The sequence below is a fragment of the Rutidosis leptorrhynchoides genome, chromosome 9, assembly GCF_046630445.1.
Source record: "Rutidosis leptorrhynchoides isolate AG116_Rl617_1_P2 chromosome 9, CSIRO_AGI_Rlap_v1, whole genome shotgun sequence".
In the NCBI taxonomy this organism is placed as follows: Eukaryota; Viridiplantae; Streptophyta; class Magnoliopsida; order Asterales; family Asteraceae; genus Rutidosis; species Rutidosis leptorrhynchoides.
This window is the reverse complement of record NC_092341.1, coordinates 336340764-336484942: the sequence shown is the minus strand read 5'-3', so window position 1 is coordinate 336484942 and position 144179 is coordinate 336340764. Positions and strand designations below refer to the sequence as shown.

At 31.2% G+C, this 144179-nt stretch overlaps 1 protein-coding gene across 1 annotated transcript; it reads left to right on the top strand.

Annotated features, from left to right (window-relative positions):
• Positions 1-26268: 26268 nt before the first annotated feature.
• LOC139867715 (RHOMBOID-like protein 2) lies at positions 26269-29310 on the top strand. Its single transcript, XM_071856078.1, has 5 exons — positions 26269-26736; positions 28109-28272; positions 28368-28531; positions 28637-28887; positions 28985-29310. Exons 1-5 carry the CDS (start codon positions 26450-26452, stop codon positions 29100-29102), a joined length of 984 nt encoding a protein of 327 aa, XP_071712179.1. The 5' UTR covers positions 26269-26449; the 3' UTR covers positions 29103-29310.
• Positions 29311-144179: the final 114869 nt, after the last annotated feature.

The window sequence follows — 144179 nt, the reverse complement described above, 5'->3', positions numbered from 1 at the left end:
ATGAATTCCGCATCTAGTTTGAATTCCTCAGATTCTGACAGCTATTCCGATATGGAATTCTACCTGAGCTCCGAAAGCAGCGTAACAGGAATGAATCAACCAATTAGCCATCATCTATTCTGGATGAATTGGGGATGGGTTTGTAGCCTACTTAATCATTGGAGACAAGAAGAAGGCGATCCCTTCCATCCACCATATTGCCCTCTTGGCGAAGAACCTGAAGCACTTACCGGTGAACCTGTCCGAAGCACCATTTTCTCTCTCATTTCTAGAGTATCTCGTCATGATTATATACTATCTCAAATTCTAGATCTTATTCGTCCGCTCGTCCGAGCCGACAATCACCCCGGTGTAATAGAAGAAGTCAACGAGCTTCGCGCTCGGGTAGCGACTTTGGAGGATATAGTGCGAAGATTACAAGCACCATCAGCAACACCAGTACCACCAACATCATTTACATCGCAAGCCTCAATACCACGAACACCAGCAGCATCACCGACATCAACAGTACCACCATCATCAACACCAACAGGATCATTACCACCACCAACAACCACATCTGCATCCCACACCTCAATATCACATCAAAAATCTTTACTTCGGGCACCAACATCATACGCACCATAGGTACCAAGGAGTACCAGCAACAACAAACGATGAAGTATGGATTCATAACTTCATCGGAGAAATATTTTACGGCGATTATGTAATCTCTAAAATCTTATAGATTATTTATCCCAGTTCTAATCGTAAATCAGATGAGTAGAGATGGTAGAGGGGAGAATAGAAACCCTGACAGGAATGGTGCGTGATCTACAAGCTAGACTTGTTATACGAGCGCCACCAGAAGTACCATCAGCAACACCTTATCACCAAAAATATCCACAAGCTCCATAACCACCGACGATATCGGCACTACAAATACCAATGGGTATATTGAAATAATGATTTATGAAATATTAACTCATTGTTTCCAAAGAATTTATATATATATATATATATATATATATATATATATATATATATATATATATATATATATATATATATATATATATATATATATATATATATATATATATGAATTTTGGAAACCAAAATATATCTTTTCGTACTAAAGCTATTGCATATGAATTTTAAGGGGTAAATATTACTCGGTTAATTCATACTATGCTATGATGTACATCCTGAAAGGACCCGTCCTAATCCATCCGGACGAAGTCACCAACAACTGGTTCCATTGCGATGATCAACTCCAAATACTGCCTTTAAAATGAGCAAATGCACAGCGGAACGTTTCTTTCATACCTGAGAATAAACATGCTTTCAAGTGTCAACCAAAAGGTTGGTGAGTTCATTAGTTTATCATAAATAATCATTTCCATCATTTTAATAGACCACAAGATTTCATATTTCCATTTCTCATAAACATACGTCCCATGCATAGAGACAAAAATATCATTCATATGGATTGAACACCTGGTAACCGACATTCACAATATGCATATAAGATTATCCCCATCATTCCGGGATCCTCCTTCGGACATGATATAAATTTCGAAGTACTAAAGCATCCGGTACTTTGGATGGGGCTTGTTGGGCCCGATAGATCTATCTTTAGAGTTCGCGTCAATTAGGGTATCTGTTCCCTAATTCTTAGATTACCAGACTTAATAAAGGGCATATTCAGTTTAATAATCCAACTATAGAATGTAGTTTCATTTACTCATGTCTATTTCGTAAAACAGTTATAAAAACAGCTCATGTATTCTCAGTCCCAAAAATATATATTGTGAAAGCATTTAAAAGGGAATAATGAAACTCACCATACAGTATTTTGTAGTAAAAATACATATGACGGCATTGAACAAATGAACAATGCAGGGTTGGCCTTGGATTCACGAACCTATATCATTTATATATATATATATATATATATATATATATATATATATATATATATATATATATATATATATATATATATATATATATATATATATATATATATATATATATATATATATATATATATATATATATATATATTAATACACATATTTGCAATCGAACAATTATATTTATGTGAATTTATTAGTTATATCATATTTATATTTTTAATATGTATATGCTTCCTATAATCATTTTGTATATAAAAATATAAATTTTGTTATGTATATGTATTAAATATAATTATATATTTATTTATATATCATTTGTTTTGCTAATGAAAATAGTAATTATAATAATATTAATATAATATTAAATATGGTAATAATTATAATACTTTAGTTTTCTAAGAAAAGTAATAATGTTAATAATTCTATTAGTGATAATAATAATGATATTAATGAATATAACTATAAAAATATTAATTTTACTATTGATGATAGTTAGGATAAAAGTTTTAATAGTAATAATAATGATACTCATAATATTGATAATAATACTTATAAAATCCGATAACACTAATAATAATGATACTTAGTACTATTATTAATAATAAAGATAGTTTTAATGAAAATGATAGTTTATAAAAATAATAACAATAATAACAGGGTTATTATTAATCAGACTTATCATAAACCTCGGTTTTAACTTCTAAACTTATAACTATAGTTCCTATGTCTTAACTTCGTAAACATATTCATTATTGTAACTGTGTTCGTGTAATTACAACCATTTTCTAATAATTTACCTTAACAACTCCTATTATAAATTTTATAATATAAAAGTTATGATCATGTTCATGATCATGTTAATATTAATAATAATAATAATAATAATACTAAATAATAATACTTAGTGTTGCTAGTAATATTAGTTAGTAATAATAATTTTAATAATAAATGGTAACTAATACTTATTTTAGTATTAATGATAATAATAATTATAATACTTGTACTAATAATAATAACATTCATTAATAATTAATAATAATAACAATAACAATAATAATAGAAATAACAATAATAATATTAATAGTAATGATAATAATAATAATAATCATAATAATAAGAGTTTTACCCCTAAAAGAGCTTTTCTGAAAAAATTCGCCATGACCCGGGCTCGAACCCGCGACCTCCTGCAAACCCGCTCTAACGACCCGCCAAAATCGCTATTGACACGGTACGTTATCTACGGTCCCACAGCGAGGTTTCGACCTCTATATGATACGTTTTGATAAAACATTGCATTCATTTTTTTTTTTTTAAATAAAACTTACTTTCTATACATAGAAAGTTTACCAAAATATAGACATATCCCAAATATATGACAACTTATACAAAATGACTTAATCATCAATTTTTTTAATAACAGATTATAACAATAATATTTGAATGCAATGTCTTTTTGAAAATATGGCATAAAAGACTCCATGCAGCACCTTGAGCAAATAGCAAGCAGACAGCGGAAGCACTTTTGAAAAACCTGAGAATAAACATGCTAAAAGTGTCAACCAAAAGGTTGGTGAGTTCATAGGTTTATCATAACAATAGTTATCAATAGTTTCAATAGACAACAAGATTTCCGTTTATAAATATATGTACACTCGCAAGTGCATAAAAGTATTCTATAAGTTGTAGGCACCCGGTAACAAGCCTTAACGTTCATGTTTTACCCTCTGAAGTACACCAGATCAGGTGTGTTTAAAATAACCTCGAAGTACTAAAGCATCCCATAGTCAGGATGGGGTTTGTCAGGCCCAATAGATCTATCTTTAGGATTCGCGCCTACCGTACATAGACAAGTAGTTTAATGTTACCAAGCTAAGGGTATATTTCTGGTTTAAACCCACGTAGAATTAGTTTTAGTACTTGTGCCTATTTCGTAAAACATTTATAAAACAGCGCATGTATTCTCAGCCCAAAAATATATATTGAAAAAGCAATTAAAAAGGGAGCAAATGAAACTCACCTTTGTAGCCCAATAAACAATTCACGTTGATGTAACCAATACTCGGAATGCAAGTAACCGTAGACCTCATCCTAAAGAATATTTGTTGGTTAATAAATGTCTAACAAGCTAGGTCAGGTCATAGGGTTCGTATAGTCCTATTGCTCAAGTCCGACTCATAAATTTAGCAAAATTTAGCAAAAGTCAACAAAAGTCAACGCAAGTCAAAGTAGGTCAAATGTAAGTCAAACGCAAGTCAAACACAGTCAACATGGTTAACACAAGTCAACAACCGCATAAAATCACACAAGTTGGTCAAGTAGTCAAACATAGGTCAAACTTAAGTTATTCATTTTTACTTAGAAAAAATTATATTATTTACATATATGTATTTTTTAGTATTTTGCAGCTAATTCCGGGTCCTACCAAATTTGATATAATACCTTAGGTCATGACCATTGGAAATTATGTCATCCCACCTTTCTATAGACAGTTTATTTGACAAAAACGGAGTTACGGTTTTAAAGTTATGACCTCGCGAAAACAGTCTCCCGAAACATAAAATGCTGATAAAATTTTTGTTAAGTGTTCAAAATCAGCAACGATTGCCCATTTTCTCGCTTGTTTTATACCTGTCTAGACTCAACAAAATTATACAAATAATATATCGTTTTAAAGTTTGTCGCAAATACTTTCAATACCAAATAATAGTTTTTATCTAAACTTAACTGATTTCAACTTGCGAGTCCTCAAAGTAGGTCCGAGAGTCATTTTGACAATTTTGTTAAAATACTAAAATTTTCGGTTGACGATCCAATTTTGAATCCGGCTGACCTGACTTAACCAAATTTTTATCACAGCTCAAAAATGACATTTTAGATGTGTTGGTGATTTTCGTTTTCCAAAATTATGCATATGGGTCAATTTATGCACGTTTGATCCGAATGAGTCATAAAACTTTCTTTAAACCAAATTTGACCCAAACTCATTTTTAAAGCACCAAAACTTGCAAACATAGTTAAATCAATATACGGAATGTGTTACATACCTTTGGTTCTCAAAATTTCGCATATGGGTCAAAGTAGGCTCGTATGACCCAAATGGATCATAAACACCCATTTTGACCAAAACATGCCACAACTTATTTTTTAAACACCACAACCTTTAAACTTACTTAAATCGACGTTTGGGAATTTTCTACACTGATCGTTACCCATTTTGACCCATTAAACCCATTTGGTCAAACAAAGTCAATTGCACATAATATTTAGCTTAAATAATGTAGTCAACTTCCAGAATTTTTATAAAAATAAGTACAGGTCCGTTTGACTTAAAATACACGTCAAAATCTCCGTAACTCAAAGTCCTAAAACATATCCAGAGATCAGACTCTAAGTCATAATAGAAAAATTGCAGCGGTCTCAAATGCGCCCAACAGTTTTTCAGAAAATTTTCAGCGCGCTCCAGTTTTGTAAATTCTGCCATTTATTCTAGAAAAATGAAAACGACGAACGGCCAATTGGAGATGGCCACAAACATCTCAAATAATCACTGATAAATAAATCTAAGCAATTCATATAGCCAATTCGTACAGTTTTACAAAATACTACGGACTTCCTGATTTGGATAGAATTTAGACATGTTGTTTTGTAACACATATAACGCATAGCAAACAACGGTTTCAGAAGCTAAAATACAAATGACATATGTGCAAAAACATGTAAATAACCACATACCAGAAGCACAAGTCCTAAGTCCATCTACAAATCAAGTTATGTCATTCGCTGCAAATTTTTTTGGACAGATTCAATTTGTTTCAGGAGGTCATATTCGAACGCATATAACCGAACATCTAGGAACAATTAGCATGCATACTCTACATGAAAAGTGAAGTACTAATCATATAATTTTCAAAAATCCTCAGCTCATAATCCAGAAATCAATTTAAATGGCGTTTTTCATCTGTTTAAAACGTTGATCAACAAAAGTCGGGTCTAATAATCAATTAAGCATAACGGGAGTTTTAAAAATCCAATTAACATGATATCCGAGTCTATCTTGAGTGTTTTTCACTTGTCTTTTCAGCCATGTAACATACATAAACCAATTCATCACCAATCAATACCAGTTTTCAGATTAATGCATAAAACACAACGATAATTCAATTGATCATAACTTGAGTTATACATAGCGAAAATATGCGATTCAAAAGAGCAAACTTATTAATTTTTTACAAGGATTTCATTTATAATTATTTCATAAACTGAAAATATCATGTTCATATCAGTAGCATATTATTCAAAAACGTGATCATTCATAAAAACGAGTTAAAACTTCAATTAAGCATAACATGAGCATACGGTAACGAAAATTCGAAATTCCAAAGCCCAAACTTATTAGTTTTTCAAGAGGATTCTGATTATCTCATAATATTATACATTCAACAAGTTTAAGTTTCTGACCTCACACAAAACAAATTCGTGATTCATCAAAAAGTCATCAAACGATCAAATTAACGAATACTATCATGCATACATACAAGGACTTGAGCACTAGACACTATATCTACCCTAAAATGTAACAAAAACATGAAAACCCAAAAATTAGAGTTTTTGAAACTTACCCTAATCAAGAAATTATTGGTATAGATGTGTAGAGCTCTTCGAGAGGAGTCCGAATATGTAAACGATTTTATGATCAAGTGATTATTGAAGGTGTTCTTGAGGATGAAAGATTGATGATGATGATGAATAGTAATGGGTGTTCTTGATAAGAGAATAAGATAGATACGTATGAGTGTTTGTTTGGTGAAATGAATCTAGATAAGAAATATAAGTAGAAAAGGGAAGTCACGGTTTAAACTGTAGTAGTCACGGGTAGTTATAAGATATCACGGGTGTAATAATTTGATAAACACGGTTATTATATCTATTTGCAATTATAATTATAGATGTCACAATTTTTAACTGTATGGTCACGGGTTCTATTAAATTCTTATCCGTTATCTAAAACCCAATGTATTTTACTTTAATATGATTTACTTAATTGATTTATTTTGTATTTAAAAAAATACATTTATATATTGTTCAAAACCTTTTAGAATCTTGACGTTATACTTAGTTGATGTGTTTCATAAAATACTTATTTATTATATTTTTAAATTAGATACTGAAAACATGAATGTTTAAACTAATTTTCTCGCGTTTAGTTTAAGAATATCCTAATTAATACAGTTGATTTTCAAAACTCAATTATTATATAACATAATAACTATTAAAATTAATAATCATACGTTTTGTTGTCTTAAAATATATTTTTCTCGTTTTCACTAACCGTAGTGTTTTAAAAAAATAAAATATAACCAATATTAATAATAGTATATTTAAAAAAAAATATATACAAAATTGTAAGTTTTAAGCAACGGTTGTTAAGTTCTCAACGAAAAGTTAACGGAAAAAGTCGGGTTATTACACCCGCTAACATCTATGACCATCCATCCGTTTTCTATTTTTCTGATATTATTACCACCTTAAATTTATTTAACCAATGTTTTCTGTTCTTCCTTCTTCTTCGATACCCACGACAGCACAATCTCAACCTCCAACAGTTTATTCAATGTTTTAAATTGAATATAAAGATGAAACGTATCAATTAAAATGTAAGATTTGATTTATCAAAACAAAACAAAAAAAATATATATATATACATGAACTGTGACAGACGTATGAAGAACTCGATATGCTCCAACATCAATTTCAAATTTTAAGACGTTTTAGCCAAAGATTTATACACGAAATATGTTGTAAAACCTTCCTATAAACTTTATCAACCTTCAATTTTACTTAATTCGCAACACATCATTCGAATTTAAATAAAGAACATTATTTGACTTGTTTATCTAAAAACTTTGACTCGTAATTTCTTACTCGATAATAGAAATTGGGTTTTGAGAATTTGCAGATAGTTTGTATATGGGATTCCTAACAGAATGGAATTTATACTTTTTGCAATTTCTTTTGAATTCGTGATTAAAATAAAATAAAATGGAAACAGAGGTACCGACTGTTTTGAGTGTTTATAATTGGGTTTAGTTTTTAAAAAAAAATTCACATAGATGACTGAGGTGTAAATGATAATGGTAGTGGAAGGTAAAAATTCAATTGCTTGATATCTTGAATTGTTCAATCGAAGAAGAGAAAAAAATTTGACAGAATAAATGAAACAGAAGGGGAAATAAGAAAAAAAAATATATATATATAAGAAAGATTGGTAACCAATTTTATTTATTCTTGCTGTAATAGTTTGGTACGATTTAATTAATCTACAACAGAGGGATTTGAAGGTTTTATGGCAAGTGGGTTCGATAGAGGAAATCAGCAGGTACAAAAAAAAAGATAAAAAAATAAAAAGCTCAATCAATTCTTCAACTGCTTTTGTTTGGTTTTGTGTCACTGATTTCAACAAGTAACTAGAGGAGATAGGAACAAATACAGAGAAAAGAAAAAGGGGATATTGATAGCAATGGATTTATATTAAAATTTAATAATTATATTAATAATTATTAATAATAGTAATAACATTAATAATAATAATAATAATAAATATCAATGATAATAATACTAATAAAACTGATAAGAATAATATTATTACTGATAATAATAACAATTTGTATTATTTTTATAATGATAATATTGATAATTTATAATAATAATAATGATTCTTAATAATAAGTAACAACAATAATATCTAATAAAATACTAATAATACTAATACAAATAGTAAATATATGACAATTCAATTGTATAAAATTTCATATATATGTATTATATATAATGATAATAATAATACACATGTATTAAAATTCCTATCTATATATTTTATATCAAAAATAATAATATTACTACTACTGATATTAATATTAGTATCAGTATTGATAATAAAAAAAAATACTCATAATAATAATATAACCATTAGGTTTTAATTTATTATTTATTATTTAACTATGTAATATTTAATGATCGTATTATATAACCTTTATTGAATGTTTAATATTATACATTTTATATATATTACAATATATACATGATCATCAATTATTTATAAAAATCATATTTACACACATATATATATATATATGTTCATTTTAATAGCAGTTTGATTATTTTGTATCATACATTACATAATTGATTCAAATGATTATTTTGCATTAATTTAACTTAATATGTATTCTTATATTGATATATGTATATGTATTTACATTTCTATTTACATAACTTGTTCGTGAATCGTCGAGCACAGTCAAAGGGTAATTGGTTACAAGAGTATAATTCTAAAAAAAAATTTTGAGACACAACATTACTTACTTTGTTTATCGTGTCAGAATTATAAAAAAATAAAGTTTAAATTTGGTCGGAAATTCCCGGGTCATCACAGTACCTACCCGTTAAAGAAATTTCGTCCCGAAATTTGAGTGAGATGGTCATGGTTAACAATAAAAATGTTTTCATGACGAATATGAGTTGATAAATAGAGTTTTATCACTATTGAATACTATAGATAAAACAATTTGATTACTCGAAGCGTACAATTGAAGCTATCACTAGATAGTGAGATGAGATAAATAAGTTTCATCATAACTTTTCACTAGTCATGGATGAATTTAGAAAATAGGGTGCGTCTTAACTTTTGACGTAGCCTGGTTTGAATTCCAGAAATCAGGGGATTTAAAGAAAATCTTCGAAATCTAAAAGATTTGATTCTTCGGAGAGTAAGGAAATTAAGATCTCTATAATTAAATACCGTGATCTGCCTCGATTACTCTGTCTGATTTTTCCATTATAAATCAAACTCTTCCGTTTCATTATTCTCATCATTCCTATACTTTCTTTCTTAGTCCATACATCCAAAAGATTGTGAAGTGCTTGATCCCGTTCTAATCCTTGATGTTTTCTAAATCATCATTTCTGTCATCCTTCTTTCTAATCTTCCACCAGAAGAATCTGTTTACTCCTACTATTACCTTCGGGTAATACTATTCTTAATTATTCCATGTCTTTCTATTGTTATTCGCATTAATATTCACGGTTTATAACCTCCGTGTTGTTATTGGGCTTTATATTTTTTCTTATATTTTGGAGCTTTGTCCCTTCATTTCTTCTTCTTGCTATTAAACACCGCTTGTAATGGTTCAGAATTCGCAGATATAAACTTCAGAATGAACATTGTTAATGTTCTAAGAAGGAAATCGTAATGGCACGATTTGATTTGTCAAATTACCAGAATCGCTGAGAATAGAACTATCAAGAATATATTTTCTTGATATGTTCAGACGTTAATTTGAATGAAAGAGTTATGTAACATGGCACATGATGACGTTATAATCTGTGAATCATCATGTTCCATTTAGAAACTCAGCATGACTTACTGTAATATAATCACGTTGATCAAGTGTCATTATATTATACTAACTCATGCATCAGTTCCCAACATTACTTCAAAAACATTCATATTTTAAGTTCGTAAGTTTATAGAATATAGAAACTAACAGTTTCTATATGATGTAACACTGATAGCACAAAAAGATAAATGATTTCAGATAAGAATAGTTATGAAGATATCTTCAGAAATGTGGAGGATATTTATAAATGGATATACGATGATATCTTGGAATTTCTAATATCGATGGATGATGAAGGAGATTTATCCGTAAGGGTTTAGATTCGGAAGCAAGGTATTCGCTAAAGACTTCATCAGAAACAGAATCATTTGGATTCTTTGAAGTCAAACTTATTCCTTGTGATTTGTCCATGGCTTCCTTCATAGTTTCGCATGATCCGCTTTTCGGTACTAAATTTCCTATTGAATGTTTCCAATATAATGTTACACAGGAAGCACGAAGAGGTATATAATTTCGGACAAGAATATTTATGAAAATATCCTCAGAAATATCGAAGATATTGATGATGATATTTTGGAATTTCTAAGTTCGATGGTTGATGGAGAAAGATTTTCCGCAAGATTTTAACATGACTTCGGAGCAAGATATTCTCTAAAGATTTCAACGGATCTAGATTTATCTGGGTTCTATGAATTTAGGGTATGTTACTTGTATTTCTCCTTGGTTTCCTTTATGATTAGCTCAATCCGTTTTCCAGTTCCAACGTTTCTGAGCTTTTCCAACATAATATTCTTTATCATCAAATTTCCGACGACTAAGGTCGTTTACGGTTGTCTACAGTTTTTTTGTTGCTTCATTCAGCTTTTTCAAAGTTCAATGTATTAATTCGTAGGCTGGGTGCTTTTCAAAATTTCAGAATGGAAGATCATTATTCTAAAAGATAAATGTCATACATATAACTGTTGATGTAGATATGCTGTGAGTTTTCAAAGTACTGATTGCCGATTCCTCTACATTTACTGCTACCATATCTGAATCATTAGTTATCGATCCGAGGTGATTTCAAGGGAATTGTGTTTTTAGATGATTAAACGCTGACGGTAATATGGTGGAATATAAAAGGTTCCCTGGTAACAATAAAAGAACATACATATAAGTCAAGGTGATAATAAGGTTGTTTCGAACGAAACGTCGAAGTTGATTTATTGAAGCTGTGACAAAATTTGCTACCTTGAAAAGGGATCGCAAAGTTATTTTTTTTTTGCTAATAAATGTCAAAGGATCTGACGCGACTACGTGTTAAACTTTTACTCAGTTGCCGAGAGTTTCTCAGGTGCATAACTATATGCACAAATCTTTCCTTCCGTAGATGAAGTGCGGTTGATTCATCATATCGATCGAGGTGTTTTCAAGAATTATGAAAGTTTGAATGCAGATTGGAATCGTCAAGGTACAATTAAGGTTTAAGATGAAATCAAGTGGCAACTTGAAGAATTGTTTAGTTTCATAAGTTATAATCAATATTTTAATTCATTTTAATTTGTCCAATGTTGATAGTCCTCAGTTGATGGTCCACAGTTAGCAATTCAATAATTCATATATAATTATATATATAATATTCGAATTAATACGTATCGTGACCCTTATACGTCTCAGACTCGATTACAACTCAAAGTATATATATTATTGTAGAATCAACCTCAACCCTGTATAGAGAACTCGATCATTACTGCATATAGAGTGTCTATGGTGATTCCAAATAATATATATAGATGCGTCGATATGATATGTCAAAACCTTGTATACATGTCCCGATATCTAAAGTGCGTAAAATAAATAACAGAAGTTAAATAACGATAAATAAAGTGCGTAAAGTAAATAACAGAAATTAAATGACAATAAATAAAATTGCGAGAATGTAAATTGCGATAATTAAATTGCGATAAATAAAATGCGATAAATAGAATGTATTCAGTTAGCTAGGAACAGTTAGCTGGAACAGTTAGCGTGGATTCTTAACAAAATTTTTCTTAGTTAATTTGTTTGTTTCTATCAAATTTTTATTTCGTCAAATGTGTTCTTCATTATGCCACTTGTCGGATTCTGATAAATCAAAATTCAAATATGAAATTAAATGAAAATGGTTATTCTGTGGAGAACGGATTCGTATATCGGTAGATGTAAGTAGGATAGTAATTGACTGTTGTACCAGATTTGAAAGAATGTACAGTGTACTTATTAATGTGAAATCTAAATATTCCTCGGGTATTACCTACCCGTTAAAATATTTTCACCATTAACAGTTTGTACGAAAGAATTTTAAATTACAATCTTTATGAAAAAATATATATACATATATATTTTCTTCAGATGTAATCATGGATTTAATGAATCAATGTGATATTAAACTCATCAGATTTACGGCTAGAACTAGAGTACATAATCTCTAAAACTTTGGAGATTACATAATTGCCATGAAGAACGAAGATAATTGATGTAGAACGATACGTAGAACGATAATTATACTCGGGGTACAGAATGAGATGTTGAGACATGGATGGTTGATGGTACTGGTGCTGTTACTGATGGTACTGTTGGTGCCGGTGATGTTGCTGAAGCTGGTACATTTTGCACCATATTCTCCGAATTGATTTTTCGATCGCGAAGTTCGTTGATTTATTATTCCAGGATGATTGTCGGTCGGACGAGCGGATGAATAAGGTTCAGAATTATGGATAGAATATAATCTTGTCAAGTTACCCTGGAAATGAGACTGAAAATGGTGTCTCGAACAGGTTCGCCAGTAAACGCTTCAGGTTCATTGTTAAGAGGTGAATTCAGTTGGTGGAAGGAATCGCCTTCTTCGCGTCTCCATTGTTTAAGTCGACTACGAACTCATTAAATGAATTGGGGATGACTGATTGGTTGATTCATTCCGGTGACGCTGATAGGTGAAACTCTATATCGGAATAGCTGTCGAAATTCGAGGAATTCGAACTGGTTGAGGGATTCATCTTGTACGATCAGATGAAGGAATTTTCGATAAAAAATAGATTACAGGATGTAGATTAGTACCTGGCAATACATAATTTACATATGCATATATAATACTAAAATCCCATAAGTTACGGAGGAATCTACGGAAAACTATCAGGCAAAGGTAACAATAACAGGTACGCTAAGATATGAATTTATCTATACACTGTCTATGCAATAGAGGCAGTAAGACGTGTCTAGACTAAGAATGATAAGTAGATAATTTCCTAAGGATGATAAGCAGATGATTTCCGACACGAAATGATAAGCAAAACTTTTGACATGCAGACACGGTCGAAGTCCAGACTCACTAATGCATCCTAACAACTTATCAGTTAGACACACTAATGCAGACATGGTTCGCTAAGACCACCGCTCTGATACCAACTGAAAGAACCCGTCCTAATCCATCCGGACGAAGTCACCAACAACTGGTTCCATTGCGATGATCGACTCCAAATACTGTCTTTAAAATGAGCAAATGCACAGCGGAACGTTTCTTTCATACCTGAGAATAAACATGCTTTCAAGTGTCAACCAAAAGGTTGGTGAGTTCATTAGTTTATCATAAATAATCATTTCCATCATTTTAATAGACCACAAGATTTCATATTTCCATTTCTCATAAACATACGTCCCATGCATAGAGACAAAAATATCATTCATATGGATTGAACACCTGGTAACCGACATTCACAATATGCATATAAGAATATCCCCATCATTCCGGGATCCTCCTTCGGACATGATATAAATTTCGAAGTACTAAAGCATCCGGTACTTTGGATGGGGCTTGTTGGGCCCGATAGATCTATCTTTAGAGTTCGCGTCAATTAGGGTGTCTGTTCCCTAATTCTTAGATTACCAGACTTAATAAAGGGCATATTCAGTTTAATAATCCAACTATAGAATGTAGTTTCATTTACTCATGTCTATTTCGTAAAACAGTTATAAAAACAGCTCATGTATTCTCAGTCCCAAAAATATATATTGTGAAAGCATTTAAAAGGGAATAATGAAACTCACCATACAGTATTTTGTAGTAAAAATACATATGACGGCATTGAACAAATGAACAATGCAGGGTTGGCCTTGGATTCACGAACCTATATCATTTATATATATATATATATATATATATATATATATATATATATATATATATATATATATATATATATATATATATATATATATATATATATATATATATATATATATATATATTAATACACATATTTGCAATCGAACAATTATATTTATGTGAATTTATTAGTTATATCATATTTATATTTTTAATATGTATATGCTTCCTATAATCATTTTGTATATAAAAATATAAATTTTGTTATGTATATGTATTAAATATAATTATATATTTATTTATATATCATTTGTTTTGCTAATGAAAATAGTAATTATAATAATATTAATATAATATTAAATATGGTAATAATTATAATACTTTAGTTTTCTAAGAAAAGTAATAATGTTAATAATTCTATTAGTGATAATAATAATGATATTAATGAATATAACTATAAAAATATTAATTTTACTATTGATGATAGTTAGGATAAAAGTTTTAATAGTAATAATAATGATACTCATAATATTGATAATAATACTTATAAAATCCGATAACACTAATAATAATGATACTTAGTACTATTATTAATAATAAAGATAGTTTTAATGAAAATGATAGTTTATAAAAATAATAACAATAATAACAGGGTTATTATTAATCAGACTTATCATAAACCTCGGTTTTAACTTCTAAACTTATAACTATAGTTCCTATGTCTTAACTTCGTAAACATATTCATTATTGTAACTGTGTTCGTGTAATTACAACCATTTTCTAATAATTTACCTTAACAACTCCTATTATAAATTTTATAATATAAAAGTTATGATCATGTTCATGATCATGTTAATATTAATAATAATAATAATAATACTAAATAATAATACTTAGTGTTGCTAGTAATATTAGTTAGTAATAATAATTTTAATAATAAATGGTAACTAATACTTATTTTAGTATTAATGATAATAATAATTATAATACTTGTACTAATAATAATAACATTCATTAATAATTAATAATAATAACAATAACAATAATAATAGAAATAACAATAATAATATTAATAGTAATGATAATAATAATAATAATCATAATAATAAGAGTTTTACCCCTAAAAGAGCTTTTCTAAAAAAATTCGCCATGACCCGGGCTCTAAAAAATTTTTACCCCTAATCATAATAATAATATAACCATTAGGTTTTAATTTATTATTTATTATTTAACTATGTAATATTTAATGATCGTATTATATAACCTTTATTGAATGTTTAATATTATACATTTTATATATATTACAATATATACATGATCATCAATTATTTATAAAAATCATATTTACACACATATATATATATATATATATGTTCATTTTAATAGCAGTTTGATTATTTTGTATCATACATTACATAATTGATTCAAATGATTATTTTGCATTAATTTAACTTAATATGTATTCTTATATTGATATATGTATATGTATTTACATTTCTATTTACATAACTTGTTCGTGAATCGTCGAGCACAGTCAAAGGGTAATTGGTTACAAGAGTATAATTCTAAAAAAAAAAATTGAGACACAACATTACTTACTTTGTTTATCGTGTCAGAATTATAAAAAAATAAAGTTTAAATTTGGTCGGAAATTCCCGGGTCATCACACATCCTTCGTTAACGACTTAACCATCGTTAACTACAATCTCTGTTTCAACTCAATGAATTCTATTTCATAATAAACCAAGTGTATTATTCAATTACATAATTGATTTTACATTTTCATTTTCGATGTACTCGAAACTTTCCAGAAAACATCATCTGTGCCTTGTAAGGTTCACAAAAAAAAAAAATCCACGAGCACCAACATCCTCCACCAAGGAATATCAATAAGAATAAATAATGAAGTATTGATTTCATTAGTGAAATATTCAGCAAAGATTATGTAATCTCTAATGTTTTAGAGATTAATCATTTCTAAATCAAGCCGAAAATCAAATGAGCTTAATATGATATTAACTCATTAAATCTGTATTACATCTGAAGAAAATATACATACATATATTTTCTTAAAGACGGTAATAAAAATTCTTTTGTACAAAGTATTAATTATGAAACCTTTAACGGGTAGGTAATACCCGGGAAATATTTAAGTTCGCAATTAATATGTTACACTGTACATTCTTCAATTTTGATTCAAAAAAAAATCATTAACTATACTCACTATCTTCACAATGATACACAATCATTTCATACAAACTCAATTACATATTCTGACAGGACATAATCCAAGACAGGATTTAACGTGTGACATCACTCTTAGATCTCTACATCTTCCAAAGCTATACTTTGACTTCAAAACTATGCAAGATCCTTTAGCATTGTTATTACCGAAAATAATCTTGCAATTCTTTTCAAAGTATCCAGTTTTATCACACTTCCAACCAGTCAACTTCGACTTTTCAGATTAGCCTTATTGTAACCTTGACATATACGTTCTTGTTACCGGGGAACCTTTTATGTTCCACCACATTAGCAGTAAATTTACCAACAACTTCATTAATCCTTGACCTTCTGAAAAATCATTATACTCATTGAAACCCTATCATGTACTCATCCACATCTTGTAACAATAATTGCCATACCAACTACCGGGAATTAGCAATCAGTATTTCGAATCTCGCAGCGTTTCTACATCGACAGTTATATGGATACATACAACATTTATCTCTTAGAATTATGATCTTCCATTATAAAATTCTGAAAAATACCCAGTTTACGAATCAATACTCTGAATGTTGAAAAACCTGAGATAAAGCAGCAAAAACTATAAACGACCTTAACAGTAAAAAGTTTGATGATAAAGAGTAGTATGTTGGCAAAACTCAAAAAAAGAGAAGGTTTGGAACTGGAAAACGGATTGAGCAAAGTATAAGGAGGCTGTAGACAAATCACAAAGACGAAATCTACCTTTAAAGAATCTAAATGATTCAGTGTCTGCTGAATTCATTAACGAATACCTTGCTCCTGAATCTAAACCCATGTGGACAATATTCTTCATCATCCTCTGATATTAAAAATTCTAAGATATCATCGTATTTTTCATTATAAATATCCTCCATATTTCTGAATTATTCTTATCTGAAATCATTTACCTCTTCGCGCTATCTGTATTACATCATAAAAGAAACTATTTTAGTTTCTAAATTCTGAAATCGTCGAGTTTAAAATAAGAATGTTTTTGAAGTAGTGTTGGGAATTGAAGCATGAGTTAGTATAATATAATGACACTTGATCAACGTGATTATATTACAGTAAGTCATGCTGAGTTTCTAAATGGAACGTGACGATTCACAGATCATAACGTCATCATGTGCAATGTTACACGACTCTTGTATTCTACTTAACCTCTAAACATATCAAGAAAATATTGTTCTTGATGATTCGGTCTTTTTCAGGATATTCTGGTAATTTGACAAATCAAGATCGTGCCATTACAATTTCTTTCTTAGAACATTAACTATGTTCATTCCGAAATGCATAGCTACGAATTCTGGACCATTATCCGCTTGACTTAAGGTCGGGAAGAGAAAACGAAAGCATGAAGCTCCTAAATATAATGGAGAATATAAAGCCAACAACCCCGAAATTACAAACCATGTATATCGATGCGTATAGCAATATAAAGACACGAGAGAATGAAAAACACTATAACCCCAAGGTAATAGTAGAAGAAAATAACTTCCTCTGGTGGCAGATGAAAAAGAAGAATGAAGGATACGATAGCTAAGAAAATATCAAGAATCAGAACTGAATTAAGTATTTTCACAATCTATTAGAAAGTATGAAATAAGGAAGAAGATTATAGGAGTGGTGAAAATAAATGAAACGGAAGAGGTCAATTTATAGCAAAATATCAGACATAGCAATCGAGGCAGATTACGCATTTAATCAAAGAGAATCCTAATTTTCGCAATTTCCAAAGAATCAAATCTTATTTAGATTATGAAGATTTTCTATTCCTTAAATTCCGAAAATCAATCGTTACTACGTCAAGAGTTAAGACAAATCTCTATTCTCCATTTCACTCTTTTACGATAACTTCTCTCATACGCTTCGAGTAATTGGATTGTTTTATCCATATTATTCAACGTCATGAAAATATTTTTATTGTTAGCCATGACGACCTCACTCAAATTTCGGGACGAAATTTCTTTAATGGGTAGGTACTGTGACGACCCGGAAAATTTCGAATTATTTTGAACCAAATTCTCGATATGATTTAATGTTTTCGACATGATAAGAAAAGTCTGTAAAACTGAATCTCAATATTTTTGAACTACTTTCATATGTTCAATTACCCTTCGATTGTTCTCAACGATTCGCGAACAATTATATGTAAATAGATACATATATACACTATAACTTGAAAGCGTAACAAAGTATTAATTGTATGATACTGTACATTAAACTCATTGGTTTAAATGTCTATTTGAATATTTATGATAAGTTGGAATATTAATTGTATGAATAACTTGCGACGTGTATTTAAAACGTGTTTATAAATATGGAGAATAGATATTAACTTGGTTATAAAACTTTTGATAATACTATTATATTAGTAAATAACAAAAAGATGATTTATTGAAGTAAATGACCAAAACACTCAAATGTATAAGTTATATTTCCACTGATATAGTTTATGAATAATTTAAGTCTATATTTTGACAAAGGTACGAGTCACGAAACGTAAAGTACAAGTTTTCTAAGCGTACGAAAGAACGTTCGAAAAACCGGAACCGGGACATAAGTCGAGTGACGACGTACGACTTATCGGAACAAAAATTTCAAATCAACTATGCACGGAAATATAATATAATATTTAATTAATTAATATAAATTATATATATTATATATTATTTTATTATGTCGACGAAATACAAAAACAAAAACAGATGTGAGCTGGAACTGAAGGCCATGCGATCGCATGGCCATAAGCCTTCAGACCCATGCGATCGCATGGGATGGCTGGCCAGGTCTGATCTATAAAAATCAAACGTTTTCAGTGCACGCACACAAAAATTATCATCTATCGCCTTCTGTATTATATTTATATATTATTATTATTATTATTATTATTATTATTATTATTATTATTATTATTATTATTATTATTATTATTATTAAGATTAATATTATTATTAGTAGTATTCGTATTATTATTTATACATAAAATACTACGACGGGGTCATGAGCAAATTATTTCAAAACGGATTTTTCAAGCGGGATAGAGCTAAGAAAATTATGGGTTATAGCTATGGAGGTTATGGGTATGGTTCGGGGGTTTTGCACGTGAGTCAAACTAGTGTTTATCATCTCCTTGCGTTTACGTACTTTCCTGCAATATTGAATCACAATATTGATACGTGAGTATTCATATCTTATCTTTTATATATTAATAGTGTATCCATGTCTAGTGCTCGAGTATATATATTTATGCATGTTTGTATGCTAAATTCAGTCGTTAAATAGTTTATGATGAATCACGAATTTAATACATATATTACTGATATAAGGTATATGATATGCATGTTATTGGAAAGCTGACGAAAAATCAATAACTTTTCATTTAGAAATCGCGTAATTTCGATGAACGAGTTAAAAGATATGGGCAACTGAATTATGATCAACATTAATTGGAATTGCTTTTGAATCTGTAATTAATATTTAAACTACTTGTTTATAAGATTGATAAAGTGGATTTTAAATGTTACCAGCCGAGTAAATGAATTCTTAAATAAGGCATGTCTTGTTCTGTTAAACAATGGTCAAGTTGACTGTTTTATCATATTTTAAAGCTTTATAAAACAATAGTCTAATTATACAAGTATTGGGAAACCATGTGAAATGTTAAACTATTTTCGATTGCCATGATCATTCAAACTATAGTATAGATTTTAAAAGTCACTATTGAGTCAGGTTGACTTTTTGAAATGACTTTTGATAACTTATGTATGTCGATCTCGAGCATTAGGATTGTGATACACTATGACCTGACCTAGCTTGATAGACATTTATTGACCAACATATGTTCTCTAGGTTGAGATCTACGGTTATTTGGTATTCCGAGTTTCGGTCACATTTCGGTGAACGACTTTATGTGCTGCTAAGGCGAGTTTCATATGCTCCATTTTTAATTGCTTTTGCAATCTATATTTTTGGGCTGAGAATACATGCACTTTATTTTATACGCAATGGATACAAGTACATACTAAATTCTACACCGAGTTTGAATCGAAAATCCCTTAGCTTTGGTAACTAGTAACTGCCGGTTATAAGAACTGGTGGGCGCGAGTAGTTATATATGGATCCATAGGGCTTGACATCCTCATCTGTTCCAGGTATAGAAACTCTAGCCTGAACTATAAAACAGACATATACTATTTGAGTTTAGTACACGTTGAATTGCGTGTATTGTACATGTTGGTTGCATGTATGTTAAAACAGGGGTACTTACTATAACGTTAAAGTTTAGTTACCAGGGTGCTTAATCTTGTAGAATAATTTGATAAACGTTTCTGGATGAAACAACTGAAATGTTGTGATCCACCTTTATGTACAGATTATGCGAAACATTAAAACTATGAACTCACCAACCTTTGTGTTGACACTTATTAGCATGTTTATTCTCAGGTTACCTAGAAGTCTTCCGCTGTTTGCTTATATGTTATACAAGCTTTGTGCATGGAGTCATACATGCTTTATTCAAGAAAACGTTGCATTCACAAAACCATCATCATGTATCTATTTTGACTGCATTGTCAACGGATGTATTATTGTAAACTATTATTTACGGTGATTGTCTATATGTAGAAATTATCAGATGTCGAAAACCTTGGATTTAAATATTCATTTATGGTATACCTTTTCAAAAGAATGCAATGTTTATAAAACGCATCATATAGAGGTCAAATACCTCGCAATGAAATTGATGAATGACGTATTCGTCCATATGGATTTGGAGTGATCGTCACAGTTGGCTTATGCTGAGTAGATTATGTTTAAGTCCAACTACATATGCTACATTTAAAAATGTAACATTCCCATTTATTAAAGTACCAATACCCTTTGTATAACCCAACGAATTATCTCCATATGATACAACTGGACCATCCATTTCTTGATAGTCCATCAGCAGGGACTTACATCCGGTCATATGTCTCGAACAACCACTATCGAGATACCAGATTTGCTTGTTTTAAATGCCCTGCACAGTAGCTAAGAGATTAGTTCTTTTTGGGAACCCATCCTCTGGAAGGGTCATCTTTGATGATCTCTTCCTGTCTGCTGGTTTGCTTGAAGAGGCAGCAGTAGATGGGGTTAGGGTTAGAGTACACCGGTTGGCTAAGTGAAACTTGCTGCCACATTTGTAGCATTTTCTCACATTCAGTATCGGTGACTGGTCATACACTGAGTAAATGGGTGCAGTAAGATCGGGTCTACTTTCAGATATGACAGCTATGACCTGGTCAAGCTTGACAGTCATTATCTCAGTGATAGATGACCCAGCACTTGATTTCACATTTTGGTTCACTTTAGCTTTTCCCTTAAGGGCAGCTTTCCTTTTAGAACCAGTACCATAATCATGGTATACTGCTTTGCCTTTGTTCGACGAGTCAGTGTGGGAAGTTACTGACCCGTCAGCTGATGCTGGTCGATTCTTGTGAATCTTGATTGCTGCCTTTGACTTGTCAGTATTGCGTTTTGCTGGCTTGTCAGCAGCTACTGGTTTACCAGTACAATTTTCATCAGCTGGCTCAGCATTGGTGAAATTTGAACACGAAGGAGAATCAATTGATTTTAACTTTCTTTGATTGTTTTCAGTGATTTCCCTTTTAATGCGTCTTTCCTTTGGAGTCATATAGTAAATGCTTGAGGGATCAATAGTTTCATCAATTGAAGTACTGATTTCCTTGGCTTTTACTTCATCCTCCAAAATTTCTTTCATGGACGGTGGTGGGGTCTCAGTAGGTTTGACAAACTTATTTGTTAAGATCTTTTTACCCTTAACTATCTTGGCAAAGGTATTTGGCAAGACAGCTTCAGGATCTGTTTCAAGAATGGGGTCCATGTAAGTAACTTCTGCGAGAGCAGCAGCAACAGTATAGTCACCAGCAAAGAAAGCTTCAACTTGGGCAGGCACTTGCTCATTTACACACTTAGCTGTGCGTTAAGCAGATGTACACCATGAAGAAACAACCTTCTTGAGGTCGTTTAGCTGGGTTTTAACATCTGCTGCCTCAACGTGAAGAGACTTTAAAGCAAAATTTTGTTTTTCAAGTTTTGAAATTTCATCCTTCAAGATCTTAATTTCATCAGTTTTGCTTTTAAGTTTATCATTTAAAGATTTGTTATCATTTTTCAAAACTTCTTCACGTTTACTGCCTCTACATAAATCAACTCTTAGGTAGTCAAACACTTCAGCTTTTTCATCATCAGCATAAGTTCGAAAATTATCAACCTTATACAGCATTTCAGATTTCCATTGAGGTGAATCCTTTTTCTGATCGGCTTCCCTCATATCAGCCAAAAACATACTACCATTATCATCCTCATCAGACTCCTCGACCTCTTTGGCCATCAAACACGGCTTTTTACCAGAAGCATAACCAGCATCATCATCATTACTATCACTGTCAGAAGATGAAGAAGAGCTGGTTTCATCCCAATCATGATGCTCAGCAACTAGAACCTTTTCTGGCTTCTTTCCCTTCTTATCAGCCTTTGCACTTTCCTTCATCTGAGCCTTCATGGCTTTGTACTTGTTCTTGTACTTATCAGCTTTTGAGAAGGAGTTAGCATGTGATGTTGAAGGTTTCCTGGACATGCATTCAGCAGCAAAATGTCCAACCTTCCCACAATTGTAACACTCAGATTTAGGACCCTTGACTGATTTGCTGATATACCTAGCACTTGGTTTCTTACTCCCTTTGTATGGCTTGCTGGTTCTATTACTATTGAACCTTTTGAACTGCCTAGTCAGCAAATTCATACCTTCAGCAAACCCTTCCACATCATCTTCATCATCACTGCTTTCTTCAGACCCAGTACCACTATCCACCTCATCTTCAGCTGACTCGTCTTCTGCCATCAACTTTTGAACCAGTAAAGCTTTTTGAGCTTTCTTTTTAGCAGCAACAATAAGAGCAGTATCATCAGTTTTTGAGAATTTTGAGGTGGTGGGGGCAGACTTAAAGTTTTCCTTTAAATTCAGTTCAAGTTTAGCTTCTGCCTTCTCATGGTTCCAAAGTGTACCATAAAGAGAGGACATGTTAAAGTTCTTTAAGGTCTGGGTGGTTCTTAAGGGGTCAGTGATAGGTTTTCATTTAGTAGGCAGTGAGTCAATGAATTTGTTTACTTGTTCAAAATCGGTATATGTGATTTTTAAAGTAAGCAGGTCAGCAACTAATGAGTTAAACCTAATGAAGGTTTGCTTAAGGGTCTCATTCTTATAGGCAAAGAACATTTCATACTCTCTTATTAAAGCAATAATCTTGTTCAGCCTAACCTCATCCATGCCTTCATAAGTGACGTCTAGATAGTCTAACATAAGCTTAGCATTCAGCTTTCCCTTAATTAGTTTGAACAGGTGGTTAGGTAAAGTTATAGCTAACAGAGTTCTGATCTTAGGGTCAAGTCCAACACGACGTTTGTCCTCAACATCCCATCTGGATGGAGTGAGAATAACCTCTCTGCCAGGAACGGCAGGAGTGTCAGCAGTAGCTGGGATGCTATCAATAGTCTCAGTTGGGAAAAATGGACCATCTGTGGCAATACCAGGCATAAGTGGGTCAATAGACTCCAGGTGAAGCATGAACCTTGCCTTTCAAGTTTCATACTCATCTTCATCAAATTTGGGTGGTCTATTGGATGAGCCATTTTTAAGGTAAGCTGTATTTGAGTATGCAGCCATGAGAGAAATCAGATCCAAGATATTAAATTATCAAGACTGAAGCTCTGATACCAGTTGTTGGTCCCTTGAATAACAACAAGAGTATTATAGAGGGGGGGTGAATACAATTTCTTTTAATTAAGTAACAAATTAAACACAGTTTAGTATTCAATCATGTAATGTAAGTTGAGTCAAAGGTAATTTTTTAACTGTTATTCTTTATTGATTAAATCACAAAGAATTACAACTATCCTTGGCGGAATGATAGTTGGTTGATACAGATTTACCTATGTATAGCTATGAGGATAAACTTAAAGCTATTACACGTTTTGGACTCTAAATAACAAAACCCACACCACTGGTTGTTACAATAGTGGATACAACAATTTATAGTAGTCATATTAACTGTGTAATGGTTCTATTGTCCACTGGTACATAGAATGTCTGTACTTGTGGGGACAACTGCATCAGAGAGCGTGCTATCCTCTTTCCTATTTGGTAGCTATTTGCAGGAACACCCCAATTCGGTTTGGCACCACTATTTGTTTAAACAAATAGAATGTTGTGTTCCCTAGGCATTGACAAAGTATAGCACATGTATGCACATGCGTTAAACTTCTGCATTCCCACGTGGTCTTGTAAGGTCACTTGTCAGCCGCCGACGCGTGTCCTTTCCTGTTCAACTTTGTCTTTGACTTCTGTTGAATAGTACAATTGATGTAGACACTCAGAAAACCACCATGCTTATAATGGAGCATGGCTGTCTTGTGTTGTATGCTGCTTTCCAGGTTTACTGGTTCTTCTTATGCTGAGTCACTTGATATTCTTGAGTTGCTGAGTACTCATCATGTGCTAATTCGAAGAATACACTCTACCTTGTGCTGGTAGACTAGGCAGCATACTGAACACTTGACACAACAATATTTGCTGTCTATACATAAACAAACTTGTGCTGGCTGCACATAACATTTTAGTGCAAATAAATTACAGTTTTGTCATAATTAAATCCTTAATTATTTTGGGGACTCAACAATAAATAATAAATTTTAAGAATAAACATTAGTATGCGTGAAATAAATAATGATTAATTGCATAAGTAATCATAAATGTTAGATAACATAAATATAAATGTTAGTGAAGTTAATAAGAGTTAGATTACAGAAATATAATTCAGGCGGTATAACCGACCATATAACTTAAATAACATAAATATAAATGTTAGTGAAGTTAATAAAAGTTAGATTACATAAATATAATTCAGGCGGTATAACCGACCATATATAACTTAAATAACATAAATATAAATGTTAGTGAAGTTAATAAAAGTTAGATTACAGAAATATAATTAAGGCGGTATAGCCGACCATATATAACTTAAATAACATAAATATAAATGTTAGTGAAGTTAATAAAAGTTAAAGAATTTCTTACCTTGATTAGTGACGTGTGCTTACTTAGATAAACCTTGATTACGGAGCACGTCGTGCTGATAACGTGTTATAATTTTAAACTTATAACTACCAAATATAATTATATTTGTTTATGAAATATTAGTAAAGAGAGAATAAGTGTGTATTTCATATAATTTTATGAAATGGTGCAAGTTTACAAGCATACCATCATGGTGTATTTATAATACTAAGAAATACTATGCAAGTGGTACAAAATTGACTAAAAGTTTATACAAATTTAACTATCGATATATGCATTATTATTTTAATTATCATAACAATTTTATTATTTATATTTTATAAAAACCCTAATACAAACACAAATTGTAAGAAAAAAAGGTGCCGACTTCTACATTCGTCTATTCGTGAAGTATATAACGCGAAGAAGAAATAAGAGGTCATAATCCTCTGTTCCACATCCTCACCATAACTTCTCCTACTCCTCCACCCGTACCACATCAACACTTACGTGGCGCACGTTCACCACCAAAACCGGATTACCACTATTCACACGACGTCGTACCAAGAAGTCCACCACTAATTATAAGTCCCCTAATTATAATCTCCTCAAATCACCACAAATATATCTTCTTAATCTCTCTCACTAATCATCGTATCAATAGTAATTCACGATGTCTGACGTGGAAAGCAGGGGAAGGTCTAAGAGCGAGAACAACTACACAACGAATCAAAATTATTCGTCAACAAATTATGCACAAACAGAAACTTACTGGACTTCATGGTTGATTCCGGTGTTTGTGGTTGTAAACATAGCTGTGTTTGTTGTACTTATGTACGTTAACAACTGTCCGAAACATAATCGTTCACTCGAATACGGCAAGTGTGTTGCTAAGTTTCTTGGTCGTTTCTCTTTTCAACCACTTCATGAAAACCCTCTTTTTGGTGCTTCGTCTCACACGTAAGCATACCTTCATCTTTTATTTTAATTAATAAATAATTAATCAAATTAATTAGCTTACGGAGTATTTGTATTCATTTATTGTATAATAATTGAGATTGAATTATTGAATTGATGGAGTAGTTACTAGTGTGTAGTGACGTCTTTTTATTTGTAATAATTCAATGGTAACCAAAATAAACCTACACTATACAAAAGTATACTGTTTAAGGATATGTGTAACTAATGCTGATTTTTTATTTTTTTGTTAGCAAAATCCTTTTTATTTGGTCATTGCTCAGCCTTAGGTTGTCGTTAAAACGTTTAAACATGTTGTAGTGGTTACATATTTATTTATTTTATAGTAAAGGTTATTATATTGCACAAGCTTGTTAACGACAACTCTTTAAGACTGTAGTTAGCAAAATCCTTTTCATTTTAGTGCAAGGATATAACTTATAATTTTAGATGAGTTTGACTCAAATTGGGGAAGGAGAATGAGAATGGAAAGGGAATGAGAATAGGAAGACTAATGTAAACGAACTTTCCGTAGTATGTTGGATTGATACAAATAATCATTAAGGTAACAAATCGGATTATGACATGATTTGTCAAACGGGTTGGCGGATCCAAAGCACCCAATCCAGACACATATACATTAATATCGGTTGGTGGTAGGGGCGAAAGTATTTGAGGGCAGGGGCACCCGCCCCAGTCGATTTGCAATATTTAGCGTAAAAATTTTGGATTTTTCGACTTTGCACCCAACGGAAATTTTTTTGCCCCAAAGTCTCCATATGTTGCCCTAAAACCTCCATATTTTGTCAAAAAAACCTTCATGCCCAAAAGCTTTCACATTTTGCTCAAAAACCACCATATTTTGCCCATAAAAAATTGCTACGCTTTTAAAAACATTTCGTCCCCAGTTATAAAAATTTCTGCTTCCGCCACTAGTTGGTGGTTAAGTCCACATTAAACGGGTCAATATTATTGGATTACCTTTTGATTGGTGGTTTGACCCGTTAACGTGAAAAATTAAACGGGTTGGTTGATTTTGAGTTAATATCGGTTGGTGGGTTGGTTTCGTTTCAAACTGGGTAAAGTTACTAGGATATCTTTAGACTGGAGGTTGAGTCGCTAATCCGAACTATGACCCGAGCCCAACCCGAAATACTAAAGGGTTAGCCTGTTTCGAGTTAATGTTGGTTGGGATGATTTTGCTTCATATTAGTCAACTTCCTTTGGTTTCTTTTGGGTTGGTGGGTTGACCCATTAACCCAAACCTTGACCCGTATTTGACCCGTAAAGTAAAGTGAGTTGAGGGTTGGTGGTTACCGGATTTGCTGTTTTTTTTTTTTTTTTTTTTTTTTTTTTTTTTTTTGAGAATTTGAAGGTTAGAGAAAATGGGAGCATTACAATGGTGGAAAATAGTGCATGGAAAACAAGGATGGCGGCTGGTTACTGCAAATTGGTTACATGCTGGTTTGATTCATTTGGTCGCTAATATGTTGAGTCTTGTTCTTATTGGCATTCGTCTCGAACAACAGTTTGGATTTCGTATGTATCTCACTATTTTCTTAAACCTCGATCAACTTCCAATTTTTTAAATTTGTTTTATAATAATGATATACATATTGAACATGATTGGGCAGTACGCGTAGGATTAATCTATCTGTTGTCGGGATTTGGAGGAAGTATTCTTTCATCACTATTTATTCAACAAAACATTTCGGTTGGTGCTTCTGGTGCTCTGTTTGGACTACTTGGAACAATGTTGGCTGAACTCATAACAAACTGGACCATCTACTCAAACAAGGTAAGCCTTATATTTTCAATAATTTCAATTTTAATAATAATATATTCACCGATGATCCTAGAAGGTTTTATACGTTTGTCCCGTTTACGATGGTGTTTTTTTTAGGCAGCAGCATTGATAACGCTTATTCTAATCGTTGTGGTCAACCTAGCTGTTGGAATTTTGCCATTCGTTGACAACTTCGCTCATATCGGTGGATTTTTAACGGGTTTTCTTCTCGGTTTTATATTACTTCCTCGTCCACAATTCGGGTGGTTAGAAAGACACAATCTTCCAGCTGATGTTCGTGTTAGATCTAAATACAAGGTTTATCAGTACGTGCTCGGTTTACTTGCATTAGCTCTTCTTGTTGCAGGGTAAGATGGTTAAATTAGTAAATCATTAATTAACATGTAACTTATGCGTATCTTTTTTTATTTATTATACTTGATGTTTGAATTTTGCAAAATGCAGATTTACAGTTGGTTTAGTGATGCTGTTTCATGGAGAAAATGGATATAAACATTGCCATTGGTGTCACTACTTGAACTGTGTCCCAACTTCAAAATGGAAATGTAATAGTGGTAATTGATTAATATGGATTTAAAATTTTAGTATTGTGTGGATATTTGGATAAAATTGTTTAGAGATTGGTTGAGTTTGTTTTTTTTTTTTCTTTTTGAATTCTTTTGTGTTTTTGGTGTTTGTGTTTTACTTGTGAAATATATTTATATTCACTGTAATATTGTTGATATGTTGAGCTTATATAGTACAGATTTTAACTTGTAAAGAAACTTTGAAACTTTCTATGATCCAATACTCTTCATACATCATCAACCTGTTGATATGTTGACGTGGGTTGTTTGGTTCAATTGCGACCGGTTGTTAGTTTACTTCAATTGTTTGTGGTAGTATTGGTGTTTTAAGTTAGTTGGCAGTGTATTTGGTTGTTGGTGGAGCTAGTTCAATAGTACGTTTGGTTCTATAGTTCGATGTCAAGGGTGGTAGTATGTATGTTAGGGCACCAATCAATTGAGAGTTCAGTATTGTTGCAAATAGATTTATGGATCTTTTTAAACACACTTAAGAGTGTGTAGTTGTAATGGAACTTCAAATCCTTTTATTTATATATGCATGTTTTTCTCCCAAAAGAGCCCATTCAACGGTGGTGACCAACCACTCTATAATTGTCCTCACATGCAAGGCACAGTCAAGAGTTAACGGACATTTTTAACGAATTTTAGACGGAGAGATGTTGATTGCAAATTTTTGAAAAAGAAATGATTCTAAAGGCAAAAATTAAAAACCCGAGGGACGCTGTTATCAATATGGGATATAATACAGAGACCAACGGAGCAAAAAAAATCTAATAATAAATATAAATAAATTAATTAATCACTTGTCCAAGTTTAAAATATTATAATTGAAAGTGTTCATAGAAAGTGGTAACAAGATCTTGTGTAGCTAGTGATTAGGGTTCATGATATCTTATTAAAAAGTCTCGGGTTTAAACCCACTTGTAGCATAAATCTGTGGTGGTTAGCAAAATAGGTAGGAAACAGTCATGAAATAACTCAGTTAGGCCACATATATTTGAGTAAAAATACTCGCTAATTAATGTAAAAACGGTTTTGAATGAGTTACTAGAGACGTGATGTTGATTTGAGCGTTTGTGAAGTTATTTTCAACTTTCAAGCGATCGATCCAATTTCAACCCATGAGCGATTCCATGTTTATCATCTAAATCGAGAAATTCTTTACTTAACAAAATGTTGCTCAAAGTTTGGAACAATGTTGTGAAGCGACTTGTTCAATTCACACAACGTTCCCTTGATTGGCCTTCAACTTAACCACTAGCCTTCAACAATCAACAATCAACACTACCTGACTTCAAAAAAATAAAAATTAACACTACCCAGGAGTAACTTTCTTGGTGTTTAAAGTCCCGAGAACGGTGAAAATCACATCCCACTCGATCCATACGATTTTTACGTGTTTTTTTTTTTTTTTTGGCGAAAATATTAATATATATATAAAAGATCATAAAGATCCGGTGGTACATATAAATGAATATAATTGAAAGGTGTGACGACCCGAAAATTTCTGACTAAATTTAAACTTTATCTTTATATTATTCTGACACGATAAGCAATGTTTGTTAAGTTAAATCTCAAGGATTTTAAACTATGTTTATACATTCATTTAAACCTCGACCAAATTCCAATGATTCACGAACCATTAAATGAACATATATGAATATGTATGTATATGTGTATATGTGTATATGTTATAAATTGAAAATGTTAACAAAGTATTTAAACTTATAGTGCTTTATATGAACGTATTTGTTTCAATATGATTATCGACGAAATTAAAAAAAAATATATATTAAATGATTGAATTATCAGAAACATTGAATTATGATTACAAGTCTCTGTTGAGAGGTCCACTATGATTTGAGAAAATCTATTCCTCTTAACGATATTCGGAATAATTTGTAAAGCTATTTATAAATATAAATAAAAAGTGTCATTTACGAAAGTTAGACAAAAGCTAATGGAGAATTGGTTTCCATAATATTCTATTAATCTATTTTCAAACGTACAAAAACGTTTTTAGTTTAAAAAGAACTTTATTATTAAAACGTATATAACTTTTATAAATATCTAGAACCACTTTTGACAACTCATTACTTAACTAGTATGATAAATATAACGATATTTATATTTTATTTTATATATATAACGATTTAAATTAATATTATATATATTTATACGCGTATTATACGTACATAGTTTTATACTTTTACTATACTTAAACTTTACCTTTACTTTATTTTTACTTTACTTTAACTTTAATAATTCACTTTAATAATTCATACTTTAATGATTCACTTTAATAATTCATACTTTAATAATTCACTTTAATAATTCATACTTTAATAATTCACTTTAATAATTCATACTTTAATAATTCACTTTAATAATTCACACTTTAATAATTCACACTTTAATAATTCAAAAATCTATTATAAATAGAATTCAATAGGTTTCATTATTTCATAGAAACTTGAAAATATTTTTCTCCAAACTCTCTCAATCGATTTACATATATATATTTAATCCGTATTATTTCAAGATATTATTAGTATACATAAAATATTACGACGGAGTGCTGTCCGAGTGATTTCGAAATTGTTTTTCGAGTGGGATAGGATTAAGGAAATTATGGGTTATAGCTATGGAGGTGATTGAGTATGGTTCATGGGTATGCTCGTGAGGTCAATATAGTGTTTATCATTTCCATTGCGTCTACGTACCTTTTCTGCAATATTGAATCTCAATATTGATACGTGAGTAACTCATAATTTAAGTTTTACATACTAATAGTGTATCCCTGACTAGTGCTCGAGTATTTAGGATTATGCATGCTTGTACTTTTAATATTGCCCTTAGACAGGTTAGGTTGAATGTTGAATTAGTTACACTTGCGGTTGAGATAAGGTATAAGATATGCATGTCCTTGGAAAGCTAGCGAAAAATTAAGAACTTTTCCTTTAGATATCGAATGGTTTCGATGAACGGATTAGAAGTTATAATCAATTGAATTTTAGATATTTTTATTAAAAATGATTATTATTATTATTATCGTCGTTCTAGTTTTATCTTATTATTATGATTATTATTATCTTTATCAACAAAAGGGATTTATCATTAAAAATTGTTATTTTTTTTATTATTACTATCGTTATTATCGTTAAAGTTATAATTAGTATTATTATTATTATCCAATTATTATTATTATTATTATTAGTATTATTATTATTATTATTATTATTATCGTTATTAATATATATATCATTATTTAAAAATGGTTATTGTTATTGTTATTATTATTATTACTATATTATCATTAAAGTAATTATTAGTATTATCGTTAATAATGTTATAGTAACTATCATTATTAATATTAGTGTATTTAAAACAAATATTTGTAACACCTAATTATTTTGATTACTATTATTATCATTATTATGAACACGATATAAAAGACGATTAAAAGCTATTAAACGAAACGATTAGGAAATAATGAGTAAGAGTATCATGATGAAATTAAAATATTATAAGATATTGATTTAGATAAAATTATCGTTCTTATTATTTTTATCATTACTATTATTATTAAAAGTATCGTTAGTATTAAAACTATCATTTTAACAAAAATTATCATTTTAATAGAGATGTCATTGTTACTATAAAATATCATTATTATTATTATTTTAAATAGAATTATTATTTTAAAGATAATATTAAAAATTATCGTAAATATTAAAGTTATCATAATTAGAATTATCGTTTTATCATAATGTCATCTTAGTAATTATAAATATTGATATTTTTATAATAATAATTATTATTACAAAATAATACAACTTTTACTTACTATCATTATAGATATTATTTTATCAAATAAATATGTGATACAAACATATTTTACTACGTGTAATAACTTACTTTAATAATACCTATCATATTATCTTTATGATATTAAATGAACCCTATAAATTTTATTACTTAATATATATAAAAGTATATTTTATTATATAAATTTAATATAAAATTTTATTTATTAATAAATAAATTATATTATTTACTCTAATAAATCTTTTAAAAATATTTAAAAATATAAAACGAAGATATTTAAACTATATATTAATCATGTATAGATTTTTGGAAATTATTTTGAGTCAAATTTACTTTTGTTGACTTTTGCATATTAGTCTCGAGCATTAGGATTGTGGTACACTATGACTTAACCTAATTTGTTAGACAAATATTGACCAACACATAAATATATATAATTAATTTAGGTTCGTGAATCCGAGGCCAACCTTGCACTTGTTCAATGACGTTATATGTATTTTTACTACGAAATACAGTATGGTGAGTTTCATTTGCCTTTTTACCCTTTATATTTTTGGGACTGATAATATCATGATAATATAATAATTTAAAATCTCATTTGATATTATAAACATTGGGTTAACAACATTTAACAAGATCGTTAACCTAAAGGTTTCAAAACAACACTTACATGTAACGACTAACGATGACTTAACGACTCAGTTAAAATGTATATACATGTAGTGTTTTAATATGTATTTATACACTTTTGAAAGACTTCAATACACTTATCAAAATACTTCTACTTAACAAAAATGCTTACAATTACATCCTCGTTCAGTTTCATCAACAATTCTACTCGTATGCACCCGTATTCGTACTCGTACAATACACAGCTTTTAGATGTATGTACTATTGGTATATACACTCCAATGATCAGCTCTTAGCAGCCCATGTGAGTCACCTAACACATGTGGGAACCATCATTTGGCAACTAGCATGAAATATCTCATAAAATTACAAAAATATGAGTAATCATTCATGACTTATTTACATGAAAACAAAATTACATATCCTTTATATCTAATCCATACACCAACGACCAAAAACACCTACAAACACTTTCATTCTTCAATTTTCTTCATCTAATTGATCTCTCTCAAGTTCTATCTTCAAGTTCTAAGTGTTCTTCATATATTCTACAAGTTCTAGTTACATAAAATCAAGAATACTTTCAAGTTTGCTAGCTCACTTCCAATCTTGTAAGGTGATCATCCAACCTCAAGAAATCTTTATTTCTTACAGTAGGTTATCATTCTAATACAAGGTAATAATCATATTCAAACTTTGGTTCAATTTCTATAACTATAACAATCTTATTTCAAGTGATGATCTTACTTGAACTTGTTTTCGTGTCATGATTCTGCTTCAAGAACTTCGAGCCATCCAAGGATCCGTTGAAGCTAGATCCATTTTTCACTTTTCCAGTAGGTTTATCCAAGGAACTTAAGGTAGTAATGATGTTCATAACATCATTCAATTCATACATATAAAGCTATCTTATTCGAAGGTTTAAACTTGTAATCACTAGAACATAGTTTAGTTAATTCTAAACTTGTTCGCAAACAAAAGTTAATCCTTCTAACTTGACTTTTAAAATCAACTAAACACATGTTCTATATCTATATGATATGCTAACTTAATGATTTAAAACCTGGAGACACGAAAAACACCGTAAAACCGGATTTACGCCGTCGTAGTAACACCGCGGGCTGTTTTGGGTTAGTTAATTAAAAACTATGATAAACTTTGATTTAAAAGTTGTTATTCTGAGAAAATGATTTTTATTATGAACATGAAACTATATTCAAAAATTATGGTTAAACTCAAAGTGGAAGTATGTTTTCTAAAATGGTCATCTAGACGTCGTTCTTTCGACTGAAATGACTACCTTTACAAAAACGACTTGTAACTTATTTTTCCGACTTTAAACCTATACTTTTTCTGTTTAGATTCATAAAATAGAGTTCAATATGAAACCATAGCAATTTGATTCACTCAAAACGGATTTAAAATGAAGAAGTTATGGGTAAAACAAGATTGGATAATTTTTCTCATTTTAGCTACGTGAAAATTTGTAACAAATCTATTCCAACCATAACTTAATCAACTTGTATTGTATATTATGTAATCTTGAGATACCATAGACACGTATACAATGTTTCGACCTATCATGTCGACACATCTATATATATTTCGGAACAACCATAGACACTCTATATGTGAATGTTGGAGTTAGCTATACAGGGTTGAGGTTGATTCCAAAATATATATAGTTTGAGTTGTGATCAATACTGAGATACGTATACACTGGGTCGTGGATTGATTCAAGATAATATTTATCGATTTATTTCTGTACATCTAACTGTGGACAACTAGTTGTAGGTTACTAACGAGGACAGCTGACTTAATAAACTTAAAACATCAAAATATATTAAAAGTGTTGTAAATATATTTTGAACATACTTTGATATATATGTATATATTGTTATAGGTTCGTGAATCAACCAGTGGCCAAGTCTTACTTCCCAACGAAGTAAAAATCTGTGAAAGTGAGTTATAGTCCCACTTTTAAAATCTAATATTTTTGGGATGAGAATACATGCAGGTTTTATAAATGATTTACAAAATAGGCACAAGTACGTGAAACTACATTCTATGGTTGAATTATCGAAATCGAATATGCCCCTTTTTATTAAGTCTGGTAATCTAAGAATTAGGGAACAGACACCCTAATTGACGCGAATCCTAAAGATAGATCTATTGGGCCTAACAAACCCCATCCAAAGTACCGGATGCTTTAGTACTTCGAAATTTATATCATATCCGAAGGGTGTCCCGGAATGATGGGGATATTCTTATATATGCATCTTGTTAATGTCGGTTACCAGGTGTTCACCATATGAATGATTTTTATCTCTATGTATGGGGTGTGTATTGAAATATGAAATCTTGTGGTCTATTATTATGATTTGATATATATAGGTTAAACCTATAACTCACCAACATTTTTGTTGACGTTTTAAGCATGTTTATTCTCAGGTGATTATTAAGAGCTTCCGCTATCGCATACTTAAATAAGGACGAGATTTGGAGTCCATGCTTGTATGATATTGTGTAAAAACTGCATTCAAGAAACTTATTTTGTTGTAACATATTTGTATTGTAAACCATTATGTAATGGTCGTGTGTAAACAGGATATTTTAGATTATCATTATTTGATAATCTACGTAAAGCTTTTTAAACCTTTATTGATGAAATAAAGGTTATGGTTTGTTTTAAAATGAATGCAGTCTTTGAAAAACGTCTCATATAGAGGTCAAAACCTCGCAACGAAATCAATTAATATGGAACGTTTTTAATCAATAAGAACGGGATATTTCAGTTGATACCAACTGAAAGGACCCGTTCATATACATTATAAACGATTCACAATAGTTGATTACATTGCGAGGTATTTGACCTCTATATGATACATTTTACAAACATTGCATTCGTTTTTAAAAGACAATCTTTCTTTACATCGAAAATTGACGGGCATGCATACCATTTCATAATATCCACTATCCAACTATAAATTGATTTAATAATAATCTTTGATGAACTCAATGACTCGAATGCAACGTTCTTCGAAATATGCTATGAAAGACTCCAAGTAATATCTTTAAAATGACCAATTGCACAGCGGAAGATTTCTTTAACACCTGAGAATAAACATGCTTTAAAGTGTCAACCAAAAGGTTGGTGAGTTCGTTAGTTTATCATAATCATTTATTTCCATCATTTTAATAGACCACAAGAATTTCATTTCCAGTTCTCATAAATATACGTCCCATGCATAGAGACAAAAATAATCATTCATATGGTGAACACCTGGTAACCGACATTAACTAGATACATATAAGAATATCCCCTATCATTCCGGGATCCTCCTTCGGACATGATATAAATTTCGAAGTACTAAAGCATCCGGTACTTTGGATGGGGTTTGTTAGGCCCAATAGATCTATCTTTAGGATTCGCGTCAATTAGGGTGTCTGTTCCCTAATTCTTAGATTACCAGACTTTAATAAAAAGGGGCATATTCGATTTCGATAATTCAACCATAGAATGTAGTTTCAATTACTTGTGTCTATTTCGTCAAACATTTATAAAAGCGCATGTATTCTCAGTCCCAAAAATATAAAGGGTAAAAAGGCAAGTGAAACTCACCATACTGTATTTCGTAGTAAAAATACATATAACGTCATTGAACAAGTGCAAGGTTGGCCTCGAATTCACGAACCTAAATTAATTATATATATTTATGTGTTGGTCAATATTTGTCTAACAAATTAGGTTAAGTCATAGTGTACCACAATCCTAATGCTCGAGACTAATATGCAAAAGTCAACAAAAGTAAATTTGACTCAAAATAATTTCCAAAAATCTATACATGATTAATATATAGTTTAAATATCGTCGTTTTATATTTTTAAATATTTTTAAAAGATTTATTAGAGTAAATAATATAATTTATTTATTAATAAATAAAATTTTATATTAAATTTATATAATAAAATATACTTTTATATATATTAAGTAATAAAATTTATAGGGTTCATTTAATATCATAAAGATAATATGATAAGTATTATTAAAGTAAGTTATTACACGTAGTAAAATATGTTTGTATCACATATTTATTTGATAAAATAATATCTATAATGATAGTAAGTAAAAGTTGTATTATTTTGTAATAATAATTATTATTATAAAAATATCAATATTTATAATTACTAAGATGACATTATGATAAAACGATAATTCTAATTATGATAACTTTAATATTTACGATAATTTTTAATATTATCTTTAAAATAATAATTCTATTTAAAATAATAATAATAATGATATTTTATAGTAACAATGACATCTCTATTAAAATGATAATTTTTGTTAAAATGATAGTTTTAATACTAACGATACTTTTAATAATAATAGTAATGATAAAAATAATAAGAACGATAATTTTATCTAAATCAATATCTTATAATATTTTAATTTCATCATGATACTCTTACTCATTATTTCCTAATCGTTTCGTTTAATAGCTTTTAATCGTCTTTTATATCGTGTTCATAATAATGATAATAATAGTAATCAAAATAATTAGGTGTTACAAATATTTGTTTTAAATACACTAATATTAATAATGATAGTTACTATAACATTATTAACGATAATACTAATAATTACCTTAATGATAATATAGTAATAATAATAATAACAATAACAATAACCATTTTTAAATAATGATATATATATTAATAACGATAATAATAATAATAATAATAATAATACTAATAATAATAATAATAATAATTGGATAATAATAATAATACTAATTATAACTTTAACGATAATAACGATAGTAATAATAAAAAAAATAACAATTTTTAATGATAAATCCCTTTTGTTGATAAAGATAATAATAATCATAATAATAAGATAAAACTAGAACGATGATAATAATAATAATAATCATTTTTAATAAAAATATCGAAAATTCAATTGATTATAACTTCTAATCCGTTCATCGAAACCATTCGATATCTAAAGGAAAAGTTCTTAATTTTTCGCTAGCTTTCCAAGGACATGCATATCTTATACCTTATCTCAACCGCAAGTGTAACTAATTCAACATTCAACCTAACCTGTCTAAGGGCAATATTAAAAGTACAAGCATGCATAATCCTAAATACTCGAGCACTAGTCAGGGATACACTATTAGTATGTAAAAGTTAAATTATGAGTACTCACGTATCAATATTGAGATTCAATATTGCAGGAAAGGTACGTAGACGCAATGGAAATGATAAACACTATATTGACCTCACGAGCATACCCATGAACCATACTCAATCACCTCCATAGCTATAACCCATAATTTCCTTAATCCTATCCCACTCGAAAAACAATTTCGAAATCACTCGGACAGCACTCCGTCGTAATATTTTATGTATACTAATAATATCTTGAAATAATACGGAGTAAATATATATATGTAAATCGATTGAGAGAGTTTGGAGAAAAATATTTTCAAGTTTCTATGAAATAATGAAACATATTGAATTCTATTTATAATAGATTTTTGAATTATTAAAGTGAATTATTAAAGTATGAATTATTAAAGTGAATTATTAAAGTATGAATTATTAAAGTGAATTATTAAAGTATGAATTATTAAAGTGAATTATTAAAGTATGAATTATTAAAGTGAATCATTAAAGTATGAATTATTAAAGTGAATTATTAAAGTTAAAGTAAAGTAAAAATAAAGTAAAGGTAAAGTTTAAGTATAGTAAAAGTATAAAACTATGTACGTATAATACGCGTATAAATATATATAATATTAATTTAAATCGTTATATATATAAAATAAAATATAAATATCGTTATCTTTATCATACTAGTTAAGTAATGAGTTGTCAAAAGTGGTTCTAGATATTTATAAAAGTTATATACGTTTTAATAATAAAGTTCTTTTTAAACTAAAAACGTTTTTGTACGTTTAGAACTAAATAGATCAACCGAGTCTTTATGAGATTCAATCTTCCACTATCCTTTGTCTAGTTCTCAATGATTGACAATTTGTTCTTATTTATAAATCACTTTACCATTTTCCGAATATTGTTAAAATGGAAAGATTTCTCAAATCAACGTGGGCCTTTCAACAGAGACTTGTAATCATAATTCAATATATCTGATAATTCAATCATTTGATCTTATCTTCTAATTCCATTGATAAACATTTTGAAACAGATACAATCATATAAAGTATTTAATCTAATATTTTGTTTACGTTTCAAGTTATAATATATATATATACATATACATATATAATCATATTCGTTTAATGGTTCGTGAATCGTTGGAACTTGGCTTAGGTTGAATGAATGTATGAACATAGTTTAAAATTCTTGAAATTTAACTTAACAAATATTGCTTATCGTGTCGGAAACATATAAAGATTAAAGTTTAAATTTGGTTGGAAATTTCCGGGTTGTCACAGTACTGAAAGGACCCGTTCATATACATTATAAACGATTCATAATAGTTGATTACATTGCGAGGTATTTGACCTCTATATGATACATTTTACAAACATTGCATTCGTTTTTAAAAGACAATCTTTCTTTACATCGAAAATTGACGGGCATGCATACCATTTCATAATATCCACTATCCAACTATAAATTGATTTAATAATAATCTTTGATGAACTCAATGACTCGAATGCAACGTTCTTCGAAATATGCTATGAAAGACTCCAAGTAATATCTTTAAAATGAGCAAATGCACAGCGGAAGATTTCTTTAACACCTGAGAATAAACATGCTTTAAAGTGTCAACCAAAAGGTTGGTGAGTTCGTTAGTTTATCATAATCATTTATTTCCATCATTTTAATAGACCACAAGAATTTCATTTCCAGTTCTCATAAATATACGTCCCATGCATAGAGACAAAAATAATCATTCATATGGTGAACACCTGGTAACCGACATTAACTAGATACATATAAGAATATCCCCTATCATTCCGGGATCCTCCTTCGGACATGATATAAATTTCGAAGTACTAAAGCATCCGGTACTTTGGATGGGGTTTGTTAGGCCCAATAGATCTATCTTTAGGATTCGCGTCAATTAGGGTGTCTGTTCCCTAATTCTTAGATTACCAGACTTTAATAAAAAGGGGCATATTCGATTTCGATAATTCAACCATAGAATGTAGTTTCAATTACTTGTGTCTATTTCGTCAAACATTTATAAAAGCGCATGTATTCTCAGTCCCAAAAATATAAAGGGTAAAAAGGCAAATGAAACTCACCATACTGTATTTCGTAGTAAAAATACATATAACGTCATTGAACAAGTGCAAGGTTGGCCTCGAATTCACGAACCTAAATTAATTATATATATTTATGTGTTGGTCAATATTTGTCTAACAAATTAGGTTAAGTCATAGTGTACCACAATCCTAATGCTCGAGACTAATATGCAAAAGTCAACAAAAGTAAATTTGACTCAAAATAATTTCCAAAAATCTATACATGATTAATATATAGTTTAAATATCGTCGTTTTATATTTTTAAATATTTTTAAAAGATTTATTAGAGTAAGTAATATAATTTATTTATTAATAAATAAAATTTTATATTAAATTTATATAATAAAATATACTTTTATATATATTAAGTAATAAAATTTATAGGGTTCATTTAATATCATAAAGATAATATGATAAGTATTATTAAAGTAAGTTATTACACGTAGTAAAATATGTTTGTATCACATATTTATTTGATAAAATAATATCTATAATGATAGTAAGTAAAAGTTGTATTATTTTGTAATAATAATAATTATTATAAAAATATCAATATTTATAATTACTAAGATGACATTATGATAAAACGATAATTCTAATTATGATAACTTTAATATTTACGATAATTTTTAATATTATCTTTAAAATAATAATTCTATTTAAAATAATAATAATAATGATATTTTATAGTAACAATGACATCTCTATTAAAATGATAATTTTTGTTAAAATGAAAGTTTTAATACTAACGATACTTTTAATAATAATAGTAATGATAAAAATAAGAAGAACGATAATTTTATCTAAATCAATATCTTATAATATTTTAATTTCATCATGATACTCTTACTCATTATTTCCTAATCGTTTCGTTTAATAGCTTTTAAGCGTCTTTTATATCGTGTTCATAATAATGATAATAATAGTAATCAAAATAATTAGGTGTTACAAATATTTGTTTTAAATACACTAATATTAATAATGATAGTTACTATAACATTATTAACGATAATACTAATAATTACCTTAATGATAATATAGTAATAATAATAATAACAATAACAATAACCATTTTTAAATAATGATATATATATTAATAACGATAATAATAATAATAATACTAATAATAATAATAATAATAATTAGATAATAATAATAATACTAATTATAACTTTAACGATAATAACGATAGTAATAATAAAAAAAATAACAATTTTTAATGATAAATCCCTTTTGTTGATAAAGATAATAATAATCATAATAATAAGATAAAACTAGAACGACGATAATAATAATAATAATCATTTTTAATAAAAATATCGAAAATTCAATTGATTATAACTTCTAATCCGTTCATCGAAACCATTCGATATCTAAAGGAAAAGTTCTTAATTTTTCGCTAGCTTTCCAAGGACATGCATATCTTATACCTTATCTCAACCGCAAGTGTAACTAATTCAACATTCAACCTAACCTGTCTAAGGGCAATATTAAAAGTACAAGCATGCATAATCCTAAATACTCGAGCACTAGTCAGGGATACACTATTAGTATGTAAAAGTTAAATTATGAGTACTCACGTATCAATATTGAGATTCAATATTGAAGGAAAGGTACGTAGACGCAATGGAAATGATAAACACTATATTGACCTCACGAGCATACCCATGAACCATACTCTATCACCTCCATAGCTATAACCCATAATTTCCTTAATCCTATCCCACTCGAAAAGTTCCAACGATTCACGAACCATTAAACGAATATGATTATATATGTATATGTATATATATATATTATAACTTGAAACGTAAACAAAATATTAGATTAAATACTTTATATGATTGTATCTGTTTCAAAATGTTTATCAATGGAATTAGAAGATAAGATCAAATGATTGAATTATCAGATATATTGAATTATGATTACAAGTCTCTGTTGAAAGGCCCACGTTGATTTGAGAAATCTTTCCATTTTAACAATATTCGGAAAATGGTAAAGTGATTTATAAATAAGAACAAATTGTCAATCATTGAGAACTAGACAAAGGATAGTGGAAGATTGAATCTCATAAAGACTCGGTTGATCTATTTAGTTCTAAACGTACAAAAACGTTTTTAGTTTAAAAAGAACTTTATTATTAAAACGTATATAACTTTTATAAATATCTAGAACCACTTTTGACAACTCATTACTTAACTAGTATGATAAAGATAACGATATTTATATTTTATTTTATATATATAACGATTTAAATTAATATTATATATATTTATACGCGTATTATACGTACATAGTTTTATACTTTTACTATACTTAAACTTTACCTTTACTTTATTTTTACTTTACTTTAACTTTAATAATTCACTTTAATAATTTATACTTTAATGATTCACTTTAATAATTCATACTTTAATAATTCACTTTAATAATTCATACTTTAATAATTCACTTTAATAATTCATACTTTAATAATTCACTTTAATAATTCATACTTTAATAATTCACTTTAATAATTCAAAAATCTATTATAAATAGAATTCAATAGGTTTCATTATTTCATAGAAACTTGAAAATATTTTTCTCCAAACTCTCTCAATCGATTTACATATATATATTTACTCCGTATTATTTCAAGATATTATTAGTATACATAAAATATTACGACGGAGTGCTGTCCGAGTGATTTCGAAATTGTTTTTCGAGTGGGATAGGATTAAGGAAATTATGGGTTATAGCTATGGAGGTGATTGAGTATGGTTCATGGGTATGCTCGTGAGGTCAATATAGTGTTTATCATTTCCATTGCGTCTACGTACCTTTCCTGCAATATTGAATCTCAATATTGATACGTGAGTACTCATAATTTAACTTTTACATACTAATAGTGTATCCCTGACTAGTGCTCGAGTATTTAGGATTATGCATGCTTGTACTTTTAATATTGCCCTTAGACAGGTTAGGTTGAATGTTGAATTAGTTACACTTGCGGTTGAAATAAGGTATAAGATATGCATGTCCTTGGAAAGCTAGCGAAAAATTAAGAACTTTTCCTTTAGATGTCGAATGGTTTCGATGAACGGATTAGAAGTTATAATCAATTGAATTTTCGATATTTTTATTAAAAATGATTATTATTATTATTATCATCGTTCTAGTTTTATCTTATTATTATGATTATTATTATCTTTATCAACAAAAGGGATTTATCATTAAAAATTGTTATTTTTTTTATTATTACTATCGTTATTATCGTTAAAGTTATAATTAGTATTATTATTATTATCCAATTATTATTATTATTATTATTAGTATTATTATTATTATTATTATTATCGTTATTAATATATATATCATTATTTAAAAATGGTTATTGTTATTGTTATTATTATTATTACTATATTATCATTAAGGTAATTATTAGTATTATCGTTAATAATGTTATAGTAACTATCATTATTAATATTAGTGTATTTAAAACAAATATTTGTAACACCTAATTATTTTGATTACTATTATTATCATTATTATGAACACGATATAAAAGACGATTAAAAGCTATTAAACGAAACGATTAGGAAATAATGAGTAAGAGTATCATGATGAAATTAAAATATTATAAGATATTGATTTAGATAAAATTATCGTTCTTATTATTTTTATCATTACTATTATTATTAAAAGTATCGTTAGTATTAAAACTATCATTTTAACAAAAATTATCATTTTAATAGAGATGTCATTGTTACTATAAAATATCATTATTATTATTATTTTAAATAGAATTATTATTTTAAAGATAATATTAAAAATTATCGTAAATATTAAAGTTATCATAATTAGAATTATCGTTTTATCATAATGTCATCTTAGTAATTATAAATATTGATATTTTTATAATAATAATTATTATTACAAAATAATACAACTTTTACTTACTATCATTATAGATATTATTTTATCAAATAAATATGTGATACAAACATATTTTACTACGTGTAATAACTTACTTTAATAATACCTATCATATTATCTTTATGATATTAAATGAACCCTATAAATTTTATTACTTAATATATATAAAAGTATATTTTATTATATAAATTTAATATAAAATTTTATTTATTAATAAATAAATTATATTATTTACTCTAATAAATCTTTTAAAAATATTTAAAAATATAAAACGACGATATTTAAACTATATATTAATCATGTATAGATTTTTGGAAATTATTTTGAGTCAAATTTACTTTTGTTGACTTTTGCATATTAGTCTCGAGCATTAGGATTGTGGTACACTATGACTTAACCTAATTTGTTAGACAAATATTGACCAACACATAAATATATATAATTAATTTAGGTTCGTGAATCCGAGGCCAACCTTGCACTTGTTCAATGACGTTATATGTATTTTTACTACGAAATACAGTATGGTGAGTTTCATTTGCCTTTTTACCCTTTATATTTTTGGGACTGAGAATACATGCGCTTTTATAAATGTTTGACGAAATAGACACAAGTAATTGAAACTACATTCTATGGTTGAATTATCGAAATCGAATATGCCCCTTTTTATTAAAGTCTGGTAATCTAAGAATTAGGGAACAGACACCCTAATTGACGCGAATCCTAAAGATAGATCTATTGGGCCTAACAAACCCCATCCAAAGTACCGGATGCTTTAGTACTTCGAAATTTATATCATGTCTGAAGGAGGATCCCGGAATGATAGGGGATATTCTTATATGTATCTAGTTAATGTCGGTTACCAGGTGTTCACCATATGAATGATTATTTTTGTCTCTATGCATGGGACGTATATTTATGAGAACTGGAAATGAAATTCTTGTGGTCTATTAAAATGATGGAAATAAATGATTATGATAAACTAACGAACTCACCAACCTTTTGGTTGACACTTTAAAGCATGTTTATTCTCAGGTGTTAAAGAAATCTTCCGCTGTGCATTTGCTCATTTTAAAGATATTACTTGGAGTCTTTCATAGCATATTTCGAAGAATGTTGCATTCGAGTCATTGAGTTCATCAAAGATTATTATTAAATCAATTTATAGTTGGATAGTGGATATTATGAAATGGTATGCATGCCCGTCAATTTTCGATGTAAAGAAAGATTGTCTTTTAAAAACGAATGCAATGTTTGTAAATGTATCATATAGAGGTCAAATACCTCGCAATGTAATCAACTATTGTGAATCGTTTATAATGTATATGAACGGGTCCTTTCAGTTAAAAACGTTCCATATTAATTGATTTCGTTGCGAGGTTTTGACCTCTATATGAGACGTTTTTCAAAGACTGCATTCATTTTAAAACAAACCATAACCTTTATTTCATCAATAAAGGTTTAAAAAGCTTTACGTAGATTATCAAATAATGATAATCTAAAATATCCTGTTTACACACGACCATTACATAATGGTTTACAATACAAATATGTTACAACAAAATAAGTTTCTTGAATGCAGTTTTTACACAATATCATACAAGCATGGACTCCAAATCTCGTCCTTATTTAAGTATGCGACAGCGGAAGCTCTTAATAATCACCTGAGAATAAACATGCTTAAAACGTCAACAAAAATGTTGGTGAGTTATAGGTTTAACCTATATATATCAAATCATAATAATAGACCACAAGATTTCATATTTCAATACACACCCCATACATAGAGATAAAAATCATTCATATGGTGAACACCTGGTAACCGACATTAACAAGATGCATATATAAGAATATCCCCATCATTCCGGGACACCCTTCGGATATGATATAAATTTCGAAGTACTAAAGCATCCGGTACTTTGGATGGGGTTTGTTAGGCCCAATAGATCTATCTTTAGGATTCGCGTCAATTAGGGTGTATGTTCCTTAATTCTTAGATTACCAGACTTAATAAAAAGGGGCATATTCGATTTCGATAATTCAACCATAGAATGTAGTTTCACGTACTTGTGCCTATTTTTTAAATCATTTATAAAACCTGCATGTATTCTCATCCCAAAAATATTAGATTTTAAAAGTGGGACTATAACTCACTTTCACAGATTTTTACTTCGTTGGGAAGTAAGACTTGGCCACTGGTTGATTCACGAACCTATAACAATATATACATATATATCAAAGTATGTTCAAAATATATTTACAACACTTTTAATATATTTTGATGTTTTAAGTTTATTAAGTCAGCTGTCCTCGTTAGTAACCTACAACTTGTTGTCCACAGTTAGATGTACAGAAATAAATCGATAAATATTATCTTGAATCAATCCACGACCCAGTGTATACGTATCTCAGTATTGATCACAACTCAAACTATATATATTTTGGAATCAACCTCAACCCTGTATAGCTAACTCCAACATTCACATATAGAGTGTCTATGGTTGTTCCGAAATATATATAGATGTGTCGACATGATAGGTCGAAACATTGTATACGTGTCTATGATATCTCAAGATTACATAATATACAATACAAGTTGATTAAGTTATGGTTGGAATAGATTTGTTACAAATTTTCACGTAGCTAAAATGAGAAAAATTATCCAATCTTGTTTTACCCATAACTTCTTCATTTTAAATCCGTTTTGAGTGAATCAAATTGCTATGGTTTCATATTGAACTTTATTTTATGAATCTAAACAGAAAAAGTATAGGTTTATAGTCGGAAAAATAAGTTACAAGTCGTTTTTGTAAAGGTAGTCATTTCAGTCGAAAGAACGACGTCTAGATGACCATTTTAGAAAACATACTTCCACTTTGAGTTTAACCATAATTTTTGGATATAGTTTCATGTTCATAATAAAAATCATTTTCTCAGAATAACAACTTTTAAATCAAAGTTTATCATAGTTTTTAATTGACTAACCCAAAACAGCCCGCGGTGTTACTACGACGGCGTAAATCCGGTTTTACGATGTTTTTCGTGTCTCCAGGTTTTAAATCATTAAGTTAGCATATCATATAGATAAAGAACATGTGTTTAGTTGATTTTAAAAGTCAAGTTAGAAGGATTAACTTTTGTTTGCGAACAAGTTTAGAATTAACTAAACTATGTTCTAGTGATTACAAGTTTAAACCTTCGAATAAGATAGCTTTATATGTATGAATTGAATGATGTTATGAACATCATTACTACCTTAAGTTCCTTGGATAAACCTACTGGAAAAGTGAAAAATGGATCTAGCTTCAACGGATCCTTGGATGGCTCGAAGTTCTTGAAGCAGAATCATGACACGAAAACAAGTTCAAGTAAGATCATCACTTGAAATAAGATTGTTATAGTTATAGAAATTGAACCAAAGTTTAAATATGATTATTACCTTGTATTAGAATGATAACCTACTGTAAGAAATAAAGATTTCTTGAGGTTGGATGATCACCTTACAAGATTGGAAGTGAGCTAGCAAACTTGTGTGAGGACCCGTCCTAATCCATCCGGACGAAGTCATCAACATTTAGTTCCTTTGCGATGATCGACTCCAAGTATTGTCCTTAACATGAGCAAATGCACAGCGGAAGACTTAATTCGTACCTGAGAATAACATGCTTTAAAATGTCAACATAAAGTTGGTGAGATATAGGTTTGATGCTAGCAGCGTTATAACTATGGACCTCAAGATTTCATATACATACATAATACACTCGCAAGTGTATGGAAAAGTCGTTGAGCACTTGGTAACCATACTTAACATTTAAATCACAGCAGCATATTCTTAAATAAACCCTACACCGTACCAAGTGTAGTAACGAAACGAAGTACTGTGCAACCGTTTAAAACTGGTCGTCCAGCCCGGTTGGGGTTGTCAGGCCCGATAGATCTATCAACAGGATTCGCGTTTACGCTCCTCACGTAAATATTAGCTACCAAGTATAAAGAAATATGCCATGGTACAACTCAACGTAGAATTTAATTTTGATCACTTGTGTCCATATCGTAAATCATTTATAAAAATAGCGCATGTATTCTCAGCCCAAAAATATTTAGAGTTTAAAAGGGGACTATATACTCACCTAATGTATTTTGTAGTAAAAATACATATGACGACATTGAACAAGTATAGGGTTGGCCTCGGATTCACGAACCTATATCAGTAATATGTATTAAATATATAATCACATAATTTCATTTATTAATTATGTGCTATTATATAATATTCATACTCAATTCTATTTAAGACATATTTATTATATCTTGTGTTACATATATTTATTTTGTAAAATAATTAATATTTATACATATATTTATATTAACATGTGTATTCAAATAGTTAGTATTATATCAAAAACCAGTAATTTGTTATAGGTAATATTTATATAATTAATGTCATTATTTTCATTCTAATACCTTATATAATACTAATATAATTATATTATGTATATTTTTATATATCTAATATTTTTTTTTTGATAAAAATAATGTTAATAATAATAATAATAATAATAATAATAATAATAATAATAATAATAATAATAATAATAATAATAATAATAATAATAAATAAATAAATAAGAAAATTACTACCTTACATAAAATAGGCTTAAAAAAATAGAATGCCATTGCCTGGACTCGAACTCAAGACCTCCCACTTAACACCCACACCCTAACTAATGCTCTGCTTGTACCTTTCCGTTTTAAATCTCGGTCTAATCTTTATAACTCGTTTACTTCGGCCCAATAGGAGATAAAAGATCTCGGCCCAACAGAAAAATATATCTCGGCCCATCAGGAAATCAGCTCTCGGCCCAACAGGAATATAGGTTAGAACAGACCCAATTAGAAACATGTAGTCCAAGATGCAATTACAACACGGAACAATTTAAAGAACTTTATGGAACCTTAGCCGTCGAATTATTAAATCACATGAAGAGTTTTCCTGTCGGCCACAAAGGAAGAGGAGAAACAAAACACCAAACACGTCGACCTCACCTCATCTCGTAATCATCTCATCTTTATAGAATAGTATATCATCATCATTATCCTAATTGTCTAACACCTTTTTCGTAAAAAAAAAAATAATAGATATAGGAACCGTAATAGCAGCAGCAATATGGTGGTTCTATTTGACATAACCGAAACTAGCTGGAACAGCTGGATAGCTGCAGTGAAACGAGAAAAAGAGATGGAGTAGTTGGTGGTTTCTAATGGTAGTGATGGGGTTCGATGGTGGTGGTTTACTATAGTGGTGTCATTCGGTTTTAAAATAGAAGTATATATATAGAGGCTGTAACATCATAAGTGATTTCATGGTGGTGATTCTATTTCATCTAGAGGTGGTTTATGGTGGTTGTTGTGTCGATATAAAAGTGGTGGCGTTTGTGATGATTTCTAAATGGAACCGAAAGAAAGATGTTAACAATACTTCAAGCGAAACAAAAACATGAAATAAAAAAAATAGAACAGTAATGGGTTAAAAGGTTGGTGATCTGGTGATGGTTGGTTTCAGTTAATGATGATGGACTGTTTAGAATGATGAAGGTTGATGGTGGTGTTGGAAGTGGCGTTTGGTTATCGATGGCTAAAGAGATGAAGGTGATGTTATTATTCGATTAGAAACAGGAAACAAACTGTAGCAGTGATGATTAACAAGGGTGGTGGATGTGGTTCTTGAGGTGGCAGGTGGTGATTGTTTTATAAAGGTGGTGAGGGTTCCACGATGGAGATGGAGGTGATTCGGTTTAGGGTGGGTTCTACAACCACTAAAATAGTAGAACAAGATAGCAGTAGCAACCAACAATATTGACGAGATCTATGTTGATCAAGGGGTGTTGCAAAAGGGTGAAGATGGTGTTCCATTGAAACAGCAAAACAGAAAGTTTATAGTGGTGATTGACGGTTGATGAAGGTCCATAGGTGGAGTTTTAATGGTGGTGGTTGATGGGATGATCATTTGAGCAGGACAAGAAAAATGGTTTTGTGTATCCTCCTTAATCACACATATAATCACACACACACACACATATATATATATATATATATATATATATATATATATATATATATATATATATATATATATATATATATATATATATATATATATATATATATATATAACTTGGAGAGTTTAGTTGTGAGTAAAAACATAAACAACACAGTAAAGATAGTGGTTGTATGTTGTGAGGCTTGTATTAAACACAGAAGGAATCAAGTTCATTATTTGCAAGTGGGTTTAAATTACATAAATCATCTTTAACTATTTAGTTTAATATTTTACCTAAAGAAAATTGGGAAGTGTGAAAGACAGTGATCGGTTAACAAACATTGTGACTTTTTGACAACTCAAGTTGCATTTTAAATTTATGGATGATTCTTACTTATCTTCAAATCAATTAAATTTGAACTAGAAAATAAAATACAATGCTAAAGATCAAGAACTACGTAACAAAAGATTAATAAAATATAGTTTGTTAAAAGTGACCAATTATTTGATTCCCATCACATCGTTATTGACTAAAGTTTGAAGATCTTAAAAGGCACGCTAATTTCCCATAATTATTACTAGGTATTCCCATTTCATTTAATTTATATTATATTTATATAACTAACAGATTGCCGACAGTTTTGGCGGAAATGCTAAATCGTGGTCCATTGCTAAACAGTTAGCGTAAAAATGTGTTTCATAAAAATCCCAAAATTTTAAATTAAATATATTTAATTTTTTATATATTTATTTACAAATAGTTGTTCGTGAATCGTCAGGTATGGTCAAAGGGTAACTGATTATCCGAATATAGATTTCAAACTTTCTAGACTCAAATTTACAGATTTTGCTTATCGGGTCGGAAACATATAAAGCTTAAGGTTTAAATTTGGTCGGAAATTTCCGGGTCGTTACAGTACCCACTCGTTAAAGAAATTTCGTCCCCGAAATTTGGTAGAGGTTGTCATAAATAACAATAGGAATGTTTTCATGACGAATATGAGGTAATAATAGAGTTTTATCATTATTGGAAGATATGGATAAAACGACTCGATCATGTGAAGCGCACGAGTGAAGCTATCACAAAAGAATGAAATGAGTGAATATGGAATTATTTTAACCGATGACGTGGTTAGGTTTGATTTCCGGAATTTAAGGAATTTAAAGAAAATCTTACGTAATAAGATTTGGTTCGTCGGCGATCAGGATCTTCTTTGATTTAATGCGGCAAATCTGTTGTGATTTCTTTGTCGGATATTTCACTATAAAACTACCTCCTTCGTTTCCTTATTTCCATATCCCACATCTTCTACTCTTTCGCCTTATCCCTTCCTTAAGTCATTCGTCAATATGTTTCATCCGATTCTAATTCTTGATATACTCTTAATTTTCACATTCGTCATTCTTCTATTTCATCTACCACCGGAGAATTTTATTTACTTCTACTATTATCTTGGGGTTATAGTGTTTTTAATCTTCCCGTGCCTTTACGTGGCAATACGTTTTGATATGCACGGTTTGTAGTTTCAGGGTTGTTGTTAGGTTTTATATCTTTCCTTATATTTCAATGTTCCTACTCCTGTCTTCTATAATCATTGTCATCCACAGTTAATGTTCTCTCTTATTTGCTGCGGTTCATATTTCTATTCTGTTTTGGAGCTCCATTTTTTTTTTCGTTTCCTCTTCCCGTCCTCGAGTCAAGCGTCTCTTGTAATGGTCCGGAATTTGTAAGTATGCGATTTGGAATGAACATAGCTAATGTTCTAAGAAAGAAAGGGTATTGGCACGATTTTGATTTGTTAAATTACCAAAATACCCTAGAAAAGATAGAACTATCAAGACGATATGTTCCTAATACATTTGGGGATTGGATAGAATGTAAGAGCCTGTGTAACATGGCACATGATGACGGTACTGTGAATCATCACATTCCATTAGAAACTTAACATGACTTACTGTAATATAATGAAGTTGATCAAGTTTCATTATATTATACTAATTCATGTATCAGTTCCCAACACTGCTTCAGGACATTCCTATTTTAAACTCAAAGATTTTAGAATTTAGAAACTAACACAGTTTCTTTTATGTTGTAACGCAGATGTTACAGAGTGATAAAGAATTTCCGATAAGAATAGTTGTGAAAATATCTCCAGAAATATGGAGAATTTGTATAACAGAAGATTTGAAGATATCTTATAATATCTAAGATAAGATGATGATGAAGAATATCAGCTGGAAAGGTTTAGAATAAGAAGTAGCGTTCTTACTAACGGTTTCAGCAGGCACTGAATCATTTGAATTCTTTGAAAGCAGGTTCAGTCCTTGTATTTGTTCTTTGTTTCCTTCACGGTTAACTCAATCCATTTTTCAGTACCAAATTTTCTATCGAGCGTTCCTAACACTCCCTTCTTTATCATCAAACTTTTGGCCATTTAGGCCATCTACAATTTTACTGTTTCCTCTGCATTTAATGCAGCCATATCTGAATTGTCGGTTATCAATCCAAGGTGTTTTCGGGCGAATTGTGTTTTTAGATGATTAAACGCTTATGATAGTATGGTGGAATATAAAAGGTTTTCCGATAACGACGGCGCAAGGACAAGGTGTATATATCGAGGTTATAATAAGACTGGTCTTACTGAGAAGTCGAAGTTAATTTGCTGGAGCTGTGACAAAATTGGCTAATTTGGAAAGGGATTGTAAAGTTATTTTGGGTAATAATAACACTAAAGGAATTAACACTGCTACGTTGACTCAGTTTCCGAGAGTTTTTAGGTGCATAACTATATGCAAAAATCTTTTCTTCCGTAGATGAAGTGCGATTAGTTCAATTTCTCGATTGAGGGATTTTCAAAAATCATGAAAGATTTAAACGCAAATTATAACTGTCGAGGTATAAATGAGATTTAAGATGAAATCAAGTGGCAAACTTGAAGAATTGTTTAGTTTCATATGTTATAATCAATATTTTAATTCATTTTAATTGTCCAAAGTTAGCAGTCCAATAGTCCAGTTGTCCACTAGTCCAATATATTCATATATAATTTAATATATAATATTCGAATTAATTAATACGTATCGTGACCCGTGTACCGGTCTCAGTATTGATCACAACTCAAACCATATATATATTTTGAAATCAACCTCAACCCTGTATAGCCAACTCCAACATTCACATATAGAGTGTCTATGGTTGTTCCGAAATATATATATAGATGGGTCGATATGATAGGTCGAAACCTTGTATACGTGTCCCGTTATTTAAAGTGCGAAAAATAAATAACAGAACTTAAATGACAATAAATTAAATTGCGATAAAATGTAATACGGAATTAGCAGTTAGCTAGGAACAGTTAACTAGGAACAGTTAGCGTGGAATCTTAACAATATTTCAATTAGTTAATTCGTGTGTTTCTAACAAATTTTATCATGTCCAATGTTTTCTTCATTATGCCACTTGTTGGATTCTGATAGATCAAAATCGAAATATGAATTTGAATGAAAATGGTTATTTTCCGGTGAACGGATTTTTATATCGGTGATTGTAAATAGGATAGTAAATGACCGTTGAATCAGATTCAAAGAATGTACAGTGTAACTTGTTAATGTGAATTTTAAATATTCCTTGGGTACTACCCACCCGTTAAAATATTTTCATCATTAACAGTTTGTACGAAAGAATTTTTAATTACGATCTTTATGAAAATATACTTGCATATATATTTTCTTCAGATGTAATTATGGATTTAATGAGTCAATAAGATATTATACTCATTTGATTTATTGTTAGCACTTGATTACATGATCTCTAAAACATTAGAGATTACATAATTGCCATGTCGAACGAAGGTAAATGAGGTAGAACAATACGTAGAACGAAATTAATCGATGTAGAACGATATGTAGAACGAAGATCATACTCGAAATACAGATGGTAATATTGAGGCGTGTGATGTTGATATTCGAGGTACAAATTGTGATGTTGAGAGTTACGGCGCGGTTATGGTTTAGGGATGATAAGGGTACTGTCGACGTCGATGATGGTGGTACTGATTATGCTGTTGGTGCTGCTGCTGGTGTTTGTAACCTTCGCACCATATTCTCCAAAGCCGTCACGCGAGCGCGAAGTTCGTTAACTTCTGCTAGTACACCGGGATGATTGGTGGTTGGAGTGAGCGAATGAACAAGATCTGAAATATGGGATAGTATATAATCGTGACGAGATACTCTAGAAATGAGAGAGAAAATGGTTTCTCGAACAGGTTCGCCGGTAAGTGCTTCAGGTTCATCGCCAAGAGGGCAATTTGGTGGATGGAAGGGATCACCCTCTTCATGTCTCCAGTGACTTAGTATATTACGAACCCACCCCCAATTCATCCAGAATAGATGATGGGAGATTGGTTGATCCATTCCGGTGACGCTGCCTTCGGAGCTTGAATGAAAATCCATATCGGCATAGCTGTCATAATCTGAGGAATTCGAACTAGATGCGGAATCCATCTTGTATAATCGGAAAAATGAATTTTTGGTATGAAATAGATTATAGAAGTTAGATTTGGTACTCTTCAATACATACTTTACATATGTATATATAATACTAAAATCCCGTAAATTACGGAGAATCTTTGAAAAGATGTCAACTAAAGTCCAAAGTAACAGATATGCTAAGATATGAATTTTGTCTATACACTATCGATGCACTAAATGCAGTAAGACGTGTCTAGACTTATGAATGATAAGCAGGCAATTCCCTGAGGATGATAAGCAAATAATTTACGACTAGAAATGATAAGCAAAACTTTTGACATGCAGGCACGGTCAAAGTCCAGACTCACTAATGCATCCTAACAACTACCAGTTAGACACACTAATGCGAGGCCTGGTTCGCTAGGACCAACGCTCTGATACCAACTGTGAGGACCCGTCCTAATCCATCCAGACGAAGTCATCAACATTTAGTTCCTTTGCGATGATCGACTCCAAGTATTGTCCTTAACATGAGCAAATGCACAGCAGAAGACTTAATTCGTACCTGAGAATAACATGCTTTAAAATGTCAACATAAAGTTGGTGAGATATAGGTTTGATGCTAGCAGCGTTATAACTATGGACCTCAAGATTTCATATACATACATAATACACTCGCAAGTGTATGGAAAAGTCGTTGAGCACTTGGTAACCATACTTAACATTTAAATCACAGCAGCATATTCTTAAATAAACCCTACACCGTACCAAGTGTAGTAACGAAACGAAGTACTGTGCAACCGTTTAAAACTGGTCGTCCAGCCCGGTTGGGGTTGTCAGGCCCGATAGATCTATCAACAGGATTCGCGTTTACGCTCCTCACGTAAATATTAGCTACCAAGTATAAAGAAATATGCCATGGTACAACTCAACGTAGAATTTAATTTTGATCACTTGTGTCCATATCGTAAATCATTTATAAAAATAGCGCATGTATTCTCAGCCCAAAAATATTTAGAGTTTAAAAGGGGACTATATACTCACCTAATGTATTTTGTAGTAAAAATACATATGACGACATTGAACAAGTATAGGGTTGGCCTCGGATTCACGAACCTATATCAGTAATATGTATTAAATATATAATCACATAATTTCATTTATTAATTATGTGCTATTATATAATATTCATACTCAATTCTATTTAAGACATATTTATTATATCTTGTGTTACATATATTTATTTTGTAAAATAATTAATATTTATACATATATTTATATTAACATGTGTATTCAAATAGTTAGTATTATATCAAAAACCAGTAATTTGTTATAGGTAATATTTATATAATTAATGTCATTATTTTCATTCTAATACCTTATATAATACTAATATAATTATATTATGTATATTTTTATATATCTAATATTTTTTTTTTTTGATAAAAATAATGTTAATAATAATAATAATAATAATAATAATAATAATAATAATAATAATAGTAATAATAATAATAATAATAATAATAAATAAGAAAATTACTACCTTACATAAAATAGGCTTAAAAAAAATAGAATGCCATTGCCTGGACTCGAACTCAAGACCTCCCACTTAACACCCACACCCTAACTAATGCTCTGCTTGTACCTTTCCGTTTTAAATCTCGGTCTAATCTTTATAACTCGTTTACTTCGGCCCAATAGGAGATAAAAGATCTCGGCCCAACAGAAAAATATATCTCGGCCCATCAGGAAATCAGCTCTCGGCCCAACAGGAATATAGGTTAGAACAGACCCAATTAGAAACATGTAGTCCAAGATACAATTACAACACGGAACAATTTAAAGAACTTTATGGAACCTTAGCCGTCGAATTATTAAATCACATGAAGAGTTTTCCTGTCGGCCACAAAGGAAGAGGAGAAACAAAACACCAAACACGTCGACCTCACCTCATCTCGTAATCATCTCATCTTTATAGAATAGTATATCATCATCATTATCCTAATTGTCTAACACCTTTTTCGTAAAAAAAAAATAATAGATATAGGAACCGTAATAGCAGCAGCAATATGGTGGTTCTATTTGACATAACCGAAACTAGCTGGAACAGCTGGATAGCTGTAGTGAAACGAGAAAAAGAGATGGAGTAGTTGGTGGTTTCTAATGGTAGTGATGGGGTTCGATGGTGGTGGTTTACTATAGTGGTGTCATTCGGTTTTAAAATAGAAGTATATATATAGAGGCTGTAACATCATAAGTGATTTCATGGTGGTGATTCTATTTCATCTAGAGGTGGTTTATGGTGGTTGTTGTGTCGATATAAAAGTGGTGGCGTTTGTGATGATTTCTAAATGGAACCGAAAGAAAGATGTTAACAATACTTCAAGCGAAACAAAAACATGAAATAAAAAAAATAGAACAGTAATGGGTTAAAAGGTTGGTGATCTGGTGATGGTTGGTTTCAGTTAATGATGATGTACTGTTTAGAATGATGAAGGTTGATGGTGGTGTTGGAAGTGGCGTTTGGTTATCGATGGCTAAAGAGATGAAGGTGATGTTATTATTCGATTAGAAACAGGAAACAAACTGTAGCAGTGATGATTAACAAGGGTGGTGGATGTGGTTCTTGAGGTGGCAGGTGGTGATTGTTTTATAAAGGTGGTGAGGGTTCCACGATGGAGATGGAGGTGATTTGGTTTAGGGTGGGTTCTACAACCACTAAAATAGTAGAACAAGATAGCAGTAGCAACCAACAATATTGACGAGATCTATGTTGATCAAGGGGTGTTGCAAAAGGGTGAAGATGGTGTTCCATTGAAACAGCAAAACAGAAAGTTTATAGTGGTGATTGACGGTTGATGAAGGTCCATAGGTGGAGTTTTAATGGTGGTGGTTGATGGGATGATCATTTGAGCAGGACAAGAAAAATGGTTTTGTGTATCCTCCTTAATCACACATATAATCACACACACACACACACACATATATATATATATATATATATATATATATATATATATATATATATATATATATATATATATATATATATATATATATATAACTTGGAGAGTTTAGTTGTGAGTAAAAACATAAACAACACAGTAAAGATAGTGGTTGTATGTTGTGAGGCTTGTATTAAACACAGAAGGAATCAAGTTCATTATTTGCAAGTGGGTTTAAATTACATAAATCATCTTTAACTATTTAGTTTAATATTTTACCTAAAGAAAATTGGGAAGTGTGAAAGACAGTGATCGGTTAACAAACATTGTGACTTTTTGACAACTCAAGTTGCATTTTAAATTTATGGATGATTCTTACTTATCTTCAAATCAATTAAATTTGAACTAGAAAATAAAATACAATGCTAAAGATCAAGAACTACGTAACAAAAGATTAATAAAATATAGTTTGTTAAAAGTGACCAATTATTTGATTCCCATCACATCGTTATTGACTAAAGTTTGAAGATCTTAAAAGGCACGCTAATTTCCCATAATTATTACTAGGTATTCCCATTTCATTTAATTTATATTATATTTATATAACTAACAGATTGCCGACAGTTTTGGCGGAAATGCTAAATCGTGGTCCATTGCTAAACAGTTAGCATAAAAATGTGTTTCATAAAAATCCCAAAATTTTAAATTAAATATATTTAATTTTTTATATATTTATTTACAAATAGTTGTTCGTGAATCGTCAGGTATGGTCAAAGGGTAACTGATTATCCGAATATAGATTTCAAACTTTCTAGACTCAAATTTACAGATTTTGCTTATCGGGTAGGAAACATATAAAGCTTAAGGTTTAAATTTGGTCGGAAATTTCCGGGTCGTTACAACTTGAAAGTATTCTTGATTTTATGTAACTAGAACTTGTAGAATATATGAAGAACACTTAGAACTTGAAGATAGAACTTGAGAGAGATCAATTAGATGAATAAAATTGAAGAATGAAAGTGTTTGTAGGTGTTTTTGGTCGTTGGTGTATGGATTAGATATAAAGGATATGTAATTTTGTTTTCATGTAAATAAGTCATGAATGATTACTCATATTTTTGTAATTTTATGAGATATTTCATGCTAGTTGCCAAATGATGGTTCCCACATGTGTTAGGTGACTCAAATGGGCTGCTAAGAGCTGATCATTGGAGTATATATACCAATAGTACATACATCTAAAAGCTGTGTATTGTACGAGTACGAATACGGGTGCATACGAGTAGAATTGTTGATGAAACTGAACGAGGATGTAATTGTAAGCATTTTTGTTAAGTAGAAGTATTTTGATAAGTGTATTGAAGTCTTTCAAAAGTGTATAAATACATATTAAAACACTACATGTATATACATTTTAACTGAGTCGTTAAGTCATCGTTAGTCGTTACATGTAAGTGTTGTTTTGAAACCTTTAGGTTAACGATCTTGTTAAATGTTGTTAACCCAATGTTTATAATATTAAATGAGATTTTAAATTATTATATTATCATGATATTATCATGTATGAATATCTCTTAATATGATATATATACATTAAATGTCTTTACAACGATAATCGTTACATATATGTCTCGTTTAAAAATCATTAAGTTAGTAGTCTTGTTTTTACATATGTAGTTCATTGTTAATATACTTAATGATATGTTTACTTATCATAGTATCATGTTAACTATATATATATCCATATATATATATCATCATATAGTTTTTACAAGTTTTAACGTTCGTGAATCACCGGTCAACTTGGGTGGTCAATTGTCTATATGAAACATATTTCAATTAATTAAGTCTTAACAAGTTTGATTGCTTAACATGTTGGAAACATTTAATCATGTAAATATCAATCTCAATTAATATATATAAACATGGAAAAGTTCGGGTCACTACTGAAGCGACCCGTCCTAATCCATCCGGACGAAGTCCACATCGATTACAAACGATTCACAATAGTTGATTACATCGCGAGGTACTTGACCTCTATATGATACATTTTACAAACATTGCATTCATTTTTAAAAGACAAACTTTCATTTCATTGAAGGTTGATGACATGCATACCATTTCATAATACATCCAACTATAATTGACTTAATAATGATCTTGATGAACTCGATGACTCGAATACAACGTCTTTTGAAATATGTCATGAATGACTCCAAGTAATATCTCTAAAATGAGCAAATGCACAGCGAAAGTTTTCTTTCATACCTGAGAACAAACATGCTTTAAAGTGTCAACCAAAAGGTTGGTGAGTTCATTAGTTTAACATAAATAATCATTTCCATCATTTTAATAGACCACAAGATTTTCATTTCTTCTGAATATACGTCCCATGCATAGAGACAAAAATAATCATTCATATGGTTTGAACACCTGGTAACCGACATTAACAAGATGCATATAAGAATATCCCCATCATTCCGGGATCCTCCTTCGGACATGATATAAATTTCGAAGTACTAAAGCATCCGGTACTTTGGATGGGGTTTGTTGGGCCCGATAGATCTATCTTTAGGATTCGCGTCAATTAGGGTGTCTGTTCCCTAATTCTTAGATTACCAGACTAAAAAGGGGCATATTCGGTTTAATAATTCAACCATAGAATGTAGTTTCGATTACTTGTGTCTATTTCGTAAAACAGTTATAAAAGCAGCGCATGTATTCTCAGTCCCAAAAATATATATTGCAAAAGCATTTAAAAAGGGAGCAAATGAAACTCACGCATATAAATATTGTAAAACAGTTAATAAAGCATTTGCATGTATTCTCAGCCCCAAAAATGTAAAGAGTAAAAAGGGAGCAAATGAAACTCACACATATAAATATTGTAAAACAGTTAATAAAGCATTTGCATGTATTCTCAGGCCAAAAATGTAAAGAGTAAAAAGGACGAATGAAACTCACGCATATAAATATTGTAAAACAGTTAATAAAGCATTTGCATGTATTCTCAGGCCAAAAATGTAAAGAGTAAAAAGGGCGAATGAAACTTACCTAATGTATTTTGTAGTAAAAATACATATGACGACATTGAACAAGTATCGGGTTGGCCTCGGATTCACGAACCTATATCATTTGTATATTCATTAATACGTATAATCGTAATCGATTAAATATATATATATATAATTGTAGATAGAGTTAAGTTAAATATATTTTTATATGAGGATTACTTGTCTATAATTAATAATTATGATAATACTAATATTAGTAATAATATTGATAATTTATAATAATGATAAAAGTGATGATAATAATGTTACTAATGATATTAGTAATGACAATAATATTAACTTGTATTTAAAGTAACTATGATAATATTTATTATAATAATTCTTTTAAAACATACTTTAATTAAGATCTTAATAATTTTCATAATAATATTTACATCTAAAATTTCTATATTTTTTAATCTTTTCAATATTATTAAACTTGTATATTCATAGTTATATTAATCATAACTTTCTTGTTTAATTTATAAACTAACGGCTATAGTTTCTTTTAATATTACTTTGTATTCATAACCATAACTTACATGTGTTCAAATAATTATAATCAATCTCTTAATCTTTATCATAACACTTTTTTTATCATAATTTAACCTGTTTAGTATTTTCAAAATCCCAATATTATTACTAACAAAAATAACACAAGTAATACTATAAATAATAATATTATTGATGATAATATTAAATGATGGTACTAGTATAGTTAGTAAATATAATTAACTTAATAATACTAATGATATACATGTATTAATGTTAATAATAATAACAAGTTACTTATCATAATAAATACATAATAATAATAATAATAATAATAATTAGTATTAACAAAAAAAAAAAAAATAATAATAATAATAATAATAATAATAATAATAATAATAATAATAATAATAATAATAATAATAATAAAAGAGTTCAACCTTGAAGAAAATCTCAAAAAGAATGTCACCACTAGGACTCGAACCCACGACCTCTCGCTAACCCACCAACACACCCAACCAACTGATCTGTCACCTTTTTCTGTTTTATGTGACGATTTAAACTTTATAACCCGGTCGTCTGTTTATCATTGGGCCGTATGCCATTCTCTTCTAAACAGCCCATTTATCTTAATCTAATACTTGATAGGCCCAAGGTTGTTAGTTGATAAAAGTAATCGATTCATAATTAAAAAAAATATCTCGAGTCACAACAACAGGAGGGATTTCGGATCTTTTTTTTTATTCCTCCCCTTATTAACCGACAGAAGCAATAGATAATACGCAATCATCATCTATTATCTTATCTTCATCATTGTTTAATTATTCATTGTCTTTCTCATTGATTTCATTCATCAACGTTGTTTATTATCTTCACTGTTCTTCATCATCATCTATTGCATATTCATCGTCTCCTTCATGTATCATTTTCATGGTTTTGTGGATTGACGTTAGGTTGCGACAATATAGCAGCAACAGAGAACACACAATAGTAATGAACATGGTTGAATGGCGTTTTGTGGAGATAGTAATAGAAACGAAGCAGGTACAATAGTAGGTGGATTAAATGGGTTTGGGTTTGTTTGATAGAGAATAGAAAAGAAAAAAAAATATAACAGAATTGAACAACAACAAAAAAAATATGACGATGGTTGAGGACCGAAGGGAATGACATTAGAGAAAACAAATTTTGTTAGATATTGTTTAAGGGTACTTGTTGCAATCACAATGTACAGGTTTGTGTGGTTTATCTAGTTGTAATAGTAACCAAAACAGTGGTTTAGCTGTGGCGTTTTAATGGTTTGTGAGTTAGCGAAGAAACAGGAGACAAATAGATTATGATCATGGTGATTTGGGTTTCGTACAGTAACGACAAATAGATTATGATGGTGACTCATGGTGGTTCTTTAATGGTGTAGCGTGGTTGTCCAGGGTGGCTCGAAGTGGGGTCGTGGTGTTGGTTCTCCGGTGATTGAGAGTGGTGGTACGGTGTAATCGTACAAGAACAGGAACAATACAAGTGGGTTATAGTTTAATTGTGCTTAAAAGTGTGGTGGTGTTTTCAAAACTATTTAGATGGTGGAGATGAGTGGTGAATAATGGTGTTTGTTGGTGATTCAAGGTTGAGAGTGGAGATGGAAGGTGGTGATTGCCGGCTGTGGAGTGATGGTGGTTTAGTTAGAAGAACAAGACAAGTGTTGAGTTGTGTTTCAAACATTTGCATAACACTAGAATATATAAATATACCTAACTCGTATGATGTGAAGACACAAGTGGTGGTGTGTGAGTATACTAGTAAACAAAATTAGAAACAGATAAAGGAGACAGTGGTTGTGAGATTGATGGGACAGAAACGGAAACTAGTACCTAATTCTTTGTTGTGGGTCTTCAGTGAATGACTTAGTGAAAATAAGGTTTATTTAAAGATAGAAAATGTATAAAGTGTGTTGTGGTTTCCATCTCTAGTGTATGAATGGATATATATATATATATATATATATATATATATATATATATATATATATATATATATATATATATATATATATATATATATATATAATAAGATGAATATTAATATCCAATCAATATCATGTGCTAAACTGACTTTTGTATTATATAAATCTAGTAATAATTTAAGAATGTTATTAAATAAAAATACCAATATTAATAATTAATAATTAATAATTAATAATACTAATAATAATAGAAACATAATAATAATAATAATATAAATGATAATTTTATTAAAACTATATTAATAGTAATAATAAGAATGTGAGTAATGATAATAATAATATATGTTAATTATACAAATAATATTTAAGATATATCATGTTATTTGTATCAAATTTCATATTTATATTTTTATAATTTCATACTATTACATATACTTACATTCATATATATGTATATACTTATTTACAACATTTGTTCGTGAATCGTCGGGAATTGTCAAAGGGTAAATGCATTCATGAAAAATAGTTCAAAGTTTTTGAGATTCAATTCAACAGACTTTGCTTATCGTGTCAGAATTATGAAATCGTATCGTGAGTTTGGTTTAAATTTAGTCAAAATTTTCCGGGTCACTACAGTACCTACCCGTTAAAGAAATTTCGTCCCGAAATTTGATTGAGGTTATGACTAACAATAAAAATGTTCTCATGATGAATATGAGTTGGTAAATAGAGTTTTATCATTATTGAGTAATATGGATAAAATAATTCGCTTTTTCGAAGAGTACTAATGAAGCTATCACTAAATAGTGAAATAAGAAAAGTAAAATATGACTTAACTTTTGACGTAGTCACGTTTGAATTTAGAAAATAAGGCGCGTCTTAACTTTTGACGTTGCCTTGGTTGAATTCCGGAATTCAAGGGATTTAAAGAAGATCTTGGAAATCTATGAGATCTGATTCTTCGGGATTTATGGAAAATAAAATCTCTATAATTAAATGCGATCATCTGTCTCGATTGCTATGTCTGATATTTCCATTATAATTTAAATTCTTCCGTTCCATTATTTTTAACATTCCTATACTTTCTTCCTCTATTCCTACTTCCAAAATATTGTGGAAATGCTCCATCCAGTTCTGATTCTTGATATTTTTCTAACTATCGTATCTGCCATTCTTCTTTTCCATTTACCGCCAGAGGAATCTATTCACTTCTACTATTACCTTGGGGTTATTGTGTTTATCATACTCTCGTGTCTTTATATTGCTATTCGTGTTAATGTACACGGTTTGTTATTTCTGTGTTGTTGTCGGGTTTTATATCTTCCTTTACATTTCAGAGCTCTTTGCCTTTTTCTTCTCTTCTCGACCTCTAGTAAAGCGAGTAACGGTTCAGAATTCGTAAGTATGGAGTTTCGAATGATTATAACATATTAAGCAAAAAGGAACAGTAATAGCACGAATTGTTTTGTCAAATTACCCTAATCCTTGAGGATGGAACTATCAAGAATATATTTTCTTGATATGTTCAGAGGTTAAGTAGAATGAAAGAGTTATGTAACATGACACATGATGAGGGTGTGATCTTCTGTGAACCATCATCACGTTCCATTAGAAACTCAGCATGACTTACTGTAATATAATCACATTGGCCGGGCGTCATTATATTATACTAACCCATGCTTCAATTCCCAACACTTCTCCATAATTCATTCATAATTTATACTTAGATTTTATAGAAGTTTCCAATATAATATAATACAGAAAACACGAAGAGGTAGATAATTTCGGAGAAGAATATTATGAAAATATCCTCAGAAATATCGAAGATATTTATGATGATATTTTGGAATTGCAAAGTTCGAAAGTTGATGAAGAAAAATCTTTCGCAAGATTTTAAAATGACTTCAGAGCTAGATATTCTCTAAAGATTTCATCGGATCCAGAATTACCTGGATTCTTTGAATATAGGGTTTGGTTCTTGTATTTGTCCTTGGTCTCCTTCATGGTTAGCTCAATCTGTTTTTCAGTACCAAATTTTCTATCGAGCGTTCCTAACACTCCTTTCTTTGTCATCAAACTTTTGGCCGTTTAGACCATCTACCATTTTTTTCTGTTTCCTCTGCATTTAAATGCTACGATATCTGAATCATCGGTTATCAATCCGAGGTAGTTTCAGGAGAATTGTGTTTTTAGATGATTAAACGCTGATGGTAATATGGTAGAATATGAAAGGTTCCCCGGTAACAATAAAAGAGCACGCATATATATCAAGGTTATAATAAGGTTGTTTTAAATGAAAAGTCGAAGTTGACTTGTTGGAGCTGTGACAAAATTGGCTAATTTGGAAAGGAATCACCAAGTTATTTTGGGTAATAATAACACTAAAGGAATTAGCACAGATACGTGTTTATTCAGATTTTGAGAGTTTTTCAGGTGCATAACTATATGCATAAATCTTTCCTTCCGTAGGTGAAGTGCGGTTGATTCATCCTCTCGATTGAGGTGTTTTCAAGAATCATGAAAGGTTTGAACGTAGATTGTAATCGTCAGGATATAAATGAGGTTTAAGATGAAATCAAGTGGCAACTTGAAGAAATGTTTAGTTTCATATGTTATTATCAATATTTTAATTCATTTTAATTCATTTTAATTGTCCAATGTTATTAGTCCACAATCGATAGTCCACAGTTAACAATCCAATGATTCATATATAGTTTAAAATATAATATTCAAATTAATTAATACGTATCGTGACCCGTATATGTCTCAGACTCGATCACAACTCAAACTATATATATTATTGTAGAATCAACCTCAACCCTGTATAGCTAACTCCCGCATTACTGCATATAGAGTGTCTATGGTTATTCCAAATAATATATATAGATGCGTCGATATGATATGTCAAAACCTTGTATACGTGTCCCGATATTTAAAGTGCGTAAAATAAATAACAGAAATTAAATGACGATAAATAAAGTGCGTAAAGTAAATAACAGAAATTAAATGACGATCATTAAAATTGCGATAATTAAATTGCGATAAATAAAATTGCGATAATTAATTTGTAATATGAAATTAACAGTTAGCTAGGAACAGTTAGCTAGGATTTCGTTAGCGTGGATTCTTAACAAAATTTCTCATAGTTAATTTGTTTGTTTCTAACAAATTTTATTTTGTCTAATGTTTTCTTCATTATGCCACTTGTTGGATTCTGATAGGTAAAAATACGAATATGAAATTGAGTGGAAATGGTTATTCTGCGATGAACGGATACGTATTCTGTGGATGTAAGTAGGATAGTAAATGACTGTTGAATCATATTCGAAAAATGTACAGTGTAACTTATTAATGTAAAATTTAAATATTCCTCGGGTATTACCTACCCGTTAAAATATTTTTACCATTAACAGTTTGTACGAAAGAATTTTTAATTACAATCTTTATGAAAATATCCTTACATACATATTTTCTTCGGATGTAATCATGGATTTAATGAGTTAATATGATATTAAACTCATTTGATTTACGTTAGAACAAGAATATATAATCTATAAAACATTAGAGATTACATATTCGCCATGTTGAACGAAGATAAATGATGCAGAACGTTATGTAGAACGATGATTATACTCGAGGTACAGAATGATATGTTGGGGCATGGATTGTTGTTAGTACTGGTGATGTTACTGATGGTACTGTTGGTGCCCGTGATGTTGATGAAGCTGGTAGATTTTGCACCATATTCTTCAAATTGATTACTCGAGCGCGAAGTTCTCTAACTTCTTCTATTATTCCGGGATGATTTTCGATCGGAACGAGCGAATGAATAAGATCTAGAATTGTGGATAAAATATAATCATTGTGGGATATCCTGGCAATGAGGGTGAATATGGTGTTTCGAATAGATTCGCCGGTAAGTGCTTCAGGTTCTTTACTAAGAGGTGAATTCGGTTGATGAAAAGGATCACCTTCTTCTTGTCTCCAATGATTAAGTAGACTACGAACCCATCAGATGAATTGATGATGGCCGATTGGTTGATCCATTCTGGTTATACTGCTTTCAGAGCTCAAGTGTGTTTCCATATCGAAATAACTGTCGGAATAACTATCGGGATAGTTATCGGAATCTGAAGGATTCAAACTGGTTGAGGGATTCATCTCGTACGATCAGATGAAGGATTTTTGATAAGAAATAGATTATAGGATGTAGATTAGTACCCTGCAATACATAATTTACATATGCATATATAATACTAAAATCCCATAAGTTACGAAGGAATCTACGGAAGTTGACAGGCAAAGGTAACAATAACAGATACGCTAAGATATGAATTTATCTATACATTGTCTATGCAATAGAGGCAGTAAGATGTGTCTAGACTTTAAGGATGATAAGCAAATAATTTTCGACACTAAATGATAAGCAAAACTTTTGACATGCAGACACGGTCGGAGTCCAGACTCACTAATGTACCCTAACGACTTATCAGTTAGACACACTAATGCAGACCTGGTTCGCTAAGACCACCGCTCTGATACCAACTGAAATGTCCCGTTCTTATTGATTAAAAACGTTCCATATTAATTGATTTCGTTGCGAGGTTTTGACCTCTATATGAGACGTTTTTCAAAGACTGCATTCATTTTAAAACAAACCATAACCTTTATTTCATCAATAAAGGTTTAAAAAGCTTTACGTAGATTATCAAATAATGATAATCTAAAATATCCTGTTTACACACGACCATTACATAATGGTTTACAATACAAATATGTTACAACAAAATAAGTTTCTTGAATGCAGTTTTTACACAATATCATACAAGCATGGACTCCAAATCTCGTCCTTATTTAAGTATGCGACAGCGGAAGCTCTTAATAATCACCTGAGAATAAACATGATTAAAACGTCAACAAAAATGTTGGTGAGTTATAGGTTTAACCTATATATATCAAATCATAATAATAGACCACCAGATTCCATATTTCAATACACACCCCATACATAGAGATAAAAATCATTCATATGGTGAACACCTGGTAACCGACATTAACAAGATGCATATATAAGAATATCCCCATCATTCCGGGACACCCTTCGGATATGATATAAATTTCGAAGTACTAAAGCATCCGGTACTTTGGATGGGGTTTGTTAGGCCCAATAGATCTATCTTTAGGATTCGCGTCAATTAGGGTGTCTGTTCCCTAATTCTTAGATTACCAGACTTAATAAAAAGGGGCATATTCGATTTCGATAATTCAACCATAGAATGTAGTTTCACGTACTTGTGCCTATTTTGTAAATCATTTATAAAACCTGCATGTATTCTCATCCCAAAAATATTAGATTTTAAAAGTGGGACTATAACTCACTTTCACATATTTTTACTTCGTTAGGAAGTAAGACTTGGCCACTGGTTGATTCACGAACCTATAACAATATATACATATATATCAAAGTATGTTCAAAATATATTTACAACACTTTTAATATATTTTGATGTTTTAAGTTTATTAAGTCAGCTGTCCTCGTTAGCAACCTACAACTAGTTGTCCACAGTTAGATGTACAGAAATAAATCGATAAATATTATCTTGAATCAATCCACAACCCAGTGTATACGTATCTCAGTATTGATCACAACTCAAACTATATATATTTTGGAATCAACCTCAACCCTGTATAGCTAACTCCAACATTCACATATAGAGTGTCTATGGTTGTTCCGAAATATATATAGATGTATCGACATGATAGGTCGAAACATTGTATACGTGTCTATGGTATCTCAAGATTACATAATATACAATACAAGTTGATTAAGTTATGGTTGGAATAGATTTGTTACAAATTTTCACGTAGCTAAAATGAGAAAAATTATCCAATCTTGTTTTACCCATAACTTCTTCATTTTAAATCCGTTTTGAGTGAATCAAATTGCTATGGTTTCATATTGAACTCTATTTTATGAATCTACACAGAAAAAGTATAGGTTTAAAGTCGGTAAAATAAGTTACAAGTCGTTTTTGTAAAGGTAGTCATTTCAGTCGAAAGAACGACGTCTAGATGACCATTTTAGAAAACATACTTCCACTTTGAGTTTAACCATAATTTTTGGATATAGTTTCATGTTCATAATAAAAATCATTTTCTCAGAATAACAACTTTTAAATCAAAGTTTATCATAGTTTTTAATTAACTAACCCAAAACAGCCCGCGGTGTTACTACGACGGCGTAAATCCGGTTTTACGGTGTTTTTCGTGTCTCCAGGTTTTAAATCATTAAGTTAGCATATCATATAGATATAGAACATGTGTTTAGTTGATTTTAAAAGTCAAGTTAGAAGGATTAACTTTTGTTTGCGAACAAGTTTAGAATTAACTAAACTATGTTCTAGTGATTACAAGTTTAAACCTTCGAATAAGATAGCTTTATATGTATGAATTGAATGATGTTATGAACATCATTACTACCTTAAGTTCCTTGGATAAACCTAATGGAAAAGTGAAAAATGGATCTAGCTTCAACGGATCCTTGGATGGCTCGAAGTTCTTGAAGCAGAATCATGACACGAAAACAAGTTCAAGTAAGATCATCACTTGAAATAAGATTGTTATAGTTATAGAAATTGAACCAAAGTTTGAATATGATTATTACCTTGTATTAGAATGATAACCTACTGTAAGAAATAAAGATTTCTTGAGGTTGGATGATCACCTTACAAGATTGGAAGTGAGCTAGCAAACTTGAAAGTATTCTTGATTTTATGTAACTAGAACTTGTAGAATATATGAAGAACACTTAGAACTTGAAGATAGAACTTGAGAGAGATCAATTAGATGAAGAAAATTGAAGAATGAAAGTGTTTGTAGGTGTTTTTGGTCGTTGGTGTATGGATTAGATATAAAGGATATGTAATTTTGTTTTCATGTAAATAAGTCATGAATGATTACTCATATTTTTGTAATTTTATGAGATATTTCATGCTAGTTGCCAAATGATGGTTCCCACATGTGTTAGGTGAGATAATTTTTAATATTATCTTTAAAATAATAATTCTATTTAAAATAATAATAATAATGATATTTTTTAGTAACAATGACATTTCTATTAAAATGATAATTTTTATTAAAATGATAGTTTTAATACTAACGATACTTTTAATAATAATAGTAATGATAAAAATAATAAGAACGATAATTTTATCTAAATCAATATCTTATAATATTTTAATTTCATCATGATACTCTTACTCATTATTTCCTAATCGTTTCGTTTAATAGCTTTTAATCGTCTTTTACATCGTGTTCATAATAATGATAATAATAGTAATCAAAATAATTAGGTGTTACAAATATTTGTTTTAATTACACTAATATTAATAATGATAGTTACTATAACATTATTAACGATAATACTAATAATTATCTTAATGATAATATAGTAATAATAATAATAACAATAACAATGACTATTTTTAAATAATGATATATATATTAATAATGATAATAATAATAATAATACCAATACCAACTGAAATGTCCCGTTCTTATTGATTAAAAACGTTCCATATTAATTGATTTCGTTGCAAGGTTTTGACCTCTATATGAGACGTTTTTCAAAGACTGCATTCATTTTAAAACAAACCATAACCTTTATTTCATCAATAAAGGTTTAAAAAGCTTTACGTAGATTATCAAATAATGATAATCTAAAATATCCTGTTTACACACGACCATTACATAATGGTTTACAATACAAATATGTTACAACAAAATAAGTTTCTTGAATGCAGTTTTTACACAATATCATACAAGCATGGACTCTAAATCTCGTCCTTATTTAAGTATGCGACAGCGGAAGCTCTTAATAATCACCTGAGAATAAACATGCTTAAAACGTCAACAAAAATGTTGGTGAGTTATAGGTTTAACCTATATATATCAAATCATAATAATAGACCACAAGATTTCATATTTCAATACACACCCCATACATAGAGATAAAAATCATTCATATGGTGAACACCTGGTAACCGACATTAACAAGATGCATATATAAGAATATCCCCATCATTCCGGGACACCCTTCAGATATGATATAAATTTCGAAGTACTAAAGCATCCGGTACTTTGGATGGGGTTTGTTAGGCCCAATAGATCTATCTTTAGGATTCGCGTCAATTAGGGTGTCTGTTCCCTAATTCTTAGATTACCAGACTTAATAAAAAGGGGCATATTCGATTTCGATAATTTAACCATAGAATGTAGTTTCACGTACTTGTGCCTATTTTGTAAATCATTTATAAAACCTGCATGTATTCTCATCCCAAAAATATTAGATTTTAAAAGTGGGACTATAACTCACTTTCACAGATTTTTACTTTGTTGGGAAGTAAGACTTGGCCACTGGTTGATTCACGAACCTATAACAATATATACATATATATCAAAGTATGTTCAAAATATATTTACAACACTTTTAATATATTTTGATGTTTTAAGTTTATTAAGTCAGCTGTCCTCGTTAGTAACCTACAACTAGTTGTCCACAGTTAGATGTACAGAAATAAATCGATAAATATTATCTTGAATCAATCCACGACCCAGTGTATACGTATCTCAGTATTGATCACAACTCAAACTATATATATTTTGGAATCAACCTCAACCCTGTATAGCTAACTCCAACATTCACATATAGAGTGTCTATAGTTGTTCCGAAATATATATAGATGTGTCGACATGATAGGTCGAAACATTGTATACGTGTCTATGGTATCTCAAGATTACATAATATACAATACAAGTTGATTAAGTTATGGTTGGAATAGATTTGTTACAAATTTTCACGTAGCTAAAATGAGAAAAATTATCCAATCTTGTTTTACCCATAACTTCTTCATTTTAAATCCGTTTTGAGTGAATCAAATTGCTATGGTTTCATATTGAACTCTATTTTATGAATCTAAACAGAAAATATATAGGTTTATAGTCGGAAAAATAAGTTACAAGTCGTTTTTGTAAAGGTAGTCATTTCAGTCGAAAGAACGACGTCTAGATGACCATTTTAGAAAACATACTTCCACTTTGAGTTTAACCATAATTTTTGGATATAGTTTCATGTTCATAATAAAAATCATTTTTGGACCATTCAAGATTATTGATCGTGTCGGACCAGTAGCTTACCGACTAGAGTTACCTCAACAACTCGCGGCTGTACATAACACTTTCCACGTCTCGAATTTAAAGAAATGTTTTGCTAAAGAAGATCTCACTATTCCGTTAGATGAAATCCAAATCAACGAAAAACTTCAATTCATCGAAGAACCCGTCGAAATAATGGATCGTGAGGTTAAAAGACTTAAGCAAAACAAGATACCAATTGTTAAGGTTCGATGGAATGCTCGTAGAGGACCCGAGTTCACCTGGGAGCGTGAAGATCAGATGAAGAAGAAATACCCGCATCTATTTCCAGAAGATTCGTCAACACCTTCAACAGCTTAAAATTTCGGGACGAAATTTATTTAACGGGTAGGTACTGTAGTGACCCGAACTTTTCCATGTTTATATATATTAATTGAGATTGATATTTACATGATTAAATGTTTCCAACATGTTAAGCAATCAAACTTGTTAAGACTTGATTAACTGAAATATGTTTCATATAGACAATTGACCACCCAAGTTGACCGGTGATTCACGAACGTTAAAACTTGTAAAAACTATATGATGACATATAATGGATATATATATAGTTAACATGATACTATGATAAGTAAACATATCATTAAGTATATTAACAATGAACTACATATGTAAAAACAAGACTACTAACTTAATGATTTTTAAACGAGACATATATGTAACGATTATCGTTGTAAAGACATTTAATGTATATATATCATATTAAGAGATATTCATACATGATAATATCATGATAATATAATAATTTAAAATCTCATTTGATATTATAAACATTGGGTTAACAACATTTAATAAGATCGTTAACCTAAAGGTTTCAAAACAACACTTACATGTAACGACTAACGATGACTTAACGACTCAGTTAAAATGTATATACATGTAGTGTTTTAATATGTATTTATACACTTTTGAAAGACTTCAATACACTTATCAAAATACTTCTACTTAACAAAAATTCTTACAATTACATCCTCGTTCAGTTTCATCAACAATTCTACTCGTATGCACCCGTATTCGTACTCGTACAATACACAGCTTTTAGATGTATGTACTATTGGTATATACACTCCAATGATCAGCTCTTAGCAGTCCATGTGAGTCACCTAACACATGTGGGAACCATCATTTGGCAACTAGCATGAAATATCTCATAAAATTACAAAAATATGAGTAATCATTCATGACTTATTTACATGAAAACAAAATTACATATCCTTTATATCTAATCCATACACCAACGACCAAAAACACCTACAAACACTTTCATTCTTCAATTTTCTTCATCTAATTGATCTCTCTCAAGTTCTATCTTCAAGTTCTAAGTGTTCTTCATAAATTCCAAAAGTTCTAGTTTCATAAAATCAAGAATACTTTCAAGTTTGCTAACTCACTTCCAATCTTGTAAGGTGATCATCCAACCTGAAGAAATCTTTGTTTCTTACAGTAGGTTATCATTCTAATACAAGGTAATAATCATATTCAAACTTTGGTTCAATTTCTATAACTATAACAATCTTATTTCAAGTGATGATCTTACTTGAACTTGTTTTCGTGTCATGATTCTGCTTCAAGAACTTCGAGCCATCCAAGGATCCATTGAAGCTAGATCCATTTTTCTCTTTTCCAGTAGGTTTATCCAAGGAACTTAAGGTAGTAATGATGTTCATAACATCATTCGATTCATACATATAAAGCTATCTTATTCGAAGGTTTAAACTTATAATCACTAGAACATAGTTTAGTTAATTCTAAACTTGTTCGCAAACAAAAGTTAATCCTTCTAACTTGACTTTTAAAATCAACTAAACACATGTTCTATATCTATATGATATGCTAACTTAATGATTTAAAACCTGGAAACACGAAAAACACCGTAAAACCGGATTTACGCCGTCGTAGTAACACCGCGGGCTGTTTTGGGTTAGTTAATTAAAAACTATGATAAACTTTGATTTTAAAGTTGTTATTCTGAGAAAATGATTTTTATTATGAACATGAAACTATATCCAAAAATTATGATTAAACTCAAAGTGGAAGTATGTTTTCTAAAATGGTCATCTAGACGCCGTTCTTTCGACTGAAATGACTACCTTTACAAAAACGACTTGTAACTTATTTTTCCGACTATAAACCTATACCTTTCTGTTTAGATTCATAAAATAGAGTTCAATATGAAACCATAGCAATTTGATTCACTCAAAACGGATTTAAAATGAAGAAGTTATGGGTAAAACAAGATTGGATAATTTTTCTCATTTTAGCTACGTGAAAATTGGTAACAAATCTATTCCAACCATAACTTAATCAACTTGTATTGTATATTATGTAATCTTGAGATACCATAGACACGTATACAATGTTTCGACCTATCATGTCGACACATCTATATATATTTCGGAACAACCATAGACACTCTATATGTGAATGTTGGAGTTAGCTATACAGGGTTGAGGTTGATTCCAAAATATATATAGTTTGAGTTGTGATCAATACTGAGATACGTATACATTGGGTCGTGGATTGATTCAAGATAATATTTATCGATTTATTTCTGTACATCTAACTGTGGACAACTAGTTGTAGGTTACTAACGAGGACAGCTGACTTAATAAACTTAAAACATCAAAATATATTAAAAGTGTTGTAAATATATTTTGAACATACTTTGATATATATGTATATATTGTTATAGGTTCGTGAATCAACCAGTGGCCAAGTCTTACTTCCCGACGAAGTAAAAATCTGTGAAAGTAAGTTATAGTCCCACTTTTAAAATCTAATATTTTTGGGATGAGAATACATGCAGGTTTTATAAATGATTTACAAAATAGACACAAGTACGTGAAACTACATTCTATGGTTGAATTATCGAAATCGAATATGCCCCTTTTTATTAAGTCTGGTAATCTAAGAATTAGGGAACAGACACCCTAATTGACGCGAATCCTAAAGATAGATCTATCGGGCCCAACAAGCCCCATCCAAAGTACCGGATGCTTTAGTACTTCGAAATTTATATCATATCCGAAGGGTGTCCCGGAATGATGGGGATATTCTTATATATGCATCTTGTTAATGTCGGTTACCAGGTGTTCACCATATGAATGATTTTTATCTCTATGTATGGGATGTGTATTGAAATATGAAATCTTGTGGTCTATTGTTACGATTTGATATATATAGGTTAAACCTATAACTCACCAACATTTTTGTTGACGTTTAAAGCATGTTTATTCTCAGGTGAATATTAAGAGCTTCCGCTGTTGCATACTAAAATAAGGACAAGATTTGAAGTCCATGTTTGTATGATATTGTGTAAAAACTGCATTCAAGAAACTGATTTCGATGTAACATATTTGTATTGTAAACCATTATGTAATGGTCGTGTGTAAACAGGATATTTTAGATTATCATTATTTGATAATCTACGTAAAGCTTTTTAAACCTTTATTTATGAAATAAAGGTTATGGTTTGTTTTAAAAATGAATGCAGTCTTTGAAAAACGTCTCATATAGAGGTCAAAACCTCGCAACGAAATCAATTAATATGGAACGTTTTTAATCAATAAGAACGGGACATTTCACGAAGGACGTACATTATTGCATATTTGTAATATGAATTAACCGAGTAGTTAAGATTCACACACAATAGTTTAGCACGGAAAGATTTATTTCAATATATATATATATATATATATATATATATATATATATATATATATATATATATATATATATATATATATATATATATATATAATATACATATAATTTCTTGAGAGGGAATGAGTTAATTCTTCATAACTCGTTGATACAATATACACGTTATTGATTCGTAATGATGTCCACAGTGATTCTTGAACTGACGGAGTTTGTGATGTTATCTGTGTTGTTGATTCGGATGTTGACTGTACTGACGATGCTGGTAACGCTGACGGTACTGTTGATGCTGTTGGTAAAGCAAGTTTAGCTTGTTAATCACGCACCATTTTTGTCAGGGTTTCTACTCTTCCTTCTATCATTTTGGTTCGCTTAACTGATTTATGGTTAGGGCTAGATTAGATAATCTCTAAGACTTTAGAGATTACATAATCGCCGCAGAATGTTTCTCCAATGAAGTTATGAATTAATACTTCGTCAGTTATTGTTGTTGGTACTCCTGGTATCTATGGTGCGTATGACGTTGATGCTCGTGGGACAGATTGTGTAGTTGAGGTTTACGACGCGGTTGTGGTTGGAGGTGGTAATGGTACTGTTGGCGTTGATGATGGTGGTACTGGTTATGCTGCTGATGCTGCTGCTGGTGTTTGTAATCTCTGCACCATATTCTCCAAAGCCACTACCCGAGCTCGAAGCTCGTTGACTTCTTCTATTACACCGGGGTGATTGTCGGTTCGGACGAGCGGATAAATAAAATCTAAAATTTGATGTAATATATAATCGTGACGAGATACTCTGGAAATGAGCGAGAAAATGGTATTTCGGACAGGTTCGCCGGTAAGTGCTTCAGGTTCTTCGTCAAGAGGGCAATGTGGTGGATGGAAGGGATCACCTTCTTCTTGTTTTCAATGATTGAGGAGGCTATGAACCCATCCCCAATTCATCCAGAATAGGTGATGACTGATTGGTTGATCTATTCCGGTCACACTGCTTTCGGAGCTTGAATGGGATTCCATTTCGGAATCTGAGTGACTTGAACTGATGACGAATTCCATTTCGTACGATTGGATAAAGGATTTTTTTTTCCGATATGAAATGATTTTGGTTAACGGATGGTATTCTAATTACATATATATATATATATATATATATATATATATATATATATATATATATATATATATATATATATATATATATATATATATATATATATATATATATATATATATGTAATTAGAATACCATCCGTTAACCAAAATCATTTCATATCGGAAAAAAAAAATCCTTTATCCAATCGTACGAAATGGAATTCGTCATCAGTTCAAGTCACTCAGATTCCGAAATGGAATCCCATTCAAGCTCCAAAAGCAGTGTGATCGGAATAGATCAACCAATCAGTCATCACCTATTCTGGATGAATTGGGGATGGGTTCGTAGCCTCCTCAATCATTGGAAACAAGAAGAAGGTGATCCCTTCCATCCACCACATTGCCCTCTTGACGAAGAACCTGAAGCACTTACCGGCGAACCTGTCCGAAACACCATTTTCTCGCTCATTTCCAGAGTATCTCGTCACGATTATATATTACATCAAATTTTAGATTTTATTTATCTGCTCGTCCTAACCGACAATCACCCCGGTGTAATAGAAGAAGTCAACGAGCTTCGCGCTCGGGTAGTGGCTTTGGAGAATATGGTGCAGAGATTACAAACACCAGCAGCAGCATCAGCAGCATAACCAGTACCACCATCATCAACGCCAACAGTACCATTACCACCTCCAACCACAACCGCGTCGTAAACCTCAACTACACAATCTGTCCCACGAGCATCAACGTCATACGCACCATAGATACCAGGAGTACCAACAACAATAACTGACGAAGTATTAATTCATAACTTCATTGGAGAAACATTCTGCGGCGATTATGTAATCTCTAAAGTCTTAGAGATTATCTAATCTAGCCCTAACCATAAATCAGTTAAGCGAACCAAAATGATAGAAGGAAGAGTAGAAACCCTGACAAAAATGGTGCGTGATTAACAAGCTAAACTTGCTTTACCAACAGCATCAACAGTACCGTCAGCGTTACCAGCATCGTCAGTACAGTCAACATCCGAATCAACAACACAGATAACATCACAAACTCCGTCAGTTCAAGAATCACTGTGGACATCATTACGAATCAATAACGTGTATATTGTATCAACGAGTTATGAAGAATTAACTCATTCCCTCTCAAGAAATTATATGTATATTATATATATATATATATATATATATATATATATATATATATATATATATATATATATATATATATATATATATATATATATATATATATATATTTTGAAATAAATCTTTCCGTGCTAAACTATTGTGTGTGAATCTTAACTACTCGGTTAATTCATATTACAAATATGCAATAATGTACGTCCTTCGGTCGTAACTTAACCAGCGTTAACTACAATCTCTGTCGCAATTCAACAAATTCCAATTCATAATAAATCAAGTATATATTTGAGTTTACACTTTCATCATCGATGTACCCGAAACTTTTCAGATAACATCATTCGTACTTTGCGAAATTCACAAGAATTCCACGAACCGAACATCATACATCAACAAATAACGAAGTATTGATTCATAATTTTAATGTCATTAAAGAAATACTACGTAAAAGTTATGTACTTTTTAAAGACTTTAGGGATTATTAAATTCTAGTTTCAACAGTAAATCAAATGAGTTTAATTTAACATTAACTCATTAAATCTATGTTACATCTGAAGAAAATATACATATATATATTTTCATAAAGACTGTAATAAAATTCCTTTGTACAAAATATTAATTGTGAATTTTTTTTAACGGGTAGGTAATACCCGAGAGATATATAAATTCACAATTAATATGTTACATTCTTCGAATCTGATTCAGCAAATTATCCATTATACTCCCTACTTTCACAACAATATACATTCTTTTATAGAAATCAAAACAACCATACTCATTCAAAATTTAATTACATATTCTGATTTTGAAATCTCAAAATTCAACTCGAGATATGACCAAAATCATCACTCTTAGATCCTTACATCTTTCACAAGCTATATTTTGACTTCAAAACTGTGTTAGAACGTCAAATGTATGTTAACGATTACAATCTGTGTTCAAATCCTTCGAAAATTTCTGAAGACACTTCGAATGATGAGCAATCGAGATGATGATCCAACCACATGTTACCCACAATTATGTACCCGAAAAACTCTTGAAACCAAAGTAAAAGTTTAAACAACGTATCCGCGTCAGATTCTTTGGCATTTATTAGCAAAAATAACTTTGCGATTCCTATTCAAAGTAGCCAGTTTTGTCACAGCTCCAGCAAGTCAACTTCGACTTTTCAGTCAGACTAACCTTATTATAACCTTGAGATATACACCATCGTTACCAGGGAACCTTTTACATTCCACCACATTATTAGCAGATGTACCAACAACTTCAATACCCTTTGACTTTAGCCTCTCCAAAAAGTCATTATAATTATTTATTGAAACCCCATCATTTACTCATTCGCATCTTGTAATGAGAATTGCCATACGAATCATTGGGAATTAGCAATCAGTATTTTGAAATCTCGCAGCATGTCTACGCCAACAGTTATATGTGTATATATAACGTCTATCTTCTGGACTTAATTTGAATGTGAAGTTTCTGAAAAACACTCCGAACTAAGAATTGGTTCTCTGAAAATGGAAAAAATGCTGATGAAGCAGCAAAAACTAAAAACGACTTTAAACGGTAAAAGCTGAATGATAATATGAAGTGTGCTGGCAAAGCGCAGAAAAAGAGAAGTTTTGGAACTGGAAAACGGATTGAGCAAAGTAGGAAGGAGGCTTTGGACAAATTACAAAGACTGAACCTGACTTCAAAGGATCCAAATGATTCAGTACCTGCTGAAGTCATTAACGAATACCTTGCTCCTGACTCTAAACCCCTGCGCACAATATTCTTCATCATCCTCTGATATTAGAAATTCTAAAATATCATCATATCTTTCATTATAAATATCCTCCATATTTCTGAAGATATTTTCTTAATTTTTCTTATTTGAAATCATTTATCTCTTTGCGCTATCTGTATTACATCATAAAAGAAACTATTTTAGTTTCTAAATTCTGAAACATTCAAGTTTAAAATAGGAATATTTTGAAGTAGTGTTGGGAACTGAAGCATGAATTAGTATAATATAATGACACTTGATCAACGTGATTATATTACAGTAAGTCATGCTGAGTTTCTAAATGGAACGTGATGATTCACAGATCATAATATCATCATGTGCCATGTTATGCGACTCTTGGATTCTATTTTACCTCTAAAATATCAAGAAAATATTTCTTGATGATTCGACCTTTTCCAAGGTATTCTAGTAATTTGACAAGTCAAGATCGTGCCATCACAATTTCCTTCCTAGAACATTAACAATGTTCATTCTGAAATTCATATCTGTGAATTCTGGACCATTACAAGCGGTGCTTAATCGCAAGAAGAAGAAACAAAAGGACAAAACTCAGAAATAAAAATTGGGGTATAAATTGCAGCAAATAAAAGAGAGCATTAACTGTTGATGATAATGATTATAGAAGACAGAAGTAGAGACTTTGAAATATAAGGGAACATGTAATGACCCGCACTTTTTCGATCATTCTATATTTATAAGATTAATATTTACATAAATTAAACCTTACCAACATGACAAGCAATCCAAATTGTCGAGACTTATGTTTTTCGAAAAGAGTTTTACACAACGTTTGACCGTCTAGTTTGACCGATGATATCACGAACTATACAATATATGATAATTATACGTTTGTGTATATATATGTATATATACATATTTAACATGACCTAAGAATGTTTTAATATCTCATTTTGTATTAATAACAATAAGTTATAAGTATATTTTGAAACTACTAACTTAAGTTTTCAAAACGATAACCATACGTAACGTTATTTGACTTAAATACTTATGACCTATAATGTTTATACATATATCGTATAAGTAATGTATTTAATCACTTTTAAAGACTTAAATACATAAAACAATATAAGTATATTTACAAAAGATAGTTATATTTGAATTCTCGTTCCGTTTCCTCAATAATCCTATACGTATATCTAGGGTACTATACACAGCTTCTAGAAGTATTTACTATTGGTATATACCAATAGAAATCTTCAATTATTGGAATAATATGTCATTCATGACATAATAAATTTTAACTTATCTTAGATATTTTCACTAAAAACCAAATTTTCAAGCCTATAAATAAGCACCATTTCTAACTCATTTTTACACATTCATTTTCCAAATTTTACTTCCAATTTTCACACACACTTGCAAGAACTCTCTCAACTTTTATTTTACTACTTCTTTCTAGCAACTTTACATTTTAAACTTGAGGTAAAAACTCTACTTCAACTCTTTTTCAATTCATATATTTATAGCTATATATATAAGAGTTTATAAACTAGAACATAGTTTGAATGATTTCAAACTTGTTCGCAAACTAAATAGATCCTTCTAACTTAACTTTTAAAATACTTCAAGACCTGTAACATATCTTAATTATATGCTAACTTAACAAGGTATAACTTGGTTTTTCAAAGAACACCTTAAAAACTGAATCTACGGTGTCGGAGTGTAACCGGGGGCTGTTTTGGGTTGGATAATTAAAAACTATATTGAACCTTGAATTGGAGGTTTATTTTCTGGAAAAATGATATTTTCTATGAATATGATAATACATAAAAATTTCATGATTTAATTCAAAGTATATGTATTTTTAGGAAAATAATCATTTAAGGCTGTTTACATGATGGAAAATGATTAACTTCATAAGTTTCACTAAAGTTTGACCTATGCCGTGTGATTTTGAATACAAACTAAGGTATTTACAGTTCATAGTCTTAAAGAGGGACTCGATCCAAGGAGATGGCAAGTTGAATCAACGAAAACGGAGTTGTAACGAAGAAACTATGACCGAAACAAAATCGGATATCCAAGACTAGTTTAGCCACGAAAATAATTGGGAAAAATTAAATAAATCACATCTTTTTAAGTTAACATGATATTTTATATATATGTACTTATAATTAAATTTTATATGGTTCAGGATCACCCGTAAACAACACGAGAAGATTAATCATAAGATCCCATGATTGTACGCAACACGTCATTTGACAACACCGGTACTTTATGTACGCAACACGTCATTTGACAACACCGGTACCGTGGGTCAAGATTAATCTCGACCAATACATATACGATGGGGTTTTATTTATTTCGTTGGGGGTTTTATTTATTTCATTGCGGGTATATTAAACATCTAAAAATGAACCATTAAAATTGAATTACTAACAACGAACTGCTAACTACGGACTAAGGAATTATTCAAAGTATTAAAAGTATAACAAGTATATATATGTGACGTTTGTTTAAAAAGAAAAGGTATTGATATATTATATATGGATAGGTTCGTGATATCAACCGGAGACCAAGTCAAATTATATATATATCTTCAAGACGAAAGTGAGTATATAGTCCCATTTTTAAACTCTAAATATTTCGGGATGAGAATACATGTATTTTATGTTTTACGTTATGGACACAAGTAACTGAAAAATATATTCTACATTGAGTTGTACCACTGGCATACTTCCCTGTAGCTTGGTAACTGTTATTTACAGCGGTATTGTAAACGCGAATCCTGTTGATAGATCTATCGGGCCTGACAACCCCAACCGGACTGGACGACCAGTATTCAACGGTTGCACAGTACTTCGTTTCGTGACTACACTTGGTACGGTGTAGTAAGATTTCATAATAAAGGGAATATGCGACGTGATTAAATGTTAAGTATGGTTACCAAGTGCTCAACCACTTAGAATATTTTTATTAAAATGTTTATATATGAAATCTTGTGGTCTATATTTATATCGCTGCCGGCATTAAACCTATATCTCACCAACTTTATGTTGACGTTTTAAACATGTCTATTCTCAGGTGATAATTAGAAGCTTCCGCTGCATCATGTTGAATCTAAGCAGGATCTTGCGTACGCATATTTGTGTCAAAAATAAGACTGCATATCCAAGAACTTGTGTTGTAAAATATGCTAGAAATCGGGTTGTTATTATCATTTGTAAAGTTTGTAAGTCGAAGATTATCGCTAAACGATAATCATCTTTATTTTGTCCAAAGCTTGTATCAAAAATAAGGATCATGGTTTGTAATGTATAATATATGCAGTTTTCTTTAAATAAATGTCGCATATAGAGGTCAATACCTCGCAATGAAATCATACGTTATCTAACACGTTCTTATGGTTAAGGACGGGTTATGACATGTGGTATCAGAGCGGTGGTCTTAGCGAACCAGGTTTGCATTAGTGTGTCTAACCGATAAGTCGTTAGGATACATTAGTAAGTCTGGACTTTGACCGGGTCTGATTTAAAAACCATTGCTTATCATTGTTGGTTAAAATTTATATGTAAATATTATGTAGTACTAATGGGTTAGTTGTTGTATGATAGATGTCGGGCTCAAAACTTGTTATCACATTCAGCGACTCCGAACCAGAATCTTCAGATGGTGTTCCAGTCATTAACCTATCCGATGACGAAAATGATATCTTTAGGGAAGACTCACAAATTCCGGATGAACCAACTATAGAGAACCCGGAAAGTGAACCCGAGGAGGAAAGTGAACCCGAGGAGGAAAGTGAACCCGAGGAGGAAAGTGAACCCGAGGAAGAAATACAGGAAATTACAAAAGACGAGTTCGAACTAGGAAAGAAACGAAAGGCTAATGAATTAGAAAATTCAAATCCCGAGTTTAGTAAGGATGATGTGGCACCAACTCCACTAGACACTACCACCCCTATTCCCGCTATTCCTATTCGTTCTATCCCGGCATCCAGTTCTTCAGTCCCACAGCCAAAATATAGGCAGACAGCCAGGATAAGCGTTAAGCGATTCTTTGAACCTAAACGTCCTAGAAAATAGACCAAACGATGCGCTGCCGTATTAAACCATGGGATCATATAATGTTTTGTATAATATTATTAGTGTGGTTTGCTTAATGTTGGATGTAAGATAAGCATATGTAAAATAGTGAAGTGTGAAATGCAATAATTTTCCATGGTTAAGTATTATTTAGATGGTAGTAATTGATTCTGTACTAAGCTATTAAGTATGGACATTAACGGGTAGGTACTACCCTAGATATAATTATAAAACGCTAATAAGAAGAAAAGGCTTTTATAATAATACCTGGTTCATATTATTAATAAGCTATAATGTACTGTAAATATACACTACATCTATAATATTCCATGTGAATAATTATTTTCTTTTCATTCTTATAGAAGAATATGGCGCGATTGAACCGAATGACGGAACAAGAAATCCAGGAACTCATCAATCAGCGAGTGAACGACAGAATGTTATGGGTCGAGGCTGCAAGAGGTGCTGCAGTTAACCCAAATCCTCGTGTGGGGTGCACTTACAAAACTTTTCAAGCTTGCAAGCCCTCATCATTCAGTGGAACAGAAGGACCGATCGGTTTAACCCGGTGGATAGAAAAGATGGAGACTGTGTTTAAAATCAGTGGTTGTGTTGAAAAGGACATGACCAAGTATGCATCGTGCACTTTACAAGATAGTGCACTCACGTGGTGGAAAAATTATGTGAAGGCTGTAGGAGGAGATGTAGCTTATGATACTCCGTGGGAAGAATTCAAAACAATGTTAATCAACGAATATTGTCCAAGGAACGAGGTTAGGAAGTTGGAAGATGAGTTACGAAGTCTGAAGGTTATTGGTACTGAAATCACCAACTACAATCAGCGATTCATGGAATTAGTTTTGCTATGTCCTGAATTGGTTCCAACCGAAGAACGGAAGATTGAAATGTACAAAGATGGTTTGCCCAAAAAGGTCAAGGCAAATGTTACAGCATCAAAACCTAAGACAATTCATGAAGCTATAACCATGGCAAACGAGCTAATGGATCAGGTCATCATGGATAAGAAAGTATCCAATACTGATGTGAAGGTATCAGGTAACAAAAGAAAGTGGAATGGAAATTATGATCGAGGTAACCAACAACAATCTTTTAAGAAACAAGAAAACACGCAAGGTGCGGGTAGTGGTTTAAGCTTTGGTTATAAAGGACAAAATCCTTTATGCAACCGATGCCACAAACATCACTCTGGTTACTGTAATGTGGTATGCAACAAATGTAATCGAAAGGGTCATCTTGCTGAAGATTGTAGGGCTCTCGTTACAAATACAAATGGTACCAAGACTCCTGCCACCAATGCAAATAGAACTGCTTTGGCTACCATTACTTGTTTTGGGTGTGGAAAACAAGGTCACTATAAGAGCCAGTGCCCGAATCCAGAGAAGAATATCGGACCTGCACGTGGGAGAGCATTTGTTATTAATGCTAGAGAGGCATGTGAAGACCCGGAGCTTGTTACGGGTACGTTTACCATTAATAACTTATCCGTATCTATTATATTTGATACTGGTGCTGATAGAAGTTACGTGTGTAGAGACTTTCACGCTAAATTGAATTGTTCATCATTACCTCTAGATGCTAAGTACATGATTGAGTTAGCTAATGGTAAACTAATTAAAGCCGATAAAATTTGCCGTGATTGTAAAATAAATTTAGCCGGAGAAACATTTAAGATTGATTTGATACCCGTAGAATTAGGAAGTTTTGATGTAATAATCGGCATGGACTGGATGTCCAAAATAGGAGCTGAAGTTGTGTGCGCCAAGAAGGCAATTCGCATTCCTCGTAAGGATAAAACGCCAGTAATGATTTATGGAGAGAAGGGTAAATCAAAGCTAAAACTCATTAGTTATTTGAAAGCTCAAAAGTGCTTGAAGAAAGGGTGCTATGCTATCTTAGCACATGTTAATAAAGTCGAAAAGAAAGAAAAAGAGAAGTGCATCAATGACGTGCCTGTGGCAAGAGATTTTCCTGAAGTATTTCCGGAAGAGTTGCCGGGATTACCTCCATTTAGATCTGTAGAATTTCAAATAGATCTTGTACCAGGAGCTGCACCGGTTGCCCGTGCTCCATATAGACTTGCACCGTCCGAGTTAAAAGAACTTCAGAGTCAGTTAAAAGAATTACTGGATCGTGGATTCATACGACCAAGTACTTCACCGTGGGGAGCTCCAATTTTATTCGTCAAGAAGAAAGACGGATCTTTCCGAATGTGTATAGATTATCGTGAATTAAATAAGTTAACTATCAAGAATCGGTATCCACTACCGAGAATTGACGACTTATTTGATCAACTCCAAGGATCATGTGTGTACTCGAAAATTGACCTAAGATCGGGCTATCATCAATTACGTGTCAAAGAAGAAGATATACCGAAAACTGCTTTTCGGACACGCTACGGTCATTACGAATTTTTGGTCATGCCGTTTGGATTGACGAATGCGCCAGCTGTATTCATGGACCTCATGAATCGAGTTTGTAGTCCATATTTAGATAAGTTTGTTATCGTTTTCATTGATGATATTCTTATCTATTCCAAGAGTGAGCAAGAGCATGAGCAGCATTTAAGGTTGATATTAGAGTTGTTGAGAAAAGAACAGCTATATGCTAAATTTTCTAAATGTGCTTTCTGGTTGAAAGAAGTGCAATTTCTTGGCCACGTTGTTAGTAGCAAAGGAATTCAGGTTGATCCAGCAAAAATTGAAGCCATTGAAAAATGGGAGACTCCTAAGACACCAACGCAGATACGCCAATTTTTGGGTTTAGCCGGTTATTATAGAAGGTTTATTCAAGATTTTTCCCGAATAGCTAAGCCGTTGACAGCATTAACGCAAAAAGGGAAGAAATACGAATGGACCTCGGAGCAGGAGAACGCATTTCAATTACTGAAGAAGAAGTTAACTACGGCGCCTATTTTATCGTTACCTGAAGGGAACGATGATTTTGAAATATATTGTGACGCTTCGCGACAAGGTTTTGGTTGTGTTCTTATGCAACGAAAGAAAGTTATTGCATACGCATCCCGACAATTAAAGATTCACGAGCGGAATTATACGACGCATGATCTAGAACTGGGAGCAGTCGTGTTTGCATTGAAGATATGGAGACACTACTTGTATGGGGTTAAATGCACTGTGTTTACTGATCATAAAAGCCTTCAACATATTTTCGATCAAAAACAGCTGAACATGAGGCAACGTAGGTGGGTTGAGTTAATAAATGACTATGATTGTGAAATTCGTTATCATCCCGGGAAAGCGAACGTGGTGGCCGACGCTCTAAGCAGAAAGGAACGAGAACCAATTCGAGTACGAGCGATGAACATAAAAATTCGCATGAATCTCAACTCACAAATCAAAGAAGTTCAACGAGAAGCACTTACTAAAGAAAATATAGGAAATGAAATAATGAAGAAGTATGAGAAGCAACTCGTTATGCGGGAAGATGGAATTCGATATTTTGCAAATCGTATTTGGGTACCGAAGTTGGGTGGATTAAGGAAGTTGATATTGAACGAGGCACATAAGACAAGATATTCGATACATCCTGGAGTTGGAAAGATGTACCAAGATCTTAAGACGCATTATTGGTGGCCTAATTTGAAGACAGACGTTGCAACATATGTTGGGGAATGTTTAACTTGTTCCAAAGTCAAAGCAGAACACCAGAAGCCGTCAGGGTTACTTCAACAACCAGAAATTCCAGAATGGAAATGGGACGGTATTACCATGGATTTCATCACGAAGTTACCAAAGACTGCCTGGGGATACGACACCATTTTGGTGATTGTTGATCGTCTCACCAAGTCTGCACATTTCTTGCCTATGAAGGAAACGGATAGAATGGAGAAACTATTACGATTGTATATAAAGGAAATTGTTTCAAGGCATGGAATACCTATTTCCATTATATCTGATCGTGATAGTAGATTTACCTCAAAGTTCTGGCAATCACTACAGGAGGCCCTAGGAACTCGTTTGGATATGAGCACCGCATATCATCCGCAAACCGACGGGCAGAGTGAAAGAACAATTCAGACTCTTGAGGACATGCTTAGGGCATGTGTGATCGATTTTGGAAACGGATGGGATAAGTATTTACCGTTAGCAGAATTCTCGTATAATAATAGTTATCATGCGAGCATTAAAGCTGCACCATTCGAAGCATTGTACGGAAGGAAGTGTAGATCTCCTATCTGTTGGAATGAAGTAGGAGATCGACAATTAACTGGTCCCGAGATCATACATGAAACTACTGAAAAGATAGTACAAATCAAAGAGAGATTGAAAACAGCCCGTAGTCGCCAAAAGAGCTACGCCGATGTCCGAAGGAAACCATTAGAGTTTCAGATCGGTGACATGGTTATGCTAAAGGTGTCACCTTGGAAAGGTGTAATACGTTTCGGTAAAAGAGGTAAACTGAACCCAAGATATGTAGGCCCGTTCAAGATCATCGAACGCATTGGACCGGTAGCTTATCGACTCGAGTTACCACAACAACTCGCCGGAGTACATAATACCTTTCACGTCTCGAACCTTAAGAAGTGTCTTGCAAAGGAAGACCTCACCATTCCTCTTGAAGAAATCCATGTCGACGAGAAACTACAATTCATCGAAGAACCAATCGAAATCATGGATCGTGAAGTTAAACGGCTCAAGCAGAGCAACATACCGATCGTTAAGGTTCGTTGGAATGCTCGAAGGGGTTCCGAGTTTACTTGGGAACGAGAGGATCAAATGAAACAAAAGTATCCACACTTGTTTCCCGATGACGCAAAATAGGTACAATTTTAAAATTTCGGGACGAAATTTATTTAACGGGTAGGTACTGTAATGACCCGCACTTTTTCGATCATTCTATATTTATAAGATTAATATTTACATAAATTAAACCTTACCAACATGACAAGCAATCCAAATTGTCGAGACTTATGTTTTTCGAAAAGAGTTTTACACAACGTTTGACCGTCTAGTTTGACCGATGATATCACGAACTATACAATATATGATAATTATACGTTTGTGTATATATATGTATATATACATATTTAACATGACCTAAGAATGTTTTAATATCTCATTTTGTATTAATAACAATAAGTTATAAGTATATTTTGAAACTACTAACTTAAGTTTTCAAAACGATAACCATACGTAACGTTATTTGACTTAAATACTTATGACCTATAATGTTTATACATATATCGTATAAGTAATGTATTTAATCACTTTTAAAGACTTAAATACATAAAACAATATAAGTATATTTACAAAAGATAGTTATATTTGAATTCTCGTTCCGTTTCCTCAATAATCCTATACGTATATCTAGGGTACTATACACAGCTTCTAGAAGTATTTACTATTGGTATATACCAATAGAAATCTTCAATTATTGGAATAATATGTCATTCATGACATAATAAATTTTAACTTATCTTAGATATTTTCACTAAAAACCAAATTTTCAAGCCTATAAATAAGCACCATTTCTAACTCATTTTTACACATTCATTTTCCAAATTTTACTTCCAATTTTCACACACACTTGCAAGAACTCTCTCAACTTTTATTTTACTACTTCTTTCCAGCAACTTTACATTTTAAACTTGAGGTAAAAACTCTACTTCAACTCTTTTTCAATTCATATATTTATAGCTATATATATAAGAGTTTATAAACTAGAACATAGTTTGAATGATTTCAAACTTGTTCGCAAACTAAATAGATCCTTCTAACTTAACTTTTAAAATACTTCAAGACCTGTAACATATCTTAATTATATGCTAACTTAACAAGGTATAACTTGGTTTTTCAAAGAACACCTTAAAAACTGAATCTACGGTGTCGGAGTGTAACCGGGGGCTGTTTTGGGTTGGATAATTAAAAACTATTTTGAACCTTGAATTGGAGGTTTATTTTCTGGAAAAATAATATTTTCTATGAATATGATAATACATAAAAATTTCATGATTTAATTCAAAGTATATGTATTTTTAGAAAAATAATCATTTAAGGTTGTTTACATGATGGAAAATGATTAACTTCATAAGTTTCACTAAAGTTTGACCTATGCCGTGTGATTTTGAATACAAACTAAGGTATTTACAGTTCATAGTCTTAAAGAGGGACTCGATCCAAGGAGATGGCAAGTTGAATCAACGAAAACGGAGTTGTAACGAAGAAACTATGACCGAAACAAAATCGGATATCCAAGACTAGTTTAGCCACGAAAATAATTGGGAAAAATTAAATAAATCACATCTTTTTAAGTTAACATGATATTTTATATATATGTACTTATAATTCAATTTTATATGGTTCAGGATCACCCGTAAACAACACGAGAAGATTAATCATAAGATCCCATGATTGTACGCAACACGTCATTTGACAACACCGGTACTTTATGTACGCAACACGTCATTTGACAACACCGGTACCGTGGGTCAAGATTAATCTCGACCAATACATATACGATGGGGTTTTATTTATTTCGTTGGGGGTTTTATTTATTTCATTGCGGGTATATTAAACATCTAAAAATGAACCATTAAAATTGAATTACTAACAACGAACTGCTAACTACGGACTAAGGAATTATTCAAAGTATTAAAAGTATAACAAGTATATATATGTGACGTTTGTTTAAAAAGAAAAGGTATTGATATATTATATATGGATAGGTTCGTGATATCAACCGGAGACCAAGTCAAATTATATATATATCTTCAAGACGAAAGTGAGTATATAGTCCCACTTTTAAACTCTAAATATTTCGGGATGAGAATACATGTATTTTATGTTTTACGTTATGGACACAAGTAACTGAAAAATATATTCTACGTTGAGTTGTACCACTGGCATACTTCCCTGTAGCTTGGTAACTGTTATTTACAGCGGTATTGTAAACGCGAATCCTGTTGATAGATCTATCGGGCCTGACAACCCCAACCGGACTGGACGACCAGTATTCAACGGTTGCACAGTACTTCGTTTCGTGACTACACTTGGTACGGTGTAGTAAGATTTCATAATAAAGGGAATATGCGACGTGATTAAATGTTAAGTATGGTTACCAAGTGCTCAACCACTTAGAATATTTTTATTAAAATGTTTATATATGAAATCTTGTGGTCTATATTTATATCGCTGCCGGCATTAAACCTATATCTCACCAACTTTATGTTGACGTTTTAAACATGTCTATTCTCAGGTGATAATTAGAAGCTTCCGCTGCATCATGTTGAATCTAAGCAGGATCTTGCGTACGCATATTTGTGTCAAAAATAAGACTGCATATCCAAGAACTTGTGTTGTAAAATATGCTAGAAATCGGGTTGTTATTATCATTTGTAAAGTTTGTAAGTCGAAGATTATCGCTAAACGATAATCATCTTTATTTTGTCCAAAGCTTGTATCAAAAATAAGGATCATGGTTTGTAATGTATAATATATGCAGTTTTCTTTAAAAAAATGTCGCATATAGAGGTCAATACCTCGCAATGAAATCATACGTTATCTAACACGTTCTTATGGTTAAGGACGGGTTATGACAGAACATATAAAGCCCAACGATAAATCAGAAATTATAAACCATATATATCGATGCATATAGCAATATAAAGACACGGGAGAACTAGAAACACTATAAACCCAAGAGTATAGTAGAAGTAAATAGATTCTTTCGGCGGTAGATGAAAAAGAAGAATGACCGATATGAAAGTTAGAAGTATATCGAGAATCAGAACTGGATGGAGCATATTTATGAATACTTTAAAATATGAGTTGAAGGGGAAAGAATAGAAGGTGATGAAACATGACTAGGAACTTAGAAATCAACAGATTTAACTCACACAATGGCGGAATAAGTGAATCAAACCCTCTAGTGAATAGGTTAATTTTTTTTTTAGTAATTTAGTCAAACCACAACTAAATCAAGTGTGATTAGATCAACACCTAGAGCTATTATTCACCACCTGGGTGATTTGGACTGACAGAAAATTGGAGGAGCTCACTAGATCTGAGTGTGTGTAACAAATGAGAGGCTTAACCTAAAATTGAAGAACATAAGACTTTATATACCCCTGTTGTTGACTCACCCATACGATTCATTCATCACACGTACGAGTTGGCTTCATCAGCCGTACGGGTGATCACTCACTCGTGTCTTCTCATTTAGGTTGTAATTGTGACTTAGCTCAGCATCAGCCGTACGTATGAGCCTGTCAGCTGTACTAGTGAGGCTTCACTCGTACGTCTGACTAAGTCTAACATAGTAAAACATCTAAATCTCGTTCCTGCAGTTCCTGTAACCACATACAAACACGTATAGGATAATAACGAGCAATCATGGTGGCCTGTAAACTGTTGTACCTGCAATGGACGTGGGTAGATGTCTAGGAACTTGCATAAAATGCATCAACAGAAGGTGTGAGTTGTAAGGAAACGAAGGAGGTGAATTTATAAGAAAATCTCCGACAGAACAATTAAAATGGACGATCGCATTTAAAGCGGATCCTAATTCCCTTGATTACCGGATAGTCAAATCTTATTAAGAAGATTTTCTTCAAATCCCTTGAAATCTGGGAATCAATCATATCTACGTCAAATGATAAGATGAATCTACACTTACTCATTTCACTCTTCTATGTTAGCTTCATTCGTACTCTTCATATAAATGGATTGTTTATCCAAATTATTCGCTGATGATAAAACTCTAATTTTCAGCCCGTATGAATCATAAAAACATACTTATTATCATTCACGACCTTTCCACTCAAATTTCGGGACGAAATTTCTTTAACGGGTAGGTACTGTGACAACCCGGAAATTTCCAACCAAATTTAAACTTTAATCTTTATATGTTTCCGACACGATAAGCAATATTTGTTAAGTTAAATTTCAAGAATTTTAAACTATGTTCATACATTCATTCAACCTCGGCCAAGTTCCAACGATTCACGAACCATTAAACGAATATGATTATATATGTATATGTATATATATATTATAACTTGAAACGTAAACAAAATATTAGATTAAATACTTTATATGATTGTATCTGTTTCAAAATGTTTATCAATGGAATTAGAAGATAAGATCAAATGATTGAATTATCAGATATATTGAATTATGATTACAAGTCTCTATTGAAAGGCCCACGTTGATTTGAGAAATCTTTCCATTTTAACAATATTCGGAAAATGGTAAAGTGATTTATAAATAAGAACAAATTGTCAATCATTGAGAACTAGACAAAGGATAGTGGAAGATTGAATCTCATAAAGACTCGGTTGATCTATTTAGTTCTAAACGTACAAAAACGTTTTTAGTTTAAAAAGAACTTTATTATTAAAACGTATATAACTTTTATAAATATCTAGAACCACTTTTGACAACTCATTACTTAACTAGTATGATAAAGATAACGATATTTATATTTTATTTTATATATATTACGATTTAAATTAATATTATATATATTTATACGCATATTATATGTACATAGTTTTATACTTTTACTATACTTAAACTTTACCTTTACTTTATTTTTACTTTACTTTAACTTTAATAATTCACTTTAATAATTCATACTTTAATAATTCACTTTAATAATTCATACTTTAATAATTCACTTTAATAATTCATACTTTAATAATTCACTTTAATAATTCAAAAATCTATTATAAATAGAATTCAATAGGTTTCATTATTTCATAGAAACTTGAAAATATTTTTCTCCAAACTCTCTCAATCGATTTACATATATATATTTACTCCGTATTATTTCAAGATATTATTAGTATACATAAAATATTACGACGGAGTGCTGTCCGAGTGATTTCGAAATTGTTTTTCGAGTGGGATAGGATTAAGGAAATTATGGGTTATAGCTATGGAGGTGATTGAGTATGGTTCATGGGTATGCTCGTGAGGTCAATATAGTGTTTATCATTTCCATTGCGTCTACGTACCTTTCCTGCAATATTGAATCTCAATATTGATACGTGAGTACTCATAATTTAACTTTTACATACTAATAGTGTATCCCTGACTAGTGCTCGAGTATTTAGGATTATGCATGCTTGTACTTTTAATATTGTCCTTAGACAGGTTAGGTTGAATGTTGAATTAGTTACACTTGCGGTTGAGATAAGGTATAAGATATGCATGTCCTTGGAAAGCTAGCGAAAAATTAAGAACTTTTCCTTTAGATATCGAATGGTTTCGATGAACGGATTAGAAGTTATAATCAATTGAATTTTCGATATTTTTATTAAAAATGATTATTATTATTATTATCGTCGTTCTAGTTTTATCTTATTATTATGATTATTATTATCTTTATCAACAAAAGGGATTTATCATTAAAAATTGTTATTTTTTTTATTATTACTATCGTTATTATCGTTAAAGTTATAATTAGTATTATTATTATTATCCAATTATTATTATTATTATTAGTATTATTATTATTATTATTATCGTTATTAATATATATATCATTATTTAAAAATGGTTATTGTTATTGTTATTATTATTATTACTATTACTATATTATCATTAAGGTAATTATTAGTATTATCGTTAATAATGTTATAGTAACTATCATTATTAATATTAGTGTATTTAAAACAAATATTTGTAACACCTAATTATTTTGATTACTATTATTATCATTATTATGAACACGATATAAAAGACGATTAAAAGCTATTAAACGAAACGATTAGGAAATAATGAGTAAGAGTATCATGATGAAATTAAAATATTATAAGATATTGATTTAGATAAAATTATCGTTCTTATTATTTTTATCATTACTATTATTATTAAAAGTATCGTTAGTATTAAAACTATAATTTTAACAAAAATTATCATTTTAATAGAGATGTCATTGTTACTATAAAATACATTATTATTATTATTTTAAATAGAATTATTATTTTAAAGATAATATTAAAAATTATCGTAAATATTAAAGTTATCATAATTAGAATTATCGTTTTATCATAATGTCATATTAGTAATTATAAATATTGATATTTTTATAATAATAATTATTATTACAAAATAATACAACTTTTACTTACTATCATTATAGATATTATTTTATCAAATAAATATGTGATACAAACATATTTTACTACGTGTAATAACTTACTTTAATAATACCTATCATATTATCTTTATGATATTAAATGAACCCTATAAATTTTATTACTTAATATATATAAAAGTATATTTTATTATATAAATTTAATATAAAATTTTATTTATTAATAAATAAATTATATTATTTACTCTAATAAATCTTTTAAAAATATTTAAAAATATAAAACGACGATATTTAAACTATATATTAATCATGTATAGATTTTTGGAAATTATTTTGAGTCAAATTTACTTTTGTTGACTTTTGCATATTAGTCTCGAGCATTAGGATTGTGGTACACTATGACTTAACCTAATTTGTTAGACAAATATTGACCAACACATAAATATATATAATTAATTTAGGTTCGTGAATCCGAGGCCAACCTTGCACTTGTTCAATGACGTTATATGTATTTTTACTACGAAATACAGTATGGTGAGTTTCATTTGCCTTTTTACCCTTTATATTTTTGGGACTGAGAATACATGCGCTTTTATAAATGTTTGACGAAATAGACACAAGTAATTGAAACTACATTCTATGGTTGAATTATCGAAATCAAATATGCCCCTTTTTATTAAAGTCTGGTAATCTAAGAATTAGGGAACAGACACCCTAATTGACGCGATTCCTAAAGATAGATCTATTGGGCCTAACAAACCCCATCCAAAGTACCGGATGCTTTAGTACTTCGAAATTTATATCATGTCCGAAGGAGGATCCCGGAATGATAGGGGATATTCTTATATGTATCTAGTTAATGTCGGTTACCAGGTGTTCACCATATGAATGATTATTTTTGTCTCTATGCATGGGACGTATATTTATGAGAACTGGAAATGAAATTCTTGTGGTCTATTAAAATGATGGAAATAAATGATTATGATAAACTAACGAACTCACCAACCTTTTGGTTGACACTTTAAAGCATGTTTATTCTCAGGTGTTAAAGAAATCTTCCGCTATGCATTTGCTCATTTTAAAGATATTACTTGGAGTCTTTCATAGCATATTTCGAAGAACGTTGCATTCGAGTCATTGAGTTCATCAAAGATTATTATTAAATCAATTTATAGTTGGATAGTGGATATTATGAAATGGTATGCATGCCCGTCAATTTTCGATGTAAAGAAAGATTGTCTTTTAAAAACGAATGCAATGTTTATAAAATGTATCATATAGAGGTCAAATACCTCGCAATGTATCCCTTCACATATAGAGTGTCTATGGTTGTTCCGAAATATATATAGATTGAGTTGTGATCAATACTGAGATACGTATACACTGGGTCGTGGATTGATTCAAGATAATATTTATCGATTTATTTCTGTACATCTAACTGTGGACAACTAGTTGTAGGTTACTAACGAGGACAGCTGACTTAATAAACTTAAAACATCAAAATATATTAAAAGTGTTGTAAATATATTTTGAACATACTTTGATATATATGTATATATTGTTATAGGTTCGACCGGTGATTCACGAACGTTAAAACTTGTAAAAACTATATGATGACATATATATGGATATATATATAGTTAACATGATACTATGATAAGTAAACATATCATTAAGTATATTAACAATGAACTACATATGTAAAAACAAGACTACTAACTTAATGATTTTTAAACGAGACATATATGTAACGATTATCGTTGTAAAGACATTTAATGTATATATATCATATTAAGAGATATTCATACATGATAATATCATGATAATATAATAATTTAAAATCTCATTTGATATTATAAACATTGGGTTAACAACATTTAACAAGATCGTTAACCTAAAGGTTTCAAAACAACACTTACATGTAACGACTAACGATGACTTAACGACTCAGTTAAAATGTATATACATGTAGTGTTTTAATATGTATTTATACACTTTTGAAAGACTTCAATACACTTATCAAAATACTTCTACTTAACAAAAATGCTTACAATTACATCCTCGTTCAGTTTCATCAACAATTCTACTCGTATGCACCCGTATTCGTACTCGTACAATACACAGCTTTTAGATGTATGTACTATTGGTATATACACTCCAATTATCAGCTCTTAGCAGCCCATGTGATTCACCTAACACATGTGGGAACCATCATTTGGCAACTAGCATGAAATATCTCATAAAATTACAAAAATATGAGTAATCATTCATGACTTATTTACATGAAAACAAAATTACATATCCTTTATATCTAATCCATACACCAACGACCAAAAACACCTACAAACACTTTCATTCTTCAATTTTCTTCATCTAATTGATCTCTCTCAAGTTCTATCTTCAAGTTCTAAGTGTTCTTCATATATTCTACAAGTTCTAGTTACATAAAATCAAGAATACTTTCAAGTTTGCTAGCTCACTTCCAATCTTGTAAGGTGATCATCCAACCTCAAGAAATCTTTATTTCTTACAGTAGGTTATCATTCTAATACAAGGTAATAATCATATTCAAACTTTGGTTCAATTTCTATAACTATAACAATCTTATTTCAAGTGATGATCTTACTTGAACTTGTTTTCGTGTCATGATTCTGCTTCAAGAACTTCGAGCCATCCAAGGATCCGTTGAAGCTAGATCCATTTTTCACTTTTCTAGTAGGTTTATCCAAGGAACTTAAGGTAGTAATGATGTTCATAACATCATTCAATTCATACATATAAAGCTATCTTATTCGAAGGTTTAAACTTGTAATCACTAGAACATAGTTTAGTTAATTCTAAACTTGTTCGCAAACAAAAGTTAATCCTTCTAACTTGACTTTTAAAATCAATTAAACACATGTTCTATATCTATATGATATGCTAACTTAATGATTTAAAACCTGGAGACACGAAAAACACCGTAAAACCGGATTTACGCCGTCGTAGTAACACCGCGGGCTGTTTTGGGTTAGTTAATTAAAAACTATGATAAACTTTGATTTAAAAGTTGTTATTCTGAGAAAATGATTTTTATTATGAACATGAAACTATATCCAAAAATTATGGTTAAACTCAAAGTGGAAGTATGTTTTCTAAAATGGTCATCTAGACGTCGTTCTTTCGACTGAAATGACTACCTTTACAAAAACGACTTGTAACTTATTTTTCCGACTATAAACCTATACTTTTTATGTTTAGATTCATAAAATATAGTTCAATATGAAACCATAGCAATTTGATTCACTCAAAACGGATTTAAAATGAAGAAGTTATGGGTAAAACAAGATTGGATAATTTTTCTCATTTTAGCTACGTGAAAATTTGTAACAAATCTATTCCAACCATAACTTAATCAACTTGTATTGTATATTATGTAATCTTGAGATACCATAGACACGTATACAATGTTTCGACCTATCATGTCGACACATCTATATATATTTCGGAACAACCATAGACACTCTATATGTGAATGTTGGAGTTAGCTATACAGGGTTGAGGTTGATTCCAAAATATATATAGTTTGAGTTGTGATCAATACTGAGATACGTATACACTGGGTCGTGGATTGATTCAAGATAATATTTATCGATTTATTTCTGTACATCTAACTGTGGACAACTAGTTGTAGGTTACTAACGAGGACAGCTGACTTAATAAACTTAAAACATCAAAATATATTAAAAGTGTTGTAAATATATTTTGAACATACTTTGATATATATGTATATATTGTTATAGGTTCGTGAATCAACCAGTGGCCAAGTCTTACTTCCCAACGAAGTAAAAATCTGTGAAAGTGAGTTATAGTCCCACTTTTAAAATCTAATATTTTTGGGATGAGAATACATGCAGGTTTTATAAATGATTTACAAAATAGGCACAAGTACGTGAAACTACATTCTATGGTTGAATTATCGAAATCGAATATGCCCCTTTTTATTAAGTCTGGTAATCTAAGAATTAGGGTGTATTATTTTGTAATAATAATTATTATTATAAAAATATCAATATTTATAATTACTAAGATGACATTATGATAAAACGATAATTCTAATTATGATAACTTTAATATTTACGATAATTTTTAATATTATCTTTAAAATAATAATTCTATTTAAAATAATAATAATAATGATATTTTATAGTAACAATGACATCTCTATTAAAATGATAATTTTTGTTAAAATGATAGTTTTAATACTAACGATACTTTTAATAATAATAGTAATGATAAAAATAATAAGAACGATAATTTTATCTAAATCAATATCTTATAATATTTTAATTTCATCATGATAATCTTACTCATTATTTCCTAATCGTTTCGTTTAATAGCTTTTAATCGTCTTTTATATCGTGTTCATAATAATGATAATAATAGTAATCAAAATAATTAGGTGTTACAAATATTTATTTTAAATACACTAATATTAATAATGATAGTTACTATAACATTATTAACGATAATACTAATAATTACCTTAATGATAATATAGTAATAATAATAATAACAATAACAATAACCATTTTTAAATAATGATATATATATTAATAACGATAATAATAATAATAATAATAATACTAATAATAATAATAATAATAATTGGATAATAATAATAATACTAATTATAACTTTAACGATAATAACGATAGTAATAATAAAAAAAATAACAATTTTTAATGATAAATCCCTTTTGTTGATAAAGATAATAATAATCATAATAATAAGATAAAACTAGAACGACGATAATAATAATAATAATCATTTTTAATAAAAATAGCGAAAATTCAATTGATTATAACTTCTAATCCGTTCATCGAAACCATTCGATATCTAAAGGAAAAGTTCTTAATTTTTCGCTAGCTTTCCAAGGACATGCATATCTTATACCTTATCTCAACCGCAAGTGTAACTAATTCAACATTCAACCTAACCTGTCTAAGGGCAATATTAAAAGTACAAGCATGCATAATCCTAAATACTCGAGCACTAGTCAGGGATACACTATTAGTATGTAAAAGTTAAATTATGAGTACTCACGTATCAATATTGAGATTCAATATTGCAGGAAAGGTACGTAGACGCAATGGAAATGATAAACACTATATTGACCTCACGAGCATACCCATGAACCATACTCAATCACCTCCATAGCTATAACCCATAATTTCCTTAATCCTATCCCACTCGAAAAACAATTTCGAAATCACTCGGACAGCACTCCGTCGTAATATTTTATGTATACTAATAATATCTTGAAATAATACGGAGTAAATATATATATGTAAATCGATTGAGAGAGTTTGGAGAAAAATATTTTCAAGTTTCTATGAAATAATGAAACCTATTGAATTCTATTTATAATAGATTTTTGAATTATTAAAGTGAATTATTAAAGTATGAATTATTAAAGTGAATTATTAAAGTATGAATTATTAAAGTGAATTATTAAAGTATGAATTATTAAAGTGAATTATTAAAGTATGAATTATTAAAGTGAATCATTAAAGTATGAATTATTAAAGTGAATTATTAAAGTTAAAGTAAAGTAAAAATAAAGTAAAGGTAAAGTTTAAGTATAGTAAAAGTATAAAACTATGTACGTATAATACGCGTATAAATATATATAATATTAATTTAAATCGTTATATATATAAAATAAAATATAAATATCGTTATCTTTATCATACTAGTTAAGTAATGAGTTGTCAAAAGTGGTTCTAGATATTTATAAAAGTTATATACGTTTTAATAATAAAGTTCTTTTTAAACTAAAAACGTTTTTGTACGTTTAGAACTAAATAGATCAACCGAGTCTTTATGAGATTCAATCTTCCACTATCCTTTGTCTAGTTCTCAATGATTGACAATTTGTTCTTATTTATAAATCACTTTACCATTTTCTGAATATTGTTAAAATGGAAAGATTTCTCAAATCAACGTGGGCCTTTCAACAGAGACTTGTAATCATAATTCAATATATCTGATAATTCAATCATTTGATCTTATCTTCTAATTCCATTGATAAACATTTTGAAACAGATACAATCATATAAAGTATTTAATCTAATATTTTGTTTACGTTTCAAGTTATAATATATATATACATATACATATATAATCATATTCGTTTAATGGTTCGTGAATCGTTGGAACTTGGCCGAGGTTGAATGAATGTATGAACATAGTTTAAAATTCTTGAAATTTAACTTAACAAATATTGCTTATCGTGTCGGAAACATATAAAGATTAAAGTTTAAATTTGGTTGGAAATTTCCGGGTTGTCACAGCACCTACCCGTTAAAGAAATTTCGTCCCGAAATTTGAGTGGAAAGGTCGTGAATGATAATAAGTATGTTTTTATGATGCATACGGGCTGAAAATTAGAGTTTTATCATCAGCGAATAATTTGGATAAACAATCCATTTATATGAAGAGTACGAATGAAGCTAACATAGAAGAGTGAAATGAGTAAGTGTAGATTCATCTTATCATTTGACGTAGATATGATTGATTCCCAGATTTCAAGGGATTTGAAGAAAATCTTCTTAATAAGATTTAACTATCCGGTAATCAAGGGAATTAGGATCCGCTTTAAATGCGATCGTCCATTTTAATTGTTCTGTCGGAGATTTTCTTATAAATTCACCTCCTTCGTTTCCTTACAACTCACACCTTCTGTTGATGCATTTTATGCAAGTTCCTAGACATCTACCCACGTCCATTGCAGGTACAACAGTTTACAGGCCACCATGATTGCTCGTTATTATCCTATACGTGTTTGTATGTGGTTACAGGAACTGCAGGAACGAGATTTAGATGTTTTACTATGTTAGACTTAGTCAGACGTACGAGTGAAGCCTCACTAGTACAGCTGACAGGCTCATACGTACGGCTGATGCTGAGCTAAGTCACAATTACAACCTAAATGAGAAGACACGAGTGAGTGATCACCCGTACGGCTGATGAAGCCAACTCGTACGTGTGATGAATGAATCGTATGGGTGAGTCAACAACAGGGGTATATAAAGTCTTATGTTCTTCAATTTTAGGTTAAGCCTCTCATTTGTTACACACACTCAGATCTAGTGAGCTCCTCCAATTTTCTGTCAGTCCAAATCACCCAGGTGGTGAATAATAGCTCTAGGTGTTGATCTAATCACACTTGATTTAGTTGTGGTTTGACTAAATTACTCAAAAAAAAATTAACCTATTCACTAGAGGGTTTGATTCACTTATTCTGCCATTGTGTGAGTTAAATCTGTTGATTTCTAAGTTCCTAGTCATGTTTCATCACCTTCTATTCTTTCCCCCTCAACTCATATTTTAAAGTATTCATAAATATGCTCCATCCAGTTCTGATTCTCGATATACTTCTAACTTTCATATCGGTCATTCTTCTTTTTCATCTACCGCCGAAAGAATCTATTTACTTCTACTATACTCTTGGGTTTATAATGTTTCTAGTTCTCCCGTGTCTTTATATTGCTATATGCATCGATATATATGGTTTATAATTTCTGATTTATCGTTGGGCTTTATATGTTCCCTTATATTTCAAAGTCTCTACTTCTGTCTTCTATAATCATTATCATTAACAGTTAATGCTCTCTTTTATTTGCTACAATTTATACCCCAATTTTTATTTCTGAGTTTTGTCCTTTTGTTTCTTCTTCTTGCGATTAAGCACCGCTTATAATGGTCCAGAATTCACAGATATGAATTTCAGAATGAACATTGTTAATGTTCTAGGAAGGAAATTGTGATGGCACGATCTTGACTTGTCAAATTACTAGAATACCTTGGAAAAGGTCGAATCATCAAGAAATATTTTCTTGATATTTTAGAGGTAAAATAGAATACAAGAGTCGCATAACATGGCACATGATGATATTATGATCTGTGAATCATCACGTTCCATTTAGAAACTCAGCATGACTTACTGTAATATAATCACGTTGATCAAGTGTCATTATATTATACTAATTCATGCTTCAGTTCCCAACACTACTTCAAAATATTCCTATTTTAAACTTGAATGTTTCAGAATTTAGAAACTAAAATAGTTTCTTTTATGATGTAATACAGATAGCGCAAAGAGATAAATGATTTCAAATAAGAAAAATTAAGAAAATATCTTCAGAAATATGGAGGATATTTATAATGAAAGATATGATGATATTTTAGAATTTCTAATATCAGAGGATGATGAAGAATATTGTGCGCAGGGGTTTAGAGTCAGGAGCAAGGTATTCGTTAATGACTTCAGCAGGTACTGAATCATTTGGATCCTTTGAAGTCAGGTTCAGTCTTTGTAATTTGTCCAAAGCCTCCTTCCTACTTTGCTCAATCCGTTTTCCAGTTCCAAAACTTCTCTTTTTCTGCGCTTTGCCAGCACACTTCATATTATCATTCAGCTTTTACCGTTTAAAGTCGTTTTTAGTTTTTGCTGCTTCATCAGCATTTTTTCCATTTTCAGAGAACCAATTCTTAGTTCGGAGTGTTTTTCAGAAACTTCACATTCAAATTAAGTCCAGAAGATAGACGTTATATATACACATATAACTGTTGGCGTAGACATGCTGCGAGATTTCAAAATACTGATTGCTAATTCCCAATGATTCGTATGGCAATTCTCATTACAATATGCGAATGAGTAAATGATGGGGTTTCAATAAATAATTATAATGACTTTTTGGAGAGGCTAAAGTCAAAGGGTATTGAAGTTGTTGGTACATCTGCTAATAATGTGGTGGAATGTAAAAGGTTCCCTGGTAACGATGGTGTATATCTCAAGGTTATAATAAGGTTAGTCTGACTGAAAAGTCGAAGTTGACTTGCTGGAGCTGTGACAAAACTGGCTACTTTGAATAGGAGTCGCAAAGTTATTTTTGCTAATAAATGCCAAAGAATCTGACGCGGATACGTTGTTTAAACTTTTACTTTAGTTTCAAGTGTTTTTCGGGTACATAACTGTGGGTAACATGTGGTTGGATCATCATCTCGATTGCTCATCATTCGAAGTGTCTTCAGAAATTTTCGAAGGGTTTGAACACAGATTGTAATCGTTAACATACATTTGACGTTCTAACACAGTTTTGAAGTCAAAATATAGCTTGTGAAAGATGTAAGGATCTAAGAGTGATGATTTTGGTCATATCTCGAGTTGAATTTTGAGATTTCAAATCAGAATATGTAATTAAATTTTGAATGAGTATGGTTGTTTTGATTTCTATAAAAGAATGTATATTGTTGTGAAAGTAGGGAGTATAATGGATAATTTGCTGAATCAGATTCGAAGAATGTAACATATTAATTGTGAATTTATATATCTCTCGGGTATTACCTACCCGTTAAAAAAAATTCACAATTAATATTTTGTACAAAGGAATTTTATTACAGTCTTTATGAAAATATATATATGTATATTTTCTTCAGATGTAACATAGATTTAATGAGTTAATGTTAAATTAAACTCATTTGATTTACGGTTGAAACTAGAATTTAATAATCCCTAAAGTCTTTAAAAAGTACATAACTTTTACGTAGTATTTCTTTAATGACATTAAAATTATGAATCAATACTTCGTTATTTGTTGATGTATGATGTTCGGTTTGTGGAATTCTTGTGAATTCCTCAAAGTACGAATGATGTTATCTGAAAAGTTTCGGGTACATCGATGATGAAAGTGTAAACTCAAATATATACTTGATTTATTATGAATTGAAATTTGTTGAATTGCGACAGAGATTGTAGTTAACGCTGGTTAAGTTACGACCGAAGGACGTACATTATTGTATATTTGTAATATGAATTAACTGAGTAGTTAAGATTCACACACAATAGTTTAGCACGGAAAGATTTATTTCAAAATATATATATATATATATATATATATATATATATATATATATATATATATATATATATATATATATATATATATATATATATATAGATCAAAAGATTTCGTAGATTACGGAGGACTTTGCGGGATATGTCAGGCAAAGATTAAAGTAACAGATACGATAAGATATGATTTAGCAGATATGCTAAGATATGAATTTTTGTCTATACACTATTCATGCAATCAATGCAGCAAGACGTGTCTTAGACTAAAAATGATAAGCAGGTAATTTCCTGAGGATGATAAGTAGTTAATTTTCGACACAAAATGATAAGCAAAACTTTTGACATGCAGACACGGTCGAAGTCTAGACTCACTAATGCATCCTATCAACTTATCAGTTAGACACACTAATGCAGACCTGGTTCGCTAAGACCACCGCTCTGATACCAACAGAAAGGACCCGTTCATATACATTATAAACGATTCACAATAGTTGATTACATTGCGAGGTATTTGACCTCTATATGATACATTTTACAAACATTGCATTCGTTTTTTAAAAGACAAACTTTCTTTACATCGAAAATTGACAGGCATGCATACCATTTCATAATATCCACTATCCAACTATAAATTGATTTAATAATAATCTTTGATGAACTCAATGACTCAAATGCAACGTTCTTCGAAATATGCTATGAAAGACTCCAAGTAATATCTTTAAAATGAGCAAATGCACAGCGGAAGATTTCTTTAACACCTGAGAATAAACATGCTTTAAAGTGTCAACCAAAAGGTTGGTGAGTTCGTTAGTTTATCATAATCATTTATTTCCATCATTTTAATAGACCACAAGAATTTCATTTCCAGTTCTCATAAATATACGTCCCATGCATAGAGACAAAAATAATCATTCATATGGTGAACACCTGGTAACCGACATTAACTAGATACATATAAGAATATCCCCTATCATTCCGGGATCCTCCTTTGGACATGATATAAATTTCGAAGTACTAAAGCATCCGGTACTTTGGATGGGGTTTGTTAGGCCCAATAGATCTATCTTTAGGATTCGCGTCAATTAGGGTGTCTGTTCCCTAATTCTTAGATTACCAGACTTTAATAAAAAGGGGCATATTCGATTTCGATAATTCAACCATAGAATGTAGTTTCAATTACTTGTGTCTATTTCGTCAAACATTTATAAAAGCGCATGTATTCTCAGTCCCAAAAATATAAAGGGTAAAAAGGCAAATGAAACTCACCATACTGTATTTCGTAGTAAAAATACATATAACGTCATTGAACAAGTGCAAGGTTGGCCTCGGATTCACGAACCTAAATTAATTATATATATTTATGTGTTGGTCAATATTTGTCTAACAAATTAGGTTAAGTCATAGTGTACCACAATCCTAATGCTCGAGACTAATATGCAAAAGTCAACAAAAGTAAATTTGACTCAAAATAATTTCCAAAAATCTATACATGATTAATATATAGTTTAAATATCGTCGTTTTATATTTTTAAATATTTTTAAAAGATTTATTAGAGTAAATAATATAATTTATTTATTAATAAATAAAATTTTATATTAAATTTATATAATAAAATATACTTTTATATATATTAAGTAATAAAATTTATAGGGTTCATTTAATATCATAAAGATAATATGATAGGTATTATTAAAGTAAGTTATTACACGTAGTAAAATATGTTTGTATCACATATTTATTTGATAAAATAATATCTATAATGATAGTAAGTAAAAGTTGTATTATTTTGTAATAATAATTATTATTATAAAAATATCAATATTTATAATTACTAAGATGACATTATGATAAAACGATAATTCTAATTATGATAACTTTAATATTTACGATAATTTTTAATATTATCTTTAAAATAATAATTCTATTTAAAATAATAATAATAATGATATTTTATAGTAACAATGACATCTCTATTAAAATGATAATTTTTGTTAAAATGATAGTTTTAATACTAACGATACTTTTAATAATAATAGTAATGATAAAAATAATAAGAACGATAATTTTATCTAAATCAATATCTTATAATATTTTAATTTCATCATGATACTCTTACTCATTATTTCCTAATCGTTTCGTTTAATAGCTTTTAATCGTCTTTTATATCGTGTTCATAATAATGATAATAATAGTAATCAAAATAATTAGGTGTTACAAATATTTGTTTTAAATACACTAATATTAATAATGATAGTTACTATAACATTATTAACGATAATACTAATAATTACCTTAATGATAATATAGTAATAATAATAATAACAATAACAATAACCATTTTTAAATAATGATATATATATTAATAACGATAATAATAATAATAATACTAATAATAATAATAATAATAATTCGATAATAATAATAATACTAATTATAACTTTAACGATAATAACGATAGTAATAATAAAAAAAATAACAAGTTTTAATGATAAATCCCTTTTGTTGATAAAGATAATAATAATCATAATAATAAGATAAAACTAGAACGACGATAATAATAATAATAATCATTTTTAATAAAAATATCGAAAATTCAATTGATTATAACTTCTAATCCGTTCATCGAAACCATTCGATATCTAAAGGAAAAGTTCTTAATTTTTCGCTAGCTTTCCAAGGACATGCATATCTTATACCTTATCTCAACCGCAAGTGTAACTAATTCAACATTCAACCTAACCTGTCTAAGGGAAATATTAAAAGTACAAGCATGCATAATCCTAAATACTCAATCACCTCCATAGCTATAACCCATAATTTCCTTAATCCTATCCCACTCGAAAAACAATTTCGAAATCACGAAGTCATCTCCAGACATGGAATACCAATCTCTATTATCTCTGATAGGGATGGTAGATTTATTTCAAGATTCTGGCAGACATTACAGCAAGCATTAGGAACTCGTCTAGACATGAGTACTGCCTATCATCCACAAACTGATGGGCAGAGAGAAAGGACGATACAAACGCTTGAAGACATGCTACGAGCATGTGTTATAGATTTCGGAAACAGTTGGGATCGACATCTACCGTTAGCAGAATTTTCCTACAACAACAGCTACCATTCAAGCATTGAGATGGCGCCGTTTGAAGCACTTTATGGTAGAAAGTGCAGGTCTCCGATTTGTTGGAGTGAAGTGGGGGATAGACAGATTACGGGTCCGGAGATTATACAAGAAACTACCGAGAAGATCATCCAAATTCAACAATGGTTGAAAACCGCCCAAAGTCGACAAAAGAGCTACGCTGACATTAAAAGAAAAGATATAGAATTTGAAATTGGAGAGATGGTCATGCTTATAGTTACACCTTGGAAAGGCGTTGTTCGATTTGGTAAACGAGGGAAATTAAATCCAAGGTATATTGGACCATTCAAGATTATTGATCGTGTCGGACCAGTAGCTTACCGACTTGAGTTACCTCAACAACTCGCGGCTGTACATAACACTTTCCACGTCTCGAATTTGAAGAAATGTTTTGCTAAAGAAGATCTCACTATTCCGTTAGATGAAATCCAAATCAACGAAAAACTTCAATTCATCGAAGAACCCGTCGAAATAATGGATCGTGAGGTTAAAAGACTTAAGCAAAACAAGATACCAATTGTTAAGGTTCGATGGAATGCTTGTAGAGGACCCGAGTTCACCTGGGAGCGTGAAGATCAGATGAAGAAGAAATACCCGCATCTATTTCTAGAAGATTCGTCAACACCTTCAACTGTTTAAAATTTCGGGACGAAATTTATTTAACGGGTAGGTACTGTAGTGACCCGAACTTTTCCATGTTTATATATATTAATTGAGATTGATATTTACATGATTAAATGTTTCCAACATGTTAAGCAATCAAACTTGTTAAGACTTGATTAATTGAAATATGTTTCATATAGACAATTGACCACCCAAGTTGACCGGTGATTCACGAACGTTAAAACTTGTAAAAACTATATGATGACATATATATGGATATATATATAGTTAACATGATACTATGATAAGTAAACATATCATTAAGTATATTAACAATGAACTACATATGTAAAAACAAGACTACTAACTTAATGATTTTTAAACGAGACATATATGTAACGATTATCGTTGTAAAGACATTTAATGTATATACATCATATTAAGAGATATTCATACATGATAATATCATGATAATATAATAATTTAAAATCTCATTTGATATTATAAACATTGGGTTAACAACATTTAACAAGATCGTTAACCTAAAGGTTTCAAAACAACACTTACATGTAACGACTAACGATGACTTAACGACTCAGTTAAAATGTATATACATGTAGTGTTTTAATATGTATTTATACACTTTTGAAAGACTTCAATACACTTATCAAAATACTTCTACTTAACAAAAATGCTTACAATTACATCCTCGTTCAGTTTCATCAACAATTCTACTCGTATGCACCCGTATTCGTACTCGTACAATACACAGCTTTTAGATGTATGTACTATTGGTATATACACTCCAATGATCAGCTCTTAGCAGCCCATGTGAGTCACCTAACACATGTGGGAACCATCATTTGGCAACTAGCATGAAATATCTCATAAAATTACAAAAATATGAGTAATCATTCATGACTTATTTACATGAAAACAAAATTACATATCCTTTATATCTAATCCATACACCAACGACCAAAAACACCTACAAACACTTTCATTCTTCAATTTTCTTCATCTAATTGATCTCTCTCAAGTTCTATCTTCAAGTTCTAAGTGTTCTTCATATATTCTACAAGTTCTAGTTACATAAAATCAAGAATACTTTCAAGTTTGCTAGCTCACTTCCAATCTTGTAAGGTGATCATCCAACCTCAAGAAATATTTATTTCTTACAGTAGGTTATCATTCTAATACAAGGTAATAATCATATTCAAACTTTGGTTCAATTTCTATAACTATAACAATCTTATTTCAAGTGATGATCTTACTTGAACTTGTTTTCGTGTCATGATTCTGCTTCAAGAACTTCGAGCCATCCAAGGATCCGTTGAAGCTAGATCCATTTTTCACTTTTCCAGTAGGTTTATCCAAGGAACTTAAGGTAGTAATGATGTTCATAACATCATTCAATTCATACATATAAAGCTATCTTATTCGAAGGTTTAAACTTGTAATCACTAGAACATAGTTTAGTTAATTCTAAACTTGTTCGCAAACAAAAGTTAATCCTTCTAACTTGACTTTTAAAATCAACTAAACACATGTTCTATATCTATATGATATGCTAACTTAATGATTTAAAACCTGGAGACACGAAAAACACCGTAAAACCGGATTTACGCCGTCGTAGTAACACCGCGGGCTGTTTTGGGTTAGTTAATTAAAAACTATGATAAACTTTGATTTAAAAGTTGTTATTCTGATAAAATGATTTTTATTATGAACATGAAACTATATCCAAAAATTATGGTTAAACTCAAAGTGGAAGTATGTTTTCTAAAATGGTCATCTAGACGTCGTTCTTTCGACTGAAATGACTACCTTTACAAAAACGACTTGTAACTTATTTTTCCGACTATAAACCTATACTTTTTCTGTTTAGATTCATAAAATAGAGTTCAATATGAAACCATAGCAATTTGATTCACTCAAAACGGATTTAAAATGAAGAAGTTATGGGTAAAACAAGATTGGATAATTTTTCTCATTTTAGCTACGTGAAAATTTGTAACAAATCTATTCCAACCATAACTTAATCAACTTGTATTGTATATTATGTAATCTTGAGATACCATAGACACGTATACAATGTTTCGACCTATCATGTCGACACATCTATATATATTTCGGAACAACCATAGACACTCTATATGTGAATGTTGGAGTTAGCTATACAGGGTTGAGGTTGATTCCAAAATATATATAGTTTGAGTTGTGATCAATACTGAGATACGTATACACTGGGTCGTGGATTGATTCAAGATAATATTTATCGATTTATTTCTGTACATCTAACTGTGGACAACTAGTTGTAGGTTACTAACGATGACAGCTGACTTAATAAACTTAAAACATCAAAATATATTAAAAGTGTTGTAAATATATTTTGAACATACTTTGATATATATGTATATATTGTTATAGGTTCGTGAATCAACCAGTGGCCAAGTCTTACTTCCCAACGAAGTAAAAATCTGTGAAAGTGAGTTATAGTCCCAGTTTTAAAATCTAATATTTTTGGGATGAGAATACATGCAGGTTTTATAAATGATTTACAAAATAGGCACAAGTACGTGAAACTACATTCTATGGTTGAATTATCGAAATCGAATATGCCCCTTTTTATTAAGTCTGGTAATCTAAGAATTAGGGAACAGACACCCTAATTGACGCGAATCCTAAAGATAGATCTATTGGGCCTAACAAACCCCATCCAAAGTACCGGATGCTTTAGTACTTCGAAATTTATATCATATCCGAACGGTGTCCCGGAATGATGGGGATATTCTTATATATGCATCTTGTTAATGTCGGTTACCTGGTGTTCACCATATGAATGATTTTTATCTCTATGTATGGGGTGTGTATTGAAATATGAAATATTGTGGTCTATTATTATGATTTGATATATATAGGTTAAACCTATAACTCACCAACATTTTTGTTGACGTTTTAAGCATGTTTATTCTCAGGTGATTATTAAGAGCTTCCGCTGTCGCATACTTAAATAAGGACGAGATTTGGAGTCCATGCTTGTATGATATTGTGTAAAAACTGCATTCAAGAAACTTATTTTGTTGTAACATATTTGTATTGTAAACCATTATGTAATGGTCGTGTGTAAACAGGATATTTTAGATTATCATTATTTGATAATCTACGTAAAGCTTTTTAAACCTTTATTGATGAAATAAAGGTTATGGTTTGTTTTAAAATGAATGCAGTCTTTGAAAAACGTCTCATATAGAGGTCAAAACCTTGCAACGAAATCAATTAATATGGAACGTTTTTAATCAATAAGAACGGGACATTTCAGTTGGTATCCGAGCGTTGGTCTTAGAGAACCAGAATTTTGCGTTAGTGTGTCTTATCGAGTTTGTTAGGATGCATTAGTGAGTCTGGACTTCGACCGTGTTTACTTGAAAAATGATTGCTTAACAAATTTTGTTGGAAACTATATATTTTTAACATGTGAATATTATGTGATATATTAATCTCTTAACGCGTTTGATATTATGTGATAGATGTCTACCTCTAGAACAAGTCCCATTGACTCACCTAATAATAATGAAGAGTCAAATGTAAATTGGAATGATTCGTGGACTGATTCACAAGTTCCCGAAGAGGAACCGGAAGAAGAGTCGGAACCAGAAGAAGAATCGGAACCGGAAGAAGAATCGGAACCGGATGAAGAAATAGAACCGGTGGGGGAAATAATAAAACGGTTAAGTAAAAGAAAATCCTCAACCAACCGACCAAGGTTAATTATGGTCAATGGTGTTTCCGCCAAGGAAGCAAAATATTGGGAGGATTACCAATTCTTCGATGAATCGGATTCCGACGAGAATTCCGATGATGTTATAGAAATTACCCCAACTAAATTTAAAAAGGCAAAAGAAAATAATAAGGGAAAGGGCATAAAAATAGAGAAATCTAATTCCAAACCCGATGAACTTTATATGTATCGTCAACCCCCGAATTCCTTAAGTTGTAACAATGACCCGGGAACCTCTAAACCACCAAGTTTTTCTAAACCAATGTCGATAACGACGGCTCGTATTAGGGGAACATCATATATCCCTAGAAACTTGGCAAAACGAACCAAAACCAAAGAAGAAGAAACAAGCGAGTCGGAATAAGATAGCTGTATTCGTGTGGTGTAATATATGTAATATAGTGTGCTTATGCTTTATGATATATGTAAAAAAATTGCTTGTATTAAAAAGTATTTTTTTTATGAATCTAACTCTTGTCTATTTTACAGTATAAAAACACAAAATGGATAGACAACCCAATATTTTAAGAGACCTACCCGGAGACATGATTGATGAAATCTTGTCTAGAGTCGTTCAGAATTCTTCGGCACAACTATTTAAGGCGAGATCAGTTTGTAAGACATTCGAAGAACGTTCCAAGAATGCCTTGGTTTATAAAAGGCTTTCGTTCGAAAGATGGGGGATATCACATTGGGAAATCCATAAGTTACGATGTGTTTACTTTGACGCATATATTGCGGGGAACCCAAATGCTATTTTACGCAATGGGTTAAGAAATTATTTTGACTCAATATATCCGAATATTGGACTTCGTGATTTAGAAAAAGCGGCTAACATGCAACATAAAGAAGCATGTTATGCTTACGGATTAGTAATGTTCGCTTCTCACCAAAGTGAGAACAAGAACATCGGCCTACAACTATTAAACAAAACGTTCCCACAAGTGACAGAGTCGGTAATTGGGGTAAGAAATGAGGTTTTTAGATTGTTACGGGACTGTTGGACATTACGTAACCCTCGTCATTTTGACGACGTTACAACACGCTGTCTTATCAACGGCCATAACTGTTATGTTCCACAAGACCAAGGATGGGAAGTAGTCCTAGTAAAACCAGAATGCATGACTTGTTTCTGGACGTATGAATTACGTGTCTTTATTGCCTTTGCTGAACGACTTGTGTACTAGCTAGAATTATCTTCACAAATATCTTGTATCAAAGTTATTGTGTGCTATATTTCATGCTTTATGTAAAATAAGCGGTATTGTAAGTTTGTAAAATATTGTATAAAAGTTTGAACGCGAAATATTATTATAATCAGTTTTTCATATAGAATTGTAGTAGTTGAATTGTATATTAGCTACTAAGTATGAACTTAACGGGTAGGTACTACCCGAATTTAAACTTATAAAACGCTAATATGAAGAAAAAGCTTTTATAAATGAGTTCATATTATGCTACGAAATACTATTAACTACTCTTAATATTCTGTATGATTAACTTGTTCCATTTGACTATTTTGAAGGAAATGGCACCGACTACTCGACACACCGTGAATATGAATGAAGAGGAATTCCGTACTTTTCTAGCTTCAAACATAGCCGCAGTACAGGCTGCGCTACATACCAACAATAACCTTGGATCTAGCAGTACAGGAAATCGTGTAGGATGCACCTACAAAGAATTCACTGCCTGCAAACCTTTGGAATTTGATGGAACCGAAGGACCGATCGGATTGAAACGGTGGACCGAGAAGGTCGAATCGGTGTTTGCCATAAGTAAGTGTACTGAAGAGGACAAAGTGAAGTACGCTACGCATACCTTCACAGGTTCTGCGTTAACATGGTGGAATACCTATCTAGAGCAAGTGGGACAAGACGATGCGTACGCACTACCGTGGTCAGCATTCAAGCACTTGATGAACGAGAAGTACCGTCCCAGAACCGAGGTCAATAAGCTCAAGACAGAACTTAGAGGGTTACGAACCCAAGGATTTGATATTACCACGTATGAAAGACTATTCACAGAATTGTGCCTATTGTGTCCGGGAGCGTTCGAAGATGAGGAAGAGAAGATCGACGCATTTGTGAAAGGATTACCGGAAAGAATCCAAGAAGATATAAGTTCACACGAGCCCGCCTCCATACAACAGGCATGTAGAATGGCTCACAAACTAGTGAACCAGATTGAAGAAAGAATTAAAGAACAGACTGCTGAAGAGGCCAATGTGAAGTAAGTCAAAAGAAAGTGGGAGGAAAACGGTGATAAGAATCACCAATATAACAACAACAGCAATTACAACAATAATCGCAACAATTATCCCAACAATCGCAACATCAATCGCAACTACAACAAACGGCCCAACAACAACAACAGCAGCAACTACAACAATCATCCCAACAACAATAATAACCGCAACAACAACAACAATCAGAAGCAGCTATGCCAAAGGTGTGAAAAGTATCACTCGGGGTTCTGCACCAAATTTTGCAATAAGTGTAAAATAAATGGTCATAGCGCGGCGAAGTGTGAGGTCTACGGACCAGGGGTTAATAGAACGAAAGGAACAAATGGTGTCGGAACGAGTAATGGAGGAGCAAGTAGTGTCGGAGCAAGTTATGCCAATGTAGTTTGTTATAAATGTGGAAAACCGGGCCACATTATTAGAAATTGCCCGAACCAGGAGAACACGAATGGACAAGGCCGCGGAAGAGTTTTCAATATTAATGCGGCAGAGGCACAGGAAGACCCGGAGCTTGTTACGGGTACGTTTCTTATTGACAATAAATCTGCTTACGTTTTATTTGATTCGGGTGCGGATAGAAGCTATATGAGTAGAGATTTTTGTGCTAAATTAAGTTGTCCATTGACGCCTTTGGATAGTAAATTTTTACTCGAATTAGCAAATGGTAAATTAATTTCAGCAGATAATATATGTCGGAATCGAGAAATTAAACTGGTTAGCGAAACATTTAAGATTGACTTGATACCAGTAGAGTTAGGGAGTTTTGATGTGATAATCGGTGTGGACTGGTTAAAAGAAGTGAAAGCAGAGATCGTTTGTTACAAAAATGCAATTCGCATTATACGAGAAAAAGGAAAACCCTTAATGGTGTACGGAGAAAAGGGCAACACGAAGCTACATCTTATTAGTAATTTGAAGGCACAAAAACTAATAAGAAAAGGTTGCTATGCTGTTCTAGCACACGTCGAGAAAGTACAAACTGAAGAAAAGAGCATCAATGATGTTCCCGTCGCAAAAGAATTTCCCGATGTATTTCCGAAAGAATTACCGGGATTACCCCCACATCGATCCGTTGAATTTCAAATAGATCTTGTACCAGGAGCTGCACCAATAGCTCGTGCTCCTTACAGACTCGCACCCAGCGAGATGAAAGAACTGCAAAGCCAATTACAAGAACTTTTAGAGCATGGTTTCATTCGACCAAGCACATCACCGTGGGGAGCTCCTGTTTTGTTTGTCAAGAAGAAAGATGGTACATTCAGGTTGTGTATCGACTACCGAGAGTTGAACAAACTTACCATCAAGAACCGCTACCCACTACCGAGAATCGACGACTTATTTGATCAACTACAAGGCTCGTCTGTTTATTCAAAGATTGACTTACGTTCCGGGTATCATCAAATGCGGTGAAAGAAGATGATATTCCAAAGACTGCTTTCAGAACACGTTACGGTCATTACGAGTTTATGGTCATGCCGTTTGGTTTAACTAATGCACCAGCTGTGTTCATGGACCTTATGAACCGAGTGTGTGGACCATACCTTGACAAGTTTGTCATTGTGTTCATTGATGACATACTTATTTACTCAAAGAATGACCAAGAACACGGTGAACATTTGAGAAAGGTGTTAGAAGTATTGAGGAAGGAAGAATTGTACGCTAAGTTTTCAAAGTGTGCATTTTGGTTGGAAGAAGTTCAATTCCTCGGTCACATAGTGAACAAAGAAGGTATTAAGGTGGATCCGGCAAAGATAGAAACTGTTGAAAAGTGGAAACCCCGAAAACTCCGAAACACATACGCCAGTTTTTAGGACTAGCTGGTTACTACAGAAGGTTCATCCAAGACTTTTCCAGAATAGCAAAACCCTTGACTGCATTAACGCATAAAGGGAAGAAATTTGAATGGAATGATGAACAAGAGAAAGCGTTTCAGTTATTGAAGAAAAAGCTAACTACGGCACCTATATTGTCATTGCCTGAAGGGAATGATGATTTTGTGATTTATTGTGACGCATCAAAGCAAGGTCTCGGTTGTGTATTAATGCAACGAACGAAGGTGATTGCTTATGCGTCTAGACAATAGAAGATTCACGAACAAAATTATACGACGCATGATTTGGAATTAGGCGCGGTTGTTTTTGCATTAAAGACTTGGAGGCACTACTTATATGGGGTCAAAAGTATTATATATACCGACCACAAAAGTCTTCAACACATATTTAATCAGAAACAACTGAATATGAGGCAGCGTAGGTGGATTGAATTGTTGAATGATTATGACTTTGAGATTCGTTACCACCCGGGGAAGGCAAATGTGGTAGCCGATGCCTTGAGCAGGAAGGACAGAGAACCCATTCGAGTAAAATCTATGAATATAATGATTCATAATAACCTTACTACTCAAATAAAGGAGGCGCAACAAGGAGTTTTAAAAGAATGAAATTTAAAGGATGAAATACCCAAGGGATCGGAGAAGCATCTTAATATTCGGGAAGACGGAACCCGGTATAGGGCTGAAAGGATTTGAGTGCCAAAATTTGGAGATATGAGAGAAATGGTACTTAGAGAAGCTCATAAAACCAGATACTCAATACATCCTGGAACGGGGAAGATGTACAAGGATCTCAAGAAACATTTTTGGTGGCCGGGTATGAAAGCCGATGTTGCTAAATATGTAGGAGAATGTTTGACGTGTTCTAAGGTCAAAGCTGAGCATCAGAAACCATCAGGTCTACTTCAACAACCCGAAATCCCGTAATGGAAATGGGAAAACATTACCATGGATTTCATCACTAAATTGCCAAGGACTGCAAGTGGTTTTGATACTATTTGGGTAATAGTTGATCGTCTCACCAAATCAGCACACTTCCTGCCAATAAGAGAAGATGACAAGATGGAGAAGTTAGCACGACTGTATTTGAAGGAAGTCATCTCCAGACATGGAATACCAATCTCTATTATCTCTGATAGGGATGGTAGATTTATTTCAAGATTCTGGCAGACATTACAGCAAGCATTAGGAACTCGTCTAGACATGAGTACTGCCTATCATCCACAAACTGATGGGCAGAGCAAAAGGAAGATACAAACGCTTGAAGACATGCTACGAGCATGTGTTATTGATTTCGGAAACAGTTGGGATCGACATCTACCGTTAGCAGAATTTTCCTACAACAACAGCTACCATTCAAGCATTGAGATGGCGCCGTTTGAAGCACTTTATGGTAGAAAGTGCAGGTCTCCGATTTGTTGGAGTGAAGTGGGGGATAGACAGATTACGGGTCCAGAGATTATACAAGAAACTACCGAGAAGATCATCCAAATTCAACAACGGTTGAAAACCGCCCAAAGTCGACAAAAGAGCTACGCTGACATTAAAAGAAAAGATATAGAATTTGAAATTGGAGAGATGGTCATGCTTAAAGTTACACCTTGGAAAGGCGTTGTTCGATTTGGTAAACGAGGGAAATTAAATCCAAGGTATATTGGAACATTCAAGATTATTGATCGTGTCGGACCAGTAGCTTACCGACTTGAGTTACCTCAACAACTCGCAGCTGTACATAACACTTTCCACGTCTCGAATTTGAAGAAATGTTTTGCTAAAGAAGATCTCACTATTCCGTTAGATGAAATCCAAATCAACGAAAAACTTCAATTCATCGAAGAACCCGTCGAAATAATGGATCGTGAGGTTAAAAGACTTAAGCAAAACAAGATACCAATTGTTAAGGTTCGATGGAATGCTCGTAGAGGACCCGAGTTCACCTGGGAGCGTGAAGATCAGATGAAGAAGAAATACCCGCATCTATTTCTAGAAGATTCGTCAACACCTTCAACTGTTTAAAATTTCGGGACGAAATTTATTTAACGGGTAGGTACTGTAGTGACCCGAACTTTTCCATGTTTATATATATTAATTGAGATTGATATTTACATGATTAAATGTTTCCAACATGTTAAGCAATCAAACTTGTTAAGACTTGATTAATTGAAATATGTTTCATATAGACAATTGACCACCCAAGTTGACCGGTGATTCACGAACGTTAAAACTTGTAAAAACTATATGATGACATATATATGGATATATATATAGTTAACATGATACTATGATAAGTAAACATATCATTAAGTATATTAACAATGAACTACATATGTAAAAACAAGACTACTAACTTAATGATTTTTAAACGAGACATATATGTAACGATTATCGTTGTAAAGACATTTAATGTATATATATCATATTAAGAGATATTCATACATGATAATATCATGATAATATAATAATTTAAAATCTCATTTGATATTATAAACATTGGGTTAACAACATTTAACAAGATCGTTAACCTAAAGGTTTCAAAACAACACTTACATGTAACGACTAACGATGACTTAACGACTCAGTTAAAATGTATATACATGTAGTGTTTTAATATGTATTTATACACTTTTGAAAGACTTCAATACACTTATCAAAATACTTCTACTTAACAAAAATGCTTACAATTACATCCTCGTTCAGTTTCATCAACAATTCTACTCGTATGCACCCGTATTCGTACTCGTACAATACACAGCTTTTAGATGTATGTACTATTGGTATATACACTCCAATGATCAGCTCTTAGCAGCCCATGTGAGTCACCTAACACATGTGGGAACCATCATTTGGCAACTAGCATGAAATATCTCATAAAATTACAAAAATATGAGTAATCATTCATGACTTATTTACATGAAAACAAAATTACATATCCTTTATATCTAATCCATACACCAACGACCAAAAACACCTACAAACACTTTCATTCTTCAATTTTATTCATCTAATTTATCTCTCTCAAGTTCTATCTTCAAGTTCTAAGTGTTCTTCATATATTCTACAAGTTCTAGTTACATAAAATCAAGAATACTTTCAAGTTTGCTAGCTCACTTCCAATCTTATAAGGTGATCATCCAACCTTAAGAAATCTTTATTTCTTACAGTAGGTTATCATTCTAATACAAGGTAATAATCATATTCAAACTTTGGTTCAATTTCTATAACTATAACAATCTTATTTCAAGTGATGATCTTACTTGAACTTGTTTTCGTGTCATGATTCTGCTTCAAGAACTTCGAGCCATCCAAGGATCCGTTGAAGCTAGATCTATTTTTCACTTTTCCAGTAGGTTTATCCAAGGAACTTAAGGTAGTAATGATGTTCATAACATCATTCAATTCATACATATAAAGCTATCTTATTCGAAGGTTTAAACTTGTAATCACTAGAACATAGTTTAGTTAATTCTAAACTTGTTCGCAAACAAAAGTTAATCCTTCTAACTTAACTTTTAAAATCAACTAAACACATGTTCTATATCTATATTATATGCTAACTTAATGATTTAAAACCTGGAGACACGAAAAACACCGTAAAACCGGATTTACGCCGTCGTAGTAACACCGCGGGCTGTTTTGGGTTAGTTAATTAAAAACTATGATAAACTTTGATTTAAAAGTTGTTATTCTGAGAAAATGATTTTTATTATGAACATGAAACTATATCCAAAAATTATGGTTAAACTCAAAGTGGAAGTATGTTTTCTAAAATGGTCATCTAGACGTCGTTCTTTCGACTGAAATGACTACCTTTACAAAAACGACTTGTAACTTATTTTTCCGACTATAAACCTATACTTTTTCTGTTTAGATTCATAAAATAGAGTTCAATATGAAACCATAGCAATTTGATTCACTCAAAACGGATTTAAAATGAAGAAGTTATGGGTAAAACAAGATTGGATAATTTTTCTCATTTTAGCTACGTGAAAATTTGTAACAAATCTATTCCAACCATAACTTAATCAACTTGTATTGTATATTATGTAATCTTGAGATACCATAGACACGTATACAATGTTTCGACCTATCATGTCAACACATCTATATATATTTCGGAACAACCATAGACACTCTATATGTGAATGTTGGAGTTAGCTATACAGGGTTGAGGTTGATTCCAAAATATATATAGTTTGAGTTGTGATCAATACTGAGATACGTATACACTGGGTCGTGGATTGATTCAAGATAATATTTATCGATTTATTTCTGTACATCTAACTGTGGACAACTAGTTGTAGGTTACTAACGAGGACAGCTGACTTAATAAACTTAAAACATCAAAATATATTAAAAGTGTTGTAAATATATTTTGAACATACTTTGATATATATGTATATATTGTTATAGGTTCGTGAATCAACCAGTGGCCAAGTCTTACTTCCCAACGAAGTAAAAATCTGTGAAAGTGAGTTATAGTCCCACTTTTAAAATCTAATATTTTTGGGATGAGAATACATGCAGGTTTTATAAATGATTTACAAAATAGGCACAAGTACGTGAAACTACATTCTATGGTTGAATTATCGAAATCGAATATGCCCCTTTTTATTAAGTCTGGTAATCTAAGAATTAGGGAACAGACACCCTAATTGACACGAATCCTAAAGATAGATCTATTGGGCCTAACAAACCCCATCCAAAGTACCGGATGCTTTAGTACTTCGAAATTTATATCATATCCGAAGGGTGTCCCGGAATGATGGGGATATTCTTATATATGCATCTTGTTAATGTCGGTTACCAGGTGTTCACCATATGAATGATTTTTATCTCTATGTATGGGGTGTGTATTGAAATATGAAATCTTGTGGTCTATTATTATGATTTGATATATATAGGTTAAACCTATAACTCACCAACATTTTTGTTGACGTTTTAAGCATGTTTATTCTCAGGTGATTATTAAGAGCTTCCGCTGTCGCATACTTAAATAAGGACGAGATTTGGAGTCCATGCTTGTATGAAATTGTGTAAAAACTGCATTCAAGAAACTTATTTTGTTGTAACATATTTGTATTGTAAACCATTATGTAATGGTCGTGTGTAAACAGGATATTTTAGATTATCATTATTTGATAATCTACGTAAAGCTTTTTAAACCTTTATTGATGAAATAAAGGTTATGGTTTGTTTTAAAATGAATGCAGTCTTTGAAAAACGTCTCATATAGAGGTCAAAACCTCGCAACAAAATCAATTAATATGGAACGTTTTTAATCAATAAGAACGGGACATTTCAGTTGGTATCCGAGCGTTGGTCTTAGAGAACCAGAATTTTGCGTTAGTGTGTCTTATCGAGTTTGTTAGGATGCATTAGTGAGTCTGGACTTCGACCGTGTTTACTTGAAAAATGATTGCTTAACAAATTTTGTTGGAAACTATATATTTTTAACATGTGAATATTATGTGATATATTAATCTCTTAACGCGTTTGATATTATGTGATAGATGTCTACCTCTAGAACAAGTCCCATTGACTCACCTAATAATAATGAAGAGTCAAATGTAAATTGGAATGATTCGTGGACTGATTCACAAGTTCCCGAAGAGGAACCGGAAGAAGAGTCGGAACCAGAAGAAGAATCGGAACCGGAAGAAGAATCGGAACCGGATGAAGAAATAGAACCGGTGGGGGAAATAATAAAATGGTTAAGTAAAAGAAAATCCTCAACCAACCGACCAAGGTTAATTATGGTCAATGGTGTTTTCGCCAAGGAAGCAAAATATTGGGAGGATTACCAATTCTCCGATGAATCGGATTCCGACGAGAATTCCGATGATGTTATAGAAATTACCCCAACTGAATTTAAAAAGGCAAAAGAAAATAATAAGGGAAAGGGCATAAAAATAGAGAAATCTAATTCCAACCCCGATGAACTTTATATGTATCGTCAACCCCCGAATTCCTTAAGTTGTAACAATGACCCGGGAACCTCTAAACCACCAGGTTTTTCTAAACCAATGTGGATAACGACGGCTCGTATTAGGGGAACATCATATATCCCTAGAAACTTGGCAAAACGAACCAAAACCAAAGAAGAAGAAACAAGCGAGTCGGAATAAGATAGCTGTATTCGTGTGGTGTAATATATCTAATATAGTGTGCTTATGCTTTATGATATATGTAAAAAAATTGCTTGTATTAAAAAGTATTTTTTTTATGAATCTAACTCTTGTCTATTTTACAGTATAAAAACACAAAATGGATAGACAACCCAATATTTTAAGAGACCTACCCGGAGACATGATTGATGAAATCTTGTCTAGAGTCGGTCAGAATTCTTCGGCACAACTATTTAAGGCGAGATCAGTTTGTAAGACATTCGAAGAACGTTCCAAGAATGCCTTGGTTTATAAAAGGCTTTCGTTCGAAAGATGGGGGATATCACATTGGGAAATCCATAAGTTACGATGTGTTTACTTTGACGCATATATTGCGGGGAACCCAAATGCTATTTTACGCAATGGGTTAAGAAATTATTTTGACTCAATATATCCGAATATTGGACTTCGTGATTTAGAAAAAGCGGCTAACATGCAACATAAAGAAGCATGTTATGCTTACGGATTAGTAATGTTCGCTTCTCACCAAAGTGAGAACAAGAACATCGGCCTACAACTATTAAACAAAACGTTCCCACAAGTGACGGAGTCGGTAATTGGGGTAAGAAATGAGGTTTTTAGATTGTTACGGGACTGTTGGACATTACGTAACCCTCGTCCCTTTGACGACGTTACAACACGCTGTCTTATCAACGGCCATAACGGTTATGTTCCACAAGACCAAGGATGGGAAGTAGTCCTAGTAAAACCAGAATGCATGACTTGTTTCTGGACGTATGAATTACGTGTCTTTATTGCCTTTGCTGAACGACTTGTGTACTAGCTAGAATTATCTTCACAAATATCTTGTATCAAAGTTATTGTGTGCTATATTTCATGCTTTATGTAAAATAAGCGGTATTGTAAGTTTGTAAAATATTGTATAAAAGTTTGAACGCGAAATATTATTATAATCAGTTTTTCATATAGAATTGTAGTAGTTGAATTGTATATTAGCTACTAAGTATGAACTTAACGGGTAGGTACTACCCGAATTTAAACGCTAATATGAAGAAAAAGCTTTTATAAATGAGTTCATATTATGCTACGAAATACTATTAACTACTCTTAATATTCTGTATGATTAACTTGTTCCATTTGACTATTTTGAAGGAAATGGCACTGACTACTCGACACACCGTGAATATGAATGAAGAGGAATTCCGTACTTTTCTAGCTTCAAACATAGCCGCAGTACAGGCTGCGCTACATACCAACAATAACCTTGGATCTAGCAGTACAGGAAATCGTGTAGGATGCACCTACAAAGAATTCACTGCCTGCAAACCTTTGGAATTTGATGGAACCGAAGGACCGATCGGATTGAAACGGTGGACCGAGAAGGTCGAATCGGTGTTTGCCATAAGTAAGTGTACTGAAGAGGACAAAGTGAAGTACGCTACGCATACCTTCACAGGTTCTGCGTTAACATGGTCGAATACCTATCTAGAGCAAGTGGGACAAGACGATGCGTACGCACTACCGTGGTCAGCATTCAAGCACTTGATGAACGAGAAGTACCGTCCCAGAACCGAGGTCAATAAGCTCAAGACAGAACTTAGAGGGTTACGAACCCAAGGATTTGATATTACCACGTATGAAAGACGATTCACAGAATTGTGCCTATTATGTCCGGGAGCGTTCGAAGATGAGGAAGAGAAGATCGACGCGTTTGTGAAAGGATTACCGGAAAGAATCCAAGAAGATATAAGTTCACACGAGCCCGCCTCCATACAACAGGCATGTAGAATGGCTCACAAACTAGTGAACCAGATTGAAGAAAGAATTAAAGAACATACTGCTGAAGAGGCCAATGTGAAGCAAGTCAAAAGAAAGTGGGAGGAAAACGGTGATAAGAATCACCAATATAACAACAACAGCAATTACAACAATAATCGCAACAATTATCCCAACAATCGCAACATCAATCGCAACTACAACAAACGGCCCAACAACAACAACAATAACAGCAACTACAACAATCATCCCAACAACAATAATAACCGCAACAACAACAACAATCAGAAGCAGCTATGCCAAAGGTGTGAAAAGTATCACTCGGGGTTCTGCACCAAATTTTGCAATAAGTGTAAAAGAAATGGTCATAGCGCGGCGAAGTGTGAGGTCTACGGACCAGGGGTTAATAGAACGAAAGGAACAAATGGTGTCGGAACGAGTAATGGTGGAGCAAGTAGTGTCGGAGCAAGTTATGCCAATGTAGTTTGTTATAAATGTGGAAAACCGGGCCACATTATTAGAAATTGCCCGAACCAGGAGAACACGAATGGACAAGGCCGCGGAAGAGTTTTCAATATTAATGCGGCAGAGGCACAGGAAGACCCGGAGCTTGTTACGGGTACGTTTCTTATTGACAATAAATCTGCTTACGTTTTATTTGATTCGGGTGCGGATAGAAGCTATATGAGTAGAGATTTTTGTGCTAAATTAAGTTGTCCATTGACGCCTTTGGATAGTAAATTTTTACTCAAATTAGCAAATGGTAAATTAATTTCAGCAGATAATATATGTCGGAATCGAGAAATTAAACTGGTTAGCGAAACATTTAAGATTGACTTGATACCAGTAGAGTTAGGGAGTTTTGATGTGATAATCGGTGTGGACTGGTTAAAAGAAGTGAAAGCAGAGATCGTTTGTTACAAAAATGCAATTCGCATTATACGAGAAAAAGGAAAACCCTTAATGGTGTACGGAGAAAAGGGCAACACGAAGCTACATCTTATTAGTAATTTGAAGGCACAAAAACTAATAAGAAAAGGTTGCTATGCTGTTCTAGCACACGTCGAGAAAGTACAAACTGAAGAAAAGAGCATCAATGATGTTCCCGTCGCAAAAGAATTTCCCGATGTATTTCCGAAAGAATTACCGGGATTACCCCCACATCGATCCGTTGAATTTCAAATAGATCTTGTACCAGGAGCTGCACCAATAGCTCGTGCTCCTTACAGACTCGCACCCAGCGAGATGAAAGAACTGCAAAGCCAATTACAAGAACTTTTAGAGCGTGGTTTCATTCGACCAAGCACATCACCGTGGGGAGCTCCTGTTTTGTTTGTCAAGAAGAAAGATGGTACATTCAGGTTGTGTATCGACTACCGAGAGTTGAACAAACTTACCATCAAGAACCGCTACCCACTACCGAGAATCGACGACTTATTTGATCAACTACAAGGCTCGTCTGTTTATTCAAAGATTCACTTACGTTCCGGGTATCATCAAATGCGGGTGAAAGAAGATGATATTCCAAAGACTGCTTTCAGAACACGTTACGGTCATTACGAGTTTATGGTCATGCCGTTTGGTTTAACTAATGCACCAGCTGTGTTCATGGACCTTATGAACCGAGTGTGTGGACCATACCTTGACAAGTTTGTCATTGTGTTCATTGATGACATACTTATTTACTCAAATAATGACCAAGAACACGGTGAACATTTGAGAAAGGTGTTAGAAGTATTGAGGAAGGAAGAATTGTACGCTAAGTTTTCAAAGTGTGCATTTTGGTTGGAAGAAGTTCAATTCCTCGGTCACATAGTGAACAAAGAAGGTATTAAGGTGGATCCGGCAAAGATAGAAACTGTTGAAAAGTGGGAAACCCCGAAAACTCCGAAACACATACGCCAGTTTTTAGGACTAGCTGGTTACTACAGAAGGTTCATCCAAGACTTTTCCAGAATAGCAAAACCCTTGACTGCATTAACGCATAAAGGGAAGAAATTTGAATGGAATGATGAACAAGAGAAAGCGTTTCAGTTATTGAAGAAAAAGCTAACTACGGCACCTATATTGTCATTGCCTGAAGGGAATGATGATTTTGTGATTTATTGTGACGCATCAAAGCAAGGTCTCGGTTGTGTATTAATGCAACGAACAAAGGTGATTGCTTATGCGCCTAGACAATTGAAGATTCACGAACAAAATTATACGACGCATGATTTGGAATTAGGCGCGGTTGTTTTTGCATTAAAGACTTGGAGGCACTACTTATATGGGGTCAAAAGTATTATATATACAAACCACAAAAGTCTTCAACACATATTTAATCAGAAACAACTGAATATGAGGCAGCGTAGGTGGATTGAATTGTTGAATGATTACGACTTTGAGATTCGTTACCACCCGGGGAAGGCAAATGTGGTAGCCGATGCCTTGAGCAGGAAGGACAGAGAACCCATTCGAGTAAAATCTATGAATATAATGATTCATAATAACCTTACTACTCAAATAAAGGAGGCGCAGCAAGGAGTTTTAAAAGAGGGAAATTTAAAGGATGAAATACCCAAGGGATCGGAGAAGCATCTTAATATTCGGGAAGACGGAACCCGGTATAGGGCTGAAAGGATTTGGGTGCCAAAATTTGGAGATATGAGAGAAATGGTACTTAGAGAAGCTCATAAAACCAGATACTCAATACATCCTGGAACGGGGAAGATGTACAAGGATCTCAAGAAACATTTTTGGTGGCCGGGTATGAAAGCCGATGTTGCTAAATATGTAGGAGAATGTTTGACGTGTTCTAAGGTCAAAGCTGAGCATCAGAAACCATCAGGTCTACTTCAACAACCCGAAATCCCGGAATGGAAATGGGAAAACATTACCATGGATTTCATCACTAAATTGCCAAGGACTGCAAGTGGTTTTGATACTATTTGGGTAATAGTTGATCGTCTCACCAAATCAGTACACTTCCTGCCAATAAGAGAAGATGACAAGATGGAGAAGTTAGCACGACTGTATTTGAAGGAAGTCATCTCCAGACATGGAATACCAATCTCTATTATCTCTGATAGGGATGGTAGATTTATTTCAAGATTCTGGCAGACATTACAGCAAGCATTTGGAACTCGTCTAGACATGAGTACTGCCTATCATCCACAAACTGATGGGCAGAGCGAAAGGACGATACAAACGCTTGAAGACATGCTACGAGCATGTGTTATTGATTTCGGAAACAGTTGGGATCGACATCTACCGTTAGCAGAATTTTCCTACAACAACAGCTACCATTCAAGCATTGAGATGGCGCCGTTTGAAGCACTTTATGGTAGAAAGTGCAGGTCTCCGATTTGCTGGAGTGAAGTGGGGGATAGACAGATTACGGGTCCGGAGATTATACAAGAAACTACCGAGAAGATCATCCAAATTCAACAACGGTTGAAAACCGCCCAAAGTCGACAAAAGAGCTACGCTGACATTAAAAGAAAAGATATAGAATTTGAAATTGGAGAGATGGTCATGCTTAAAGTTACACCTTGGAAAGGCGTTGTTCGATTTGGTAAACGAGGGAAATTAAATCCAAGGTATATTGGACCATTCAAGATTATTGATCGTGTCGGACCAGTAGCTTACCGACTTGAGTTACCTCAACAACTCGCGGCTGTACATAACACTTTCCACGTCTCGAATTTGAAGAAATGTTTTGCTAAAGAAGATCTCACTATTCCGTTAGATGAAATCCAAATCAACGAAAAACTTCAATTCATCGAAGAACCCGTCGAAATAATGGATCGTGAGGTTAAAAGACTTAAGCAAAACAAGATACCAATTGTTAAGATTCGATGGAATGCTCGTAGAGGACCCGAGTTCACCTGGGAGCGTGAAGATCAGATGAAGAAGAAATACCCGCATCTATTTCTAGAAGATTCGTCAACACCTTCAACTGTTTAAAATTTCGGGACGAAATTTATTTAACGGGTAGGTACTGTAGTGACCCGAACTTTTCCATGTTTATATATATTAATTGAGATTGATATTTACATGATGAAATGTTTCCAACATGTTAAGCAATCAAACTTGTTAAGACTTGATTAATTGAAATATGTTTCATATAGACAATTGACCACCCAAGTTGACCGGTGATTCACGAACGTTAAAACTTGTAAAAACTATATGATGACATATATATGGATATATATATAGTTAACATGATACTATGATAATTAAACATATCATTAAGTATATTAACAATGAACTACATATGTAAAAACAAGACTACTAACTTAATGATTTTTAAACGAGACATATATGTAACGATTATCGTTGTAAAGACATTTAATGTATATATATCATATTAAGAGATATTCATACATGATAATATCATGATAATATAATAATTTAAAATCTCATTTGATATTATAAACATTGGGTTAACAACATTTAACAAGATCGTTAACCTAAAGGTTTCAAAACAACACTTACATGTAACGACTAACGATGACTTAACGACTCAGTTAAAATGTATATACATGTAGTGTTTTAATATGTATTTATACACTTTTGAAAGACTTCAATACACTTATCAAAATACTTCTACTTAACAAAAATGCTTACAATTACATCCTCGTTCAGTTTCATCAACAATTCTACTCGTATGCATCCGTATTCGTACTCGTACAATACACAGCTTTTAGATGTATGTACTATTGGTATATACACTCCAATGATCAGCTCTTAGCAGCCCATGTGAGTCACCTAACACATGTGGGAACCATCATTTGGCAACTAGCATGAAATATCTCATAAAATTACAAAAATATGAGTAATCATTCATGACTTATTTACATGAAAACAAAATTACATATCCTTTATATCTAATCCATACACCAACGACCAAAAACACCTACAAACACTTTCATTCTTCAATTTTCTTCATCTAATTGATCTCTCTCAAGTTCTATCTTCAAGTTCTAAGTGTTCTTCATATATTCTACAAGTTCTAGTTACATAAAATCAAGAATACTTTCAAGTTTGCTAGCTCACTTCCAATCTTGTAAGGTGATCATCCAACCTCAAGAAATCTTTATTTCTTACAGTAGGTTATTATTCTAATACAAGGTAATAATCATATTCAAACTTTGGTTCAATTTCTATAACTATAACAATCTTATTTCAAGTGATGATCTTACTTGAACTTGTTTTCGTGTCATGATTCTGCTTCAAGAACTTCGAGCCATCCAAGGATCCGTTGAAGCTAGATCCATTTTTCACTTTTCCAGTAGGTTTATCCAAGGAACTTAAGGTAGTAATGATGTTCATAACATCATTCAATTCATACATATAAAGCTATCTTATTCGAAGGTTTAAACTTGTAATCACTAGAACATAGTTTAGTTAATTCTAAACTTGTTCGCAAGCAAAAGTTAATCCTTCTAACTTGACTTTTAAAATCAACTAAACACATGTTCTATATCTATATGATATGCTAACTTAATTATTTAAAACCTGGAGACACGAAAAACACCGTAAAACCGGATTTACGCCGTCGTAGTAACACCGCGGGCTGTTTTGGGTTAGTTAATTAAAAACTATGATAAACTTTGATTTAAAAGTTGTTATTCCGAGAAAATGATTTTTATTATGAACATGAAACTATATCCAAAAATTATGGTTAAACTCAAAGTGGAAGTATGTTTTCTAAAATGGTCATCTAGACGTCGTTCTTTCGACTGAAATGACTACCTTTACAAAAATGACTTGTAACTTATTTTTCCGACAATAAACATATACTTTTTCTGTTTAGATTCATAAAATAGAGTTCAATATGAAACCATAGCAATTTGATTCACTCAAAACGGATTTAAAATGAAGAAGTTATGGGTAAAACAAGATTGGATCATTTTTCTCATTTTAGCTACGTGAAAATTTGTAACAAATCTATTCCAACCATAACTTAATCAACTTGTATTGTATATTATGTAATCTTGAGATACCATAGACACGTATACAATGTTTCGACCTATCATGTCGACACATCTATATATATTTCGGAACAACCATAGACACTCTATATGTGAATGTTGGAGTTAGCTATACAGGGTTGAGGTTGATTCCAAAATATATATAGTTTGAGTTGTGATCAATACTGAGATACTTATACACTGGGTCGTGGATTGATTCAAGATAATATTTATCGATTTATTTCTGTACATCTAACTGTGGACAACTAGTTGTAGGTTACTAACGAGGACAGCTGACTTAATAAACTTAAAACATCAAAATATATTAAAAGTGTTGTAAATATATTTTGAACATACTTTGATATATATGTATATATTGTTATAGGTTCGTGAATCAACCAGTGGCCAAGTCTTACTTCCCAACGAAGTAAAAATCTGTGAAAGTGAGTTATAGTCCCACTTTTAAAATCTAATATTTTTGGGATGAGAATACATGCAGGTTTTATAAATGATTTACAAAATAGGCACAAGTACGTGAAACTACATTCTATGGTTGAATTATCGAAATCGAATATGCCCCTTTTTATTAAGTCTGGTAATCTAAGAATTAGGGAACAGACACCCTAATTGACGCGAATCCTAAAGATAGATCTATTGGGCCTAACAAACCCCATCCAAAGTACCAGATGCTTTAGTACTTCGAAATTTATATCATATCCGAAGGGTGTCCCAGAATGATGGGGATATTCTTATATATGCATCTTGTTAATGTCGGTTACCAGGTGTTCACCATATGAATGATTTTTATCTCTATGTATGGGGTGTGTATTGAAATATGAAATCTTGTGGTCTATTATTATGATTTGATATATATAGGTTAAACCTATAACTCACCAACATTTTTGTTGACGTTTTAAGCATGTTTATTCTCAGGTGATTATTAAGAGCTTCCGCTGTCGCATACTTAAATAAGGACGAGATTTGGAGTCCATGCTTGTATGAAATTGTGTAAAAACTGCATTCAAGAAACTTATTTTGTTGTAACATATTTGTATTGTAAACCATTATGTAATGGTCGTGTGTAAACAGGATATTTTAGATTATCATTATTTGATAATCTACGTAAAGCTTTTTAAACATTTATTGATGAAATAAAGGTTATGGTTTGTTTTAAAATGAATGCAGTCTTTGAAAAACGTCTCATATAGAGGTCAAAACCTCGCAACGAAATCAATTAATATGGAACGTTTTTAATCACTAGATCTGAGTGTGTGTAACAAATGAGAGGCTTAACCTAAAATTGAAGAACATAAGACTTTATATACCCCTGTTGTTGACTCACCCATACGATTCATTCATCACACGTACGAGTTGGCTTCATCAGCCGTACGGGTGATCACTCACTCGTGTCTTCTCATTTAGGTTGTAATTGTGACTTAGCTCAGCATCAGCCGTACGTATGAGCCTGTCAGCTGTACTAGTGAGGCTTCACTCGTACGTATGACTAAGTCTAACATAGTAAAACATCTAAATCTCGTTCCTGCAGTTCCTGTAACCACATACAAACACGTATAGGATAATAACGAGCAATCATGGTGGCCTGTAAACTGTTGTACCTGCAATGGACGTGGGTAGATGTCTAGGAACTTGCATAAAATGCATCAACAGAAGGTGTGAGTTGTAAGGAAACGAAGGAGGTGAATTTATAAGAAAATCTCCGACAGAACAATTAAAATGGACGATCGCATTTAAAGCGGATCCTAATTCCCTTGATTACCGGATAGTCAAATCTTATTAAGAAGATTTTCTTCAAATCCCTTGAAATCTGGGAATCAATCATATCTACGTCAAATGATAAGATGAATCTACACTTACTCATTTCACTCTTCTATGTTAGCTTCATTCGTACTCTTCATATAAATGGATTGTTTATCCAAATTATTCGCTGATGATAAAACTCTAATTTTCAGCCCGTATGCATCATAAAAACATACTTATTATCATTCACGACCTTTCCACTCAAATTTCGGGACGAAATTTCTTTAACGGGTAGGTACTGTGACAACCCGGAAATTTCCAACCAAATTTAAACTTTAATCTTTATATGTTTCCGACACGATAAGCAATATTTGTTAAGTTAAATTTCAAGAATTTTAAACTATGTTCATACATTCATTCAACCTCGGCCAAGTTCCAACGATTCACGAACCATTAAACGAATATGATTATATATGTATATGTATATATATATTATAACTTGAAACGTAAAAAAAATATTAGATTAAATACTTTATATGATTGTATCTGTTTCAAAATGTTTATCAATGGAATTAGAAGATAAGATCAAATGATTGAATTATCAGATATATTGAATTATGATTACAAGTCTCTGTTGAAAGGCCCACGTTGATTTGAGAAATCTTTCCATTTTAACAATATTCGGAAAATGGTAAAGTGATTTATAAATAAGAACAAATTGTCAATCATTGAGAACTAGACAAAGGATAGTGGAAGATTGAATCTCATAAAGACTCGGTTGATCTATTTAGTTCTAAACGTACAAAAACGATTTTAGTTTAAAAAGAACTTTATTATTAAAACGTATATAACTTTTATAAATATCTAGAACCACTTTTGACAACTCATTACTTAACTAGTATGATAAAGATAACGATATTTATATTTTATTTTATATATATAACGATTTAAATTAATATTATATATATTTATACGCGTATTATACGTACATAGTTTTATACTTTTACTATACTTAAACTTTACCTTTACTTTATTTTTACTTTACTTTAACTTTAATAATTCACTTTAATAATTCATACTTTAATGATTCACCTTAATAATTCATACTTTAATAATTCACTTTAATAATTCATACTTTAATAATTCACTTTAATAATTCATACTTTAATAATTCACTTTAATAATTCATACTTTAATAATTCAAAAATCTATTATAAATAGAATTCAATAGGTTTCATTATTTCATAGAAACTTGAAAATATTTTTCTCCAAACTCTCTCAATCGATTTACATATATATATTTACTCCGTATTATTTCAAGATATTATTAGTATACATAAAATATTACGACGGAGTGCTGTCCGAGTGATTTCGAAATTATTTTTCGAGTGGGATAGGATTAAGGAAATTATGGGTTATAGCTATGGAGGTGATTGAGTATGGTTCATGGGTATGCTCTTGAGGTCAATATAGTGTTTATCATTTTCATTGCGTCTACGTACCTTTCCTGCAATATTGAATCTCAATATTGATACGTGAGTACTCATAATTTAACTTTTACATACTAATAGTGTTTCCCTGACTAGTGCTCGAGTATTTAGGATTATGCATGCTTGTACTTTTAATATTGCCCTTAGACAGGTTAGGTTGAATGTTGAATTAGTTACACTTGCGGTTGAGATAAGGTATAAGATATGCATGTCCTTGAAAAGCTAGCGAAAAATTAAGAACTTTTCCTTTAGATATCGAATGGTTTCGATGAACGGATTAGAAGTTATAATCAATTGAATTTTCGATATTTTTATTAAAAATGATTATTATTATTAATATCGTCGTTCTAGTTTTATCTTATTATTATGATTATTATTATCTTTATCAACAAAAGGGATTTATCATTAAAAATTGTTATTTTTTTTATTATTACTATCGTTATTATCGTTAAAGTTATAATTAGTATTATTATTATTATCCAATTATTATTATTATTATTATTATTAGTATTATTATTATTATTATTATCGTTATTAATATATATATCATTATTTAAAAAAGGTTATTGTTATTGTTATTATTATTATTACTATATTATCATTAAGGTAATTATTAGTATTATCGTTAATAATGTTATAGTAACTATCATTACTAATATTAGTGTATTTAAAACAAATATTTGTAACACCTAATTATTTTGATTACTATTATTATCATTATTATGAACACGATATAAAAGATGATTAAAAGCTATTAAACGAAACGATTAGGAAATAATGAGTAAGAGTATCATGATGAAATTAAAATATTATAAGATATTGATTTAGATAAAATTATCGTTCTTATTATTTTTATCATTACTATTATTATTAAAAGTATCGTTAGTATTAAAACTATCATTTTAACAAAAATTATCATTTTAATAGAGATGTCATTGTTACTATAAAATATCATTATTATTATTATTTTAAATAGAATTATTATTTTAAAGATAATATTAAAAATATCATAAATATTAAAGTTATCATAATTAGAATTATCGTTTTATCATAATGTCATCTTAGTAATTATAAATATTGATATTTTTATAATAATAATTATTATTACAAAATAATACAACTTTTACTTACTATCATTATAGATATTATTTTATCAAATAAATATGTGATACAAACATATTTTACTACGTGTAATAACTTACTTTAATAATACCTATCATATTATCTTTATGATATTAAATGAACCCAATAAATTTTATTACTTAATATATATAAAAGTATATTTTATTATATAAATTTAATATAAAATTTTATTTATTAATAAATAAATTATATTATTTACTCTAATAAATCTTTTAAAAATATTTAAAAATATAAAACGACGATATTTAAAATATATATTAATCATGTATAGATTTTTAGAAATTATTTTGAGTCAAATTTACTTTTGTTGACTTTTGCATATTAGTCTCGAGCATTAGGATTGTGGTACACTATGACTTAACCTAATTTGTTAGACAAATATTGACCAACACATAAATATATATAATTAATTTAGGTTCGTGAATCCGAGGCCAACCTTGCACTTGTTCAATGACGTTATATGTATTTTTACTACGAAATACAGTATGGTGAGTTTCATTTGCCTTTTTACCCTTTATATTTTTAGGACTGAGAATACATGCGCTTTTATAAATGTTTGACGAAATAGACACAAGTAATTGAAACTACATTCTATGGTTGAATTATCGAAATCGAATATGCCCCTTTTTATTAAAGTCTGGTAATCTAAGAATTAGGGAACAGACACCCTAATTGACGCGAATCCTAAAGATAGATCTATTGGGACTAACAAACCTCATCCAAAGTACCGGATGCTTTAGTACTTCGAAATTTATATCATGTCCGAAGGAGGATCCCGGAATGATAGGGGATATTCTTATATGTATCTAGTTAATGTCGGTTACCAGGTGTTCACCATATGAATGATTATTTTTGTCTCTATGCATGGGACGTATATTTATGAGAACTGGAAATGAAATTCTTGTGGTCTATTAAAATGATGGAAATAAATGATTATGATAAACTAACGAACTCACCAACCTTTTGGTTGACACTTTAAAGCATGTTTATTCTCAGGTGTTAAAGAAATCTTCCGCTGTGCATTTGCTCATTTTAAAGATATTACTTGGAGTCTTTCATAGCATATTTCGAAGAACGTTGCATTCGAGTCATTGAGTTCATCAAAGATTATTATTAAATCAATTTATAGTTGGATAGTGGATATTATGAAATGGTATGCATGCCCGTCAATTTTCGATGTAAAGAAAGATTGTCTTTTAAAAACGAATGCAATGTTTGTAAAATGTATCATATAGAGGTCAAATACCTCGCAATGTAATCAACTATTGTGAATCGTTTTAGGTTAAGCCTCTCATTTGTTACACACACTCAGATCTAGTGAGCTCCTCCAATTTTCTGTCAGTCCAAATCACCCAGGTGGTGAATAATAGCTCTAGGTGTTGATCTAATCACACTTGATTTAGTTGTGGTTTGACTAAATTACTCAAAAAAAAAATTAACCTATTCACTAGAGGGTTTGATTCACTTATTCCGCCATTGTGTGAGTTAAATCTGTTGATTTCTAAGTTCCTAGTCATGTTTCATCACCTTCTATTCTTTCCCCCTCAACTCATATTTTAAAGTATTCATAAATATGCTCCATCCAGTTCTGATTCTCGATATACTTCTAACTTTCATATCGGTCATTCTTCTTTTTCATCTACCGCCGAAAGAATCTATTTACTTCTACTATACTCTTGGGTTTATAGTGTTTCTAGTTCTCCCGTGTCTTTATATTGCTATATGCATCGATATAAATGGTTTATAATTTCTGATTTATCGTTGGGCTTTATATGTTCCCTTATATTTCAAAGTCTCTACTTCTGTCTTCTATAATCATTATCATTAACAGTTAATGCTCTCTTTTATTTGCTGCAATTTATACCCCAATTTTTATTTCTGAGTTTTGTCCTTTTGTTTCTTCTTCTTGCTATTAAGCACCGCTTGTAATGGTCCAGAATTCACAGATATGAATTTCAGAATGAACATTGTTAATGTTCTAGGAAGGAAATTGTGATGGCACGATCTTGACTTGTCAAATTACTAGAATACCTTGGAAAAGGTCGAATCATCAAGAAATATTTTCTTGATATTTTAGAGGTAAAATAGAATACAAGAGTCGCATAACATGGCACATGATGATATTATGATCTGTGAATCATCACGTTCCATTTAGAAACTCAGCATGACTTACTGTAATATAATCACGTTGATCAAGTGTCATTATATTATACTAATTCATGCTTCAGTTCCCAACACTACTTCAAAATATTCCTATTTTAAACTTGAATGTTTCAGAATTTAGAAACTAAAATAGTTTCTTTTATGATGTAATACAGATAGCGCAAAGAGATAAATGATTTCAAATAAGAAAAATTAAGAAAATATCTTCAGAAATATGGAGGATATTTATAATGAAAGATATGATGATATTTTAGAATTTCTAATATCAGAGGATGATGAAGAATATTGTGCGCAGGGGTTTAGAGTCAGGAGCAAGGTATTCGTTAATGACTTCAGCAGGTACTGAATCATTTGGATCCTTTGAAGTCAGGTTCAGTCTTTGTAATTTGTCCAAAGCCTCCTTCCTACTTTGCTCAATCCGTTTTCCAGTTCCAAAACTTCTCTTTTTCTGATCTTTGCCAGCACACTTCATATTATCATTCAGCTTTTACCGTTTAAAGTCGTTTATAGTTTTTGCTGCTTCATCAGCATTTTTTCCATTTTCAGAGAACCAATTCTTAGTTCGGAGTGTTTTTCAGAAACTTCACATTCAAATTAAGTCCAGAAGATAGACGTTATATATACACATATAACTGTTGGCGTAGACATGCTGCGAGATTTCAAAATACTGATTGCTAATTCCCAATGATTCGTATGGCAATTCTCATTACAAGATGCGAATGAGTAAATGATGGGGTTTCAATAAATAATTATAATGACTTTTTGGAGAGGCTAAAGTCAAAGGGTATTGAAGTTGTTGGTACATCTGCTAATAATGTGGTGGAATGTAAAAGGTTCCCTGGTAACGATGGTGTATATCTCAAGGTTATAATAAGGTTAGTCTGACTGAAAAGTCGAAGTTGACTTGCTGGAGCTGTGACAAAACTGGCTACTTTGAATAGGAGTCGCAAAGTTATTTTTGCTAATAAATGCCAAAGAATCTGACGCGGATACGTTGTTTAAACTTTTACTTTGGTTTCAAGAGTTTTTCGGGTACATAACTGTGGGTAACATGTGGTTGGATCATCATCTCGATTGCTCATCATTCGAAGTGTCTTCAGAAATTTTCGAAGGGTTTGAACACAGATTGTAATCGTTAACATACATTTGACGTTCTAACACAGTTTTGAAGTCAAAATATAGCTTGTGAAAGATGTAAGGATCTAAGAGTGATGATTTTGGTCATATCTCGAGTTGAATTTTGAGATTTCAAAATCAGAATATGTAATTAAATTTTGAATGAGTATGGTTGTTTTGATTTCTATAAAAGAATGTATATTGTTGTGAAAGTAGGGAGTATAATGGATAATTTGCTGAATCAGATTCGAAGAATGTAACATATTAATTGTGAATTTATATATCTCTCGGGTATTACCTACCCGTTAAAAAAAATTCACAATTAATATTTTGTACAAAGGAATTTTATTACAGTCTTTATGAAAATATATATATGTATATTTTCTTCATATGTAACATAGATTTAATGAGTTAATGTTAAATTAAACTCATTTGATTTACGGTTGAAACTAGAATTTAATAATCCCTAAAGTCTTTAAAAATTACATAACTTTTACGTAGTATTTCTTTAATGACATTAAAATTATGAATCAATACTTCGTTATTTGTTGATGTATGATGTTCTGTTCGTGGAATTCTTGTGAATTTCGCAAAGTACGAATGATGTTATCTGAAAAGTTTCGGGTACATCGATGATGAAAGTGTAAACTCAAATATATACTTGATTTATTATGAATTGGAATTTGTTGAATTGCGACAGAGATTGTAGTTAACGCTGGTTAAGTTACGACCGAAGGACGTACATTATTGCATATTTGTAATATGAATTAACCGAGTAGTTAAGATTCACACACAATAGTTTAGCACGGAAAGATTTATTTCAAAAATATATATATATATATATATATATATATATATATATATATATATATATATACATATGTAAAAACAAGACTACTAACTTAATGATTTTTAAACGAGACATATATGTAACGATTATCGTTGTAAAGACATTTAATGTATATATATCATATTAAGAGATATTCATACATGATAATATCATGATAATATAATAATTTAAAATCTCATTTGATATTATAAACATTGGGTTAACAACATTTAACAAGATCGTTAACCTAAAGGTTTCAAAACAACACTTACATGTAACGACTAACGATGACTTAACGACTCAGTTAAAATGTATATACATGTAGTGTTTTAATATGTATTTATACACTTTTTAAAGACTTCAATACACTTATCAAAATACTTCTACTTAACAAAAATGCTTACAATTACATCCTCGTTCAGTTTCATCAACAATTCTACTCGTATGCACCCGTATTCGTACTCGTACAATACACAGCTTTTAGATGTATGTACTATTGGTATATACACTCCAATGATCAGCTCTTAGCAGCCCATGTGAGTCACCTAACACATGTGGGAACCATCATTTGGCAACTAGCATGAAATATCTCATAAAATTATAAAAATATGAGTAATCATTCATGACTTATTTACATGAAAACAAAATTACATATCCTTTATATCTAATCCATACACCAACGACCAAAAACACCTACAAACACTTTCATTCTTCAATTTTCTTCATCTAATTGATCTCTCTCAAGTTCTATCTTCAAGTTCTAAGTGTTCTTCATATATTCTACAAGTTCTAGTTACATAAAATCAAGAATACTTTCAAGTTTGCTAGCTCACTTCCAATCTTGTAAGGTGATCATCCAACCTCAAGAAATCTTTATTTCTTACAGTAGGTTATCATTCTAATACAAGGTAATAATCATATTCAAACTTTGGTTCAATTTCTATAACTATAACAATCTTATTTCAAGTGATGATCTTACTTGAACTTGTTTTCGTGTCATGATTCTGCTTCAAGAACTTCGAGCCATCCAAGGATCCGTTGAAGCTAGATCCATTTTTCACTTTTCCAGTAGGTTTATCCAAGGAACTTAAGGTAGTAATGATGTTCATAACATCATTCAATTCATACATATAAAGCTATCTTATTCGAAGGTTTAAACATGTAATCACTAGAACATAGTTTAGTTAATTCTAAACTTGTTCGCAAACAAAAGTTAATCCTTCTAACTTGACTTTTAAAATCAACTAAACACATGTTCTATATCTATACGATATGCTAACTTAATGATTTAAAACCTGGAGACACGAAAAACACCGTAAAATCGGATTTACGCCGTCGTGGTAACACCGCGGGCTGTTTTGGGTTAGTTAATTAAAAACTATGATAAACTTTGATTTAAAAGTTGTTATTCTGAGAAAATGATTTTTATTATGAACATGAAACTATATCCAAAAATTATGGTTAAACTCAAAGTGGAAGTATGTTTTCTAAAATGGTCATCTAGACGTCGTTCTTTCGACTGAAATGACTACCTTTACAAAAACGACTTGTAACTTATTTTTCCGACTATAAACCTATAGTTTTTCTGTTTAGATTCATAAAATAGAGTTCAATATGGAACCATAGCAATTTGATTCACTCAAAACGGATTTAAAATGAAGAAGTTATGGGTAAAACAAGATTGGATAATTTTTCTCATTTTAGCTACGTGAAAATTTGTAACAAATCTATTCCAACCATAACTTAATCAACTTGTATTGTATATTATGTAATCTTGAGATACCATAGACACGTATACAATGTTTCGACCTATCATGTCGACACATCTATATATATTTCGGAACAACCATAGACACTCTATATGTGAATGTTGGAGTTAGCTATACAGGGTTGAGGTTGATTCCAAAATATATATAGTTTGAGTTGTGATCAATACTGAGATACGTATACAATGGGTCGTGGATTGATTCAAGATAATATTTATCGATTTATTTCTGTACATCTAACTGTGGACAACTAGTTGTAGGTTACTAACGAGGACAGCTGACTTAATAAACTTAAAACATCAAAATATATTAAAAGTGTTGTAAATATATTTTGAACATACTTTGATATATATGTATATATTGTTATAGGTTCGTGAATCAACCAGTGGCCAAGTCTTACTTCCCAACGAAGTAAAAATCTGTGAAAGTGAGTTATAGTCCCACTTTTAAAATCTAATGTTTTTGGGATGAGAATACATGCAGGTTTTATAAATGATTTACAAAATAGGCACAAGTACGTGAAACTACATTCTATGGTTGAATTATCGAAATCGAATATGCCCCTTTTTATTAAGTCTGGTAATCTAAGAATTAGGGAACATACACCCTAATTGACGCGAATCCTAAAGATAGATCTATTGGGCCTAACAAACCCCATCCAAAGTACCGGATGCTTTAGTACTTCGAAATTTATATCATATCCGAAGGGTGTCCCGGAATGATGGGGATATTCTTATATATGCATCTTGTTAATGTCGGTTACCAGGTGTTCACCATATGAATGATTTTTATCTCTATGTATGGGGTGTGTATTGAAATATGAAATCTTGTGGTCTATTATTATGATTTGATATATATAGGTTAAACCTATAACTCACCAACATTTTTGTTGACGTTTTAAGCATGTTTATTCTCAGGTGATTATTAAGAGCTTCCGCTGTCGCATACTTAAATAAGGACGAGATTTGGAGTCCATGCTTGTATGATATTGTGTAAAAACTGCATTCAAGAAACTTATTTTGTTGTAACATATTTGTATTGTAAACCATTATGTAATGGTCGTGTGTAAACAGGATATTTTAGATTATCATTATTTGATAATCTACGTAAAGCTTTTTAAACCTTTATTGATGAAATAAAGGTTATGGTTTGTTTTAAAATGAATGCAGTCTTTGAAAAACGTCTCATATAGAGGTCAAAACCTCGCAACGAAATCAATTAATATGGAACGTTTTTAATCAATAAGAACGGGACATTTCAGTTGTGACAACCCGGAAATTTCCAACCAAATTTAAACTTTAATCTTTATATGTTTCCGACACGATAAGCAATATTTGTTAAGTTAGATTTCAAGAATTTTAAACTATGTTCATACATTCATTCAACCTCGGCCAAGTTCCAACGATTCACGAACCATTAAACGAATATGATTATATATGTATATGTATATATATATTATAACTTGAAACGTAAACAAAATATTAGATTAAATACTTTATATGATTGTATCTGTTTCAAAATGTTTATCAATGGAATTAGAAGATAAGATCAAATGATTGAATTATCAGATATATTGAATTATGATTACAAGTCTCGGTTGAAAGGCCCACGTTGATTTGAGAAATCTTTCCATTTTAACAATATTCGGAAAATGGTAAAGTGATTTATAAATAAGAACAAATTGTCAATCATTGAGAACTAGACAAAGGATAGTGGAAGATTGAATCTCATAAAGACTCGGTTGATCTATTTAGTTCTAAACGTACAAAAACGTTTTTAGTTTAAAAAGAACTTTATTATTAAAACGTATATAACTTTTATAAATATCTAGAACCACTTTTGACAACTCATTACTTAACTAGTATGATAAAGATAACGATATTTATATTTTATTTTATATATATAACGATTTAAATTAATATTATATATATTTATACGCGTATTATACGTACATAGTTTTATACTTTTACTATACTTAAACTTTACCTTTACTTTATTTTTACTTTACTTTAACTTTAATAATTCACTTTAATAATTCATACTTTAATGATTCACTTTAATAATTCATACTTTAATAATTCACTTTAATAATTCATACTTTAATAATTCACTTTAATAATTCATACTTTAATAATTCACTTTAATAATTCATACTTTAATAATTTACTTTAATAATTCAAAAATCTATTATAAATAGAATTCAATAGGTTTCATTATTTCATAGAAACTTGAAAATATTTTTCTTCAAACTCTCTCAATCGATTTACATATATATATTTACTCCGTATTATTTCAAGATATTATTAGTATACATAAAATATTACGACGGAGTGCTGTCCGAGTGATTTCGAAATTGTTTTTCGAGTGGGATAGGATTAAGGAAATTATGGGTTATAGCTATGGAGGTGATTGAGTATGGTTCATGGGTATGCTCGTGAGGTCAATATAGTGTTTATCATTTCCATTGCGTCTACGTACCTTTCCTGCAATATTGAATCTCAATATTGATACGTGAGTACTCATAATTTAACTTTTACATACTAATAGTGTATCCCTGACTAGTGCTCGAGTATTTAGGATTATGCATGCTTGTACTTTTAATATTGCCCTTAGACAGGTTAGGTTGAATGTTGAATTAGTTACACTTGCGGTTGAGATAAGGTATAAGATATGCATGTCCTTGGAAAGCTAGCGAAAAATTAAGAACTTTTCCTTTAGATATCGAATGGTTTCGATGAACGGATTAGAAGTTATAATCAATTGAATTTTCGATATTTTTATTAAAAATGATTATTATTATTATTAT

Coding starts and splice junctions, on each gene's coding strand:
- LOC139867715 (XM_071856078.1), top strand. CDS start 26,450: ATGTCTGACGTGGAAAGCAGGGGAAGGTCTAAGAGCGAGAACAACTAC. Junction 28,273..28,367: donor CGAACAACAGTTTGGATTTC/GTATGTATCTCA, acceptor ATGATTGGGCAG/TACGCGTAGGATTAATCTAT. Junction 28,532..28,636: donor GGACCATCTACTCAAACAAG/GTAAGCCTTATA, acceptor TGTTTTTTTTAG/GCAGCAGCATTGATAACGCT.